This window comes from Oryx dammah, unplaced genomic scaffold (assembly GCF_014754425.2).
Source record: "Oryx dammah isolate SB20612 unplaced genomic scaffold, SCBI_Odam_1.1 HiC_scaffold_13, whole genome shotgun sequence".
Taxonomy (NCBI): domain Eukaryota; kingdom Metazoa; phylum Chordata; class Mammalia; order Artiodactyla; family Bovidae; genus Oryx; species Oryx dammah.
The window spans coordinates 11226885-11368560 of NW_024070197.1; the positions used below are offsets into that span (position 1 = coordinate 11226885).

The 141676-nt window shown below is 49.2% G+C and overlaps 5 protein-coding genes and 1 non-coding gene across 9 annotated transcripts in view; 4 read left to right on the forward strand and 2 right to left on the reverse strand.

Moving 5' to 3' along the window:
- The window catches only part of BBC3 (BCL2 binding component 3), a 7846-nt gene extending 7587 nt beyond the window's left edge, over window positions 1-259 (forward strand). The window contains exon 4 of the mRNA XM_040252446.1: window positions 1-259. This exon is cut by the window's left edge and continues 856 nt beyond it. The gene's annotated coding sequence lies outside the window, so the exon portion shown is untranslated.
- Window positions 260-4298: 4039 nt separating this feature from the next.
- On the reverse strand, window positions 4299-64754 carry SAE1 (SUMO1 activating enzyme subunit 1). Its single transcript, XM_040252451.1, has 9 exons — window positions 64537-64754; window positions 52011-52122; window positions 47954-48127; window positions 45587-45729; window positions 43914-44013; window positions 31578-31683; window positions 13797-13941; window positions 8793-8862; window positions 4299-5233 (listed from the first exon to the last, which is right to left on the reverse strand). Exons 1-9 carry the CDS (start codon window positions 64632-64634, stop codon window positions 5141-5143), a joined length of 1041 nt encoding a protein of 346 aa, XP_040108385.1. The 5' UTR covers window positions 64635-64754; the 3' UTR covers window positions 4299-5140.
- Window positions 49293-49364, forward strand: TRNAW-CCA. The gene has a single exon. It is a non-coding gene; the product is annotated as a tRNA-Trp (tRNA).
- A 16818-nt stretch (window positions 64755-81572) lies between the features above and the next one.
- Window positions 81573-118598, forward strand: ZC3H4 (zinc finger CCCH-type containing 4). Of its 4 annotated transcripts, XM_040252449.1 has the most exons (15): window positions 81882-82001; window positions 83156-83217; window positions 96267-96486; window positions 96767-96877; window positions 98902-99124; window positions 100536-100690; window positions 101330-101426; window positions 101541-101680; window positions 102159-102266; window positions 103214-103325; window positions 104150-104259; window positions 109722-110086; window positions 110213-110556; window positions 113425-113673; window positions 114783-116302. In XM_040252449.1, the coding sequence occupies exons 2-15, from the start codon at window positions 83180-83182 to the stop codon at window positions 116300-116302; spliced, it is 3792 nt and encodes a 1263-aa protein (XP_040108383.1). In that variant the 5' UTR covers window positions 81882-82001; window positions 83156-83179. The 4 variants fall into 4 exon arrangements, with proteins under 4 accessions (XP_040108381.1, XP_040108382.1, XP_040108384.1 ...); XM_040252447.1 differs by lacking the exons at window positions 81882-82001; window positions 83156-83217 and adding an exon at window positions 81573-81730 and having other exon boundaries at window positions 114783-118598; XM_040252448.1 differs by lacking the exons at window positions 81882-82001; window positions 83156-83217 and adding an exon at window positions 81804-81866.
- Window positions 118599-130576: 11978 nt separating this feature from the next.
- On the forward strand, window positions 130577-133070 carry TMEM160 (transmembrane protein 160). The gene is made up of 3 exons (XM_040252452.1): window positions 130577-130818; window positions 132147-132239; window positions 132724-133070. Exons 1-3 carry the CDS (start codon window positions 130611-130613, stop codon window positions 132987-132989), a joined length of 567 nt encoding a protein of 188 aa, XP_040108386.1. The 5' UTR covers window positions 130577-130610; the 3' UTR covers window positions 132990-133070.
- A 144-nt stretch (window positions 133071-133214) lies between these two features.
- NPAS1 (neuronal PAS domain protein 1) overlaps window positions 133215-141676 on the reverse strand; it is a 16608-nt gene continuing 8146 nt past the window's right edge. The window contains exons 3-11 of the mRNA XM_040253833.1: window positions 141133-141206; window positions 140766-140855; window positions 138688-138865; window positions 137180-137295; window positions 136851-137008; window positions 136076-136182; window positions 135505-135652; window positions 134379-134473; window positions 133215-133782 (exon numbers count right to left, since the gene is read on the reverse strand). Coding sequence (XP_040109767.1) covers window positions 133319-133782; window positions 134379-134473; window positions 135505-135652; window positions 136076-136182; window positions 136851-137008; window positions 137180-137295; window positions 138688-138865; window positions 140766-140855; window positions 141133-141206 — 1430 coding nt within the window. The 3' untranslated portion in view covers window positions 133215-133318. The remainder of the gene's footprint in view (window positions 133783-134378; window positions 134474-135504; window positions 135653-136075; window positions 136183-136850; window positions 137009-137179; window positions 137296-138687; window positions 138866-140765; window positions 140856-141132; window positions 141207-141676) is intronic.

Consider the following 141676-nt stretch of genomic DNA (forward strand, 5'->3'; position numbering starts at 1 on the left):
GGTGGGATATTTTGGCGGAAGCCGCCCCAGCCTTAGTCCCCAGGGCGAAGCGCTGGGAGGAGACGGGGAGTCAGGGAGGGGGGGAAAATCTCAGAAGAGGGAGGAGTCTGGGAGTGGGGAGGGATGGCCCAGCCTGTAAAATACTGTATATGCGCTGCTGTAGATACCGGAATGAATTTTCTGTACATGTTTGGTTAATTTTTTTTGTACATGATTTTTGTATGTTTCCTTTTCAATAAAATCAGATTGGAACAGTGGATACTCTTGTCAGCTGTCCTTCCCCGCGGTGGGGCCTGGGCCCAGCCTGTGACCCTTGTCTGGGAGGAGGTGGGCGGGCGTTGCCTGGAGCACCCTGGGGTGTCTGTCGCTCTGGTTAAAAGATGGCTCTGAGCCATTGTGGGGGCCCAACCTTCATGCACCCGTCCTGGGATCCCAGTAAAAGCTAAGCCCTGCGAAGACAGGGCTTTTGGGAGACTTTCTCACTTTATTCTTATTGGATAAAACATCAGGGGGCTCAAGATTCACAGAATGAGTGAATGACCTTTAACTTACTCAGAAGTCCCACCATGAGGAGTCCCGGGGAACGTGTCAGTCCTGAGATAGACCTGGTGGGCACTGGCAGGCGGGTTCTTCACTGCTAGTGCCACTTGGGAAGCCCAAACATCCTCTAACCTAGCGTTAAAACCCTGTGTTGAATTAATACAAGGAGGGGAGGGATTTCCCTGGTGGGCCAGTGGTTAGGATGCCTCACTTCCACTGCAGGGGGCCCGTGTTCCATTTCTGGTCAGAGGAACTAAGATCCCAAGAGCAAAGTGGTATGGCCGCCCCCCAAAAAGGAAAATATAAGAAGGGGCACTTCTACTGCTATCTTCCGGAAAACAGGGTAATGGGCCAAATGTTTCTCCTGTGGCATTTTCCACAGAGGACTGGCCCAGACAGGCTCAGACCCCAGCCTTGCCCCTTCCCCTGGGTATCCTAGTAAAGGGGCAGTTCAGAGAAAATGTTTTTTTTTTTTCTTGGTGGGGGTGGTGTGTGGTGCACGTGGACCTTTGTTTCCCAACCAGGGATCGAACGTGCACCCGCTGTAGTGGAAGAGCAGCGTCCTAACCACTGGACCACCAGTGCGTTCCCCAAAAGTGGCTCTTCTCAAAGGGCGGGCTGAGGGAAATGGAAACACGAACCATCATTTTGGACAAGAATTTGGCAAAAGCTTGTCAAGCTGAGGATGTACCTGCCTGTGGCAATAAGTGCCTTCCGGGGTGTCTCCTTCACAAGTGGATGTTCGGGGCTTTCCTGGTGGGTCAGTAAGGAATCCACCTGCCAGTGCAGGAGACGTGGCTTCGATCCCCTTATCTGGAGGATCTCACATGCCACCGAGCAACTAAGCCCGTGCGCCTCAACTACTAAGCCCGTGCTCTGGAGCTCACGTGCCACAGTGACTGAAGGCTGCACACCCTAGAGCCCAGGCTCCACAAGAGAAGCCCAAGCACAACTAGGAAGGTGCCCCCACTCTCCGCAAACAGAAAAGAGCCTGTGCAGCAACGAAGACCCAGTGCAGCCAGAAATAAAAAGGGGACGTGCACAGGTGTCCAAGTGTTGGCAAGACACAAAGCCACCATCTAAGTAGCAAGAGCCATCAGTTTGAAGGGTAAATCAAGTCTGCTGTCACACAATAGAACACAGAGCAGTGAACTGGAATGAACTTGAAATTTATCACGATGAATAAATCGCAAATAATGGTGAGCAGAAACAGCAAGTAGCGAAACGGTGGTGGGTGGGTACTGGGTATTCATCTTGTGCCTCTCTGTATTTCCTTCATGCTTACATACACACAGGGCCCAAGGCCCTAAGGTGGTTTTTTTTTTTTGCGGGGCAGGGGGAGGGCATGTTGGTTGTGTCACAAGTCTTGTGGGATCCTAGTTCCCCAACCAGGGAGGGATTGAACCCAGGCCCAGTGGGAGCTGGGAGTCCTGACCACTGGACAACCAGGGAAGTCCCCTCATTGAACTATTGACCTGTTTGGATTAGGTCATTTTCTTGTTTTCTCTTCATCAGGTTTTTGTGTTTCCTCTCTCCTGCCTCCTCTTGGATTATTTGAATACTTTCTAAGAATTCTTTAAAATGTATCTTTAGGTGTATCAGCATTTTTTAGTATTGCTCTTGGGATCACAAACATATCCTTACCTATTCGTTATCTATGGACTGTCACGTCACTTACAGCACAGGAGCTCTGCCAACACACAGCCCCGCTCATCCTCTTCTCCCCATCATTTCATGCCGTAGTTGTCATGCGGAGCATATCAACACCCTTTACAAATGCCCACAAGTATGAACTTTTTAAATAATATTTACTCGGCTGTGCCAGGTCTTAGCTGCGGCTTGCAGAATTTATTTTTCTGACTAGGGCTCAAACCCAGGCCCCACTGCAGGGAAGTCCTTAGACATGTACATTTTGCTTTGAACAGTCAGAAATAAAAGGACAAAAAAATTTTTCTCTATTTACCCCAGACGTGGGTGGGTGAGGCTGTTGCCTTATCTGTGATATGGGTACAACAGTATCTACCCCCATGGTTGCTGTGAGAATTCAAGCAATTTAGCTGAAGTCTAATTATTTTGAAAGGTATCAAGTGAGTCGTGTGAGGACTTCAGCTGTTATTACACTCTTTCCCAACTAAAACATAAACTCACGTTTCCCCACCTGTACAGGGACAAGTAGGGGACACCTCAACAGATGGGACATTTATACTTATCAGTAAAATGCAAGAAACTGAAAAAAAAAAAAAAAAAGGATCTGCAGTGCAAAGGGAAATCGTGGAAAGTAAGGCTGTGAAGGGGCCAAAAGTTTAAGATTTTTGGCTGCGCTGGGTCTTCGTTGCTGTGCACCAGCTTCCTCCAGTTGTGGCTCAGGGGCTCTAGAATTCGGGCTCAGCAGTTGTGGCACTCCAGCATAGCTGCTCTGTGGCATGTAGGGTCTTCCTGGACCAGGGATCCAGGTCACCTGCATTGGCAGGTGGATTAAGACAAGGGAAGCTTTTTTGAATAGCACCTGTTCACTAGAATGTTCAACCACTGAGAACCTAAGTTTGGTTATTAAGCACACCAGAGACAAGAGAAGTGGGGTATGGAGTGGAGAGGCCTGGCAGAACCATTTGCTAACTTCAGCATCTCCCCTGCCAAACATACGTTACCTTCACAGACAGGGTCTCTCTTCTCAAGTGGGCTGCATATGTCCCGAGGTGTTTGAACCCACAGGATAATCACCATGGACTTCCTGGAGACTTAAGGAAATCCATTCTTAAGATAACACAAATTTGTAATATGGAAAAATATGAAATCTGAAAGCAAGGAGAATTAAGCCTTTTTCTTGCCCAGGGCTGGAAGTTTCCAGCCTCACATTCCCAAGGGGTCATTTCGGGGTCATTCAGTCTCTGCCATTACAGGTACAGGGGCGGAAAAGTTTGAAAAGTTGCAGAGAAGATTCTAAGACAGTTTTGTTTTTAATCCATCCAGACCCGTCTGCTCCCCCTTGTGACCAAGGCCCCACATTGCAAAATAAAGGGTGTAATTAGCTCAGATTTTCCAAGACCCTGTGAAATTTTTGCAAGGATCCAGATTCAACACTACCAGGGCCCAGAAAAGGGCTGCTCCAGAAACAAAGCCTAGCCTCACCACAGGCAGGGGCAGAGAGAACCAGGAAGGGGGGAGAATTGAGTCCCTCCTCCCAAAGGAGATCCGTGCTTTTCTTTTCTCACTGACATCAACAGGGCTGAAATAGAGAAGCTGATTTATTCATTCTAACCAGCCAATTTAAATATGGGGAGAAAGCCAAGTGTGGGTGAGGAACGCATTCCAGGTGGAACGCACGCTCGGGTCGCTGAGTCAAGATACATTTGGCACTCCAGCAACCGCTCTGACCCGTCCAGCTGTGGGACTTGGGGCATTTTACTTCGGTCTCACTTAACTGCTATGAGATCATTGCTCACTTTTACTCCTTTCCCACTATTATTACATTACAACTGCTGTCACTGTGAACAGCCACTACTTAACGGAATTATTTGACAACAAGACTCAAGCTTCTATGTGCTTTAGAATATGAGCATGCTAACTTTTGCTGCATTGCTCAGAAAAACAGTGGCAGGAATGGTAACAGAGGGAAGGGCCTTGGTGTTGTGTTCAAGCGTCCAGGGATACAGCTTCAGGTTTAAACAGCCCATTGTTCCCTGTCAGAGGAAGAAGTTTCTCACGTGAAAGAAAAACAAAGCTTAAAGCAAATAACTTTATTTCTATCATTCCTTTTGGAAGAACCAAAGAAATATAGAAAATATAAAAAACACACAAACAGCTGCGATTCAGGGGGGTAACAAGAAGGACCAACACAGCCCTTCAACGTGGCAGCCTGCAACACGACAGCCTACACCTGTGAGGGGCTCTGCAGGAAGACAGGCCAGCTCTCCCGTCCCACCTCAAAGCCAAAGAGTCAGGCTTCCCAGGGGTGGGGGCCAGGAATCTGCCTTTTTAAACAAGCTTTCCCATTGATATTCCACTGGCAAGGCCTCACCCCTAATACCCAAGAGAATTTGGTAATACTTCCTCTCTTTCAAAATCCAGGCTGGAACTCAACTAATCCTAAACTAAAACTCAAGAACAGCACACCAGATGGCACCGGTTGTTTCTCAGAGCTTCAACCTTCAGTGGAGATACACTCTGCCCGCCATGTTTTTGGCTCTCTTAAGGGCACCTGTCTACACTTGGAACAGTGGTTCTGCTGTGTGGTTTCACGGCCCCGGGCATTATTCCCCACCTGAAGTCACGCTCCTCGCTGTGTGACATCAGGTGGGGACCGAGGACAAGAAGGTGGTGAGAGGCTCCTAGGCAACCAAGTGTGCTGGTTCCTGGCTGGAGACTTCCAGGAACTGGCCACGCAGGCGAGCTGGGAGGCCTGGGGCGGGGAGGAGACTGTCAGGACCCAGGCCCTTGCGCAGTAGTGCTGCACAGCCTCGCGGCTTGCAGGAAATGGTTGGTACTGGTTCAGTGACTTGGTTTTTCCCTCGCCTGGAGAAGCCTTCATGGGGGAGGGGAGGGGATCGATCGCACAAGGGTGCTGTGCGGTCAGCATCTCTGGGGCCGCGGAGTCTCGCGTTCAGTTGGGGCCCAGGCACTCCACAATCCCGTTCCCCTTCATGCCATCGAAGAAGAAGAAGTTGTTGTGAGGGGGGTCCCTCTGAGACAGGGCCTGCGGAGGGAAACAAGAAGGTGGTTCAGCTCAAGTGCTTAAAAGGGGATATGAGGGAGAAAAAAGAATAGACCTCTGAACTGAGATCTTCTCAAAGCAACATGGAGAGTGGTTCTCGAAAGAGGCTGACTTTGCTCCCCAGGGGCTATCTGGCCATGTCAGGGAACAGTTCTAACTGTGACTGTCCTGTCCCTGCACTCTGTCCCCTACCAGCTATGTGCCCTTGAGCAGACCATTTAGCCTCTCAGACCTTTACGTTCCCCGCGTAAAATGAAAACAACAACTGTTTTATCCTGGGGATTAAGAGACATGCTTTACCTCCAATATCTAAAACAATGCTTAACTCGGAGAAGCACCAATGGCAAATGGGCGTACTAACTACTTATGAATATTCCACTGAGAAAGGCAGTGAATGATCATTCTGACCCATCTGAGAGCACAGCCTCTGTCACCAGGGGGAAACACACCGACACTCCCAGGGGAAGGCAACTCCTGCTGGCCCTCCACGGGACACACCAGGGTAGGCAACCAGAGGGCCTGGGAGATGCTAGTCGGCCATGGAAATGGTCATCATTTCGTGAGTGATAGTCCCTGGGATTACATGCTGGACCACGAGTGACCTGTGTGGACTGGGGAAAGGTCCAGAGGCGACAGTGAGTTTTCTAAGACATTCTCAACCCAAGAAGGGTCACTGTTTAAAGAGGAGGACATCACCCACGCAAATTGCAACCTGCCAAGGTGCCCGGGAGCTCTGTGCAGTCACTCCTCAGGCAGGCCTGCCTTTACAAAGCTGGGCCCTGAATCTCTCCTCCTCGAACTGAGTGCCAATCCCAGTCCTCGTCTGTAAAATGGAGATGATTATACCTATTCCAAGTGCTTATTCCAGAACGAACTGTTCTTCTGGAGAGGAGGTGTTGACCTGGTGTCAGAGGGTGGCTTCTCTGAGCTTGCATATAAAAACCCAAACAAAGGGCCTCAGCCTATTAGGGTTCCTGGTGAGTATGAAATGCGATCCAGCTTGTAACATGCCGGCCACAGAGTAGATTCTCAATAAATGGGAGCTGCTACTGCTTGAACAGGAGGTCCTTTCCCAATATCTGAGGCCCCCAGGCACTCAGCCAGGTGGAAGGGCACACAGGTGGATCCCAGATGCAAGAACCCATGTTCCAGGAGATGACACAACGCATTTTCACACGGAGCCTTGTGAGGCTGCTGCTGTCAACTCCAAGCTCTAGCGCTATAGGCGGGGAGTCTGCCCACCAACGGTGAGAGAGAAAGAATGATTAAACCCAAGGAAGGAGGATGAGACAGAGGACGGGGCTAGAATGTGTGGTGTCTGGAAGGATACAAGGAAGGAGGGAAACAGATGATGCCAAGGGAACAGACTTGTACGTCTGCCCCCATCTCCCGATGTTTCCGTTTTACCGTGGTCAGAGGGCCCCACCAGGGAGAGGGCGGAGGTCTGCCGCCCTCAGATGGCAGGCCTTTACCGCCAGCTGGCTGAAGCTGAACCGGTGTTAAGTGAGGGGGAGGGGCAGGGACAAGACAGCAGGGCATGGGGTGAACGTGGGGCCAAAGGTAACGTGCTTCCCGAAGGGGGAGGGGAGATTCCAAACACGCCAGCAGGCAGGAATGCAGAGCGCTCTGGCTATGGGACAACCAGGAACAAGATGTGGGCCACAGCTGTCCCCGGCGGCAGGAGGGAGGGGCGCCCCTGCACACAGCGGGCCAAGACCACCCGCCCAGCCCACCACCTCCATCCCACGCAAGAAAGTCAGGGAACAGCGTCTCCGCAGGATGCGTGGAGGTGAGGCTGAGGGTACCCGGGACCTGCTGACGAGTGCTGAAGAGCACGGGCCCAGAAGCCGGACGCCATGAGCTTGAATCCCGGCTTTACCGCTGCTCTGCATCTCAGGGCAGGGATCGCAGCGGTTCCTACCTCACGCGCTGTTGTGAGGATCAAATGAGTCTATCAAGTTGAGAACAAGGTCTCCAAGCAGTGGGTGCAGAATGGGCTTTCAACAAATGCTACCTAGCGACTTCCCTGATGGTCTAGTGGTGGGGAGTCGACCTGTCAATGCACGGAACATGCGTTCGATCCCAGGTCTGGGAAGATTCCACGCAGAGAGGAACAATTAAGCCCGTGCACCCTAACTACGGAACCCACATGTCCTTGAGAAGCCACCGCAGTGAGCAGTCCGTGCCCCACAACTGGAGAGTAGCCCCCACTCTCTGCAACCAGAGAAAGCCCTCCGGCAGCAACAAGGACCCAGCATAGTCAAAAAAAGAAAAAAGTCCTAGAGAAAACTGTTTAAAAGAAACAAGTGTTATCTACGCTCTCATCATTGTATGACACATATTAGGCTCCCACTCTGCCCTTGCTGTCCCATCACTGTTCTCGTTCCTGCCAAGGCTCTCCACAGGCAGTCTCAGGGTCCTTCTCAACAGCCCTCCCGCAGCCACTAGCGACTCCCCAGACTGGGGGCCTGAGCTGAGCCTTCCTACCAGCCTGGGTAGGCAGAAGCAGGAGTGAGACTGCACACAGCAGCGCAGGCCTCTCGTCTTACTCTCCTCCTACTGCCTATGCCACAGAGAGTTAGATTTAGAGAAAGAATCTGATCCAGAGAATGATCAGGGAAGAAAAGAGAGAGAGAGAAAAAAAAACCCTTAAGAAGATGGTGGGACCATCAAACTGAGTCAACTGGTTTTGGAGCAAGTTTGCAGAAACCAAGACAAAGCAGGGGAAGCTGGTCATTGTGGCAAGTCCACTTCAGTGGTCAATATGTGCCCAAGGCAAATCATCACTTGAGGGAAACATCAAGGTCCCCCAAGAAAGGAACACACGCTGGGGGTATGCTACAGTTCTGACAACCCACATGTTCCAGAAGAGACTTCAAAGTGCCGTGCTAGGTACTAAACACATGACCCTGTGTGAAAGCTCCCCTTCCGAGAGGAAGAAGGACACCTGCCTAATGTGGGCACAGGGCACCCTGCACAGAGCCTTGTGGGCTCCGGGCTCCTCTGGTGCTGACTCCCGCCTGCTCTACACTCACCCACGGTGTGTGAAGTCACGAGAGGGAACTCTGACGCCATGGCATGAGTGGAGGGAAACTGTGGAGCAGACGGGAGCTGTACAGGCTGTGGAGGCCCTTCTTTGGGCCTCGACATCCATCCCTTAAGTGTGAATCAGGACAGTGCCCACTTCACAGAGCTGTGAGAAGCAGAATCTGTGGCAAATGTCACAACACCAGACAGCTGGTTGGTACAGTTAGGGGATGGGAGACAGCACCCCGTGGGCTCTGTGTCCAGTTCTGGGCTTATCAGCACGAAGTAGGCATTCCCAAGGTCATCTGCTGAAGGCCCACGTGAATGGGCTGGAGAGAAGGGGATGAAGTGGAAAAAGGGAGGGAGAAAGGGAACAGGGAGGTCAGGAGACAAGGATGAGTGGGGTCTGAGAAACCAGGCAGCTCTCTAAGACAGCTCTGGGCTCTCTCTGTCGGCACGTTCCAGGTCCTAACGCGGAAGGCCAATGGTCTTCCATGCCACAGGGACTTTTTACCTTCACGATTTCCTGGGCCAGGATCCCTCCAACCACTGCACACACGGGGGCCATCTCAGAGAAGCAGTACCTAAAAGAGAAGACATGTGAAACGGAGCTCTGAGCAACAGGAAGGCTGGTGTGGACATCTGGGAGAGGTCAGTGGTGGGTTTGCCTGAATGAAAACATCTCCCACCAGAAGAAGTCAATTCAGACAGCAATGCTAATACTGGTATCTAGGTGTGAAAAGTAAATCTGATCCAGGTTAGTAGGTGGCGAGAAAGACATCTGAACCTTGGCAGGCAAGAACTGTTTCACAACTTCTTCTTTTTTTTTGAAGTTAAAGGATAAGACTATATCTGTGCGTCCTAAAAATAAAGCCCTACAAATACCAGATGTTTCGGTGCCCCGGTCACATTCTCGCAATTCTCTTTTGTCCCACAATGGGCAGTGGGTTCGATATGCTAGTCCCAGACAAATGTTAGGAGCAGGCCTGTGTTAACATGCAGACAGCTTGGGAAAGCCGGGGTCTGAAATTAAAGCACAGGAGCAGAGAAAAGTCTTCACTACCCACATAGATACCAACCCTTCTGGGCCAGGAGGGGGAACCTAGAGGACAAATTTTAGCTAATATTGTCACCTGCCCCTCCCAATCATCCATCCCAGACAGTGAAACGCTGTCTGCCACCACCTCCCTCCAGGAAGCCTGCTTCGCCAGCTCCCACCCTTGAACACAAAGGGGTTTCTGAAATGAGCAGGTTGCGGTGCAGCCAAGTTAAATGGAAAGCTTCTCTCTGGAGCCCTACCACGAGGAGAACACTTCCAGTCTTCTCGCTTTGGTGCATACCCTTCCAGACATTTTTAAAAGGGCACATATCTAAATATATATAATTGAAAACCCAGGTCACAGCAACTACTATTCACTGTGCCCCATAACCTATGGATGGATATTTAAGCTGTTGGACTCTGTGATCATACACCTTGGTAGAGCTGTCTAAACAGTTCCTTATGGCAAATTCCTAAATACAGAATTGCTGAGTCCTGATGCCCTTCAGAAAGGATCGACCCATTCAACTCCCACCAACTGGGATTGGGGATTGACCATCTCCTCACCCCCGGCTGGGACCAGCACCCCCACTATTAATCTATGGAGGCAACTTTTCCTCTTGTGTACCAAGGTCCTCTGAGGAACTATAAAACCTAACAGAGAAAACTACAGCCAGGAGAAACGAGTCGCCATAATTCTACTTCTCAAAGATAGTCAATTTTTTCCTTAAAAAAAAAAAAAATCTCCTTTATTGTATGTGATCCCACTATACAAATTTAATGTTCCACTTTTTTTCTCTTAAAAGTATATAATCTTAAAAAAAAAAGTATCATCTCAACAAAATGCCAGTAAATCAAAACAGCAACATACACATGATCACTTCAACAGACACAGAAAAAGCATGGGACAAAACGCAGCACCCTTTCGTGATAAACACATTCAACATTTGGGAACAGAAGGAAATTTCTTCAAACTGATAAAGGACATCCACAAAAATCCACAGCTAATATCACACTTAACGGCAAAACACCGAAATATCAGGAACAAAACAAGGATGTCTGCTATCACCACTTCTATTCAACACTGTCCTGGAGGTTCCAGCCAGGGCATTTAAGGAAGGCAGGAAAGAGACACAAGGGGCATCCAGACCGGAAAGAAAGAAGTGATATGTCTTCACAGATGACACGATCTGGTATACAGACGGTACTAAGGAAACCACAGAGAAATTATCTGAACTACTGAATTATTTGAATCAAGGCTGCAGAATACAAGATTAACATACACACACAAAAAAACAATCTATTTCTATACATCAGCAATGAACACCCTTCAAGATGAAATGAAGAATTCCATTTACAATAGCATCCAAAGGAATAAAATATTTAGGAATAAATTTAACAACAGATGTGTAAGACTTACTCTCTGAAGACTATTGTTGAAAGAAATAACAGACTTAAATAAATGGAAAGATATTCCCATGTCCATGGATCAGAAAACTTAACTTTGTTAAAACAGCAATACTCTCCAAATTAATCTATACATTTGACATAGAAAAATTCCAGCTAACCTTTTTTGTAGAAACGGGAAAATCCCCCCTAAAATTCTGCATGAGACCCAGAATAGTCAAAATAATCTTGGAAAAGAAGAGCTAAAGTTGGAGAACCCACATGTCGCAATTTCAAACTTCCTACTACAAAGCTCCAGTAATCAAGACAGTGTAATATGGCACAGGACAAATTCAGTGATTCCCCCCGCCGACCCTTCTTGTTCATGGAATGAGTAATTTTAATTTTCTTTTAAAATTATTTTAAAAACAAAAAACTTTTGACCACACTGCCCAGCATGTGGGATCCTCTGTTTCCTGACCAGGCATTGAACCTGCACACCCAGAAGTGGTGAAGTGCAGAATCTTAACCACTGTACCACCAGGGAAGTCCCTATTTTAAAAAATTTTTATACAATTTTAAAGGTCATTTTCCATTTACAGTTAATAAAAATATTGGCTATATTCCCCGTGTTACACAGTGCATCCTTGAGCCTATGTTATATCCCATCCTCTGTGCCTCCCACTTCCCCTCATTTTCATCTTTGGATTCATTCCATACTATCTGTTTTTTTCCATAATATGTCTATTATCTCTGAAACTTAAGGACCAGTAAGTTCACCAAAGGACATATACTACATTCCAATTCCACTTAAACAAGATGCCCACAACGGTCAAATTCATCGAGAAAGAAAGAGGCTGCAAGGGGCTGGGGACACACAATGGGAAGTCAGTGTTCACGGGGGACAGAGGTTCACTTTGGGATGAGGACAAAGTTCTGGAGACGGGTACCAGTGATAGGCGACAACAGTGTGAATGGACTTAATGCCACTGATCTGTCCATTTAAGGATGGCTAAAATGGTGTAATTCATGATGTGTGCATTTTACCATAATGCAAAAATTTAACAACACAAGTTATATTACACATATACATTATGAACGTTTTGTCATAGATGTTTGTAACAGTGAAAAACTACAAATAAGTACCCAGCAAGCAGGTAATGGTTAAATAAAAACCATACAGTAGACAATGAAACATCAGGCAGTCCAGTGAGGTCACGGATCTTTACTTGTGACACAAACAGATCCATGAGACGCTGGAAAAGGCAGGCTGTCGCATGGAAAGTGTGATCATTTTGGTATTTAAAAAGAGAAGACACATGAGTAAATACACATACAGATGTGTGAGAGGCTAAACCCCCAAATTAAACCCCAAGCCAGCAGTGGTGACTTCTCACTGGGAGGGGCTATGGGAGATCCTTTTCTTCCCTTTTCTATTTTTTGGCAACGGGCATCTGTTACCTTCATAATCAGAAAAGCAACTGAGCCCTCTGAAGAGAATAAATAACCTAACATGAAGGAGGGGACAAGTAGATCACAGACAGATGAGGGAAACAGAGACTTGGGCACAGCTTTCCCTCCTCAAGTGAGCACACCCTGCTCGGAGCTGGCGGTGGGCAATTTGTGCAGGCAGCTCAGCTGCCAGACGGCAGCTCGATTCCCCGCCGCATCCCCAGCGCATCTCCCCCAGCCTGATTTGCACTGGCCATGGCCGGCCATCGAGAGGCCATCAAACACCTCTCACTTAAAGGGCAATAGACAGGGAGCGCCTGAGCATCGGAGGGCATAGACATGAGGGCACAGACACAGGAGAGCTGTTTCTGCAGAGGACTGGGAGGGTGGGGGGAATACAACACTCTGTGGAGAGGAAACCAGCCAGCAGCGAGACAGGCTGTTAACAGCAAGGCTGTGGCTCTCTCCTTCTGGGAAGTGGGGGCTTTGCCACTGGCTGGCAATGCCCAGGCAGGCCATTCATCATTCTCAACGCCTAAATCAGTCAGTCGGCTGCACGCTCATGGCCCGGCACTGGCACTGGGTGTGCTCCCTGGCCTGGCTGGGACTGTTGAAGCTGGACACCTGTGGGAACCTGTTCTCTGTGGGCCGTCCCCCGGGACAGGGACCCCCATCCCAGGCGGTGGTGTCATTAGCCCCTGAACTCCCTCCCGGTGCCAGCTTATAAGAGCACCTGGTATCCAGGTGCCTCTTTCTGGCTGAGGGCTCGGCAGGTGATTCAAAGCCCCACTGCTGGTCTTAAATTGGCTGAGGCTTGTCAGTGTCTAAGTGAGGTCCCCAGACATGAGTGCACAAGGAAAAGACTAGGGAAGGATGGGACCACCATTCACTTTCTTGCTGAATAGGAACCAAAGTACTAGGCTGTCCCCAGGGATCAGTGGTGTGGGGAAATCTTGGTCAGCTACTTACTAAAACCTTGGACATGTGACTGTATCTTTCTGAGCCTCAGTTAACTCACGGGGAAATAATACACCCTTCAAGGAGCACTGTAACAACCATATGGCTGCACTGGTAAAACACTGAAAGCCTGCACTACACCACGCTTCCATTATTAGCTGTGTAACCTCAGGCTAGTGACTGGACTTCTCTGAGCTCTAACTCAGCTTCCCCTCTCCTATAAAATGGGATCTTGTCAAGAGAGGGCACATACACAAAGCAGCTACCACAGTGCCTGGTACTGTAATAGCTGCTCAGTAGATTCTAGCCATCATTATTGCTGCTACAAGCGAGCACAACAAGGCAGCTTACGGAGTCCCTCAAAGATGCGGAGAGAGAGTGGAAGTAAGCAGATGATCCCAAAACTGTCTGGGAGGGATTCCTGACTTAGTCTCCCTTTGGACTTCACCAATCAAACCCCAAAACTGACTGTGTATAAGAACAAAGGACTGGTCCCTGAGGCTGAAAGCATCACAGTGCCCAGGGGTGAAGATGCTGGGAACAAGGATGCCATATCCATTTTTCATATACTAACAGAGGGGCAGAGGGCCGTGGGGGTGTGCGTGTGTGTGTGTGTCCAAATTAAGGCAAATACTAAACACATTTATCAATCTAAACTCAATTGTGATAAATAGTCAGACCAACCTGACAAAGTCTTCAGGAAGCAGATCAGGACTGACACCCAGGGCATCAAGCACGTCATTTCGTATCTGGAGCAACAACTCAGAATCTTCTCCAAAGGTATCAGAACTAGGATCTCTTCCTTTATCTGTGCGAAACTTCAGGAGCACTAGGAAAGGAAGAAGGCAAGTTAAAAAAGCAAGTCTTTGCACAACTGAAAAGAAAAAATTTGAAAATGATGTGATCAAAAAGGTCTTAATTTCCAAAACATATAAAGACCTCATAGAACTCAAATGGGCAGAAGACCTGAATGAACATCTCTCCAAAGAAGACATACATGCGGCTGACAGGCTCATGAAAAGATGCTCAATGTCACTAACCAACAGAGAAATGCAAATCAAAACTACAAAGAGGTACGTACCACCTCACACTGGTCAGAATGGCCCTCAATTAAAAAAAAAATTCACAAATAACAAATGCTGGAGAGGCTACAGAGAAAAGGGAACCCTCCTACACTGTTGGTGGGAATGTAAACTGGTGCAGCCACTATGGCAAACAGTACGGAGGTTTCTCAAAAAAAAAAAAAAAAGAAAAAAGTTGCCATATGATCCAGCAGTCCACTCCTGGGCATATATCTAGACAAAACTACAATTCAAAAAGACACATGCATCCCTATATTCAAAGCAGCACTATTCACAATAAGCAAGACATGGAAACAACCTAAATGTCCATCGACAGATGAATGGATAAAGACGATGTGGTGTGTACACATAATGGAGTATTGATTCAGCCACAAAACAGAATGAAATAAAGCCATTTGCAGCAACAGGGATGGACCTAGAGATGATCATACCAAGTGAAGTAAGTCAAAAAGAGAAAGACAAAAACCACATATCACTTATATGTGGAACCTAAAATATGACACAAACGAACTTATCTATGAAACAGTAACAGACCTCCAGGCCCAGAGAACAGACTTGTGGTCGCTAAAGGGGAAGGATGGATTGAGAGTTTGGGATTAGCCGATGTAAGTTATTATATATAGAACGGAATAACAACAAGGTCCTAAGGTATAGCTCAGGGAACTATATTCAATAACCTGTGATAAAGCACAGTGGAAAAGAATGTCTGTAAATGTGAATCAACTTTGCTGTAGAGCAGAAATTAACACAACACTAAATCAACAGTACTTCAATACTTTTTTTCATAATAAATACTTATAAATGTTGATAATAAAACAATTTTTTTTCATTCTACAGGAAGTACATTAATTAAAATGTGGGCCAAGTGAAAGGTTAACACTTTTCATTTATTCAACAAACATAGTCAGAAAGGTAATCAAATAATAACAAAAATAACTAAAATTCCTGTGACGAGAGCCATGACAGTACAACAGAGTCTGACATCCTCTGCAGGGTGCTGTTAAGCAAAGCTTCCCTGCGTCAGCATCATGAGTGAAGTCTGCGGGTTTGGGAAGAAAAGTCCGGGAAGCTTTCAAGCACAGGGAAAAGGCCCTGTTCTGACCCAGGAGAGAGGTCAGGTGGAGGAGGCATACATTCTAGGCACAAGTTCAAAGAATGAACTGCTTCCAGCCAGAGAGGCCAGCCAAGGGCTCTGACGCATCAGACAGGCGGATCGTTACAAACAAACCCTCCCGTACTTAATACAACTGCTACGTCAACCTCCAGAAAGGGATGTTTCATTTTGGATGTGAACTAGAGGAAGCATTCAGATGACAGCAGCAAATGAGAGCTACCGTGGAACGAGCCCTGAACAAGGCTTGAACTTGTAGGCCAAATGAAAAGACATAGGCATGAACAGAAGACCGATCAAAACACAAGCCCCTTCCACTGCCTCATCCAGATGTCACTGCAGGCGCACTGGGGGGGACTCTTGTCTCCACCGTGCTCTCCAAGGCAGGCAGAGCCTCCTCTCCAGGCAGTGTTCCTCCCACAGCACACAGGATGTTTTGGAGCAAAGGGAGAGACAGTAGATCCTGGGGGGCCCTGGGAGGGCCCTTCACACTCACAGTTCACCAAGTGCTTCCACTTAAGTCTCATCAGTGTTTGCTGACTGAAAAAGTGAACTCATCCCCCAAATCATACTCCCTCCCTCTCAGTACAAGGAACTCTCCTCTAAAAGTTAAAGGTGGAAAAAAAAAATAAATAAAAGTTAAAGGTGAATGGGCAGTTGTCATGGGGCTCTTTAAAAATGCAAATGTTTGGATCTAGCCCCAGACTAGGGACTAGGGAATCATCCACCTTCTCTGTTTTTTTCAGACTCACACACAGTTTTCGTGATGAGCAGCCCAGTGGAGAACAGCTCTCCAAGAAGTAGTAAGAATTCATTCATTCGCCAGCACCAGTGAGCACGGCTGACCTAGATGTGCCCGGTGGACCTAGGTACCAGAGTCCAATGGTGAGCAAGGTCTCTGCAGCCTGAAGGTGATGGGGGAGGACGGGGAATTAGAGGCCAGGACAGACAGCTCCATTGCAGCCTGAGAGAAATTCATTAACAGTTATACAGAGTTCTCAGAAGACCCCAGACAGCGGAGGTCTGGGTTAAAGAAGATGCAAACTGCTGCTGGGCTATGCTTTTCTCAGGGCCAGTATCAGAGAAAGACTGCTAGTCACGCGCCCTGCACAGGGCTCTGCACATCAGAGGGCTTGTCCTCTTTTTCTTTAGAAGGTTCCAGAACACCTGCTTCGGATACTCTTTGCTGTCTGGGAATGTTAGTCTTCTCTCTCTTCCAAGAATACAGCTTCTACAACCCTTGATTTGGCCTGACCATTTGGCAGCCAACTCAAAGCCAATGTCTATCTGGATGCTGGCTAACATGGACGTGCCATTACCTGAGCTCAACTTCTACCTCTGTGGATGTGTCGCTGGGATTCTGATCTGGACTAAACAAGTGCCTGCAGGCAAGCGTGTGGGTACAGGGTGGAGGAAAGGCTGTGGAAGTGGTGAGGAATTGCCGAGACTGGGCCTCTTTTTCAACAAGGTCCTGTGAAGACAAACGAACCTGGAAATCTCCAGTCCAGTCAAGAGGACACTCTAAGTGGATGGTATCGAATGTCAGCCCTCATCCTGTCCATCACTCTGGAGAAGACAGACCCAGAATGTGCGTCAGTGTTGACTGAGCAGATGCTTGTAACGCACAGTCCAAGGGCCAGGGACAAGCAGGTGGGAAGCGAATGAGGCTGCGGGACTGCAGCTGGGGCCCCGCCTCAGCTGCTTCCTGTATGGTCAGTCCTCTTCTGTGTCACTGGGGCAGAAGCATGAACTGTCACAAAGGACACCAGAGAGGCTCATTTTTTAAGCCCCCACCACAAAACTTTTCATCTTCTGGTTACGAAACACAGCTCTTGAAGCAAACTCAAACTATTTTAATAACTCCAAAACAAACAGTGCTTGCTCCACGCCAGGCACCTTTCTAAACCTTTTACGTCCACAATAACCAAGGGAGGGAGGGAGGTCCTGATACACTTCCCCCCTTCACAGGTGAAGAAACTGAAGTTCAGAGACTGAGCAGTTTTTTCCATGGGACTGCCAATGAGGAGTGGCACAGAACAGCCAATGCTGGCACTCAGAATCTCTGCTTCTTAACCCTAACTGGACCCAGCAGAAACCCAGGACCATGAGGAATGCAGCCCCAGGACCCCAAGTGGTCTGGCTCTTTGCCCCCCACCTTAAGAGGACTCCCATTCGACCACATTTTGGTGAGATGCATTTTCCAGACGGGCCCTGCCCTCTCTCAACTGGTCCATTAATTTTAAGTTCCTAGTCCTATGGGTGAGAGGAGGAGGCAGGGGCCATACGCGTCCTGGCCCATCCATCTTCGGAGGGTAAGACCAGTTTCATCTCGGAAAGAAATAAGACGGCGCTCAGAGGACGCCAGCAGCTGGCCCCGCTGTTTCTCTGGGCCCCTTGCCTGTTCCTGGTGCGGGCCGCCTGGACGTAGGCCGGCAGCCTGGCACCGTCTAGAGGCCTCACTGACCACATCTGAAGTTCGCACAGGGCTTCCGGGACGGGGGCCAGTTACTCCAGCCACTTATTTGCAGCAAAGCAAACAGAGGCTGTATTCTGTACTCTTTTTTTTTTTCCCCCTTTAATGTCAGCACCCCAGTGAGCAGGGCTGGAGGGGGCGGGAAGAAGCCCAATGTTCTAGACGGGCAGCAGCCTCAGAACTGACCCGAGCCCCCGACGGGCTCTTGCTTATTAAAGTCTCCTCTTTGTTCTGTCATCTGCCCTCCCAAATGGCCAGACATACACACATCACTGTTGACTCTGCATTTCTGGAGAGCACCTCCCTGCCAGTTTCCAGATTATGAAACTATTCCGTGAAGATCAAATACTGTTAGGGATGCCAAAAGATGACTCATCAAAACATATCAAAACACTGCACAAAATCAGAGTTCCAAACTTGATTAACTTCCTCTGAACCTTTTAATTAACCCAAGCTGCTGAAGTCTGGGGGTGGGGGATGACATTCACCGCTACTGAGGACAGACTGGGGTCTCTGCTAGAGTTTAGGACTTGCCCATGCAACGGAGAAGACAAACTCTGAAAGGGAGAAACCAAGCACCTTTTCCTGGATTAGAAGAAAAACTGTACATGTGGATAAACTGCTACTTTTGCAAAGAGAAATTAACCCAAATTCAAATTTAATCTGAATCAGACTACTAGATTAGTGTTATAACAGGAATCCGGGAAGCAATATTATTAATTATTCTATTTCTTTCTGAAAACTTTCATTGCATTTAAATGGCACAATTGTATTTAGCATAATCACTAAGGCTATTCAAAAACTCCTTTATTTTTGTAGGAAAAAAAATGAAGTCAATGTTGCAAACTAGCTCCAACCCAACTGCTGTTCCCCAAAAGAATTCATCTAAAGGAAAAAAGCCAAATCTCTATAAAACTGCCTGGCTGGTGCCTAGAACTGCTCTGTACCAAACACCCCTGCCTCACCTCTCTGGTGCTCCTCAACATTCTCCCCAAACTGGCTTACTCAAGAGACTCATTATCTCTGGGAATGGTCTGGAAATTGGATCCACTCCTGGGTGACATACATCTCCAAGAAAATGAAACAGCGAGTTATCCTCTTAGCCAGCAGCCCATCTTCTAAGGCAAGACACCAGGTTTTCTGTTTAGTCAACTGTTCATTCAATAAATACTGTGTGCCGGGGCCTGGGCACGGCAAAGAGCAAAATGCACACTCTGCCATCCCGAGCATTTTGTGAGGTGACACGCATAGCGACACATGGCGATAAAGGCAGGGGCGAGAGAAGGCGCTGAGTGGGTGCAACGGGGTGGAAGAGGTGGTCCCCCAAGCAGCTAGACACCCCCTTGCCACCAGGCACAACCACCATATTTTGGCAGGTCCTCCAGGCCCAAACGCTGACCCTGGCCACCTCCTGCCCTTGGGACTTGCCCGTGCTGCTCATCAGGGGCCACTGTGCCCTCTCTGTGCAGAGCCCTTCCCCGGGCCCGGGCAGCCTGGAACCAACAGACAGCTCTGACCCCTGTTCTAAATCACTGTAACGCTGGACTCTGACAACATCCCTGAGCCTCCTCCATAAAATGGGAATCGTCATAGCACTGAAATCATACGGTTTAAGGGTGAACAGAATGAACACAGGCCAGGCATCGTGGCTGGCGCCAGGGGAGCGTCAGGTCCATGGTGCTACTCTGGAACTGTCCGGCCTTCACAAACCCCACTCACATGGCCCCCAGAGAGGCTGACGCACTGGCCTATGCTCTGACTCCTCACGTGACCGAGACCACCACCAACTCAGCAGTGAGCTCAGGGGGTGACCACACCTTGGCTCTGAATCGTGCATACTCTGGTAACTCTGCACCTTGCTCTTGGCCTTCATGGTCTCAGTCACAATTTGAGACTCCATAGTCAAAGTGTCAGCTCACCTCTACGAGGACGGACCCGTCTCCTCACTAGCCTCTGGTGCTCTGTGGCGCAGAGACGCATCTGTCTTGTTCACCATTACCTACTGAGTGCCCAGCACGGGGCGGGTTCCCACAGCACACACTGAGGAAGCGTCGGTGCTTGGAGAAGGAAGGAAAGGAGTCACAGGGCGGGGAGAAGGCTCACAAAAAGGTGACACAGGCCCTCACAGATCTAACCAGCCTGCTCTTGTGCTGACTGAACTGAATGGAGACCTCAAGATACCCAGGATGGTTCTGTTTCTTACCAAGGAATGTTCAGCCAAAGAAAAAAAGAAAACAGAAAAGACACACAGCGTACCATATCTGCTTCAAGAGGGAAACAAGACAGAAGCCTGCTTTTCAAGGCCACATTTGAGGGCCAAAGGTGCAGAACAGCTGGCCCATGGGCGTGAAGCTCAAAGGAGGGAAGGGGCTGGGCTGGGGGAGGCAGAGGCATGGTCTCCGGGAACCCCCATGAGGCCTGCTGGCTCCCAGCCTCTCTCACCTTTCAAGGCATCTGGTGGCATCTGGTCATCTGTTCGGCTCAGCTCCACCCCACTACCTGCTTCATTTACCTCTCTTAGTTTTCTTCTTTAACCCAGAAACTTTAAAGTACGTGCATGCATATATTCCTTCCTTCATTTTCTCATCCACAAACATTTCCTGAGCACCTGCACACCACCTCTACCCCACATGCTGAGCTGTGCTGGGACCCAAAAGGCGAAGATCACAGTCCACAGAGGGCATGCACATTAAGCCCCTGTCACCACGGCTGCCCAGGCCTTTGACCTCTTTCTCCAGAGAACTTCGCCTCCAGATTGGCCTGCCCTGAAGACTTTTTCTGAAACACCCCTGCTGAGCACCAAGTCCTGGCCATCCTTTCATCTCGCCAATGAAAGCTAGTCTCTGACCACATCCCATCTCAGTTCAGCAGAGAGAGAAAGAAAACTGTCTCTGGTTATTTACAGCTCACTGTCTTCTGAAGAAAATCTGAGGCAGCTGGATGAAAGTTGTTGATGGGAGAAAGGGGAGTCCTGCTTCTCAGAAATGACCTGCTGGGTTTTGCCTACCAAATGAAAGACCCAGATTACTCAACCTGAGCACGCAGCGGAGGGACTGGCTCACCCAGCCATGCAAAGGTGTGGTATTGAGGGGCTTTACAAAAGGTCAGGCCCTGTGGCCAGTGATTATGTGCAAATGGTTGCCGCCAAATTATTTATGCCACAATCTGGAAACAATCTCACATCCAATAATAGGATGATTACATAAAACATGATTGGAGTAGGAAATGGCAACCCACTCTAGTATTCTTGCCTGGAGAATCCCACGGTCAGAGAAGCCTGGTGGGCTATGGCCCATAGGAGGATCACAAAGAGTTGGACAGGATTGAGTGACTAAGCACACAGAAAAAATGACAAGTTGACAGAATGGAGTATTATTCAACTATCAAAATTATTTTTAAGCAGTTTTTTTAGTCACATGTTTGCTTCCTTAATATTTAGGTTTTTTTTTAAATGGGGGCATGTAATAGCCCATATTCAGAATGAGCTCTTCTACATAAAACAGAATGAGGTGGGTGCAACTGTGATCATCCTCATATCCAAGGTGGGAAACTAAGGCTTGGGCTTATGATAGATTCCGAAGTCACTACACCTCTAACCTCTGTGTTGTACTGCCTCCCTGGAAGCAGAGAGAAGAGAGAATACAGACTGGTTTAAAAAAAGAAAAGAAAAAAGAAAATCACTTCAAATGAACTTAAGTTTCCCATCCCAGAATCCATCAGTTTAGAATAATGCAAACCACCCATTCAGACTCCATCTGAAATATTCTATTTCTCCTTAAAAAACAAACAAACAAACAAAACCAATTATTATTTTAAAACAAAAATTGAAAACAATTTTTTCCCTCAGCTGTGCTGTATAGCATGTGGGGTCCTAGTTTCCCAACCAGGGATCAAACCCGTGACCCCTGAAGTGGAAGCATGAGTCCCAATTACCAGGGAAGTCCCCCATTTCTCTTCTTAAAAACAAAACAACAACAAAAAACAAAACACAACGGTCTAATGATTCCTGAGCTTGACTCTCATCTTTACAATGGAGCAGTCTGAGAAGTCTGTAACTTACAAAAAGAAGGGGAAATAAACATTCTGAAATGCTGAGGCAGGTTATATAGAGGCCAAGTGTGGAGCGCCCTGGACCCCAAGCGCTTGGCCCCGTCTCCCAGCGTGGCCAGCCGCACCCTCGGCTCACAGAGCTGTTCTGACAGAACCCTCTCCCATTCACACTCCCCTGCCTGGTCACAAGCAGCAGGGAGACAGGGGCTTTTCTCCAGCCTAGCACTTGAGTGGCACATGACCTTGACTCTGGGCATCTGCTGCTCTCCACCAACCGCTCTTGCCCAGGGAAGATGGCACAGGACATTCCCGTGACTGTTGTCTGACAGTCAGGGAAGAGATGTGAGGCTTTCAACCAGAATCGCAGCTGGGCTGGGGCCCGAGAGCAGCTCAAACACAGGCTAACATGGGGGTGGGGGAGACACAGGCCTGCAGAGAAGACAAGGCAGGTTGCTGACAATGTTGCCCATTATTTCAATCTGGCCTCGGTGGGCCTTAGTTTCCCACCTGCAAAAGTGGAACAAGAAAACGTCACGGGTCCTTGTGATGTTCAGACTTTAAAAAATGGACATAATGCCATGAGTATTAATAGTAAGGTGAATAGCTGAAGTCTGACTGAGTACTTTGAGGGACGTGGTATTTATTGGGGGATGCTTAAACACTTACTAGGTTTGGTGACCCTGGACAAACGACTTAAGCTTCTTTCAGATTCTGTTTCCGTCTGTGAAAATGAGATGATCATAGTAAGATCTGCTCTCATGGCAGTGCCCTGTTGGTTAACCAACAAGGACTTACTGTATAGCACAGGCGGCTTTACTCAATAATCTGTAAGAATCCCTATCAGTAAAGAATCTGAAAAAGAATGAATACATGTATATGTATAGCTGAGTCACTTGGTTGTACACCTGGAATACAACACTGTAAACTGATTATACGCCAATAAAAATTAAAAAGTAAAAAAAATTATGAATGCACAAGATGTGCCTGGCCTGCATTTGTTAATCCCTGTGACCCCCGGTGGCAGACTCCGGGTAATGTGCCTCTTTTTCAGGTTGAGGAATGGAGCACAAGCCTAACCAGAGCTGGCTCTCCAGCAAGTCTCTACCCACCGACAGCAATGAAGCCCAGGACTGCACTCATGGCTCACCTCTGCCCTACCCCTCACCTCTCCGCTCTGCATGGCACTGCCTTCTTCCTTTCTGAATGACTGTGGTCTGCGTTTTGTACCACTGATAAGACAAGTGGCACCAGAAAAAAAAAACCAAACAAAAAAAAAAGAAACACAACAAAACCCACTGCTTCTTTCTTCTTCCCTCCCTACAAATTATTTTTAAACATCTGTGGTTATGACAGCAGCAAATCAACAAGCACTCAGCGGCTGCCCCATTATCGGAACCCATTTCCCTGTGGCCGTCTCTTCCTCAGCAGTTCTTGTCATCGCTGGACACCAGAACACCCGCGGGGGAACGCTGGGCCCAGCAAGTGGCGACGGCTGGTGTGCAAAGGTTACAGGTTCTAAAATAAGAAGTTCCTCCTGCAGAGAACTGATCACCCAATCAAGCTGAGGTCTAGAGACAAAGTCAGTTAAAAATCATAAAAACAGGTAGGGTGGGAGTGTGGTGGGGGCAGGGAGAGCTGAGCAAGGAGGAGTCAAGGAAACTAAGTTTTCTAACCATAAAAAAGTTAAAACTGTCCATTATTAAGAAACCTTGCCAAAGAATCTCTGCAGTGATGAGGAAGAATGAGGCACAAAATACTAGAAAGTTCTGGAAGAATACACATGAAATGGCAGTTTCCTCTGAGATATTCGACTATTTTACTCAGAAGGTTAACATTAAAAGAAGAAGACAGGACGATTTCTAAGGCTCTCCTATACATGATCTTTGGGAGCAGGTTATCAACATCTCCCCCATTCCTATATGAGAAAACAGAGACCATATGGTGAAGGGGGCTTGCTCGAGGCCAAGAACTATATGACAGTAGAACCAAAATGCCTTTCTTCCAAATCCCAATTTGGAGATATCAAGGTTCTAGGGGTGGCACAAAGCAGACAGGAACTCCAAATTTGCTGGGCTGGACTTATGAACCAAGAACAATTGGCCACCTTATCCCCCACGGCAGGCCCAAGGTCTGATCCACCAGCTCCAGGAACCCCACTTCATTGTGTATTTCCCCTAAACAAGAATATTCTCATAGAACCACAAACGTTATCAAAACTGAAAATTAACATCGACCGAGTATTACTACCTACTCAACAGATCTTTCTGAAATTTTACTGACTGTCTCACTGATGTCTTTGAAAGCAAAAGCAAAAAAAAAAATTTCTGCTCTCAGATCCAATCTGGGAAGTCCGTGTTCCATTTAGCTACCCTGTCTCTTCATCCTTCTCTAATCTGAAATGGAGTTCCTGGGTCTTTAACGACACTGTCGAAGAGTACAGGCCATTTATTTTACAGAATCTTCTCAGTCCAAGTGCGTCTGATGCTTCCTCGTAATTGGGCCAGGAACCAGAGGCCAGCCCAGCAGCGTGGAGCTCCTTATTATTCCATCTCCCACCTGCTCAGTGGGCCCAAGCGGGCGCATGAGACCTTCTGTCCTATTCCCGGAATGTTAACTGTGATCTCTTGGTGGAGGGACAATCTGCCAGCGTTCTCTAGTATCTCTCTAATAAATCAAAAAGTATCTTGGGAAGACATCTATGCTGCTTCACAGCCTACTTTCCTATTTGTTTTAGCATCCATCAGTGATCCTTAAAACAATACTACCAGTATGATGGCCAAACACAGATTTCTTTTAATCTTCCTCATTCTTGGTGTAATTTTCTTTTTCTGTTTAAAAAAAAAAAAAAACACTTTCCCCTCTCCCTCATTTATTTACTTATTCAATTATCAGTATAGGTTCATGAGTTATTTTATTCTATGGGTTGTAATCAACTATGATCATGATTTATCTGATCCTCAAATTCTCCCAGATTTGATCAGTAGGCGCCCCTTCAAACTGACTCCTGTGACCTTCACACAGACACGACTGTCATTCTCTGTACACGTCCTCACATTCGGGCAGAGCAGGATGTTCCAAACACATCTGTAAATTTCCTACCCCAGGCCCAGAACCAGCCCTTTCTCCAAGGAGTCCTGATTCTCTGCATGTTAATAACCATGAAGTCTGTTCATGGCTATTAGTTAGAGCTGGGAAACACATATGTATAAATGTAAACACATGGGGACTTTCTTGGTGGTCCAGTGGCTAAGATTCCGCGCTCCCAATGTAAGGGACCCGAGTTCTATCTCTGGTCAGGGAACTAGATCCCACCGGCCACAACTAAAAAGATCTTGCATGCCACAACTAAGATCTGGAGCAGCTAAATAAATAAATGTTTTTAAAAATAATAAAAAATGTAAATAGATGGACACACACGCATCTATTTCTGTACCTACATATAAAAAAAACATGAGTTCATCCAGATGACTCCAATTCCAACTGAAGTAGAGAGGATTTCCCAGGTGGCTCAATGGTAAAAAAAATTCTGACAATTCATGGGACATGGGTTCGATCCCTCGGTTGGGAAGACCCCCTGGAGACGGAAATTAAAACCCACTCTAGTATTCTTGCTCGAAAAATCTCATGACAGAGGAGCCTGATGGGCTACAGTCCATGGGGTCACAAAGAGTCAGACACGACTGAGCGACTAAAACAATAAGGGGAACTAACGAACTCCCCTTTCTGGCAATAAAAAAATCCGAGTCTCATTATCCACAAAATTTGCCTATTTGCTCCATCCAGGGCTTCCCTGGTGGCTCAGATAGTATCCTAGAATAAAGAGTAAATAAGTTTCAGAATTTCTAACCTACACCACTGTAAAAAACAAACCTAACTCAAGTTCAATATTTGTTTATTTTTTTAGTCTGAGGGTCTACAGACAAAACAGTGCATTCAAGAGCCACATAGGGTTATTTTCTTAGCCCTGCCTCAGTCATGTCCTCGTCTGAAATACAGCATTTAACACGTCTTAAAATAAAACTGCAAATGAGTGAACCAAGGCTCTGACACAGGACAGGGGCTCCCCGTCTCTTAGGGCAATGGCTTCCCTCTAGTTGACTGGTCCTTTAGAAACCTGGGAGGTGTGCGACAATGCAAATGCCAGCCACTCTGAGCTGTTCTGATTCAGTAAATCTGAGCTAGAACCAAGGAACCTGTATTTCAAATGTCCCCTCAGGGAGCCTGATATCCTCTTGGGAAACCGCTGGCTGTAAGAACAGAAACCTAAAAAAGGGAGGCCCTGATCTCATGTCTGGCTGGCTCCCACCAAGCTCCAGCCTCGCGGGGCCACGGTCTCCACCCTGCTGGCCGCCTGCAGGCGCTGCTTCTCTGGCCCACAATACTCTCACCTCCCTCTACCACCTGGCAAATACCTATTCTTCAAAATCCAGCTCAGATGTCTCCTCCTCTCTGAAGCCTTCCCAATTCCCCAAAGACAGCCAGACCCCAAGTTCCCTGAGCTCTCAGAACAGTTTGCTTTCGATTGTCGAATAATTCACACATATTGAAAAACAGACCAGCACAACACGACAGCTTTGTCAATAGCCCTCTGTTACAGCTTCCCTCACGAGCAGGATTATCTCTGCCTGTCTTTTCCATTGGCAAGGAGGCTTCTTCTTCCCGTGACGATCTCCAGGCACGAGATCTGGAGCATGGCAGGTGCTCCAAAAATGGTCTAAGATTATTTTCAGCATTAATTCTGTGGTTCAAACATGGCCTAAGTACTTTTCCATGACTCGTCAGAACATACTGAGAAAAGTCAGGATTGCCAAAGATTCTCTGCTCAGTAATTCACATCTCGAGATGAAGTCCATGTCTTCCTGGTCTGGGCTAAACCTGCGTGTTATTGTTCATGCTGGTAAGTGAATGCTGTTTCCATACGAGACTCAATTATTTTTAGCACTCCTGTTATGATAAACTCACAGTAACCTCAAAAAGAACAAATCAAAGTCAACTTTTTGCCACAGGAAACCAGCTCACACTTAATGTTTTGCAACATGCCATGGGAGAATAATAAAAAGATGAGACCTTCTGCTCACAGATGGTGAGGCTGACTCTCGAGATAGTGGAAAATGCAGCAGGAAGTGTGCAGTCTGGCCACTATCTTATGAAGTAAACTGGAAAAACACTCACACCCCAACAAAGCAAACTCATGCACACGGACGGCAGGGCAACTGTTTCACAGGGGCTGGATGGTGAATGGGGGGAGGACCGTCTACATGTGCGGGGCAGGCCAGAGCGGGGTGACACTGGGATTAAAAGCCTGATGGGTGCCCAGGGGAGTAGGCAGGCAAGAGGAGCCTGTGGGGACACCAGCAGGGAGGGGGGAAGAAATGACCAGACAGGCAAACTAGTCACTCACGTATGAACTATTTGTCGAGCACCTACTAAGTGTTCCATTTGGGTTCTCTGCAAGGTATCCTCATGTATGTATCACAGTCAAGTTCTCTGACCTTGCACTCTGACCTCACTAGGAATTCCTAAGGCATCATCAGGTGTATCAGTCACATTCCTAGAAAGGTTCTTGGGAACAAATTCCAAGGACTGAGAAAAGCTGAAAACAACTTACATTTGGTAAGACTAGTCACAAAAGAAGAGAAAAACATTTTGCAGCCAACAAGACAAATGAGGTCATTCTATGTATGCTCCAAGATCTCTTCTGAAGCACTTAAGTCCATCAAGTGAAAGAAAGCAAGTCGCTTAACACTTATAAGCTGAATTCTGGCAGAAGTCTAAGCTGCCGGCCAGACTCCCCTAGGGAAAGAGATCATGAGAGCCATTGCCCTCCACTTCCAGAAGCTCAGTCCAGTCCTTAATCAAGGAGTTAATCACATGTGAAAAGCCCCCAGAAAGCCAACCAGACCCTGATGCTCACTGCTGGAACACTCCTAAGAGTTCCAGTTGCAGCATATCTGGAAAGATACAGAGGGCACAGGATGACTCATGAGGGCGAAACAAAACAAAACATCAGGAATATGCATATGACAACATGCAAGAAGGTAGGACGCGTCATCTGCTGCAAAGAGAAAAGCGAAGGCTGTGCTGGATATCTGGAAAACTCAGCAAGAGCACTGTGCGTGTGTGTGTGTGTGCATGTGTGTGTGTGGAGCAGGGTGGGCGCAGACGTGCGCGGTGTGTGTGTGTGTGTGTGTGTGTATGTGTGTCGTAGGGTGGGCACACATGTACGGGGTGTGTGTGCATGTGTGTGTGTGTGGTGCGGGGTGGGCGTGGATGTGCAGGTGTGTGGGGGGGGGACGCGGGGTGGGCGCGGACATGCGTGGTGTGTGTGTGTGCGCACGTGGCGCGGGGTGGGGGTGGACGTGCAGGTTGTGTGGGGAGGGGGCGCAGGTTGGGCGCAGACGTGTGCGGTGTGTGTGGCGCAGGGTGGATGCGGACATGCATGGTTTTAGACCTGGGTTTTAGGCCTGATATTGCCACTGGTGTGCTCTATAGCCAGGAGGAGGAGGAGGAGGAGTCACTTCCCTTCTAGGTCTTCTAAGCTTAGAAGTGGGCTCATCTGTATGCCCAGAGAGGACTGCAGGCAGTGCTGTCGAGAGGATTCTGAGGCTCTGAGAGAAGTGGCCGGTCAACGAGGAGGCTTTCTTAGCCACGTCTGCCACAGGGGTTGAGAGAACAGTGGGAAGCACACAGCTGCCAGCCTTGACCAAGATAGTATGACATGTGGAGTCACCTCCTTTTCTAAAATTACCTATTACAAAACTATGGACACTTCCCTCATGGCTGAGATGGTAAAGAATCTGCCTGCAATGCAGGAGACCTGGGCTAGATCCTTGGGTTGGGATGATCCCCTGGAGAAGGAAATGGCAATCCATTCCGGTATTCTTGCCTGGAGAATCCCATGGACAGAGGAGCCTGACAGGCTACAGCCCATGGGTTCGCAGAGTCAGATATGACTCAGCGACTCACACACATACACGTTACAAAACTATACACATGGACTTCCCTGGTGGTCCAGTGGTTAAGAATCTGCCTGCCAATGCAGGGTACATGGGTTTGATTCCTGGTCTGGGAAGATTCTACATGCCGCAGAGCAACCAAGTCTGTGAGCCACAACTACTGAGCCCTCATTCTAGAGCCCATGCTCTGCAACAAAAAACACTACCACAATAAAAAGCCCGCACACCGCAACTAGAGTAGCCCCCACTCTATGCAACTAGAGAAAGCAAAAACGCAGCAACGGAGACCAAATGCAGCCAAAAAGAAAAAAAAAAAAAAACTACACATAAAAATGATTAAGGTGATAAACTTTATGGTGCATGTTTTTATCATAATAAAGAAACTATCATTATTAGTTATGAACATAGTCTTAATCTCCAACTGCAAAGCTTTAAAACTAAAAAGAGAATTAGTTACCATTTAGAAGAGGGAAGTAAACACATGAAACGGGCAAAAAAACTAAAGCCCGACAGGATTGCTGCTATGATAATACCTACTCAAGTATGGAATTAAGGGTAAACTGAGTCAACCCTAACACTGTACTATACACTAGAAAGTACCTCCAACCTCCAAGCACACAGCTAGATTAGACAGGTCTCTAGGACTTGCTCTGGGCATCCAAGCCTCACAAAAGCCCTCTGAGGCCAGCACTGTCAACACCCCCATGGTCAGAGGGGAATCTGAGGGAGCCTCTAGGAATTGAAGTCTGTGGCTCAACCTCACCCACTTGGGAAAAAAAAAATGACAGAGCCAGGACTGGAAGGCAGGTCTGTTTTGATTCCAAAGCAGCAGTTCTGAATAACCGTGTACCACTGCCTGCCATGTCCGTCATAATATAAAGCTCCTGCTTCTTCCTCAAGTCCTGTTGACTCCCCAGTCCCTTGTAACTTCTGATGGTAATGGTCAGCAGAGTCTTTTGGGATGAATTATACACCTTCCCCCATCTGGTCTCCAGGGCATGAGTCCTGCCTCCCCATCTCAGTGACAGGCTCCTGAGGGCGGGGATGGCCATGGGCCCGTGTCTTTACCAGTCTACCCCTTGTGTGTATAGAGGGGTGTACAGCAGCATCTTCGTGTGCGTGCGGCGAGGATCCAACAAGCTAACACTCACAGGGCACTGAGAACGGAGCACAGATGCTCTTATTACCTGGTGCCTCATAAGGTATTTAATCCATTAGATTTCAAAGACCTGGCTGCTCAGGTCCCACCTCTTTTACACCTGCATTTGGTGTCCTCTTGGGCTTCCCAGGTGACGCGAGTGGTGAACGGCTGCCAATGCAGGAGAGATGTAAGAGATGTAGCTTCGATCCCCGGGTTGGGAAGAACCCTGGAGGAGGGCATGGCAGCCCGCTCCACTATCCTGCCTGGAGACTCCCACGGACAGAGGAGCCTGGAGGCTGCAGTCCACAGGGTCACAAAGTCGGACATGACTGAGAGGCTTTCACTCAGTGTCCTCTCAAGGCAAACACGAGCCTCTCTGGGTCTCTGCCTCCTCACCCCCAGAAACCAAACTGGGGATAATTCCTACCTGTCCATCTCACGAGGGAGATGTGATGAGGAGATGGACAAGAAAGTACTCCGGAAACTGCAAAAGGGTTGTAGATCAACCGTAACACTGCTGACTCTGGGGGCTAGAGCACTCCGTCCTGGGGGCTGTCTTAAGATATGAAGCAACATCTCAACTCTCTCCCAACCCCAACCCCAACCCCAGTCATAACAACCAAAAATGTCTCCAGACACTTACTTGCCTTGAGGGCAAGACTGCCCCTGGCTGAGGATCCCCAGGTTATGGTAAACTCAAATACTAGCTGACTCTCCTTATAAGTGGCAGTTAGAAACATTGAGGCTATGCCCAAACCTCTGCAAATTAACAGCTGTTTACAGAGGGGTGTCTATATCCCAGCACTGAGGAGGGGGAGTTGAGGAGCACATCCCCGAAAGTACAAAACTGTCAAGGTGATTCTTTTTCTTCGGGCTTTTCTGGTATTTTTTGTAACAGATATGGATTATTTTTATGCTAACAAACCCATGTGATTTACACACTTGCTCACCTTGAGAACAAAAGGAACCTCAGTTTTTCTGTGCCTTAGCTCTCTTGTCTGTGAACTAAGGGATAACACATCAACTCCCACTGGCTCTTGCTAGTAAGCACTCAATGTTCATGATTATTGTTTTAAAAATAATATTAAAAAATTAAAGTACAGGGACTTTCCTGGAGTCCAGTGGTTAAGACTTTGTGCTTCCAATGCAGAGGGCAAGAGTGCGATCCCTGGTCAGGGAACCAAGATCCGACATTCCGTGGGTATTTTAAAAAATAATAATAATAAAGTGTCAAGCACAAGAACACTGAGATGGCAACCAACACCCACCTAACGCCCTCTGAACATTGGCAGTGATGGTGAGAGTTGGGAGAAAATCTCTCAGGAGAGGAATGCTGGTTTTGAGCAGGAAGAACTCTGAAGAGGGAAAAGTGGTGATGACAGGAGCTTGATTTATAACACTGTTATCTTGGGCTCAATTTCAGAAAGCAGTTCATTTCAACACATAATTTAAAAAAAGCAGAAATCGTAAAGAAACTAGAGCTCAATGATGGGCCTCTTCTCTGTTCACTCTGTTGTCCTAAGTGACCACTTAGAATCAACTAAGGGGAAACTTGGCTCAGGACAACCTCAAGGAACCTTCTGGGCTCTGCAGCCTCATGTGCAGAGATGAGAGCACGAAGCGCACGCCAAGAAACTGCTTTCAGGGCTCACCTTGAAGGAGGAAGTAATCCGGAGTTGTGCGCTTCAGAGCTGCCTTTGCTTTATCGCTGCTCCAGTCCACTTCCAGCGCCTCTTTGACGGAGCAGAAGACCACTTTCTGTTAAAAAAAAAAAAAGACAAGATTGCTTAGGGATAAAATAGTGAAAGTCGCTCAGTCGTGTCTAACTCTTTGTGACACCATGGACAATACAGTCCATGGAATTCTCCAGGCCAGAATACTGGAGTGGGTAGCCGTTCCCTTCTCCAGGGGATCTTCCCAACCCAGGGATCGAACCCAGGTCTCCAGCATGGTGGATTCTTTACCAACTGAGCCACAAGGGAAGCCCAAGGATAAAATACATTGACTTCAAATCACCAGGCAGTAACTCATCACCATTACTAGGTTTCCTTGTTCACTAAAAGAAGCTGCTGCTGCTAAGTCGCTTCAGTCATATCCGACTCTGTGCGACCCCACAGATGGCAGCCCACCAGGCTCCCCCGTCCCTGGGATTCTCCAGGCAAGAACACTGGAGTGGGTTGCCATTTCCTTCTACAATGCAGGGATGTGAAAAGTGAAACTGAAGTCACTTAATCGTGTCCGACTCTTGGCGACCCCATGGACTGCAGCATACCGGGCTCCTCCGTCCATGGGATTTTCCAGGCAAGAGTACTGGAGTGGGGTGCCATTGCCTTCTCCAAAAAGAAGCTGAGGCCCACTCAAATCCAATAAACACTTCCTGAGCACTTACCGTGAGCTCCCCTGGGCACTGGGGTCACAGAGATTAATGCTATGGACTCCCTGCACTGAAGGAAGACAGAGCAAAGCTCTGTCCATTCTGACTCTTTGGTGAATTCTGGAGGTATTTACACCATGGAAATTCCTTTACAAGTGACCAATAAAATGTGTCTAAGGATACTCAATGAAATATTCTCTGTGTTAGTAAACAGACACAAACAACAATACCCATGAATAACAGCATTCCTTCTCCCTATGGCAGGAGGAAACACAGTTGAAACCTAGTAACCTACATCAAATTTTCTTTTAAAAATGCCATGAGAGATATATGTTAAAATACAAACAACTAATTACGAATAAGAAAATAGTTTTCTTTCCCTTTCCTAAACAATGAAGTCCAAAAGCCATTTTCTGGGACTGAAGGACAGGGAAAGAACGTGTGTGTGGAGAGCTGGTGGCTGGACTGGAGGGGACAGAGCAGGGCAGGGCAAGGAGGGCATCCCCAGAGGGCAGCAGCAGGAGCCTGATCACATCCAAGGACTTGATGCAACAAGAAAATACACTGAGAATCTGGGCAGCAAAGCTTCACTGTCAGAGAAGAAGAGAATCAGAACTGTGGAAACAGAGAATTAGAATGAAGCCTGTGGTGAGAGTTACTGCTGTGAACTCATTTTCCATATATACAGACAGATAAAGAAAAATGTAAATGCAAGTGTATGTGTACACATACAAATATTTACCTGCTGTGTCCACTGAGAAAGTCTACAAGCAATGATACTCTAGCAGCAACGAGCACATCTAACACACAGAGTCTGGTTTCTAATCACCACTAAGAGACGCATTTCTCCTTGGAGAAATGACTGATTTCAAAGCTGCAATATGAGAGGAGCCTGAGACAGGAAAAGTGCCCCAAAGAATGATGGGACATGTCAAGAGGTAACAATTCAGCTTAAAGAAACTTCCACTGGTCAAATCTGGACCAATCTGAGGATAAAAGTAAAGAATAATAGATAATACTTTCAAGTAAACTATAATCCTTTAGATCTAAAATTAGCTAATGAGCAAAGTTTTTTAAGGAATGAAGTATTTATATATTTTCAAAATACTTCTCCACAAAATACCTATTAGTCACAGAGGGATAAAAAAAATTGTTTTCAAAGGACTAATATGGAAAGTAACCTTACTCAAATGATCAAAATTAACACACCCAGTAAAGCAGCACATGGAAACCATGCACCAGACCACAGGATGCAATGAGAAGCATCCATGTCGTGGTGTTTTTGCCAAAGATGTGCAGCAAGAGTCTAATTACAAGGAACATCAGAGGAACCTAAACTAAGAGACACTTTACAAAATAACTGGCTTGCAACCTTTAGATGCCATGAAAATCTAGATGCATCCAATTCTGACCCAGATCCTTTTGCTGTTAGGACATGACTGGAATAACCAGCAAACTCTAAACAGGGTCTCAGGATTTAGATGGCAGTGACGTATCCAGGTATTTTTCCTGACTGTGATGGCTGGTTTCTGATCACGGAGAATACCTTATTTGAGAAAATACAGACTAAAATATTTGGGAGTAAGGCAGTGGCACCTTATCCTCATATAGCTGTCAGCTACTTCTACCAAGTTTAAGCTAGTACATGTGTGTGTGCAAGTGTATAAACTTTCAGACTTACAGAGGTGTGTGTCTTCCTTTCTTCCCTCTACGACTCCCCCCCACCCCCACATCAGAAAGAGAAAGAAAACAGAAGGAAGACAGCAACGGGGCAATTTACAGGCTAAGGGAGCCAAGACCCATTAGCTGCCAGGCAGTTTCCACAGCTGCAGATCAAAATGGACCTGAAAGGTGAAAACACAAACTGCTGGTGAAAATGAAAAACAGCCATGGTGTGTAAAGTGGCTTTCCGCCTCCCCATGATCACTCCTCTGGGGTTTGGGCCCACTGTAAGAACTAGGATACAGGATGGCTGTACTGCCCTCAAACCTTTTGGTCAATGGGTCTGTCTGACCTTAGAAGCTAAGTCATGTAGTCAACCAGAGTGACATTTAGTGCTTGGTATAGACTTGCCAGCCCCTTCTTAACAAGTCTTACCACACAGATCAAGCCATCAGCAGTATGACCTGGAGATGCCATCACAATAAGGAAACGTCTTACCAGGTTTCAAAACCCACCAAGACTTTCATTCAAAATTTTTGTAGTTTGCCTGGCTAAGTAAGACCAATGCTAAGAATCCACTGATTTGTTAAGCCATTATATGAAGAATAAGGGGGGGAAAAAGTTGGTTCTAGAATCAGTCTGAGACAGGCCTGCCTCTAACGCTTTCAGGGCCTGAGGGTAAGAGTACAAATGAAAACCCATATATCATGTCTACATATTCAGTTATAAATCACACTAATAAGCTATTAAGTAAAGTATATTGTATTCTCCAGCCTTGACAAATAAACCTCCTTCATAACTACCTGGAAAACTAGGTTCAATTTTGGAATTCTCACACTCCGTGGGAGTCCTATGTCAGAGGAGGTACCCTGGGAAGGTCGCCCCTGTCTCATTCTGGCTCACCCACAACCTAAGGAGCTTTGAACCTGATTTTGCTCAAGATTTTGCCCATCCTTCCCCACCAAAACATCCAATCCTCAGGCCAAGGCATTCAGACGCTGTGGTAGGGTCCACAATCCAGAGGCAGACAGGGAAGCAGCCTAGAAAGTGAGCCTGAGGCTATCTGGCCAGGAGATTCCAGGGGTCCAGGTACCCAGAATGGGGTTCAGAACTGGGGTCAAGGCTATGGGACCCAGGCAGATGTACCTTCCTGATCTCATGGGATCCTTACCCTGTGAGGGGAACGGCTGGAGGAAGGCCGGAGTGGGACCTTCTAGAGCACCACGGCCAAGGGTAGTGGCCCTCTGCCCTTCCCAACTTTAGGGCAGATTTAGTCCCAGTTCTGCCACTAGTCTGTGACCATAGACCAATGACCTCACCTCTCTTGGGTCTGTGGCAGACAACTTTTGGAGAAGTTTCGTGGGATCTAAGGAGGAGGCCCCTGTGGCCTTGGCTTTAATGTGTACCAACCCACCAGCACAGGTGACAGAGTCTGAGGTGGTCACACGACCTAAGCCAGGCCCACCAGATTCCTTAATCAAGAATATGAAAGCTGGAAATAGAGACACATTCATGGCAGAACTCTAAAGAGAGAGGCCAGATTCCTGCTGCCTCCAGGACTTCCCAGCTGCCCTGGTTTTTTCCTCTTCTCAGATCACAGGAATAAAACTCCATGCTTCTTGGGCTACTGCAGCCTGCCTCCAATTAATGCCCCCTTTTTTGGTTCAAAGTATTCAAATTCTACTATTGTGGCTCATAACAAAAATAAAACTTAACCAAGCTGCCTAATCTGTAGTAGAACAGATGCAAAAGGCGGTGCCTGCCTTACCCACCTCACCAGTGTCGAGTTTATAAAGAGAAAAGGCTGCCTGACAGCGCTTTCAGGGAGTAAAGAGCCTTCAGATGAAGCAGCCACAAAGCCTGCCAGGTAGCAGCCGCTACCATTCCCCCAAACGAAGTAACCCCTCCTGTTTCACCATGCCCTCAGCTCACGAATCCCTATCTGGTAGGCCTCACTCACTCCCCTCCACTGTCCATTTTCTTCCCTGATCATTCTGGGCCTCGAGGATTTCAATCTGAGAGTCTAGTTAAGACTAATAACAAGCCTTCTTACACTGGGTAGCAGCTTCCTGATGCAGAGACCACAGTGAAAGGCACAGCATTGAATGGAGCAGATTTTCAACAAATACTCAGGAGTTGATAAGACCCACCTGCCTTTCATTTGCCAAAAAGCCCAACAATAAATATAAAAGATGAATTCTCCACACAGTCTATCAGCTATCAAATTATGGGGTTGCGCTGAGCCATTTAGACAGTGGGAGACTGCAATAACCTCTATGCAATAGGAAACTGGCTCAACAGATCACGGCAAGGCAAAGCGAGGAAGACCTACCAGACAGCCACTTAAAAATCATGTTCTCTAACTGTATGCCAACTATAGCTCAATAAATAAAATAGAGTAGAACAGAAAGATGCGCTCCAAAGGAGACACAAAGATTTGAGAAGTGCTTATGAAAACACACGGAGTGAAAAAAGGAAAGACAACACATATATATATATATGCCACATACATTAGGTCATTATGTATGTCTTGCATATATTTACATATATTAACTAGCACTCCAATTTATTATGCACATGCATAAAAAGAATAGTGACATTATTGGGTAGCAAGATTCACATTTTCTCAGTTTGTTCTATATTTTCCACATTGGAACTTGTGAAACCATTTTGTTTTCTGTGGGTTTTTTTTTTGGCTGTGCCGCATAGCATGTGGGATCTTAGTTCCCCAACCAGGGATCAAATCCATGTCTCCTGCAATGGAAGCATGGAATCTTAACCACTGGATCACCAGGGAAGTACCCTATTTTACTTTTTAAAATCAGGCCGAACATCTGTAAGAAGTGATAAAGATCTGGATGTAAAGCAGCATGTAAATCAGAATTGAAACAACTTTTAAACTACAGATTTCGAGGTCTAATTTCCACACCTACTTATCAGAGACTATAGTTTTCAAAAGCATTTTAACAACTGACAACCACAACCCGAGACAGTTTTCACACTCGGCAGAGTGGCAAAAGAGCCCCAAGTTACCAAATGTTACTGTTACATGCTGCTGGGTTGGAATGTAAATAGAGAAAATGCCTTAAGACTTACTTTTTTAGAGTCTGGTGAAGTTGAAGTTGTGCACATTCTAATTCTCCTATGCCCTAGAGAAATCACACACCTACCCAAAGAGATTATCTATGCACGTACATAACACTGACTGCAACACAATTTGTAACGGCAAAAACTTACATAGCTAAATGCCTATTGACAGGAGAATAAATAGTAATGTTTTCACACAACAAATACTCTGTGGTCAAAACAAATAAACAAAAAACCCACCAAAGAAACTGTCTTGCAATGACTGTTGTCCAAGAGAACTTGCAATGATGACAAGAACACTCTGTATATGGGTGCTTTGCAATATGGATGCCACAGGCCGTGTGTGGTTACTGAGCATGTGAAATGTGGCTAGTGAAACTGCAGAACTGAATTTTTAAATTAAACTTTATTAATTTTAATTTGAATGGCCACACGCGGCTGGTGGCTACCATAATGGACAGAAAAGCTCCAGACCTACACACAAACACAGATGGCCTCACAAAGCTGCTCTTAAAAAGCATGTGGAATGGAGGAGGAAATGGCAACCCACTCCAGAATTCTTGCCTGGAGAATCCCGTGGACAGGGGAGCCTGGCAGGCTACAGTCCATGGGGTCTCAAACAGCTGGACATGACTTAGCAACTACATAGATATAGAAAACAAACTAATGGTTACCAAAGGAGAGACAGAAGTGTGATGGGACAAATTATGTGTATGGGATTAAGAGATGAAAAACTCCTATTTATAAAACAGCAGCAAGTTTATATTGTATCAGATAAAGAATTATAGCCATTATTATATAATAACATTTGGTACAGTATAATCTATAAAATACTGAATTATTGTGCTGTGCACCTGAAACTAGTATAATATTATAAATCTACTGCATTAAAAATAAAAAATTTAAAAAATAAAAGGTGAATTTTCCATGGAGAATTGTTAAGATTGTATTTTCTGGATAGTACAAGCCACCAGACATTTAACAAAGGGAGTATCTGAACAACAACAGCAAAAAAGCATGTGAAACCAATTTTTAAGAAATTAAAGAGCACGCCAAACAATTCTGTATTGCTTGGAAACATAGTCGAGCAGGAAGAAGAAATGCATGGGAATGAGAAACATGACTGAGGACAGCAGTTACTCATGTGGGCGAGGGGCATCCAAGTGGCCGCAACCACCCAATAGTGTTTTCTGCTTTAATTGGGTGGTGGTTTCATGGTGGTTTCGCTCTACATTCTTAATTTCTACCCTACAACATCACCTAGTAAGCATTATTCCATTGTTGAGATTACAAACACATGATGAAACACCATGCCAAGCCGGCCTATATCCACTCTGTCTGGATACCTTAGTAAATCCTCACAAATGTGCCAGCAGACCTGAGGAGACAGAGAAAGAACACGGAGATCCGTACAAGTGTCCTGGAGACCATCCGGTTATTCAGGTGGATAGTGTTTGCCTGATTGTTATGCTTTATGACTTGCACTGATGTCACATGATTTTTGTGTCTCAAATATCACACACACACACACACACACACACACACACACTGTGCTGTGATGCTGGCAGGGACTTCTATTCCTCATCCATAGAACCGAGAAACTTCTCTCCGATGAGACAAGGCACCAGCAGCACCCGCTCCAAAACTCTTCTACCTGGGAAACCTGCCATCAGCTTCCCACCAAATCCTCTGCAATGTACACCCTGCCCCGTCCCTGCCTGCCCCCAACCACAAACATACCAAGTCACTCTGACAGGGAGTTTTGAACCTCTCTGGCCTGCAGGTTCTGGTCCAGGCAACAACTCAATAACAGACTTCTACACATTCTTCGCCAAGAACCTCGTCTTCTTTAAAAGTCTGTTCTCTCAGTTCAGTTCAAATAACCTCAACTATGAGAACTAACAGACTACAACACTAATCAAGTTATTCTATCACAAAGAAAGTTAAATCCTTTCTAACTGATGAACAAATCCTTTTTACAATGACAATAATCTCCCAAGTTGGGTCATCTTATGCTTCCTGTACACTGAACACCCATGTCCTGAACACACATGTGTGGGCACTGCACAAGGAACACAGCTGGGAACCAAACTCCCCAGCCCAGGTCAAATGGAGTTTGCGTGAACGAGGGAGGCACTGCCAAGTCATCTGAGGGGCAACGGGTGCTGCCATCAACGTGCCAGAGGAGAGGCGGAGCCACTAGCCAGCCACCAGGAATGTTGCTGTAAAGATGGGGCTGAGAGGAGGATGCGAGTTGTCAACAAATGGCTCAGAAAGGAGAAATCAAAGCAATGAATCACTCTTCAACTGTGGAATTTCACAACTAATTCATGAAAAAGGGACTTCCAGGGCCAAAAATAGTCACCCACTACTTCAGAAGGGGTAAAATTAAGTTTATTTCTTAGCATGTCAGAAGCAAATCTTTATGTTTAATCTTTAAAAAGCTATCACAGAGAGTATCAACCCCCAGGAATCTATCCACTCCTGTCCGGGAGCCCCCTAAACAATAAAGAAACATGAGCAGCAACATGGGAGCACACTGGTGGCCATTCACCCTGAGTTTTCAGAAGTGACCCTGACTTTCACATACTTCAGCCCGGCACCCTCACCCGACTCCAAGTTACCCGAGAGCTCCAAGGGGCTGCGCCTTGTGGTGATGAAGCGCCCCTGCACCTTCGGCCGCCGCCCGTGTTCTCCTCTCCCTGTGTCAGTCGTGTCTGACTCACTGTGACCCCGTGGACTGGAGCCGCCAGGCTCCTCTGTCTATGGGAGTCTCCAGGCAAGAATACTGGAGTGAGTTGCCATTCCCTTCTCCAGGGGGTCTTCTTGACCCAGGAATCGAACTCAGGTCTCCTGCAGTGTAGGCGGATTCTTTACCATCTGAGCCACCAGGGAAGCCTACCCAGTCCTTCCTCTAACACAGCTGTGTGATCTCAGGCAGGTCCCTTAACTTCTCTGGGCTTCAGGGTCTGCTGTAAATGGAGATAAGACAACTAACGTACTTCCCTGCACCCGATGCAGTGCCTTGTACACAGTAGGCATTTTGCAACTCACAGATACAGAAAGAACTGGCTGTTTGGAGCCAGGGAAGTCAGAGTCGTTCTGTCTCAACATCTGAGCTTTTTCTTGACCCTGTTTCCTGTGACTGGGTGCTGATCCTGGCTTGGGTGCTTGCAAGACTGTTCTTCACATTTCAACTCTAACAACTCTTCCTCAGGGAAACCTTTCCAGACACTTCCTCGTCATAAAACCGCTGCCATCTCCTTTACGTGCTGTATATGGTACCCACTTCATGCCTGTGCCCAAGACCTGTTTCTGGGGAAATCTCTCTGATGACTCCTCCTGGGCACCAAAGGAAGCACACAGTGTCCTGAGCACCAGTCTCTGGGCTGGGCATCTGCCCGCCACTGTAGTTCTCACCTTCACACAGGTGCTAGAAAGGCCTGGCCAAGCATCTTCCTAGACGGTGTGAAAACCACAGCTGTTTTTCCTCTTTGTTTTTTAACGTTTCTAATTTCGGAGCACAATGTGTACCTTCAAGCACAAGTGGGTGTACAACATAGGGTTGAACCTAAGGAAAGGGGGGAGGGGAAGGGAACCCTCACCAGAAGCCTTTCACAGGAAACAGGAAGTGGCTGCTTCCCCACCCCCATCCTGCAAGGCTGAGCATAGCCCAACTAGATGAAAGGGCAGAATCTAAACCCAGGGATTTTTGAATTGGAGGAAAACTTCAGAACTGTGGAGCAGTCACTGCCAAAATGGAGACGGCACATTCTCTCAAGGTGGCCGAGCCCCGGCCTGGCCCCAGCCTTCTGCAGCTCCCGGGGCAGCCACACAAAGACAAGGTTTGGAATCCTGGAGATTGTCATGAGGAATGCCCTGCATGCCTCACGACCTTCACGGCTCGGGGTTGGAATCCAAGCCTGAATTGTCCCCGTGAAACAGCTGACTAACAATGTCAGCTGGGGAATATTTTGATACCTTCAAATTGGGCCCTGTGGAGGAAGAGGCTACACAAAGAGCTGTGTGCCTTAAGAGCCCGCAGAATGGTACGCAGAGGCCACCCAGGGCCTGCCAGGGCTGCCCACATTCTCCTCATAGCTCGCTAAAGTGGCTCCCAAAAGAGGTTTCCAGATTCGCCCCAGTGGGCACCAGCAGACTGACTCCCAGTAAACTTCCCGCTGTGCAGGGCTCACAAAGCTAGGGCTCTCTCCATTTGAATGTGAAAGGCCCGCCTCAATCAGAGAAGGCCCTTAAGCCATAAAACCCTTCACACCAAGGCCAAGTGTCACACTTGTAAGAGGGTGTGATTTATAAATTGACAGCACCCACAAAGCTGCTTTTGTCCTCCTCCCTTAGTTAACAATTTATCTCCCCCAACCAAACTCACGGAGCCATTCAGATAAAGCTTGACTGGGCCTCAAGAAGAAAGAAAGAAAGGAAGAAAGAAAAAGACGCAAGTTTTGGCCAAAACACTAATGTTCGCTCTGGATAATTATGGTCCTGTGAATAGACACTAAAATTAGGGCTTAATAATTCCTCTGTATCGCACTCACAGCATCGAACTATTCCAACACAAACATAAAGAGCAAGAGAAAGAAAATCTCCAACGCAGCCTTGCTGGAAACTCGAGAGTTCCACTTCTGTGGTTTTCTGCAGTCTCTTTTGTGGTTTCTGCACTCTTAGAATCTCCCCTTTAGAGCAATTTTAACTCAACGCCCTGACCAGCTGGTTTTTTTCCTCAACGTTTAAATCTACAAAGTAAAGAGTAAACATGGGCTTGGCCATGTCTTTCCTCTTGGTTTAACAAAACCAATTCTGGCCACTTGGATTTGTTTTCCTCATCGCGTGAATTCCCTTCTCAAATTCCAACACTAGCTATGAAACCATCATCTATCTACTGATTCCCGTTCCACTCTTTCTTATATAAAATGAATTATAGTACCAATCCTAACATAAACTACGTTAAAAAAATATATATATATATATACACCTGAGAACACTTGTCAATATCAAGACCTTTCTTCTTAAAAGGTTATTTGGTGGGGAAAAAAACAAAAACTTTTTATTTTAAAAAAGCAATAAGCAATTCAAGTTTAAACTGTCTCCCTGCCCATTAAGGAGCCTACTAAATTGTCTACCAATTGGAAAACAAAAAAATCTGTACAAGAGTCATGGCTTGTGCTCAACAACAGTCTTCTTTATGCTACTCCATACACCAAAGGTTCAAACTGCTGGCCCACAGAGCAGGTAAGTAAGGAGGGCACATGTTCTCTTTAGTTTCTACACAGTGCAAGGGAACAGCGTGCAAAAAGGCTGCTGGCATTAACAACTCTGGGACAGAGCATATGAAAAAAATCTACATTTCTCACTCTCTTGAAAAATCACATCTGGGCATCACTAGGTTTACATTTTCTCCAGAAAAACATCTACTTCTTCTTCATTGACTACACTAAACCCTTTGATTGTGTAGATCACAACAAACTATGGAAAGTTCTTAAAGAGATGGCAATACCAGGCCACCTTACCTGACCCTGAGAGAAGCAACAACTAGAACCAGACACGGAACAACAGACTGGCTCCAAATTGGGAAAGGAGTACATCAAGGCTGTATATTGTCACCCTGCTTATTTAACTGATACGCAGAGTACACCATGTGAAATGCCAGGCTGGATGACTCACAAGCTGGAATCAAGATTGCCAGGAGAAATAGGAACAGCCTCAATTATGTATATGATACCACTCTAATGGCAGAAAGCGAAGAGGAACTAAAGAGCCTCTTGAGACTGAAAGAGAAGAGTGACAAAGCTGGCTTAAAACTCAACATTCAATGAACTAGATCATGGCATCTGGTCCCATCACTTCATGGCAAATAGATGGGGAAAAAGCAGAAACAGTGACAGATTTTATTTTCTTGGGCTCCAAAATCACTGCAGACAATGACGGCAGCCATGAAATTAAAAGATGCTTGCTCCTTGAAAGAAAAGTTATGACCAACCCAGACAGCATTATTAAAAATCAGAGACATCACTTTGTCTACAAAGGTCCATATAGCCAAAGCTATGGTTTCTCCAACAGTCATGTAGAGTTTGACTACAGAGAAGGTTGAGCACTAAAGAACTGATACTTTCAAACTGTGGTGTTAGAGAAGACTCGAGAGTCGCTTGGACTGCAAGATCAAACCAGTCAATCCTAAAGGAAATCAACCTTGAGCATTCATTGGAATGACTGATGCTGAAGCTCCAATAATTTGGCCACCTGATGTGAAGAGCTGACTCACTGGAAAAGACCCTGATGCTGAGAAAGATTGAGCGCAGGAGAAGAGGGCCACAGAGGATGAGATGGTTGAATGCCATCACCAACTCAATGGACAACTATGGACAAGCCTGGGAAAACTCTGAGAGATAGTGAAGGACAGGGAAGCCTGGCGTGCTGCAGTCCACGTGGTCACAAAGACTCAGACATGACTTAGCTACTGAACACGCAACCTCATGGTAACAGCTAGCTGGCACTAAGCATATCTGCCCCCCTTTAAGGGGGACAAGCATTGGCCCACTCTGTCCAGACTCCTCCCTTCAGGACTACATGTTTCCTTTCCTGGTTATGGCCTGGAGCCTACAGGACCCTAGGGCTTTTTGACTTAACACTCCCCACCTCACCATCCATTCTTGCCTGGGAAATCCCGTAGACAGAGGAGCCTGGCAGGCTACATAGTCCATGGGGTTACGAAAGAGTCAGATATGACTTAGCAACTAAAACAAGTATGACTTTGCAACTAAAACAACAACAACAACATAATTACACAGTTGCTTTACAATGTTGTGTTTTTACTGTACAGCAAAGTGAATCAGCTATATCAACATACCTTCTTGACCATGGTCGTCTCCGATGAATCAAGTTTGGCTCTCTTGGTATCAGGTCCATCTTCTACTCCTTGACTAACTTTGGCAATTTTGGTTTTCTCCCTAGAGGATGAGAAGTGGGGGAATCGAGTTTTACTCTGTGAATTATGCCATGAGAACAAAAAGAGCATCACCAGCTCACTGCATGGAATGGATGGTGGTTAAGAGCAACATCTCACACTGATCTGGGCTCAAATCCCAGCCCAGGTGCTAAGACCACCTGATGTGGCATCTACCTACTATGTGGGAATAATAACCCCTGCAGGATTATTAAGAGAAATAACCAATTGTTAGCAGACTGCCAAGCACGTAGTATGTTCTCAAGAAACGCTGTAAACATTCCCTCAATTCATTTCCTCCCATCTACCATGGGGGAGTTCACCTTCAAATAAGCTGGCCTTCTTTTCTCTACAGTGACTTCTTTATCCATTTAAAACATGCCCAAAGACTAGATTTTCTTAAAGCCATCACACATTAGAGTTACAAGAGATTCTGAACATGTCTATCCTTCCCCCATCTTGACTTCACAGGCAAGAAACCTGCAGACTGAAGAGAGTTCAGGGGCTCCCCTGAAAAGTTCAATGCAAGAAAACAGTTCCTGTCTTGACTCCTGGTGGGGGCTTCACTACCACACAGGGTCTCTCTTTCTCTCTCATCGGCATGGTGGTGGTCAAAAGTCACAGCCCCCAAACCAACTCTTGTCATCTTACAAGAATGGTATCATCATCATCTTTCATCTAGAAGCTATAAGTTCAAAATATGGTAGGTCTCATCATGTGAGACTTATCAGGATCTGCAACCTCAAGGTGCAAGAAGAGGAAGTCTGTTTGTTCTACCAGAGCTGCCTCTGGACCCTGGAGATGTTCCAAGGTAGACTCTGGCTGAGAGTGCCTCCAGAGTTGCCCATCTAACTAATTAGTACTCAAACCTAAACACACACAAGCCCAAGCTGGGGAACAAATATATACAATCTAATCAAGTCATTCCTAAACAGAAAGCAAAGCCCAGACTGATCAGACACCCATGTGGTGTGCTTTGACCACCTTAGAAATGCCTTTCCTATGATCTAGAGCAACTGTTTCCAACCTTTTTGGCACAGTGGGGGGTCGGGGAGACAATCTTTCCATGGTCAGGGCGGGGGATGGTTCAAGTGGTAATACAAGTGATGGGGAGCAGGAGGTGAAGCTCCGCCCACCTCCTGCTGCACGGCCTGGTTCCTAACAGGTCAAAGACTGGTACCAGTCGGGGGTCTGGGAGTTGGGGACCCCCTGCTCTAGAGGAGACCATCAACTTGGAAGGCAGGAGCCACATCTCCTACAATTCTGAACACACAATCTATGTAGTCAATAAGCTGTTAACTGATTTCCCAAAGTTCCAAGTACTAGAGTAAAATACTTTCCTTAACCAGGTCATTTCCTGTTGCTGTTGTGTTGTTCAATCGCTAAGTCATGCCCAACTCTTTTCAATCCCATGGACTGCAGCACACCAGGCTTCCCTGTCCTTCACTATCTCCCAGAGTTTACTCAAATTCATGTCCACTGAGTCGGTGATGCTATCTAACCATTTCAGTAATTTCTTACCCGTGAATAAAAGTACATTTTAAAATGCTATGTTCTCCTCCTTTCCCTGAACTTACTCTACAAATTCATGCTCTCCAAGATTGGCAAACGTGTATCCATGGTATCCAAAAACATCTCCTGTAAAGAACTTGATGCTATTTTTGTGACAGATCTGGTCAACTTTCACTATGACGTCCCTGGAGCAGCAAGTCAGACATACCTGCAGAAGAAAAGAAAGTGGCTGCATGTGAGTTAGGCAGACCATGACTCACCGCCCAGATGTCTAAATAAACGTTAATGAACAGTCTCTCTGGGCATGTCTAAAGCCAGTTTCAAACTGGAACAACAGGTTCTTTGGATCCTCAGGTTAGAAGACAAAAGAACAGTTGCAGGTCTCAGTGTGCAGAAAATGTAAATCATCGAGACTGTCATTTCACCTTCTGCGACCAAATTGAAACACATCGAGCTATTAAGTAACAGGCACTCAATGAATCTGTTTCCCCTAAACCATGAACATACATAAACCACATTTCACAGTTTTCATGAAAAGACAGTAATATAACTCAGAGTAAGTTATTTCTAAATCATTAAACCTATTAAAGTCTGATTAAGCTACAGCAAGAAACAAAACCAGTTTTTTAAAATTTACCCAAAGATCATGTTTAAATACAAGGGCATTATCCCCCCCTTCTTCTGACTGATGTGTGATGATAAAGAAGGTAAACAAGTCCCATTAAGACTATTTTTCCACAGTTTTCGATGTGAAGCTTAATCTGAACTTAAGGACGAAAGAAAAGGTTATAGCCCAAGTGACCTCCCATTCAGAGTTAAGACAATGAGCCGGTGATTCACTCAGGGGAATCATCAATGTTGCTCTGAGGCCTCCAGGTCGTGTTCCAGTAAGTTGAGGTATTGGAAATGGCTAAGTTTTACTGCACAGGACACAGTTTTGTGATCAGGAGCAGGAAGACAACGTCTAAATCGCACATGTTTTCTTCTGAACAGAGAAAGTTGGAGAAGAAATTACCAAAGGATGTTTTCATTTGATAACCTCTTTGCTGCTGTCTGGGAGCCTGAACACTGACATATCGTCATAGAGAAATGTGTCTCCACTGCCATTCAAAGGCTACAGCCACCCGGGAGAAATCAAATCTAAAAGACAAGACAGGTGCAGCTGAACATGCAAACTGTCTGAACAGAGCTCTGCAGTCAAGAGTGAGTGTGAAAGCCTATGAGGACCAGTCAAACATGGCTCAAACAAGTCACGCTTGCCCTGTGAACATGCCTTATATTAATACAAGCAACAACCCCTTGTTTCAGTTCTAACAAAGCTTTAGTGGCTAAAAGTTCAAGGACACCTAGAGTAAACCAAATGTGGTTGCTATGGTTAAAGAAATGAAGGATGACTTATGTCCAAATGGAAAATGTTCCAATACCTGGACTTACAAAACAGAGTGAAAAAAATCTTAAAGGGACAAAACGCACAGATGAACCATCCTTTGAAGCCCACGTTTGAATACATGCGCATATGAGATACAATGGCATGTAAACCAAACTCAAATCCTAACCTCTCATGTAATAGGTCTTTCATTGAAAAACCAAGCAGATCATCTCTGACTCTTACATGGTTATCCAACATTTACTAAGCTTTTCCAGAGTGGAGGGAACCATGTCTGAAAGGTCGTAGACACTGAAGCAGAATTTCACTTATCCTTTCACCTCTGCAGAGATTTGGCAGTGAAATCAAGTGAGGTCGGATATGCTGCATTTGGCTTATGACTGCAGTGATTCTGTCTAGTTGTCCATGGCAACATGGTCAAAGCGGCTGTGTGGAGGAGAGAGATATAGACAGACCAAGATCAGGTGTGCTCTTTTAAAAGACAAAACACAGACTGGAGTTTGATATTTCTAACAAAAAAATGACTCTGCTACAGAAATTAATCACCAACTTGTTAAGTTTTCGGAAGAAAACATTTGCAGTCAAATGTATTAAAGCTGTGTGCAAAGACTCTGGAAGGAAGACAAAACACCAATGATGAAAGCTGGTCTTGGGGGAAATATGCCGAAAGAAGAAACCAAAAGGCAGCAACTCACAAGCAGCTAAAGCAGATTCAACAGCCTGGGTCTACCTAACCCACACACTCAGTAAACTAAGGCCAAACACTAATGAGGCATATACGCACTAAGGTAATATAAGACTTCACCCAACTAGGGCAACAGCTTGGGTTACCCAAAAACCTGGTTCGGGTTTCTCCTTAAGACAGTACAGAAAAACCCAAACCAACTTTTTGGCCCACCCAATACTAAAAGCGAAGAACAAAACAGCCTACAAACTATATTGGGAAAAAGCTCAGATTTGAGAGTCTAACACCCCAGGGGACCTAATATACATACAACTAGTGCTTAATTCCTACAGCAGATTTTACATTCTCTATGAAACTTACAGCATCAAATTGGGTGAAAAATGACTCGGGTTTCTTTTCTATATTCTCAGTGTCCACCTTCACATCCACCATGGGGTTGAGATTCTGTGCTCGCTCCAAAGAGGCTTCAGCCCTGTTTCGGCCAACAGACCCAGTACGGATCAGGAACTGGGCTCCGGGGTCTTCTGGAGATACCTGGGAATGAATTTTTTTTTTTTGAATATTTGAATTTGGCAGAAAATAACAAATGAACGTTTCCATTTTACTTTTTTAATTCTTTAATGAATTTGTTACAGTGTAGCTTGTTTTATGTTTTGGTTTTTTGGCTAAGAGCATGTGAGATCTTAGCTTCTGGACCAAAGATTGAACTCCCTGCATTGGAAAGCAAAGTCATAACTACTGGACCGCCAGGGACGCTCCCCTGAACTTTTCCATTTTAAAGAGTAACTAAAATATCTAGCATCTAATTGTATTACAACTGTTTCTATAGGAATTTGTTCAATGCAGACTCCCTATACTCTTTCCTCCTGAGGCTTTAAAATAGACATTTAACTTTTTTTCTTTTTTTAAACTGGGCATTGATGGTTAAAGAGCACCCCCTTGTGTTTACAATGAAAATTCACTCTAAACAAAAAAGTCCATGCTTTCTTAATTTTTAACTGCCAACAAAATGACATAATCATGAGTGCTAAGAACTGACCAAAAATACCTACCATGTGCCCAACTTGAAGCATTCATAGAAAGACATAAGTAGCTTAAAAGATGCAGTCCCTGCCTACAAGTAGTTTCAAATCAAACCGATGCAAAAATCAGACACAAATAAGAATGCTGGAAACAAACTCGTAAATTCAATTAAAACCCAGATAGGAGGCGAGATGAGCAGAGGCTGGAGCAGAGGGACAATTTCACTCGGAAGGCTAGACATCACCAGAAGAGAGCCTCAAAGACAGATAATATAATCCCCTGATAGCCACAAGTAGGATTAGATTCCACTGTTCAAAATGCATTTCTTCACACATCAAACGTCTAATTTAATCATTCATCTCCATGGATGACCTCACCACCTCCACCAAGACTGGGCTCAGCAGAGGAAACCCTGCTCTCCTGCCAACTATGCACCACGCACACTGTCCCTACGGTCTTTCCTCCAAGCACACAGGGCTGGTCCTCCCCCAACTTCAGGCCAGCCGTCTAACAGTCCCCGTGACCCATCCTGGGATCTCAACACAGAGAGACTGTACATCATGGCGGTTTCTGGAGTAATTAAGGTTGGATTCAAATCTGTGATTCAAATCCTGGCTCAAGGACTTAAGTGTGTGCTTTTGAGCAAATATGAAGAAATCCCATGTAAAGTGGGGCTTCTCTGGTGGCTCAGAGGTTAAAGCGTCTGCCTCCAATGCAGGAGACCCAGGTTCGATCCCTGGGTTGGGAAGATCCCCTGGAGAAGGAAATGGTAACCCACTCCAGTATTCTTGCCTGGAGAATCCCATGGACGGAGAAGGCTGAAAATGACGACTTTACTAGAAGCAATGCACTTACTCAACACTCTGCCTGGCTTTCCTAGGTCATCTGGGCCTTACTCCTTGGCCTCTCAGCTCCTAGAGCTCCTTCCCCCTCACTTCACACCCCAGTCTCTATATGGGCCCTCTTCAGGGCAGCTGTCTTCGGAATTCCATTCAGAATCACTCATATTTTCACTCTATGTAGCTCCATAAACCAACTCCATACCTTTCAGTCTACTGTTGTTTCTCAAATTGCTTTTACTGATACAGACTTCCCGAACCATTTGAGTCTTATATTAAACTGTCCATTGGATATTTCCTGCTGTAGATCCCAGGGGCCAATCATATGTGACTCCTACATTTGTTGTCTTTGTTGATGAGCCCACCAGTCACCCATTCAGTCACCAGAGCCAGAAACCTGGTCTTCGTATCTTCTTCATTTCCTTGATAGCAGCCACCAGGTGACGGGACTAAGCAGGTGGGCTCTGCCAGGAGTCGGGGCCTGGGTTCTGGTGCTCCCACTAACTACTGTGACCTTGGGTGGGCCATGCTTCACCTCCTTTCCTTCTGTTTTATGTGTAAAATAGGGATGATAATCCCTCCATCTCAGAGTTGTTTCTGAGGACTAAATGACATACTACACCCACTGCTCTAAGCACAGCGTCCAGCACCTCCAGTCCATGGCAGCAGCTGTGGGTACCCCTTGCTTCCTCATACAGAATCCACCCGACCCTACCACTTAAGCACCTCTCACCTCTGGGTGCTTCTCGCCATCTCTATCATCACTGCCATCCCTCAGACTCTTTCCAACTCTCCCTGAACTACTAAGGCAGCCTTCTAAGTAGTCTTCTGTCCCATGCCTTGTGCCATCCACAGTCTACACGATATCAGTGATCGACACAAGGCCCAAAGCTCAGGGCCCCCTCGCCCATCTGAAACTCTCCAATGACTCCGCACCACCGAGAGAAGTAAGGAAAGGCTTACAGTGGAGTTTACCAGCAGGCCCTTCGTGACTTGGCGCTCACCTGCAATCTTCACCCTCACCCCCATCCCTTAGGCTTCACACTCTACAAATACCAAACTGCTTGTTATTTTTTATTTCTACCATGCTGTGCTAATGTCCCCTGCCTAAAACACAGCCCCTCCAACCTTGAAAAATCTCTACTTGATTTTTAAGACTGAGTTTAGCACTCCGGGAAGCCCTTCATGTCTCCCTGACACAACCTGAGTCAGGGAGCCTTCTCTGGTTTCTGGAAAAAACTGAGAATGGGAAACAAATCCTGTGCATCCCTCCCTTCCCCCCACCTCCCTGCACCACATGGCATGTGGGACCTTAGTAACCCAACCAGGGATGGAACCTGCACCCAGAGTCTTAACCACCAGACCACCAGGGAAGTCGCTCTTGTGGATTTTTCTATTGCCCCTACCTAGACTACTCCAAGGTAGCCACAGGTGTTCCTGGATGCGTGCTGATGTAACTGAAATGAAGAACTCTAAGGCGCAGGAATGAATATCTTCATTTTATAGATGTATAAACTAAGTCTCTGGGAAGTGAATGCCCTTGCCCAGCTTCAGAAGGTGGGACTTGAGCCCAAGTCTGCATGATTCCAAAGCTTTTGCATCAGGCAGCACTGTCTCCCTGGGATGTCTGCAGTCAGGGACAAAAGCTCAAGCAAACTGTAAAAGGCAGAACTACTGAGGAGTGCTCGTGCGCTACCCAATTTATGAGTGGGCATCAGGCTGGGTGAGCTGACTGGGATCAGGTCACATGAAGGCAGTGCTTCTCAGCCCTCCCTGACTTTAGACTCACCTGGGAAACTTTTAAATAACTACCTGAATACTCTATAGCACAGATGGGACTGAGAACCACATGTTAGGCTTTTGAAAACCAGTCAGAGGAGCTAGGCCTTGCAGCGGAAGCCAAGCTGAAAGCACCACCAGCGCTTGCACTGCAGAAGTAAGGGGTGGCTCTGACACTGAGCGGCATTCGTCCCCAGGCTGAGGCGCTGGCAGCGATCTCTCCTGGTTCCCCATGCTGAGATTACACAACCAAATGAAGACGCTATCGTCCCACTGTTGTTTTGTTTTTTCACACCAAGGACCTCCAAGTTTTGGAACCATCCCTCCCTGGGTCTCCTCTCTTACCCTCTCTTGCTGTTGAGTTGCTCAGTGTGTCCAACTCTCTGCGACCCCAGGGGACTGCAGCACACCAGGCTTCCCTGTTCTTCACTATTACCCTCTCTACCCAAGACAAATTCTTCTTCTGGGTGAGGTGTTCCTGCCACTAGGGGGCACTGTGGTGCCAATCACCCTTCAAGGGAGATGGTAACTCCACTTTACAGATAAGCAAGCTCAGTGAGGGGACGGGAGTCTCCACCGGAGGACCATGTAAGATATGGTGGAGGTGAATTCAACTCCGGCATTGGCACTGTCAGTCTCCATGGCTACAGTGTCATTAACGCCAGCCCTCCTCTTTCACAGCCCTGAAGGGGCAAGCAGGAACACACGCACTCTCCATGTGTTCATACTGGGGTGGGGACTGTGAAGGGCAGTGATGTGGGGACAGCGCATCTCACCTGCTCATGATCCAGCATGGTCAGTCCTTTCACTCCAGCCAGGATGAGATTCTTGGCGATTTCAGCCCCGAGTCCCTTCATGCCGACAAGAAGCACCTGGGAGGCCCGCAGCCTACAAGGCAGACATTGTTAACAGGATGAGAGAGAACAGTGAAGTACCTCCAATCACTGAAGAACAAAACAAGACAAAAGGAAGTAACCTTAGTTTTCATTGAATGCACTTAAGCACCAAGACCTCAGATCTTGGAAAACAGACAGGCTCCATTCTATCCTACAAAGACCAACTCATTCAACAACTGTTTATGGAGCACCTACAATGCCAGGCATCCCTCTACGGTGTGTAAATACAGCAGTGAAGAAACAGACACAATCCCTGCCCTCTCAGAGCTTGTATTTTCTAGAGACAGACAAAGAGAAGACACATAACATGTCCAAAAGTGATGAAAATCAAGCGTGATGTGGATCAGTGATGGCCGATGCTATTTTTGTCAGCCTGATCGTGAAGGCCATTCCACAGAGGTGCTGAGCAAAAATTAAAATGAAATGAAGGACAAGCACACAGGTAGTATTTGGGAGAAGAATGTGCCAGGTAGAGAAAACAGCCAAGTGCGAAAGCCCTGAAGCAGAGGGCTGAGTGGCATGTTCCAGGAACAGGAAGGCAAGAGAGAGCGGCTGAAGAGCAGAGAGCAAAGGGAAGAATGCAGATGAGGCTGCAGAGAGAAGCAGGGGCCAATCATGAAGGCTCTTACAAAGGCACCGTCAGGACGCTGGGCTTCAGACAAGATGGGAGGTCATGGAGTGGGCGCAAAGGGGTTAGAAGAGTGTCACGGCTGAGAGAGGACGATGGCTTGGACTAGTGTGACAGCAGAAGAGAAGGGGCACTATTTAAGCCATCATACACAAGGTGGCATGAAAGAGGGTGCATCTGGGAAGTGTTTATATCATTCTAAGTCTGTAGGGTGACAGAAGAGGAAGCTTAAAAAGAAAGTAATCAGAGGCTAGGCTATACCCCAGGAAGTCTGGACTTAACTATGAGATCAGCAGACAGCAGCAGAGGTCCACAATCCCTTATGTGAAATTCCTGAACCAAAAGTGTTTCAGAATCAGAATTTTTCCAATTGGAAACAGGAAATAAAGAATTTGCATCATGAAAAACCCCATCAGGGTCTTACAGGTCTTAGCGCCTTGTAATCAAACCCATTAATATTTCTGCAGCAAATCTATGATTACTCACATTGACAAGGATGAGAAAGGACGAGGAACAGTCACACATAAATTCAGAGTCTGCTGGCCAATGAGTCTGCTCCTAATTTAGGAAATGAGTCCATTCTCATATAGTACCACTATAGGGAGAACATGCAGAAACTCTTTTCCAAAAATCGTTCTAATAATGATGGACACTTGCACGTCATCAGGCTAGAAATCTTGAATGGGAATGAGGGCTGATAAAATCAAGTCCTGCACTGATTCTTGATGCTAGCAGATTTGGGATTTCCTTCAGTGGTATGATCAAAGGGTAAAATCAGGAGGAGGGAAAGACCACTGACAGTATTTCCCTCAGAGGCATATGTCTGGTTCCCAGCTTGTTCACTATTGTTTTTCTACACTGCCCTGCCACTGCCAACCACACCCTAGCAGAGAGGAGCCTTTCATGTGACAATTCCACTTAACCAGAGTAAATGGGCAAAGGACTTATGACATACAAGCAAGATAAATAACAGAGATGCTAGCAATGAGGGGGGTCTCTTGTTACAGGTTGACAGCATCACACCGGCAGGTGGAAGGAGAAGAGGCATTCCAATCCCTCCAGAAACAGCACAGATAATAAACAAGCAATGTTTCCAAAGAGGATATCGTGCACAGATCAAACTTTTGACATCAGACGGCTGAGCAGCCATGCACTGAGCTGCACCTTCCAGGTCTCTGCTGTCACTGTTCTTCATCTCCCTTCACCTGGCCCCGACACTGCTGCACCTGGAATTCCAGGTTTCATGGTCCCTCTTAGTCTGAGTGATGGTCTTTTCTGGTTTGGCTGCTCCATTACCCCAAGGATACAGCTAGACCCGCTTGCTTCTGAGAAATCGATGCCTCCAAACCCACTAACTTCTCAGGCTCTGTTCTCCTTGCCGTTCCTTTGGCAACAGGCAGGGCCCAGCACTAACGCCCTTCAGGGGTGAAGGCTTGGGTTTGAATTCTGGCTCTGCCACTTCCTAACTGGTGACCCAAGCAAACTGAGCCATCTCTCTGAACCTCATTCCATTCATCTGTAAAATGGAGATATCCATTCTTACTTTAGTCATTTAATCTCCTCGAAGACCTGGTCAAATGTGTGCAAAACCACCTAATGTAGGCCCACCTAACTACGAGACGCTGAATAAAAGTTACCTGAACATCTCTTCAATCTCCACTGCCTTAATTACAAAAGGGCTCAGTGATCGATTTGATTCTGATTTAAAAAAAAAAAAAAATCTGACAGAGAAACAAAATTTAAGCTGACGTTTAAATCCATTCAGTCGTGGCTCTCTCCCATTTCCGCCACCATATCTTCCACTACTACCAGCTTCCTCCCAACACGCTTTCAGTTCCCCACCTGCAGACATTAAATCGAAGCGCTATACACAGCTGACACGCGCACCGTCTTCCTCCCTCGGCCTCGCCTAGCCTTCCCTCCAGACTTCAAACCCCGACTCAGACACCATTTCCTCAAGAAGTCCTTATCACAACCGACTCAGAGTGTCCTCTCTGAAATCTTCAAGCACCTGCTCCATATAAACACCTCTGACAGAAATCCCATAGAGCCCACGGCCTCTCCAGGATCCCTCCATCCTACAGAGCTCCACAGACTCTGACTGCTCAGGAGGTTTTTTTTTCCAACTGCCAACAACACCGAATATCATGGTATGTTTTTAATCCTTAACCATTCTAGGGCCCTGAGAGGACTGCTTATTTCTGGCTCAATTAGATGAAAAGCACTTAAAATAGTACCTGGCACACAGTCAGCACTTAAAGAACGTCGGCTCTCATTACTCACTCTAAGGCAGCAATTGCCTTCTGGGAATCAAGCCTACAGAAATATTCAGGTGGGCCAAAACCAGGCACACTGATGTTCGCGGCAGCATGGGCCACCACCCTACCCTGGCCTCCGCTTCTCACCTGTAAAACCGCAACACCCTGATACCGGGCCTCCCTGCCCCCATCCCTGCCCCCCACAAGCCACTGTCCCCATCTCAGGAAGAGAGAGCTCCGCCACCAGATCGTGCCACTCTCCCGCTCAGTCCCTTCAATGGTGCCCAGGCAAGCTTGGTACTGTCAGCCCTGCCACCTCATCCAACTCTCGCCCTTGGTAATTGCCTACAGCTCGGCTGGCCGTCCCTGATCCTAGAAAGCACCACCATGTCGGCTCCCGCTGCTGGATTCTGGCATTAGCTGTTCTCTCTGCTTCTTCCCCTACCTCATCACATGACCTGTTCTTCAGGTCTCAGCTCAACTGTTTCCATCTTAAGAGAGGTCCACACTGGCCACCTCATCCAAAGTAGGTCCACATCTGGAGTTATGCTATTTGTTCATGTGTTCACTGCTCATTCCTCCATTAGAGTGTAAGCAAGCTTCAGAAACCACACAATCTCTAGTGTCTGTGATTGTGCTTGGAAATATATTACAGTGTTAATCCAGTGGCTGTTACAGATACAGCAAAAGAAATCCCAGCAGAATTATACAAACCTGGTAGATAGCAAAATAGCACAAAAAAATAAATAAATAAATAAACAACAACAAAGAATAGTTAACACTCAGTGAACACTCACACTACCTGCCAACCACTGTTTTAAACTCTTCACGTGTATTATATCATTTAACCCTCATGAGGATCTCATGAGCTGGTACCTTGCTTCCCTATTCTGGAGCTGAGAAAACAGAGACTAAGAAGTGAACTAGCTTACACAGTGGTTACACAGCTTAAAGTAACTGACAGAACTAGCTAGTAGAGAAGGGCAACAAGGTACAGTGATTGAGACGGTGGGCTCAGAGGCCACCTTGAAAGCAGGACTCCATCTTGGGCTGGATTGTGGACTTTGAGTTATATGCCCAGTATCTGTGGAAACGACATACCAACTGGAAAACCAGACTCCGGGGATGGAAGATCCCCAGGGCTTGTATCTAGACTCTCCTTCTCCTAAAAGAATACCCTAATTATCTGCGTAACCAAATAGAATCACAAATTCTGTTATGCTTATTGGGGTATGACCACAGACCTATTGATAATTGTCCACTGTTAGCTGCCTAGACTTAAGGCATATGAATCCCGGGTTAACTTTGATTGTATCTTTCTTTTCCTTTGTTCAGACTAGTTTCAGGGAATTTGGGGAGGTGGCTTTGGGCACGTACACTTAGGGTTTATAAGGTTTTCACTAAAACTGGTCAAGGTCCTTGGCTAAGAGGAGACTCTGCCTTGAACCCATCGGTGTAATAAACTCCATTCCACTATCTGCACTGTTTTACTGAATGAGTTTGTTTCCCTGAACGCAAGGCTACAACATTATTAGTCTCATTTTACAGATAAGGCTGAGAGTGTCAGATAAAATTATGCAGCCCCGCCCTCGCCACATCCATGCCCCTAATTCCTGGGATCCATGAATAAATTATATCATGACAAAAGGAATTTTGCTGATGTGATCAAATTAAGCATTTGGGGGGGAGGGGCAGGGGTAATTATCCTGGATTTTCCAGGTGGGTCCAAATAATCACAAGGGTCCTTTAGAGAGGGAGACAGAAGGGTCAGAAGTGGCAAGGTGAAGACAAAAGCAAAGGTTTTGCTCAGAGAAGAGAGGCTTGAAGATGCTCTGGAGATGAAGGAAGGGGCCACAAGTCAAGGAATGCATGTGGCTTCTAGACATTAGAAAAATCAAGCAAACAAATTCTTCCCAGAGCCTCCAGAGAGCACAGCCCTGCCTTGACTTTCATTTAGCCCAGGGAAACCGATTCCAAACTTCTGACCTCCAGAATTTGGGCTGTTATAGGCCACTAAATTTGTGGTAATCATTACAGCTGCCAAAAGGAAACTGACCCACTGAGGCACGGAGTTCTTAGGGACCTTGCTGAAGATAAAACAGCTACCCAACAGGCATTATTTTGTCTGCCACTCTCAGCTTCCTTTATCTACAAAATGAGACTAATAATACTACTGATCTTGCAAAGTTAATATATATAAGTTGCTCAGACATTCAAAAACTGTGTTTTTTGGGTGGTTTTTTTGGCCATGCCACAGTGAGGCATGTGGGATCTTAGCAAAGCAGATATCAACTTGCGCAATACTGCTCCAGAGTCTGCTCATAAAGTTACATGCCTCTCAGGACTTCCCTGGCGGTCCAGTAAGGCTCCACACTTCCAAAACAGGAGGCGCAGGTTCAATTCCTGGTCTGAGGGCTAAGATTCCATATGACTCGGGGCCAAAAAACCAAAACATAAAAGAGCAACAGTATTGTAAGAAATTCAGTAAAGACTTTAAAAACGGTCCACATAAGACAATCTTTGGAAAAAATAAAGTTATATGCCTCTCTACAGCAAATCAATGTAAAGTCACATTATGACATATTGTGTACAGTCCATCAGTAACAATGACAGTAATTACTACCCACAGAGGGCTCACAGGGTGCCAGGCACCAAGCAAGGTATGTACATACAGTGCCTCACTGAAACCTTGATTATGGCTCACCATTTTTCTCTCTCAGAAAGCACAAACACTCTAAATGTTCCATATAGTTTCTCTCCCTAAAAGACAAGGTGGCTCCACGGGCCCCAGCATGGGCCATTATGTTTCCATAGGAAAGTGTTCATGCTTGCCTTGAGAAAGGAAAAATACAGGTTCAGCAAAGATGTCCAAGCTCTCACAGCTAATGGGTGCCCAGCACTGGGGATCCAAATTCAGTTTTAACCAGGATCTGTGCTTTTCTTTCCCTCTCTCATCGTCTCCCCCATGCTGCCTGGCATGTTGTTGTTCAGTCGTGTCTGACTCTTTGTGACCTCATGGGCTGCAGCACACCAGGCCTCCCTGTCCTCCACCATCTCCCGGAGCTTGCTCACACTCGTGTCCACTGAGTTGGTGATGCCACCCAACCAACTGGTCCTCTGTCATCCTCCTCTCCTTCTGCCTTTAATCTTTCCCAGCATCAGGGTCTTTTCCAATGAGGATAAAGTAGGTTCTAAATAAGTATTTGTGGATTCACTCCCCTCTAACTTCTACCATAGAAATACCTTTTAAATTTCTGGAAAGGAAGGAACCAATCTTTATACCACAATCTGAATTCACAAAACATACTGCAAAGTAAGTCAAGCCAATGAACTTCACTCATGATTAAAAATTCTGAAGACTACCAAATTCACGTTCAAACCACGTTTATTGAGAGTCTAATGCAAAAATCTTGTATAGGACTATTTCTAGTAGGGCAAACACAAAGTCCCCAAGGACAGGCATATCTGAGGAACAGAGGGGTTCAAGGACAGACAGCTTGAATGGAGCAAGCCAGGGAGATGCAGGCAAGGACAGACAGGCAGGGCAAGAAGGGCACCAGATTTAAAAGATCTGAGCACTCAGAAAATCACTGGGAAGGCTTTGAGAAGGAATGTTAAGATGTCTGTTTTTCACTTAAATCAGTTTGGCTACTAAGTGGAGGATGGATTATAAGGAGTCAAGAGTGGAATGGGGAGACCAAGGAACTGTAGAGGTGATCTGAGATGATGAGTGTAATGAAAAAAGGCAGATGAGAGAACCTTGAAGCAGAGCCCTGAGGGCTTCCCAGGAGACTGGACGAAGACAGAAAGGACAGAGATGAATAAAGAGCTCCTAGGTTTCTGGTCAGTGCAACCAGATAAATGATGGGACCACTTGGCAGATTTGACCATTTCCTGCTTCAAAAAATTCTTCTCTTTTTCAATCAACAGTACAGTTGTTGTTGTTTAATTGCTAAGTCATATACAACTCTTTGTGACCCCATGCCAGGCTCCTCTGTCCATGGGACTTCCCAGGCATGGCTGCCATGCCCTCCTCCAGGGAGTCTTCCTGACCCGGCACTAGAACCAAGCCTCCTGCATCTCCCGCACTGGCAGGTGGATTCTTACTGCTGAGACACCAGGGAAGACCCACAGTACAGTACTTGGTGTTCCCCACCTCAATCTGCTTGGGCAAACCTGCTCCTCCCACAGTCTAGCTTGTCCTTCTGGAGTTTCCTGGCATCCCACTGACACCTGCTGTATCTTATTTATCACAACCCATTTCCTATTTAGTTCCTTGTCTTTTGTTGCTGTAACTTATATTTGTCAAAGAATGGTAGTTAGAATTCACTGAATGCTTTCTGTGCATGGACCCTATTCGTGCTTCATCTCATTTCTCAATTTAATTTTTTTTTTTTTTGCTGCACTGTACAGCATGTAGGATCTTAGTTCCCCAACCAGGGACTGAACCCAGATCCTTCACAGTGAAAGCCAGGAGTCCTAAGCACTGGCCCGCCAGGGAAGTCCCATCTTTCTCAAAAATCTTATAATGTAGATTCTGTTATTTTCATTTGATAAGTGAGAAAACTGAAGCACAGAGAAGTTAAGAAATGTATCCAAGGTTAGATAACTAAGAAGTTCTGGATTCAAACTCAACTACTAATCACTAGAAAATGGATCCTTATATGAAACCACCAGGACTGGCTTCCAGTACAGGCTCAGTGACTTTCATGACAACTAGGTGCCCATGGAACCAACTCAAGTGCTGTCTCAACAGCAGCTGTGTAGGATGATGAGTGTTTCAAAATAGCAAAGTTTTTGGGAGTCCCAATCCTGTAAGGTTAAAACTTCAACACTGAGTCCTTAAAGATTTAGTCACACTCACCCCTCCTCTGTGCACATGTGGGACCTAAGGCCAAGGAACTGTGTGACGCACCCGAGGCCAGAGAGCCAGCGAGCACAGCTGGGAATTGAACCCAGGTTTCTGGACTTCCCAGGTCTTTGCCGCCTACAACCGTTCCATCCACTCAACAAAGCACTGGGAATTTCACAGCGACAGGTCAAAGTCCACATCTCAATTATCGGACATTTCAAAGCGACTACCCTCACAAAGCTTATCTTCTACTTCTCTCTTCCACGGCACCTTCCTTCTTCACTCTGAGACGGGGATAAATGGGCCTCTGGTTCGAAACGCAGTGCAAAAACTACTGAAGCACATGGTCTGAGAACGACCAGGGCTGCTAGCTTCAATGCTCTCCTTTATGTTACTCTAATTGAAAGAATGAGCTCCTCCAGGGTAGCAAATGAGCTATCATGGAAACCGGCAGTGAACCTGAAGTTACCAGCTTAGATAGAAGTCCCACTTCTATTTACTTGGTGTGTGACCTTGGGAGAGCTGGCTCCCTTCCCTGAACCTCAACCACAACATGGGCTGGGCACACACCAAGAGCTGCAAACTCACATGCTTAGGGCCGGGCAGTTCCATCAGTGATTGAAGCAGAGCTGATGGAGACCATGGCCACATAAGCTCTCTGTAAGACAAACAGCCTCCACTTCGATCCAACCGATGTAGGGATGTCTGACCTTATTGTCCGACCTTAACTACTTTTCAAAAGACAGAAATCAGAAACTGTGACATCCCCAAATGTGGGGAGCGTGGGGAGTAGTTGGGAGACAGAGACATTTTCCCAACTTCTCATTAAAAAATTCCAACATACAGAAAAATAGAGAGTTAATATTTTACCCTGCTGGCTTTACCCATGTGCTGACAAGGCAGCCCTTCACACCTTTAGCTTGCAGCTCCAAAAATATGATGTTCTCCTTCATAACCACACTACTATCACATCTAGAAAATAATTCCCCAAATTGTCTAACAGGACTGAATACTCAAATTTCCCCTATTGTCTAAAAGATATTTTTTTAGAGAAGTTTTCTTTTTGAACGAGGATCCAATTAGGATCACACCTTGCATTTGGCTCCACCACTTTACTCTCTTAATTGAGAACAGTCCCACTGCTTGCTTTTTCCATGACACTGACTTCTGGAAGAGAACCAGGGCAGCTGTCTTGTAAAATGTCCACATCCTGGACATCTCATCATTACCTCAACAGTGTCCTTTAACCTGTTCCCCTGTTCTCTAAAAACATGATTAGGGTAAAATACATTTGGTAGGAAAACATCAAAGATGATGCATTAAGGTTCTTATATCATCACATCAGAAAATACATTATTAAATATTTCTAAGTGAGGTCGATTTTATTCTTTCCATGCTCAAATTGTCCCAAATTTGGCCACTTCTTTTAGAATTTTTAATGCTGGCAACTAATTTCAAAAAAATTAAAACACTGTATGAGAGATACACCCGTTTTTAACCTCCAGACTCAGTTCCCCTGAAGGCCATTTTTATTATGATTTCTCTCCCTTACAATTCTCTGACAACCCCGGTCCAACATGACAGAGTCAGAGGCAAACCTGTAGCCAGAATGCAGTTGTCGACTCCCAGGCTGCTTTCTATTGCACGAAGTTACTCCAGTCTCCGAAGCTCTCCTATCCCCACCTGGAGTTCCCTTAGAGACGAATCAGTTTGCTTTGTGGTGCTTCCTTCGTTTCTGAACAGAGGAAGAAACCACTGCCTTCCTTCTCCAAAGAGCTGCTATGAGACTTGAGAGCATTTTATCAACTCTGTGAGACTGTCTACAAATCTATAGCTCTCAAATGATAGGTAACCCCTTCCTTCCCCCAGGACCCTCAGCCAACCCTTTTCAGGTTCTCCACTAAGCTTAGTACATTTCCATCTCCTCAGAATAACTCCAACCTCCCAAGAATTCCTTACCCTGACTCTGATTTGCCCCTTAGGTCTTCTCTCCCTCAAGAGCCCCCATCCATCCTTTATTGCTCCTCAGATAAATCACGGGTTCCGAAGCCTCTGACAGCTCCCTCACTAATTCTAGTTAAATCCTCACCGACACTATACCACTTCAAATAAGACAGACCTGCTGTTCCCAAACCCTTGGATCAATCCTTCCAGAACACCCAGGATTCGCGTCCCAATTCTTTAGGACCTCCTAACACTTCAATCCTTCAATCAGGTGACCCTAAGTTCAATCCACCCCACCTATGTCTTCAAGCCCATTCTCATTATTTATCAATCATCTACTTCAGGTGCGTCCAACCCTCAGACCAATGCTTACTAATACCTCATGATGTACCTTCCTCCACAATCACAGAAGATTCCAGAATGAGCCTGAAGTAACCCCCACCTCACCCCCAACACACACACTCTCACCAAAAAATTCTACAAGCTCTCACCCCTCAAACTAAATTCTCGTGACCTGCCTGCCTCCCCAATCCTTCAATCAAGTAATTCTCCACTTTGTATGCCCTCACATCACATAATCACTCCCCATCACCCAGACCTCATTACTGAACTCAATCACTCTTACACTGCTACTTATATGTCTACTAGTAAACAGTTAAAACCTAAGTCCAAAAGCAAACTCCCGATTCTTCCCACCACACCTCCAGTTTCCCCACCTCTCTCAGTAAAGGCACTTCCATCTTTCCACTTGCTTAGGCCCAAAACCTTGGAGGCATCCTTGAGTTCTGTGTTTCACACCCCACACATTGAATCCTTCAGCAAAGCCTGTCCCCTCTACCTTCAAATTGTAAGAATCTATATTTGACCCCTTCACTAGAGTTCCCTGGTGGCTCAGAGGTTAAAGCGTCTGCCTGCAATGTGGGAGACCTGGGTTCAATCCCTGGGTCAGGAAGATCCCCTGGAGAAGGAAATGGCAACCCACTCCAGTCAGTATTCTTGCCTGGAGAATCCCATGGACGGAAGAGCCTGGTGGGCTACCGTCCACGGGGTCGCAAAGAGTCGGACACGACTGAGCGACTTCACTTCACTAGAGTTCCAAGCGGTCACTACTTCCATCTCAAGGGGATTACCACAGCTACCTCCTAACCAGAATCCTTCTTCCCACTTCTGCACACTTGAACAGAGAAGAGTGATCCTTTTCAAACACAAAGCAGATCGTGTTACTTCTCTGGCTCAAAACTCTCCAACAGGTTCCTCAGCACTTAGTATTAAAAAGCTTCCCCAGATTTGGTTCCAGCCACTTTTGTTGCTCTATTTTGCCAAGCATGCCCTGGCCTCCAGGATTTTGCTGTTCTCTGAGGTTAAAAGGTCCTTCGAGATGACCACACAGCTCTTTGCCTCCTTCCTTGCATACAGAACCGAGGCTCAGTGTTACCTCTCAGATAACTCCCCTGGCCACCCTATCAAAGCAGCCCTCCCACTAACACAACACTGTAAAGCAACTATACTCCAGTAAAACAAAAGGGGGGGGGGGACGGTTTCCCTGGTGGCTCAGTGGTGAAGAACCCCTCTACCAACAAAGGATTTGATCCCTGATCCAGGGAAGATTCTACATGCCACCGAGCAACTAAGCCTGTGCGCCACAACTAAGCCCTAGCTCTAGAGCCCAGGAGACACAACTACTGAAGCCTGAGAACCCTAGAGGCCCCGCTCTGCACCAAGAAAAGTCCCCACAATGAGAAGCCCACAGAGCAAGGAAGACCCAGCACAGCCAAAAATAAATAAATTTTTAAAACAGCTCTTCCACCTCACCATCCTTTGTTGATCCTCTTTTCCTGCTTTATTTTTTCTCCCTGGCTCTTGCATTGCCCAATATTTTGCTATTTCTTTAGGTTTACTGCCTTCCCCACAAGAATGTAGTCTCCATCGTTCACTGACACCCACTCAGTGCCTACAACGGTGTCTGTGGTAGGTGCTCAATAAATATCTGATCAAATCCATCGCCTCTTTCAAAGACTTCATCCCCTCGGAAAATTACTTGCCCAAGACGAAGGTATGCCCAATCCTGTCCTCTCTGGAGACATCCCCAGATCTACACAGAAGAAGCCTCTTCGGGTACCTCCAGCGCCCCGAGACCCTCCGAGCCTCTCGGGATGCCCACTTGAAATAAAGTACTCCAAAATTCCTCAAAACAAAACAAAACAAAACAAAAAAAGCCCTCATTCTCTCAGACTGGCCCACCACTTAGAGGCCACAAGAACGAATGCAAGTTCGCATCTGTTTGGCTCGCCAGTCTCCCCCAGCGGCCAGCCGAGACGAGGTTCCTGGTACCTATGAATGAATCAACTATGCCCTCCCCCCGCAACTTCACCGTTTCCAGGCATTCCTCCCTTCTCCTATTCCCTAAGCCCGCAACCCCGATCCAAATCCCACCATCACTCCCTTCGGGCGTCGAGTCCCTGAACCTCCCCTTCGAGAGGCCGCCAACCCCTCGGAATGACCCTCCCACCAACTGGGACGTCCCTGCTTCCCAAAGCTTCTGAGGAAGCAGACCAAATCTACCCCCTCCAGTCCTCTCAGGAGGGCGCCCACGCCTGAAACGATTCCCGCCTCCTCTTTTCAAATTAAACCGTCCGGCTCCCCGAAGACCGCCAACGCCTCAGGCCAGACGCCCCCTGCAGATCCTCAACCCACCCCCCCACCACAAGCCGCACCAGCCCTGACCGTTTCTGGGCCTCCAATCCCCAAAGACGGATCTGCCGGTCATACTGCGCCGCCTCCTCCTCGCTGATACCGCCGCCCGCCTCCTCCTTCTCCACCATGGCGCCGGCTCTAGCTGCCTGAGCTCTGGTCCCGCTCCCGGCAACCGCCAGCCGGCCCCACACGCCGCCAACCGCCACCGGCCGCGCGCCTGGGAGGCGTCTGCGCCTGCGCCACGGATGGCGCCTGCGCAGTACCTCCTCCAGCGCCCCACCCCCCCCCGCCCCGGAGTCGAAACCACGTGCACCTCCTTAGCCTCCAAGGCGGGCGGGACACAGCCAGTCACGTGACGGAGTCTGTGGCCAATCCTGGCCAAAAGTCGCCGCGGCTTCTAGCCCCACGGGACTACCCAGGTGGTGGTTTGTAAAGGAAAGGAAAGGAAAGTGAAGTTGCTCAATCTTGTCCGACTCTTTGCGACCCCATGGACCGTAGCAATCCCGTCCCTGGGATTTTACAGGCAACGTTACAGCAGTGGGATGCCATTTCCTTCTCCAGCGGATCTTCCCTACCCAGGGATCGAACCCTGGTGTCCCACATTGCAGGCAGATGCCTTACCGTCTGAGCCACCAGAGAAGCCAGGTTGTCGTTTGCTGCTGCTACTGCTGCTAAGTCGCTTCAGTCTTGTCCGACTCTGCGCGACCCCATAGACGGCAGCCCACCAGGCTCCCCCATCCCTGGAATTCTCCAGACAAGAACACTGGAGTGGGTTGCCATTTCCTTCTCCAATGCATAAAAGTGAAAAGTGAAATTGAAGTCGCTTAGTCGTGTCCGACTCTTAGCGATCCCATGGACTGCAGCCCCCCAGGCTCCTCCGTCCATGGGATTTTCCAGCCAAGAGTACTGGAGTGGGGTGCCATTGCCTTCTCCGAGGTGGTCGTTTATGTGGCTGTAAATCCAGCAAATATAATTAAATCTGCTGAATCCTGGCAACGCGGGCGTTGTGAAATAGAGTGGCAAGTAAAATAGACAAAGCCCTGCCCTCATGGAGCTTACATTACACTGAAGACAGCCCAAATGGGGGAAGGGGGAGGAGAAGTCAGGCCCTCAGTAAATGTTTTGGAAAAAAGTAAAACAGGATATGGGACTAGAGGGTGACGGGAGTGGCCAGAGGAGGTCTCTCAGAAAAGGTGACATTGAGCAGAGAGCAGAAGGAGCTGCAATAACAAGCTATGTAGATGGAGTATTTCTTGGGGTGGTGAGGCCAGCAGGTGCAAAAGCCCTGAAGCTGGCACATATTTGAGGAGCTATGGAGAGGCGGGGAGAAGGCAATGGCACCCCACTCCAGTACTCTTGCCTGGAGAATCCCATGGACGGAGGAGCCTGGCAGGCTGCAGTCCATGGGGTCGCTGAGGGTCGCACACGACTGAGCGACTTCACTTTCACTTTTCACTTTCATGCATTGGAGAAAGAAATGGCAACCCACTCCAGTGTTCTTGCCTGGAGAATCCCAGGGACAGGGGAGCCTGGTGGGCTTCCGTCTATGGGGTCACACAGAGTCGGACATGACTGAAGTGACTTAGCAGCAGCAGCAGCAGCAGCAGCATGGAGAGGGGAGGGCAGATAGAGCAGAGTGAGAGGGTGGCAAATGGCACGAGATTAAATCATAAAATGAAGCAGGTGGGAAATCACTAGGACCTTTTTTTATTGTTTAGTCACTAAACAATAAATGTGGGGCTTCCCTCCGAGTTCAGTCAGTAAAGAATCTGCCTGCAGTGCAGGAGACCAGGGTTCAATTCCTGGGTTGGGAAGATCCCCTGGAAAAGGAAATGGCAGCCCACTCCAGTATTCTTGCCTAGAGAATTCCATGGACAGAGAAGCCTTGTAGGTTAGTCCATGGGGTTGCAAGAGTGGGACACGACTGAGCAACTAAATCACCACCACCACTAAGTTGTGTCTGACTCTTTGCAACCCCAAGGAATGTAACCTACTAGTCTCCTCTGTCCGTGGAATTTTCCAGTCAAGAATGCTGAAGTGGGTTGCCATTTCCTTCTCCAGGGGATCTTCCCAACGCAAGGATTGAACCTATGTCTCATGCATTGGCAGGCGGATTCTTTAGCATTTAGCCACCTGGAAAGCCCCATGTAGGACCTTATAGGCTAGTAATAGCTAATGTGTACTTAGGCAAAGTGCCTTTTTATTGCTCATTCTACAAATATTTATTAATAAATTGTCAACCACCAATCCTTGTGCTAGGGATAGAACAGTGAAAAAGAAAAAACAGTATCTGCCCTCTCAGGGAGCTTAAATGGGCTTTACACGGATTATTTCTCTAACCCTTGGAAGAGTAGATACATTCTTTAATATTCCCATTTCTTAGCTGAAGAGTGTGAGATCCAGCAAAGTTAAGTATTAGTGGCCCGAACAAAGTATTAATATCTTAGGAGTAGTGAAGCTAGGATTCAAACCCAGACCCACATGCTTCCTCAGGAAGTTACACTTCTGGTGGTACATTAAGCTCTTACTATGTTCTCTGACCTCGGAGAAGGCAATGACAACCCACTCCAGTACTCTTGCCTGGAAAATCCCATGGATGGGGAGCCTGGTAGGCTGCAGTCCATGGGGTCATGAAGAGTTGGAGATGACTGAACGACTTCACTTTCACTTTTCACTTTTATGCACTGGAGAAGGAAATGGCAGCCCACTCCAGTGTTCTTGCCTGGAGAATCCCAGGGATGGCAGAGCCTGGTGGGCTGCCGTCTCTCAGGTCGCACAGAGTCGGACACGACTGAAGCGACTTAGCAGCAGCAGCAGCATGTTCTCTGACCTAGTGCTAAAGAAACTGCCTGCCCATCCAGGAGACATAGGAGACATGGGATCAATCCCCGGGTCGGGAAAATCCCCTGGAGGAGGGCATGGCAACCCACTCCAGTATTATTGCCTGGAGAATCCCATGGACAGAGGAGCCTGGGGCTACTGTCCACTGGGTCTCAAAGAGTCAGACAACTGAAGCAGCCTAGCACATAGTCACATGCACACACATGTTCTATGACCTTGCCCAGTGAGGTACCTTCTCTATGAACCTCAGAGATAGATATTTCTTCCCCTTTTGCAATATGACTCTGGGATTCAGAAAAGGGTAGCAATACCTACTGTGTTGGTTATGGTTATGGAACAAATTATATAAGGACTTACAACAATAGATATTTGTTATCTCTTAGAGTTTCTGTGAATCAGGAATTCAGGAGCAGTTTGGAGGGGTAGTTCTGGCTCAAGGTTTTTCATAGGGACGAAGTCAGATTGCAGCTGGGGCTACAACTTTTCTGATGGCTTCGGGTGGGGGAAGATCTCCTTCCAAAATGACTCACTCATGTGGCTGGGAAGTTGATGTTGGCTGATGGCTGGGGACCTCAATTCTTCTCCCTCTGGGACTATCCACCAGCCTGCTAGAGTGTCTTCATGACATACTGACTGGCATACCCCAGAGCAAGTGATCCTCAGAGCCACTTTAAAAGTCACGCGTTCTCACCAGTATGCTATTGGCCACGTACTGGCCAGCTCGGTTTATTGCAGGAGGGGATTATACAAGGGTGTGAATACTAGAGGGCAAAGATCATTTGGGGACCATCCTGGAGGCAAGTTACTCCACTGACTACACATCTTTCGAAAATACAGTGAACAAAGGAAACACCTGCCCTGTGTGGTGCTGACACTCTAGTAGGGAGGACAGACAGTACTTCATCAAAGGCATTCACTATTGCAACTACTCAACAACTATTTACCAAATTCCAACTATGTATTCAACTTTGGGCCAGGCCCTGGGGATACAATCATGATAAACTTGGACACACTCCAGGGAACTCCAGTGGTTAGGTCTCTGCGCTTGCTGTCTGGGGAACTACGATCCCACAAGCCTTGGGGTATGGCCAAAAAAATTAAAAATTTAGGGCTTCCCTGGTGGCTCAGTCGTAAAGAATCCACCTGCCAATGCAGGGGACATGGGTTCAAGCCTTGATCTGGGAAGATCCCATATGCGTTGGAGCAACTAAGCCCGTTCACCACAACTACTGAGCCTGTGCTCTAGAGCCTGAGAGCTCCAACTGCTGAAGCCTCGCACCCTAGAGCCGGTGCTCTGCAAGAGAAGCCACTGTGATGAGAAGCCCACTCACTGTAGCTACAGACTGACCCCGGCTCACAGCAACTAGAGAAAAACCCTCATAGGAACAAACACCCAGCACAGCCAAAAACGAATAAATGTATTTTTTAATTAAAAAAATAAAAGAAATAGAACTTTGAGAAAGAGACAAGAAAAGGGAGATATGACAGTATCTGACTTAATGTAGGAGTCAGGAAAAGATATTTTGAGAGTGTAAACTTTCAGCTGAGATTTGCAGTCAATAAAGATTGAAACTACCAAACCAGCGAAAGAACCCCAAGCTGAGAGCATGGCTTCCCCTGCCAAGACCCAGAGTCTGAGTTAATTCTCTTTGTCTGACTCCTTGAGAGTCTCTCCTTGGCCCTCACCACCGCCTCTCCCTCCCAGACTTTCTGTGGGAGGGGTAAAACATGTCCTCAAATCTTTTGATATTCTTCATTTGTATTGGGAGGGAGGGAAGGAATCTAGATCTCCTGTCCTTGAATCTGTGCTCTACGGCTGCTTGATTAATAATATATGATAGAAGTGAATGCTAGGCCAATGTTTGGGTCCAGCCCTTAAGAAATGGGCAACCTCCCTTTGAAAAAGCGAAACTTTGAATTATCATAGGACCCAGCATTTCCATTTGCAGAGACTCAAACAGATATTTGTATGCCAATCTTTATGACAACAATTATTCACAAAAGCCAAATGTGAAACAACCCAATCCATCCATCAAGTGATGAGTGGATTTTAAAAAAATGTGGTAAAACAATACAATGAAAAAATATTCACCCATAAAAAGGATGAAGCACTGATACAGGCCATAACTTGGATGAACCTTGAGAATATTATGTTAATTGAAAGAACTCAGGTACAAAAGGTGATGAAAGAAGAATTAGGCAGTGGTGATGGCTGTCTGACATTTAACATACTTAATTCCATTGAATTGTACATTTGAAAATGATTTGAAATAAAAAAATGAGTAAAATTTTTAAAAATTAATAATGTAATATACCCAAAGAGACTGAATTGTACACTTAAAAAAAATATTTATGTATTTGGCTGCGTCAAGTCTTAGCTGTGGCATTGGGGATATAGTTCCCTGACCAACGATTGAACTCTGGCCTCTTGCATTGAGAGTGCAGAATGTTAGCCACTGGACCACCAGGGAAGTCCCTGAATTGTACACTTTCAATGAGGGAATTGCATAGTGTGTGAATATCTCAGTGAAGCTGTTTTTAAAAAAGGAAGTGGTCAACTTCCACTATCTGTTTCTTGGGACGCTTGTTCTTAACCCCAGCTTCCACGCTAGTAGAAGCCAAAACAGCCTATGGAGAAGTCTTACATGGAAAGGGACCAAAGCTTCTGACCCTCGGCCAGGCCGACAGCTCCAGCCAACATCCAGGACCATCCTTCTGGCCATGTGAGGGCGCCATCTTGAAAGGAGATTTGATCCTCTGGCAGAAAATCACCCCAGAGGGAGCAGAGAGAAGCTATTCTTGCCAAGCTCTGCCCAAAGTACTGAGCTGTAAGTAAAATAAATGTTTACTGTGAATTCCCTGGCTGTCCAGTGGTTAAGACTCGGCAGCTTGCAGTGCCGGGTCGTGAGTTCAATTCCTGGTCCAGGAACTAAGAACCAGAAAGCCCTTTGGCACAAGTGTGCTGACACTTGCCACAGAGCATTAGAAAACCTGAATACTCTCCCCACCCAATTTTCTCCCTTCTTACACTCTCCCTTATTGCCTGACCCCAGCTTCCTTTCTCTTTCTAACTCTAGTGCTCTTTCTCTGCTGAAAGTGGTATAAAAATAAATAGAAACTTTGAGAAGTGCTGTCAAGGGAAAGAAGGAGCTACAATAGTGTCTAATTTAGTGTAGGAGTCAGGAAAGAGTATTCTGAGAATGCAAACTCACTCTCCATCTTTCTGAATTTAGTCTCTCTGATGGGTTCATTCATTTACATTTCCCTGGGGACATCTTCAATGCCTGCTTCCCTGGTGGCTCAGGTGGTAAAGAATCTACCTGCACTGTTGGAGACCCAGGTTTGATTGCTGGGTGGGGAAGATGCCCTGGAGAAGGGCATGGCAACCCACTCCAGTATTCTTGCCTAGAGAATCCCATGGACAGAGGAGCCTGGAGGGCTACGGCCCATGGGGTTGCAAAGAGTCGGACACGACTGAGAGACTAACACTAAGCCACTAACTCCTCATTGCCCAGCCCCATGCTAGGCAACAGATAACCTGTAGGGGGAGTGTTTTGCACTGTGGGCTTAGGGAACATTTCTTAGAGGAAGTGATAACCAAGTAAACAGGAGAGGAAGAGAAGTCAGGTGACTGAGCCATGGTGACCCCAGGAGACAAAGCATCAATCAAGAGGCAAAATAATGATTTGTTTTGTTTTTAACTGACGTATAATTGACATACAACATTGGATTAAAGTGTGTATTTTTTTTTTAAAGCCTCGCAATCTATTTGTTAATTGTAATATGTGATCATTGTGTGTGCTTAGTCGCCAGTACAGGGATTGAACCCAGGAGAACTCCACATTGCAGGCGGAGACTCTTTAAGACTGAGTATATTCTATTGTGAGTATATACCACATTTTGCTTATCCATTCATCCATCAATAGACATTTGGTTTGTTTCTACCGTTTCAACTATAGTGAATAATGCAGCTGTGAACACTGGCACACAAATATCTCTTTGAGACACAGTTTTCATTTCTCTTGGGTAGATACCCATGGGGCAATTTGCTTTTTAGCAACACCTCATCAGAACAGCTGCCCAAACTGTGACAGAGTAACTTAAAGGGGGAGGAGAGCAGTTATTCAATACATCAGGCTCCTGGGTTTAAGGATTACATAATTACCTCCACCCAGGTGACTGCTCACCATTCACCAACGCAGTGGTTCTCAATCCCACCTGTACATTAGGATTGTCTGGAGAGCTTTTTAGTGAAGACAGTGCCCAAACCCCACCTTCAGAGACGGCTTAATTGGTTCGGGGTGGAGCTGAGACTTTGGGATTTTTACCAAATGCTCCCCAGATGATTCTAAAAGGCAGTCAGGGTGGAGAACTGTGGAACAAAGGTCTGTGTCTTGTTTCATTCTAGTCTGAATTCTTTTCCTCCTCTTCCTGTTAGAACCATGTAACTCTTAGGGGTATTTAAAAGACATGGGGGGGAGGTATGTGTATGGCTGAGTCCCTTCACTGTTCACCCAAAGCTATCACAACATTGTTAATCGGCCATACCCCAATACAAAATAAAGTTTTTTAAAACTTAAATTAAAAAAAAATAGATAAAAGACATGGGGAAGGGGTGGAATTCCCTGGCTGTCCAGTGGTTAGGACTCTGCACTTCCACTGCAGAGGGGCACACATTCAATCTCTGGCTAAGGAAGATCGCACATGCCTGGTGGTTCAGCCATAAATAAATAAAAGACAACAGATAGAGAGACAGATTAGGAGTTTGGGGTTAACACATACATGCTACTGAATATAAACGAGATAACCAACAAGGACTCCCTGTATAGTACAGGGAACTATACTCAACACCTTGTAATAATCTGTAGAAGAAAAGATTTTGAAGAATATGTATGACTGAATCACTTTGCTGTTCACCTGAAACTAACACAACATCATTAGCCAACTATGCTTCAGTTTTTAAAAAATGACATTGGATTAAGCTCTGGGTATCTCTCATGGCAGAGACGACAACGGCACCCCACTCCAGTACTCTTGCCTGGAAAATCCCATGGACGGAGGAGCCTGGCAGGCTACAGTCCATGGGGTTGCTAAGGGTCGGACACGACTGAGCGACTTCACGTTCACTTTTCACTTTCACGCATTGGAGAAGGAAATGGCAACCCACTCCAGTGTTCTTGCCTGGAGAACCCCAGGGACGGGGGAGCCTGGTGGACTGCCGTCTATGGGGTCTCACAGAGTCGGACACGACTGAAGTGACTTGGCATCTCTCATGGGTCTGTACAGATTTTAATCACGCTTTCTAAGCCATTCTGTAGACACAGTTTCTGCTGTTTAGAGTAGAAACTATGAAAGTCAAAGGATAAGTGGAGTCTTGAAAACAAATACGTTTTAATAAAAGTATACTATAATAAGGGGCTTGCCAGGTGGCACAGTGGTAAAGAATCCTATCCTGTTTCTAAATAAGCTCACATTCATAGGTAGTAGGGATTGAGATTTGAACATATCTTCTTGGAGACATGATTTGACCTATAATACTTTGTACAGATGTAAATTCATCAGTCTGTATAATGTAATGTATGTACTGTATTATATTATATGCATGTATGCTCACCTGCTCAATCGTGTCTGACTCTGTGACTCTGTGGACTGTAGCCCACCATGCTTCTCTGTCCATGGGGTTCTCCAGGCAAGAATACTGGAATGGGTTGCCATTTCCTTCTTCAGGGGATCTTCCCCACCCAGAGGTCAAACCTGAGACTCGTGTCTCCAGCATTGGCAGACAGATTCTTTACAACAGTGTATGTGTTAATCCCAAACTCCTAATTTAGCCCTCCTCTCCATTCCCTTTTGGTAACCATAAATTTGTTTTCTATGTGTGTGTCTCTTTTTGTTTTGTAAATTAGTTCATTTGTATCACTTTTCACATACACATAAACTGTTTATTTCAGACTCTTTTCCCTTATTGGTTATTACAAAATGATGAGCACAGGTCTTCTGCTATATGGTAAATCCTTGTTGGTTATCTGGCTATGAGATTATAATTGTTTAATTTGGATGATATATATATGACTTTCACTTTTTTCTTCCCTCTATTTTTGTGTATCTTTGAATTTTTCCAAAATAAAACTGTGGGTTTTTTCTTTTTTAAAACCTTGTTTTTTAAGTTCTAAATTTAAAGCTATTGCACTCTGCTGTGTTACTGTTTTCCAATCAAAGGGGAAAATATCAATGACAGGATCAAATAACTTCTGTGGGGAAAATGCCAAAGATAGAATCAAACAACCTCTGCTCAGGAAAGATGTTTAGAAGTCATGGAATGACTGGGCAGCAAAGGGCTATATCAAGTATTTTTTGGATAAGCCTTTGGAAATAAACACTTTTGCTGAGTTGCCTTGTGTTATTAAAGTGAACAAAGAATCTGTCTGCAATGCGGGAGACCTGGGTTCTATCCCTGGGTAGGGAAGATCCCCTGGAGGAGGGCACGGCAACCCATTCCAATATTCTTGCCTGGAGAATCCCCATGGACAGAGGAGCCTAGAGGCTACAGTCCATGGGGTCGCAAAGAGTAAGACATGACTGACTAAACACACACACACACACACGGATCATAGGAAAATAGAGGAATCAAACTCTTTTTTTAAATTTATTGATTTTTGGTAGCACTATGTCTTCATTGCTCCGTGCAGACTTTCTCCGTTTGAGGTGAGCAAGATCTCTTATCCTCTGTACCACCAGGAAATTCTAAGTGAAACTTTTTTGAGTTGCAAACACAGACTCGGAACTTTGAATGATTTGTTAATATATTTATCTTGAAATTGACCTTAAAGATCCAGGGCATGTACTTATTTGCATTTGGTTAGGGAGTGTCCTGAGTGAAATTTTACTCATGTGAAATTCACATAACATAAAATATTTTGGACTGCCAAGGAATACCCCAAATTAACCATTTTAAAGAGACTAATTTGGTGGAGGAGGGATAAATTGAAGGTTTGGGACTGAACATATATACACCACTATATTTAAAATAGAAAATCAACAAATATCTATTATGTAGCACAAGGAATTCTGCTTAATACTCTGTAATAACCTAATTGGAAAAAGAATTTGAAAAAAAATTTTAAATGTATAACTGAATCACTTTGTTGTATATCTGAAACCAACACAACGTTGTAAATCAGCTATAGTTTAATCTAAAATACAAATTAAAAAATAAATAAAGTGACCAATTCAGTGACATCGAGTAGAGCCACCACTGGCAACCACCACTTCTACTGAGTTCCAAAACACTCTTATTCCAAAAGTGTTGGTGTGCGTTTATCTCCAAGAGTCTACCATGACTTTGCTATGTACAAAATTCCTAAAGAACTGGAAAAGTTCAGCATGACAGCTTAATATAACTTAGCATAAACAGTTTTCCCCATTATTCACAAACTAATGTTGCAGAACATTCTATCATCCCCACCTCTACCTTCTAGATCTGGTAACAGCCCCCTCATTATTGTGATGCCTCAAAAGTCCACGAAAATTTCCAAAACGTCCCCAAGGGAGCAATATTGTCCCCTTGAGAACCAATTGACAAGCAAAAATAATTTCCCTCCATAATTTCCAAAATGTCCTCTAGGGGGCGACATCATCTCCTTCAGTTCAGTTCAGTCACAGTCGTGTAGGACTCTTGCGAACCCATGGACTGCAGCCAGGCTTCCCTGTCCATCACCAACTCCCGGAGTTTACTCAAAGTCATGTCCATCGCGTCCCATCTCATTCTCTGTTGTCCCCTTCTCCTTCCGTCTTCAACCTTTCCAAGCATCAGGGTCTTTCCCAATGAGTCAGTTCTTCTCATCAGGTGGCCAAAGTATTGGAGTTTCAGCTTCATCATCAGTCCTTCTAATGAATATTCAGGACTGATTTCCTTTAGGATTGACTGGTTTGATCTCCTTGTAGTCCAAGGGACTCTCAAGAGTCTTCTCCAACACCACAATTCAAAAGCATCAATTCTTTGGCACTCAGCTTTCTTTTTAGTCCAACCCTCACATCCATACCAGAGAAGGCGATGGCACCCCACTCCAGGACTCTTGCCTGGAAAATCCCATGGACAGAGGAGCCTGGTAGGCTGCAGTCCATGGGGTCGCAAAGAGTCAGACACGACTGAGCAACTTCCCTTTCACTTTTCACTTTCATGCATTGGAGAAGGAAATAGCAACCCACTCCAGTGTTCTTGCCTGGAGAATCCTAGGGACGGGGGAGCCTGGTGGGCTGCCGTCTATGGGGTCACACAGAGTCGGACACGACTGAAGCGACTTAGCAGCAGCAGCACATCCATACATGACTACTGGAAAAACCATAGTTTTGACTAGATGGACCTTTGTTGGTAAAGTAATATTTCTGCTTTTTAATATGCTATCTCGGTTGGTCATAGCTGTTCTTCCAAGGAGCAAGTGTCTTTTAATTTCATTAAAAGATGGCTGCAGTCATAATCTGCAGTGATTTTGGAGCCTAAGAAAATGAAGTCTGTTACTGTTTCCACTGTTTCCCCATCTATTTGCCATGAAGTGATGGCACCAGATGCCATGATCTTAGTTTTCTGAATGTTGAGTTTTAAGCCAACTTTTTCAGTCTTGTTGTTCACTTTCATCAAGAGGCTTCACTTTCTTCTTCACTTTCTGCCATAAGGGCATACAGGCCCCTCTCTGCCCAGAGGCAGAGAGGCAGGCTTGGACAGCTAGAGCTGGAAGGCAAGGGGCTGCTACAATCTCAGCCCCAGAGAGGGCATCATCTCCTTAAGAACTAGTTAGACACAGGCTCACTTCATAAACTGAACTTCTTTACCTCCAACCTTCCCAATAAATCCAAGATTGGATTAGCAAAAAAGAATGTGGGAATAATGATTGGGTTGGTAGTCAGTAGGATCCAATACACCATAATGTCTCTCTTTGACCAATGGTCTCCTTTCTTCCCCAGGGTTTCCAGAAGTTGAAGCTGGCACTGCATCCAGACTCTGTGATGTCTCCTCTCTAAAGGACTGCTCACCCGTGGCACAAAGAACCCACCCTAAAGCCATCCCAGGAACTAGAAAAATCACATCCTTTTCTGGAATTATGATTTTCCAAGAATACCTGGTGGCTCATTCAGTAATGAATCCACTTGCAATGCAGTTCAAGCCCTGGGTCAGGAAGATGCCCTGGAGAAGGAAATGGCAACCCACTCCAGTATTCTTGCCTGGGAAACTCCATGGACAGAGGAGCCTGGTGGGCTACAGTCCACAGGGTTACAAAGAATTGGACACAACTGAGCAACTAAACCACCAACACCAAATGAACAGTGAAACAGGTGCAATGGATTCACTGATTATAGATCTATGCACATTATAGAAGGTTCTGTCTCAGAAAAATATGGGCACCTGCCAAGTCAAAGATGTTTTGGAGATCCAGAAGAAAAGGTATGTTGGAATGGATTTTTTTTTGTTGTTGTCCCAAAACAAAGGGAAAGTTGCTAAAACTTGTATTTCCTCCCACCCCTAATACCAGAAAGCCAAAACGTTTGGGGGCCCTCTAGGAGTTTTAGCGGCAATTTGTATCATGATTGGGAGACATCACCAAAGGACATTCTAGGGCTTCTGGGCCCTATGCAAGAGGAGGTTCTCTAGATGCTCCAAGATATAGTGTGTTGTTCAGTTGCTCAGTCGTGTCTGACTCTTTGCGACCCCATGGACTGCAGCACACCATGCTTCCCTTCCTTCACTGTCCCCTGGAGTTTGCTCAAACTCATGTCCATTGAGTTGGTGATGCCATAAGGGAGTGGGAAATTTCCCTCTTCACCCTTCTTGAATTCTTGTGGCTAGATTCGTAATAAAATTGAAATAAGACAGATTAACAGGAGAAAAAGAACTGAAACCTAAGAAGTGGCCAAAACAGGCAGTAGACAAAACTTGTCTCTTTTAGTGGGTTTCCCTGGTGGCTTAGTGGTAAAGAATCTGCCTGCCAATGCAGGAGACACAGGTTGGAGCCCTGATCTGGGAGGATCCCACATGCCATAGAGCAACTAAGCCCATGCACGCCAACTATTGAGCCTGTGCTCTAGAGCCTGGGAGCTGCAACTGCTGAGCGGGTGCGCCCTAGAGCCTGTGCTCCACAACAAGAGAAGTTATAGCAAGGAGAAGCCTGCACACTACAACCAAAAGAAGCCTCCACTCACTGAAACTTGGGAGAAGCCCAAGCAGTAACAAAGACCCAGCACAGTCAAAAATAAATAAATTTTTTTTGTAAAAAACATATTTCTAAAAAAAAAAAAATATTTCTTGTAGGAAAAAAGACACAATAATTTGGTGAGAAATTGACAAGATAAACTTAGATTTGAGTGCTTTCTTAGTAAGGAATTTAAACAAAATTTGGTTTGGGGTAGTAAGTTAGAAAAAAAAGTGTTTATACATATATTTTTATAACTGTTATTATTATTTTAATTTTGGCCACACCATTTTAAGATTTTTTTTTTAATGTGGACCATTTTTAAAGTCTTTATTGAATTTGTTACAATATTGCTTCTATTTTTGGTTTTGGTTTTTTAGCTCTGACGCCTGTGCGATCTTTGCTCCCTGACCAGGGATCAATCCCGCATTACCTACTTACTATCCCCAATCTCCTTTGTGCCTTTATATGTACTTGTGGGATATATACTTTGGGGGTTGTCAATAAAAAAAATGAATTGATCAATCTAGGAAAGAAATGGAAAATTTTATTTGAGTCAAATGGAGGATTATAACCTCAGAAAGTTCTGAGACTCTTCCACCTGTTAGAGGCCAAAGCACAGTTATTTAGGTTTTTGAGACAGAAGACTGTACATTTAATGATGTAGAAAGTTTGCACAATTCAAATCTGGGGTACAGAGTGGTGGGTCATGTGGTCCCTTACAAAATCAAGAAGATGTTATCTTTTAAGGAGTTGTCTTGTTGATGCTGAGAGAATATTTCTCTTTACAGTTGAATATTTCTCTTTACAGTTGAGCATAACCATCTCATCCTTTGCCATGCTCTTCCAAACCCCATAGGCTAGGGATTTTTAGGAAGGTGTCGCTACCTAGGAGTGTGTGTGTTTGTGTGTGTATGTACTCAGTCGCTAAGTTGTGTCTGACTCTTTGCAACCCCATGGACTGTAGCCCACCATGCTCCTCTGTCCATGGGATTTTCCTAGGCAAGAATACTGGAGTGGGTTGCTGTTTACTACTCTAGGGGATCTTCGCTACCTGGGGATGGAAACGGAGTCTCCTGCATTGGTAGGTGAATTCTTTACCACTGAGCCACTTGGGAAGCCCCACTATGTAGGTATAATTGGTTAAATCATTGGCCATTGGTGATTAAGTTAATCTCCAGCCCCTCTTCCTTCTAGGGATTGGGAAATGAAAGTGAAAGTGAAGTCGCTCAGTCCTGTCTGACTCTTTGCTACCCGGTGGACTGTAGCCTATCAGGCTCCTTCGTCCATGGGATTTTCCAGGCAAGAGTGCTGGAGTGGATTGCCATTTCCTTCTCCAGGGGATCTTCCCGACCCAGGGATCGAACAGGGTCTCCTGCATTGCAGGCAGATGCTTTACCATCTGAGCCACCAGGGAAGCCCCCAGGGACTGGGGAAGGGGAGTAAAAAGTGCAATCTCCTGATAACTAGCTTGGTGGCTTTCCAAAAGTCACTTCATCAACATAAACTAAGGTGCAGTTAAAAGGGGCTTGTATGAACCTTTATCTATAGCTCTTATCACTTTGGACATTCCTAGGGTTTTAGGAGCTCAGTGCAAGGTACTAGGACAAAAACCACACATGCATTTTTTGATATAAATCACAATATAGATGGTTAGACAATTCACAGTCCTACCGGCAGCCAAGGCTCCCCCGTCCCTGGGATTCTCAGGCAAGAACACTGGAGTGGGTTGCCATTTCCTTCTCCAATGCATGAAAGATCTCACATGATGCAGAGAAATCCTGCAAGCCACAACTAAAACCTCAAACAGACAAATATTTTTTAAAAAATACTTTGAAAAATATAAAGCACTGTGTTAATTAACTGCAAGCTATTTTCCACAGTGCAGTACCACTAAGGATACTATATCCATAATGGTCTAGAAAACTATTTGTGACTCTATGGAATGCAAACATAATCTAATGCCTTATATAATGCAACACACTGTTTATAGAATGCAATGCACTATTTTTAAGAATAAAAATCTAAAGTTTCAAACTACTAGAGACTGCAAATTATCCTCCTGAAGATCTTGTGGCCCAGACCTGGTTTGCGATATTTTAAATTTTTATAGCAAAATTAATATAGCAGGCGATCTGACAGCCTCTGCCTCCATATTCTCTCTTAATGGCACAAGGCTTTTCTCTGTTCTTGGAATCTAACTGGTCCTTGCTTTGTCAGATTCTGAAAGAATCTATTTCCTCTGCCTGGAATTATCTCTTCTTGTCTCAGCTCAAACAACCTTGTCTGCCAATACAATAAGAGTCTTCATTTACTCTTTAACTTCCAGTTTCTTTCCCCTGTGGCATTATCGGTTTCTAAGCTCTATTAGGAAGAAACTGTTCCATTCGGCCATCACAGGATTTCGACCTGTACAAGGTGCTCATAAAAGCATCCAACGAAGCTCCTCTCTTATAAATAGCACTGAACAGAATTTCTTCAGGGGAGCAATGGAATGACAGCTGTGATTAAAAATTTGGTATGCTCCCTACGGCTAATCCTATAACCATAAGCCAATTAGCTAGATACTGAGGTTCAGTCTATATCCATCAAATGGGCATAATGGTAGCTCCCTTTGTAAGAGTTGTGAGGGTCAAAAGATTTTACGTTTAAAAAAAAAAAAAAAAGATTTTACGTTTTTATACTGTTCGAATCCGGTCAGCGTTCCCAAGTCTAGCTTTTGAGATCTTCTACCTACTAAGCTCAAGGTTCTTAAATTCTCCCAAAGAATTACTAAGACCCGCCCTCCCGCACCGCCCAAGAATAACATTAGCGACAGAGGTCTCTAATGACGTCATCTCCGGGCCTGTTCAGCTTCATCCTCCGGAAACCTAGAACTCCAGGCACCCGATCTCCAGCTTTCGGTTATTATTTTCTCTCCGTATCCCGAATTCCTTCTCTCCCATTCTCCCACCTAAGGCTTTCGACTCTTCCCGCCTCCCTTAAACCTAGCAATTTTAGGTTCTTCTCGCTTGCTCTCGGGCGAATTCCTCCAAGTCTTTACTCTCGTCATTAATCGCTTCACCAGCCCCACACTTCAGCTCTTTCGGTCTATAAACCTTATTACCGCCGCCGGGCATCACTCGGCTCTTTCCGCCTCCTGCCACTCACCCTCGACACTGCCTTCGGGTCTTTCCGGATCACCTCAGTTTCTTGTTATTTCCCAGTCCCGATTCGCTTCGGCTATTTCCGGCACCGAGGGGCTTCCCATTCTTTCCCTAGCCCCACCCCCATCGACAACTTCGGCTCTTCCCGCCTCTCGCGAAGTTCAGCTCAGCTCCTTCCGGCTTTTTCCGCCTTGCCTCGGCCTTACTCTCTCCCTTCGGCTCTTTCCGCCGCTCATCGGAAGAGCTGTCTCTGCCTCTCCGCTACACGTGACACGGCCTCCGCCTCCCAGTTCCCCCTCCCACCTCGCCTTTCCTCCCGCCTCAGCCTCCTGGCTCGTCCAGGCCGGGCCGCCATTTTGTGTCAATTTCTGACAGCGGCGGGGGCCGGGCAGCTGGGGCACCTAGGCGGGCTGACAGACAGACAGTCGGCCCGTCTCCGCGGCCCGTTTCCTCTCTTTGAAACCCCCCCTTTTTTTTTTAACCGCCCTCGCTCGCTCTCCTCTTCTCCCCTTTCCCCTCGCTTGCTCCATCGCGCGCGGCCCGCGCTAATTACACCGAACCACCCACCAGTGTCCGTGTCCCCCGGGTCTCCCACCCCCGGGCCCGCGGGGGTGCGTGTGTGTGTGTGTGTCGGGGGCGCCTCTCGCCCCGATGAGGGCCCTGCGCCCGTGAGCGAGTGACCCCGCGGCGGGCTGCGGAGTAAGCAGGCGGCGAGCGGCCCCCGGAGGCCTAGGCCGCGCGGCCTACGCGGAGGTCGGCGCAGAGGTGATTCCGAAATTGAAACAATATATACCCATTCCGATCAGGAGCCCTCAAGAGCTGAAGTGTGCCCCTCCCGCTACGCCCAAGCAGTCCTTTTTCGTGCATTAACATCCCCTCCCCCCCCAAAGGAACTATGGAGGCCGCGCCCGGGACCCCCCCGCCGCCGCCATCAGAGTCGCCGCCGCCGCCATCGCCACCACCGCCATCAACGCCTTCGCCTCCTCTGTGTCCCCCCGACGCCTGCCTGGCTACCCCGCACCTCCTCCACCGCCTCCCGCTCCCTGACGACAGGTCAGGCCCCCGGCCCTGCTGGGGCGGCGTCCCCGGGGGGAGGTAGAGGAGGAGGAGGAGGAAGGGGGGCGGCGGCCATGTTGGGCCGGGCCGCGGAGGAGGAGGAGGAGGAGGAGAAGAAGGAAGGGCGGGGTCGGTGGGTGTCTCTCGCTCGCTCGCTCTTTCTCGCTTGCTTTCTCTCCTGGCCTCATGCGTTTCCCCCCCCTCGCGGCGCTCGCCCGCTCTCCCTCGCTCTCGCTCTGTCTTTTTTGGGCGCCATGCTGAGGGGAAGGTGAGGAGGCGCCCCCCGGACCCCCTGCGCCCGCCCTGGGGAGGGGGCGCCGGGGGGGGGCTTCGGAAGCCCACGGGGGTCCTGGCTGCCCCTGCGCCCGGAGCTGGCAGCCACGGGCCCGCCTGCCTGTCGCCTGGCTTCGGGGAAGGGAATGGGGGAGGGGCTCCCGGACCCTTTGGGGGGATCTGGAGCCAGAGCCCCGCTCTTAGGGAGTTGGCGGGGTCTCCCAGCCCCCGGCAGTATCCTTTCTCCTGGGGGAGGTGTGCCCTGCCCTACTTGGAGAGGTACCCTAGCTTTCGTGGGAGACAGAAAGTGGGGGTTCGTTCATTTCTTTCTCCATCCTAATGGGGGGGTCCTTTCGGTTGGGGCTCTTTTACACTTTTTGGCGGGAGTTGTTGCCTAGCTATTCCCTAGGGGGGGCAAAAATTGCGGGGGGGGTGTGATCCCTTGCCCCTTTGGAAGCCCCTGCCTCATTTGGGGGCGAAGACCCTTCCCCAAGCTATTTTTAAAGGGAGGGGTCCTTCTGCTTTTCGTAGGTAGGTGATGGCGTTTATTGGCGCGCGGGGTTGGGGGGTAAGCTGTTGAGGTTTGGTTTCCCTGCCTGGGAGAGGAGAGGAAGTTGGTCCCCTCTTTCTCGTGGGGTTCCCTCCCTTTTCGGGCTATCATGGGGCGCCATCCCTTCCGGGAGGAAAAAAAACGAGGTTTCCTTGTGCTTTGCCAAGTGGTGAAAGGGAGCGCCCCCCTCCCCTGTATTAAGTGCGAAATGGGCTCGCCCCATGCCCTTCTCTGGAGGGTGATAAAGGGGCCAGCCCGGCGCGTTTCAGCGCGAGGTTGGGGCCCCATTTCCCCTGCGCCAGCAGAAGGTTGGGGTGCGGGGTTCGCCCACTCTTCCCTGGTAGAGCAGGGGAAGAGGTGGCTAGAGAGTGGATTTGGAAATGATAGCAGGGTTTCAGCCGGCTGGAGAGAGTCTTGGAGGGAGTGGGGGTGGGGAGAGGAAGAGGGCGCTGGACAGATGGCTGCCTGGTCGCAGCCCGGGGCTGGGGAGTCGCAGAGGACCCTCCTTTAGACTGGGGTCTTAGCTAGGGCTTCCCCCGCCAGGCACCACGGCCCCTTCTCCCCACTCCCACCTCCCCTTTTCCCTTTCTCCTTCACAGACCATACTTTGCCTTTTAAAAGAAATGCCACCCACATTCAGAGACACAAGTGCAGCAGTTTGGTGAGCTTTTTACAAATTTTGTTTTGTTTTGTTCTGTTTTGTTCTAATTAAATGTATCGTCCTGGGAATCGCAGCCCATCGCAGCCTGACTCCAGTTCAAGGAAATAAACAGATTAGCAAAGGTCTGTTCGCTAAGCCCACGTCGGGCTTCCGGGCCCCCTCTTGGGGCAGGTGCTTTACTCAAAGGTGCTTACACGCTTTATTCGACCTCTAAGGAGTTCTCTTATGTCAGAAGTGTATGTCTTACAATGGGTTGGGCTGGTAAGTAGCCTCTTTTATTGAGTAATTCAATTATCTCCCTCTTTTTGTCCCTTTCCTGCCTGCCTTCCTCCTCGCCTTTAGACCAAAGTGATGCTTGAGTGAGTGAATTTATATGTTCAAATCGGGATTCTAACCCTGTTGAGCCCTTTTAGACTTGCACATCCTTTCGATGTTTAGTTTTTTTTTTTAATTTGATGTACACAGTTTTCCAAAAAAAAAAAAAAAAAGGTGCATTACTGTAACATGTCAAAAACCTACCTAAGAGGCCCATATGTTTCCAAGCTCTTGATCGCCCTCTTGCCATTTCAGTCCATTGCTTTGTCTCCAGCCTTCATCTTTGAAGAAAGTGGATACTTCACATCCGTTTGTAGGAGACAAAGTTACTGAATTTGGTTTATGATATTTGTGTTCAAGTTAATGTTCTCCCTCCCCTTTTCCCAGCCAACCCAAAAGATTGTGGTTCAAGTAGACCCTATTTTCTCATATCTTTATGGTGACGGACGTTTAAATTAAGCAAGTCATTTGTAAAGTACTGTTTAAGCACCAAAATCTGTAAAGTGTATCAAGCCTCAGTCTCCTCTCCCCGTCTCCACTGTTCCTTTGTTCGAAAGCACATGCCTGACCGTGAAAAGTTGATGCAAACGTGTTACACGCCCAGCCATGGTGGAGAGAACACTTCCTCCAGCCCCCAGTCCCCTCTCTCCTACATGTACAAAGGAAAAAGCAACAGAAATGACTTGCATAACCAAACACTCCTTCTGATATGTTTTACAAGCATAAGTTCTGTTAAAAGACAAAACACGGTGAAGTTCCAGGTTCCCTCTTGCCCACTTTTGGTCCCTGACATACTGCTCTGTTAGAGAAAACTTTTTAACACACAGCCCTCTTCCCCTCCCAAAGATCCTGTTTCCTTTTTTCCGTTCTTAGGAGAAAATAAGTTCACTGACGTTTAGATGAGGAAACACGTAAAGTGCGATTCAGTGGGCCACTTGTTTTGTTCTTTCTCTCGATATGTTCACAACTTAAGTGCCGTGAGGATCTTAGGTATGTAAAAGCCTTTGTAGGAGGAAGAAATGTCCACACAGTCCAGTATTCCTGCAAAAAAATGTCTGAAGCACAAACTGAACACACTTTCTAGTGCATAGGGTCAGCTGAAAATTAGCATTTATTTAAAAGTTTCCCATTTGTGAAATTCCTCCTCCAGGAGTCAAGAGCAGAAACTGGATGCTAATAGATGACCCTACCAAGTGTCAAGGGCTACTCAAGTGTAGAAGGATGCTTTTTTAAAAATTTTACTTTTAAAATGAAATGTGAAGGAAATTGGATTTCTTTTTTAAGTGAAAATTTTTAGTGGTCATTAATGTTAAAATATCTCCTCAAACACTGTGAAACGCTCAGGCACATCAACACAAGGGTTTGTTGTTTTTTCCTTCTCAAAGAAGTCCTATCAAATCGAAGAAGCCCCAGTCATGTCAAACTGTATCTCAGTAGTCTTCGTTTTTGAAATGTCACAGTACTACCTTTTCCCCCCAAACTGATGTACCAGTGTTAAAATTCAAATTAATGGATGTTGCAAAAAAGGAAAAAAAAAAAGGGTGTCACTCAGAATCTCTGATTTAACAGTAGCACTTACACACTTGTAATCTTTAAAAATTTTATATTCTCTTGGGGAGAGGTTTAATCTGAAAGCAAATTAAAAATCTCCCAGTAGAAACAAAAATCATCTGTGACCATGGAAACATGGTTATTCTGGTCATAAACTCCTTTATTTTTTTTTAACTCCTCTCAAATTTGCTCTTCAAAAGAAAAAATAAATGTGATTCTCCAAAAGGGCTTTCTAATTCACCTTCTGCAACTGTCTCCCAGATAAGGTTTCAATTTGCTCCGAAGGTTTACATTTTTGAGTCTCAGACAAGCCAGAATTTTTTAAAGTAGAGCTAGCTGTTTTAGAAAACCACCACTCTGACTTATCCTCAGCCAGGAAGGCTGATCCCAAGGGGATCTTGTTCTGCACCTGTAGAAATGAAGGCTTTCTCAGCTGTTGACTGGCAAGTTAGAGATGGATGTTGATTGAGTTTGGATGTTCCCGTCCTGTTGAACGTGGAGAGTTTCCTGTCGGGCTTGTTGAATAAGGCCTCCACCTCCACTCCTTTCTCTTTGATCTTTTCCCTTCCCTGATGGGAGAAAAGTGGGTGTCCCAGGGTTGCCTTACTTGTTCACTTATGTTACGTTTTTGTGGTTGGCAGGTCCCTAGAACATCCCATCGTGTAGGCCAGATCCAGTTACAGTAAATAGCCTCTGTGGTGAAAATTGCTAATGAAACTATTACCAAGCCTCTGTGGGTAGCTTCAGGTCAAACCATATTCCAGAGAACCTAATTTTGGTCCCTGTGGACCATATCTTCCAGGACCAGAGCAGCTGATTGTAACCCAGCTTAAGCGGTTAGAAGAAAATAATTCAGCACAGTGAAGTGGCTGTGCTGAGCACAGTGCTCACCTGTACCTTGGTAACGTAACTACTGACACAATAGGAAGGGAAAAGGAAAAAGATGATTTCTGAGATTTCTGGCAGTTGTTATTTAATAAGCTGATTGAAAGACATGTAGGAGCAGTCTGCTCACTGGTAGAGGGAATCCTGTTACATGGCTTGAGGTCCGTTTCAGAGTCAAAACCCAGTGAAAAGAATGGAAAAGGCTTGGCTGTTTGGGTGGCATGTAAGGTTAATTTGGGTAAGTTAAGGTGAAACATGGATTTGACCTTCCAAATTTACGGACCAAGTCTTTGCTGCAGACCTTTTACTTTTGTTCACGAAGATGCAGTGTTGAAGACATTGTGCCAAGCTTTTTACCTTGCTTTAGTAACAGTATGAGGTTACAAGGGCAGTTTCTTAAATACATTTCTGACACTGAATCAATTGATGAGCAGGAGGAAGACACAACGCTTTTGGACTGGCGTAGCTGTAGTTAGGTCCCATGTTGGAACTGTTCTCAGTAGTATGTCGGCTCTCTGCTCAGAGCATAGTTTGCGTCTGCTGTCCAAATTGCTCCAGGTTGAGGATCTTTCTCTTGTTTTTGTTACTTCTCATCTGTGTGAACTGGTGACTCAGCTCGCTATTTGTAAGGCAAGTGGTGACATCTTCTGAACATTGGAGGTGGTGACAGGATGTGAAGGAACAGCGTGGGTTTGGAGATGGATAAGCTTGTGTTCAGTGTGCATTGGGCACTGAGGATAATGCCTTCCCCTCAGGGGCATTGTGGTCAGATGGGCATATGTAGGACACCCACACAATGCCTAGCATTCAGAGAATCTTGGCTTCTTTATCTTCCTGCTGTCCCTGCTAGAGAAGAACTCTAAATAGAATATACAGTCTGGTGTGTAAACAGAAGTAAGAGTAACATCTGTGTCTTTGAAGGAAGTCAGTTTCTCACCTCTTAGATTTCTTTATGGTCAGCTCATTAAAATTGCAAGGAGCCCATTAGGGTTGCACCCGAGTGGGAGCAATCTTAAAAAGCATTTCTTACTTGCTCAGTGTCATTATTATAAGATGCTAAAACAGACATGGGCTTCTCTGGTGGCTTAGACAGTAAAGAATCTGCCTGCTATGCAGGAGACCTAGGTTCGATCCCTGGGTCAGGAAGATCCCCTGGAGAAGGGAATGGCTGCCCACTCCAGTATTCTTGAATTGAGTTCATACTGGCTACTTCCCCTATTCATCTTTTGCAGTTCAGGTCTGAGTTAAGGCTACAACTTTGGCCAGCCTCCTGAGAGCAAGGGATCGAGAGGGCTCTGGCAGCTCACCCACTGCTAACTAGTCACATCCCCCTAAGCAAGTCCTTCGCCCTCACCAGAGTCTCTGAGAAAAATAAGCAAGGCCCGCCCCAGCTCCAAGGTTCTCCCACCCCGTGGTGATTTGGCCAAGCCAGTTCAGGTTCTATTCATTTAGCAGCCAGGCTTGTCCCGTGCTTTTCTTGGAGCAGAGAACAGTGTTCACTCGCAGTGTTCAAGGAGCCCGTCTCTCCTCGGGACTTTATTTAGAGTTGGGCAAAGGTTGCCACTGCCTTTTTAGCAGAGCTCATGTTACCTTCTTGTGTCTGCCCTGCCTTCTGTGGCTTCTGGCCACGGTGAACCGGTTGCTGCGACTGCAGCTCCTGGTACTGGCTGCAGAGTAGATGCCTTGGAAATGAATGGTAAGGTTGGGCTAAATGGCTAGATCCCAGGCAGAGCCATTAGAGAAACCTTGGCTCGGCAGCTAGCTAAATTTCAAGCTGGATCCTTTGTCCCTGTTGAGGGGTCCCAGAAACCCCAGACTCCGGAGCCAGGAAGCTCCGTGGAGCCTGGATGCTGCCTGCTCCCTCCACACCAGGCTGGCCCTGTTCTGGTCGAGACGGTGGGAAGTGGTGGGTGGCGGTGGCCGTGGGAGTCAGGCAGTCTGATTATACCTCGCGAATTGCTCAACTCTTAAGGCAGTCTCCTGGCTTTCCCGAAGGTATGTGGATACCTCTGGGGCATTGTTATGTCAAGGTCAAAAGTTACCTGCCCCTGTCGGCTGAGTGCCTCTCCTGCATTAGCTCACTTCAGCCTTAAACGCTGAGAAACTGACACACAGGTGAAGTCGGCTTTTTGAAGGTCAGAGAGCTGTTGGGTGTGGAGGCAGTTAGAACCTGGGCAGCCTATACCCAGACCTGAGCTCTGTGCCCAGAGGCCCACCTGGATCTAGTACAGTATTTTTCAAACTGCAGCAGGCAGGCTTTAGTGGAATATGAAGTTCATTTATTGATTTGCCTCCTGTATTTGGGGGAAAAAAAAAATGAAAGGGGATAGAAAAAGCAGAGTACTGCGAAGATTAAATGTGGTTTTGTGGAAGTTTGTATGTTGAGTTTTATTGAAGCATTCCTTTATCTCAGTGGTGGCTGCTTTTGCACTAAACAGTGGAGTAATTGGGACATAGACTGTATGACCTGCAAAGCCTAAAGCATTTACTCCTTTGCTCTGTAAGAAAAAGTTTGCTGGCCTCTGCACTGGTTGTGGGCCTAGTGCTTGGAGGGCTTGCACATCAGCCACCGTTGCTTATTTTTGTTGTGGGGGTGGGGAGTGGGAGGGAACTCTAAAGTTGTTGAGTGGGGAGTCCTCTGTACTTCTGCCCCTCTATGACTTGCTGAGGGTTCCATCATTGCTGTGTTCCATACCCCGGCTTTTGAACCTTTTGAAGCAAAGGGATTTTCATTCATTAGGAGTAACCGGAGCCCTCTTGAAGTCCAGCGTGAACACGGATGGCAGCTAACCCATCCCTGCCGTGGCCCGACCCAAGGGAGCCTGGGCCCAGGCGCAAGTGTCATTTGGCTGAATGTCCACTGCAGGTGGCTTGGATTATTGCCCTCTGCATTTTCCTAACAGACACTAGGGCTTAGGTTTCCTTGGGATTCCAGGCTCTGCCGTCGCTCAGGGCACCAGAGCAGTCCCCGGAAGCACAGCCTTTTTGCAGCCGTGGAGGGGCCCTGGCTGCAGCCCCGAGGCGACTGACCGGTAGCTGCTTTCATCTGCTGGGTTGATGTAGCAGTCACTTTGGGGCTCCTGTCTTTTACCCTCTGGCCTCTCAGGAAGCCCTCAGCAAACACCTTGGTGAATGAGTTTGCAATCGGAGGTCACCCCTCAGTGACCTGCTGATTACAGAGTTTTAAGTGATCCAGGTTGCTCCCTGGGAAATAGTCCAATGACTGACTGTGCTGATGAAATTGACAATGGGCATGGATGGCTGAGATGGATGCCTGTTTGTGTGGACTGAATCCCAGGCACCCACCCCATCTATACCTGGCCCTGTTCTGAGCCCTTGGAAACCCAAGGATGACTATCAGTCTCTTCTCTGCCCTCCCAGAGCCCACAGTTGAGCGGAAGTTAACAAATAATTGTAAACAGATAATTGTGTATATGAACAAGAAATCTGGGCATCCAAGGTCAGATCTCTTGTAAGAGGAAAATATTAATATGTTGTCTTGGCTAAATGGAATAAAATTGATTCCTCTGAAAAAAAATTATCAACAAGAAATCTTAATTCACAGGTATTGTGATTCAGCTTTCCTTTCTGGAAAAACAGGAATCGGCTCTCTTTGGGTGAGAGTCAGCATCTTTCCAGCTTTAAGTAATCCAAAGCGTGGTTGTCCTGAGAAAGTGGCTAGAAAGAGAAGCATATTTCAGAGGTTCATCTGACAGGAAAAACTTGAATCAGAGAGATGCTTTTATCAAGAAGACTGTTTTCAGAGCAAGTGGGAGTAGAATAGCTATTCAAGCCAAGAAAAGGATACTTTTGACTCAGATCCTTCCAGGAGGCTGGGTTTTTACTTGGTCAGCTTGTTTTCAGCTCTGCAGCAATGTTCTGCTTCAGAGGTTTGTGGGTGCCACACACTTGGGGATGAAGCGTGGGTGCCACACACTTGGGGATGAAGCGGTCCTTCTAAAGGACTTTGGAATTTTCTTTCCTTGGATTAATACTGCTTTCTGTCCCTGTTGGGATAAGTCCTGTTTTTTGCTAAGATTCCTTGGACCTTTCTGAGTACCTCTTATTCCCTAAACTATCCAGATTCTTTGGGTCATATTTTTGAATGTCCCAGTTCCGTTTGTTTGGGATGGCCTGGGGAGATGGGCTTATAGTGTCTTTACCTGTTAATAGATTTACTCCTGAGCCTGTATTTTGGGCCAGGTTGACGCTAAATCCTTGATTTACATGGTTTCGGGGGATTCTTCCCAGGAGGATGTATTAATATGTCCATCTCAGAGATTCCTTTACTGCCTTTGCTTTACAGTTGAAACAGGGCAGAGTGCTGAAGGAGCTTGTCTGGTGTCTTAGGGCCTCCCTTTGGCATTTTTTGCAGAACTGTTTGATTTGATCTATTTTCTGCACCTATGTGTTATTTTTTTCCAACTCAAGTTTAAACTTCAGGGTGGCAGTTGTTTGGTTAGTTGGTCTGTATAGTAAATTACTCTCTTTTGGATAATTTCTAATTGTTTCAAGGGTTGAGTTTAAGAGCTGGCCATGGAGTCAGAAAGTCCTGAACTGGGATTCCTGTTCTGCTGCTTCCTGCTGTGACCCTGTGGGTGTATTTCTTCCCATCTCTGAGCCTCAGTTTACTTGTCTATAAAATGGAGATACTGAGTCACTACTGCATATGTTTGTTCATGGGTTTGTTCATGAGTTTCGGTGACAGATTGCAGAGCTCAGCAGTGTGGTACCTGGCTTGGAAATCACTGCTGCAGGATGTTAGTCATGAATAGTTCCTATGGCTCTTGGACTTTATGAGGCCCTGGGGTGCCCAGGGAGGTTTTGCAGTTGGGGAAACCACCGCCGAGAGGTGAGGGCTGGTGGAGGCCCTCCCTTGAACTCTTTGCTGGGGGCGGGGAAAGAACATCTTGAGGACCGTGATGAGCTCTGTTCACTTGACTGAGAGGTTGTCCTCACCCAGGGCATCTTTTTTAATCTGTTCATGTTTTCTTAGGGACATTTTCTAACCTACTAGTATTTAAGAGACAAGGAAATAATATCATGGACTGCTGTGTACCCGTCACCAGTTTTAACAATTCTAAACATCATTTTGCCAGTTTTGGTTCATCTCACTACCTCCTCTGTCCCCCTTGAGTATTTTGAAGCACATCCCAGGTCTCATCTCATTTCACCCATTCATTCTTCAGTATGAATCTTTAACTTAATTTTTTTTTAACATAACTACAAAACTTTAACCATGCCTAACAAAATTAACAGTAATTATGTAGTATCTCAGATACCCAGTCTGGACTCAGAGTTCTCCAGTTTCCCCCATGTTGACTTGTTGGTGTGTTTCTGGCAGGGTCCTGGCACTGGGCAGGCTGTCTCACTTCTGTTGAAGTGAGGGGTTCAGGGTATGGCTCGGGTTTCTCATCTCCCAGGGCTGGTTGGTGCTTACTGCTTGGGTCTGTGATGTGGCCCTGTTGCCATGGAAATGCTGTGACATCACAGCCAGTTATGACCACTCCTGAGAATGTTGAGGGACAGGCAAACACAGTGCTTATTTGCTCCTGGTTTGTGGTTGATGAACCTAGGTAGTAAGGACACTGAAAAACACGTGCAAGACCCAGAGGCTTATTTCAAGAGTTTCCAGCCTCTGAAAATCCCTCAGTGAAGTTCCCCTCCCTGTGGCTGCTTCACCATGGCCTAAATCGAGGGAAGGTCTCCAGGGGCCTTCCTCAGGCAGGCGCCCTGAGCCAGTTTTGTAAAGGAAAAAAGTTCCATGCCTTTGCTCTTAGTAACCGACTGTCCCCCCGGGTCAGACTTGGGGATCCCGGACGTCTGCATTTAGGCCTGTTGTTAAACATTTGAAGAGGCGGAGCCTCCTTGTAATTTTTGTAATTTTGTCCCTAGTTAATGGGTCATTCAGAGCCTACCCAGGCAATTTGTTGAGAGTTTGGGCAGTTAATGATCATGACCCTGACCTTCACATTAACCTAGCCGCCTCTTGTCAAGGGCTCTCATGGTCTTCAGGTAACAGCCACTGCTCCCATGGGTTTTCATCTTTTTTGTTCTGTGTCCATCTCTCCCCTCTCTCTCTCTCATAAATGAGGTCAAAGCATAAACCCAGGCCCCTCTCAGCTTCCATCCAGCTCTCTCATCTAGAGGTTGTCCATGTTGCCAGACCTCATCTCTGTCAGGGACCTTGGTTCCCTTTTCCCTGGACTCAGCTCTCCCTGGGCCTCTTCCTCCTGGTCCTCCACTTGGTTACTTTGTTGGACCCCCTAGATGAGAGCTGAGGAAGGGGAGGTGTCGACCTGTCAGTGTCATCGTCAGAGGATGGCGCATGCATAGACAGACCAAAGACAGCAGGAGCTTGCTGTCCAGCGGTTAGCAGCAGTCCCTGAGGGGAGTAGGCTGTAGCTTCTCCACAGAGAAAGTGCTTTCCCATAAGGATTGGCAACTGTTTAGGATAGTCCCCATGGACGTGCTCTTGCTAGGTGGTTGTTAATACCAATAGTTACTACGTGTCTAGTACTTACTCTTTGCCTGCCCCCTAGGGACATCAGGGGTTTTATCCATGTTATCTCATTTAACCCTCACAACCCCTTGAGGGGGGTGCTACACTTACTCCATTCTGCAGATGCGAAAACCAAGGCTCAGATTCCATACCAGAGCACATGCTAGGGAAGACTCAGAGCTGGCCGAGTTACTTGATCTGCAGAAGGAAGCAGGATGCTCCCTCTGTAGACTGGGGGAGATGAGGCCAGCCTCCTTTGAAGCATGAGGTTTCTTTACTTGTTTTTGCCAAGCCCATGATGTGTGGTGAACCTGTGGAGTTGGCCTGGTAGGCATTCCTTAGAATGGGCACCCAGATCTCTTCTTTGCCCAAAAAGAGGAATTGGCCATCACCAGCTCTGCACGGGGAAACTTAAGAGCCCTGGGTGCTCAGTCCAAGAGGCACCAGGCAGAATTGACCCTATGCGGGGATTTGGCCTTTTTCCCCCCGGGTGCCCATCCCAATTTGGTCTCCCAGCATGGTTGATTTCTAGTCCCCGATGGCTCTGGCGGGCTGGCCGTGGTGCAGCCGTCCCAGCATGTTGCCAGCCCAGGCCCTGGAAATCAAGCGTCCGCTGCCCAGGCCAGTGCTTCAGGCTTTCTCCTGTGTGCTTGTCTCAAGAGGGTTTGGCACGTCTAGATTGAAATGATTAGCGCAGTGGGGCTTCCCCCACTCTGCTTGGGGGATTATGTCACAGTCTATTAAGCATGCTCCCTCGGTATTTAATGCCACTCTGACGCGGATTTTGCTGGCAGTCTGTTAAGTGGCACCGCTTAAACCCCGTTGCTGTTTTGTGGAGGCAGCCCTTGTGCATGTCAGTGTCAGTGGCCCACAGAATTTCTGCCTCCATCCCAGTTGGTTTGATTCCCCCCCTCCCTTTTTTTCCTTCTGGTATAGAAGAAAATAGGCCCTGTATTCATGCAGGACAGTTAGCTGGGAATCTCAGTGTTATCCAGGGGCACCCCCTCAGGTGACCACAGATGAGCCCAGTCCTCAGAAAAGCTGGAGAGCACAACGTGGCCAGAGAGTAGGGAGAAAGAGCAGTGGGCAGTCACATGTCTGCATTCATTCCCACACCTCCTCTAGTATCCTGTTCCCCCTTCAGAAATCACCAGGAAAATTTTTTTTAATGTTATTTATTTTGCATCAGCTCCCAGGGAATAGAGTTTCAAGTAGTCACTCCCCAGTTTGTAAAAAGCTGTAGATCTACCTGGGGCTGTTAATATTAGAGATGATACAGAGAAGCTGTCTTTGGCTAAAAGAAGTCTTTGTAGAGTGATTTAAATGCTGAAATTCCCTGCCTTGGATAAAGCCTGTGGAATGAAAAGGCATTCTCGTGGAATCTCTCTTGAGGATGGTTGAAGCTCTTGGAGTTGCTGGGATGGTCTTTGCCCCCCCGGGCGAGTGTGAGGTGTGTGTGTGACTGCAGGACGCAGGTGGAGATCTCAGCTGACCCTGGGCAGGACTCCTTGTCCACGAGCGTGGGGGTGGAGGAGTATCTGCAGGGGCGGGCCAGCCCCTCCGGCTCAGCTCCTGGCCCTGTATCCCAGACGGCTTAGCTCCCCTGCCCTGTGGACTCGGCTTCTTGTCATTTGTACCTTTTCCTGCAAGGGCAGCGCAGAACTGGGTGTGCTCAGAGACCCAGCACAGAGAAGATGCTCAGTGTGCACGGCGTCAGAGGAGGCGGCCAGTGAGCTGCTCCCCCTTCCCTTTCAATCCTCACCAATCAAGGAAGGAACGGGGAGCTAAGAACCAGTTTCTGAGTTTTTATGTCACTCCGTCTGTCCGGCCTCAACACGCCCTTTCATCTGCCATCCCTTTAAGTTCCTTTGGTTTGAAAACAAGAGGGTTGACGGTATCCCACCGTCCCTTCCACTCTGACAGGCCTTTCTTGGCTCCAGGAGGGCCTTTTGCTCTTTGCGACCTTTGACTTCTCATCCAGGCTTCTGGGCCCCCAGACAGCTCCCTGTCTTCCCAGGTTCCCTCCCTCCCTGCCCTGCGGTTCTGGGTGCTTTTAACTTTTCCCTTTCTGGATTAAAGTGTGGAGAGTGGTGCTTCTGTTTCCTTTTAGCTTTTCCTCACAGAGCACCAACCCCGTCTTCTCCAGTTGGTCTGTGGGCCTTCCCTAGTCCCGAAGCGTCTGTCTGTCTAGTCTTGTCTGTCCCTGTTATTTTCTCCTGAGGTTTGGTGACCTGGCCCGCCCAGCCAAGTTCTCAGCAGGGACGGGTTTGCTCTCTCCATGTCCTGCAGGACTCCAGGTCTCCACGGGAAGTTTGCCATGCCCCTGAATAACAGCTTCTCCCTCAGCTCAGAGCTCGCCAGAACCAGTTTCCCCAGTCAGGTGGCGCCTTTACTGTGGGTGAGGCCTTTACTGTGGGTGAGGCCGTTCCAGCAGAGTTGCCTCTTCCCAGGAGAGCTTTGCTCCCATGGAGCAACTCTCATGTGGGCCACACCCAAGCCAGGAGGTGCCTCACTTGTCAGGAATGCGGCCTTCTCCAGCCTTGACTCTTCCTGCACGGCTGGCCCAGGACCGCCGGGCGGGTTCCGGGGTCACCTCGCTGTATTGTTTCCCTTGAAACAGTAGGAGTTTTTTGGTTCTGCATCCTGTGTTTGAGAACTACCTACGACCTCTGCCAACGGAGTAACCGTTGGCCTGGACCCTTGGGTTTTAAGCCGCCCCAACTCCTTTGAATTGAGAGTGAGAATTAATGGGAGGATCCCCTTGATGGGTGGTGAGGCGGGCAGCATGGAGGTGCCCAAAGGGAGCCTTGCATGTGAAAAGGCCCTGGAGGATCCTCAGAGAGGTCAGCCGTTGTTTCTCCACAAAGCCCCTTAGAACCTTCGAGGCTCCAGGGGCTGAGCCCCCCCACTGAGCTTGTTCCCACACTGAGCTGGTCCCTTCTGAACAGCAGGGGCCTTTTCTGTCGAGATTAGTTCCTTTTGGGGTTAGCCTTTTAGGTCCCTGGCCTGTCATGTTACTCTTTTTTATCTTTTCATTCTCTCTGTGGGTCTTAGTTAATGGAGTTTTTTGTGCTCACACACATACTTGGCAGTCGTCATGCATGATGAACTTTGAGAGATTTGGACTTTTTTTTACACTTGTTTATTTTTTTAAACCAACTTCTGCATTTGTGAGAACTGTGTCTGTGGGTTTGGCTCCAAAAACTGAATTCTTTTTCCAGCTGCTCCTTTTCTTAACCTGATTTATCCCTTCACCCCCCCACCCCACCGCAACCCATAGATATTCAGATGTTTAGAATGTCTTGTCAGCAGCATCTGTCCCACGCGGAGGGTTGTAAAGTGCTGGAGATCGGGGTGACATGTAGGGGATTCGACAGTCAGGAAGTCGTAGGACAGGGAGCCGGGGGGTGCTGTGGGTAAGGCGACCCAGGTGGAAACAAGGGGCCAGCGGCAGGCGGGGGGAGCCCTTCTGTGGGCACTGCTAACCCCTGTCATGCGGGGACCCCAGGGAGGGGTCTGGGGCCCTTCCCCCCTCCACCCACCCAGCTCCTCACCTCTGGCCCAGAGCCATGGAGCCGACAGAGCAGGGCAGGCCTGAGATCCGGGGACCCGAGCCTGTTCTCCACGGGGCCCCCGTCCTCCACCTCAGCAGACAGTAGAGAACAGCATCGGGGCGGGGGCTACGGCATGGGGCGGGGGTCAGGCCTCGAACCCTCAATTCTGGGCCCTTCTGGCCCACAGTCCCACGGACCCCCCTCAGAACCTGTGCTCACTCAGCTATGGGGTTGGTTTGCAGGGAAGATGGTGAGTTGGAAGAAGGTGAGCTGGAAGATGACGGGGCTGAGGAGACGCAGGACACCTCCGGGGGCCCTGAGAGGAGCCGGAAGGAGAAGGGGGAGAAGCACCACAGTGACTCGGACGAGGAGAAGTCTCACCGGAGGCTGAAGCGGAAACGCAAGAAAGAGCGGGAGAAGGAGAAGAGGAGGGCCAAGAAGAGGAGGAAATCCAAGCATAAAGTAGGTCCCGGAAGGCGCGCTGGGCCTGCTGGCGCCCTGCCCGGCCTAGTGCCCCAGGGCCTGAGCTCAGCTCGTCAGGCCAGAGGGCACTCTTAATCAGGCTGGTTTTCCTTTCCCCAAACTGTTTAAAGACCTTTTCTGAAGAGTGGTAGCTCATGCTCCATTGCCACTAGATGCCCCTAGGTGAGGCCTTCCACACGCAGCCTGGCTGGCACCCTGCAGTGGCCGGCACGTGGCTTGCCCGCCGCAGGAGCCCTGACCTTCTGCTCTGTCCCTGCAGCGCCACGCTTCCTCCAGCGATGACTTCTCGGACTTCTCCGATGACTCGGACTTCAGCCCCAGCGAGAAAGGGCACCGCAAATACCGAGAGTATAGCCCCCCCTACGCGCCGGTGAGTGCCCGCTGCCCCGGGGCCTGAGCTGGGGTCATGAAATCACCCACGTTTCCTGAGCACTGGCACTGTGCTGGGCACTCTTGCATGGGTTTTAATTCCGCAGGATTAGGTGTTGGTTTTATCCCCCGCTTTGTAGGTGAGGACGCTGAGACTTCAAGCACTTCAGCCAGGCTGAGCCTCCTGGGGCAGGAGCCGAGTTGAGCCCAGTTGGTGCTTCTCTGGGCCACCTCCGCGGTGGCCTTGGCAGGACTTATTATGTCTGTCCCTGAGAAAGATGTTGATTTGTCCCCGTCAGAGCTGACTTTAACACTGTTCTGAAATGACATTTTGTAGAAAATGGGCAAGAGAGTGAAATGGTTATGGGAATAAATCACCTCAGATGTTGTGGGGTCTGAAGTTATATAGCACTGAGCTTAAGCATAAATTTAAATTATTTGCCCAGTTTGTGTATTGTTTTCCCCTGGCAAAACCAGTAAGAGATGAATCAGCATGGATATTTAAGGTTTTTATTGAAAAAAAAAAATTTAAGTTCTTAAAAGTATCCGGTGTTCAGCATCACCCATCATAGCAGATATTGTAGATATTCGAACTGATGTTAATCTAAACTTGAGGGTGGCAGGGAATGCAGGGAACACCACAAGCTTGATTGGGAACTAGAGGTTAAGGCATTTGAAGATCCACTATTAGAGCCGTTTTAGTTTTTAAAAGTTTGCTGAATATAGTTGATTTACAGTGTGTTAATTTCTGCTGACCAGCAAACTGACTCAGTTATACACGTATATGTGTTCTTTTCGTATTCTTTTCCATTATGGTTTGTCACAGGATGTTGAATGTAGTTTCCTGTGTTACACAGTAGGACCTTGTTGTTCTTAGCGCAGTTTTAGGTTTAGAGAAAATTGAGGAGATAGGCCCCTCCCCTCCCCACCCCACCCCATCCCACCCCACCCTATTCCCCTGTTTTTAATGTCTTAGATTAGTGTGGTCCATTTGTTGTAATTGTTTAGCCACCATTGCTATATCCTATTATGTATTCACCATATACTATCATATAAAGTAGTTTGAATTCCCTTAAAGTCCCTCTCTGCAGGCCCCTCACACTCACCAGTCTTTTTACTGTTGCTGTAGTTTTGCCAGTTCCAGAAAGTCATGTAATTGGACTCGTATGTAGCTTTTCCAGATTGACTTCTTTCCCTCCACAGGATGTCTTTATGGTCCTTCCATGTCTTTTCATTGTTGGATACTCCACTGGAGTTGGATACTCCATTTGAATGTACCATAGTTTGCTTACCTGTATTACCTACTTAAGGACATCTTGGTGGCCTCCATTTGTGCTATATTTTTAAACTTCATCCAGTATCTGTTGGAACTAGCACAGTTGGAAAGCATCATTTTAAATGGTTTTCTAGCCTGGGCCCCAAAAGTCAAAGTGAAAGTTGCTCAGCTGTGTTTGACTCTTTGTGACCGCATGGACTGTAGCCTGCCAGGCTCCTCTGTCCATGGAATTCTCCAGGCAAGAATACTGGAGTGGTTGCCATTACCTTCTCCAGGGGATCTTCCCAACCCAGGGATCGAATCCAGGTCTCCTACATTGTTGGCAGATTCTTTACCAACTCAGGGAAGCCACTAGTTTGGGTCCCAAGTAGTCATTAATTGAATTCCAAGGCCCCAGGAGATTTTTGACTAGAGAGCATCCCTCTTGCCTGGCAACCCCCCTCCCCAAATGAGATTATTCTAGATCCCTGGGAAATACACCCTTCTTTTCCCACTCTGTTCTTCAGGGGTCACAGGGCCTCTGTTTCTCAGAGGTCTTTACAACTGTGGCTCTTTCTGAAGAACAGAGACACCTGGGCCCACAGCCCCGCTCTAATTCAGGTGGGAGCCAGGACCCAGCGTGGCTCGGGGCTAGCCTCTCACCCCAGGGCCAGCAGAGACACTCAGACAGATGTGCCAGTTTGGGGGACAGCGGGGCTCTTGGCGGTCCGAACTGGAGGCCCCTGGGCTCACTGTCCTCTCCCCGTCAGTCCCACCAGCAGTACCCTCCGTCCCACACCACGCCCCTGCCCAAGAAGTCCTACTCCAAGATGGACAGCAAAGGCTACGGCATGTACGACGACTATGAGAACGAGCAGTACGGGGAGTACGAGGGGGACGAGGAGGAGGACATGGGCAAGGACGACTACGACGACTTCACCAAAGAGCTAAACCAGTACCGGCGCGCCAAGGAGGGCAGCAGCCGGGGCCGAGGTGAGGCCCACCACTCCCCCTGGCCTGCTGGGCTGGGGCCCGTGCCGCGCAGCCTCAGGTCCAGGACCAGAGGGGGACTGTCGTTCAGGGCTGAGATGAGCACAGCGGGGGCTGGGCGGGGAGCTGCCCACGAGCACCAGAGACCGGGGCTCCGCCACCAGAGTAGAGGGTCTGTGCTGAGGCTGTGGCTGGGAGGGAGCCAGGCCGGCATTTTCTAGTGGTCACATTAAAAACAAAAGAAAACATGAAATAATTTTAACAACACATTTTATGATGCTTATACATTCTAAATCTTATTTCAACATGTAATCAAGGCAAGGAGAGGGCTCTTGTGGCTCAGGTTGCTTTTGGAGGTGGGCGTCCCCTCTCAGGGATCGAACCCAGGCCCAGCAGTGAAAGTGCTGAGTGCTAACCAACTACTGGACCCCTGGGGAATCCTCTGAAGCATTGTTCTTTAAACTCATTTCCTGGTCAGTTCTGAAGAGATAGACAACTTTTCACACAGCTTGGGAGGGTCACTGACGGCTGCTGCCTGCCTCCGTCACCTGACAAGGTGTGACTGTAGCCCACGGGACTGCCACACCTCTGAACCTTGAACCTGTGGCAATTAGGAGGATGGGGGAGGGCCGCGAACCAGAGACCTAGCCTGACCTCTCAGAACCATCTGCCAGTCATATTTCCCAGCCCCAGAGGGCTTCCAGAGTTTTCCAGCTCAGCAGTTCTTAGCGCTGCTTGTTTCAGTGGCTGGTCATTCAGCAGTTTTTCTTGCACTTCTTTGTAGATAGGCCCGGCTCTTTGGGGAGACGCTGAACTGTCCTGTCCAACAGAAATACAGTGCAAGCCACTGTCTAATTACAAATTTTCTAGTGGTCACATTAAAAACAAAAGAAAACATGAAATAATTTTAACAACACATTTTACGATGCTTATACATTCTAAATCTTATTTCAACCCGTAATCAAAATAGATGTGATTTTTAAATAAATATATATTACCTCTCTCTTGCTCTCTTTTAACTAAGTCTTTGAAATCCACTGTGCACTTTATACACACAGCATTTTCTTTTTTTCTTTCATTTAAAACCGCAAACATTTATTGAAAATCACTTCATGCAGGAGAGGGCAGTAGGTGTTCTGGCATCATAGCCTCTTAGTTTGGTCAGCCCCGTGTTGGGTGCTGGGTGGCCCCATGTGCCTGGTGCCCTCGTGTGGGAAAGTGCAGCAGTCAGGGTCTTGTGGGGAGCGTGCAGCAGCTGTGTGTCCATGGTGCTGAGCCAGCCCTGTCCAGAGGCCCAGGGACTGTGTCAGCCCAGAGCATCTGGGAAGGCTTCTTGGAAGAGGAGGAGGAGGTGATTGACCTCGGGCGGCTGGGGGCTGACTTCTCCCTTGCTCACTGTCTCATCACCATGCAGGCAGCCGGGGCCGAGGCAGGGGCTACCGGGGCCGAGGCAGCCGTGGAGGGTCTCGAGGCCGAGGCATGGGCAGGGGCAGCCGAGGCAGGGGCAGAGGCTCCGTGGGAGGAGACCATCCAGAGGACGAAGAGGACTTCTACGAGGAGGAGATGGACGTAAGGCTTTCTCCAGCTCGGGGGCAGGGGGAGCATGGCTGGTGGGTGCAGGCTCTGTTGGAGGTGGTCCCTGAGACTGCTGGGAAGAAGGCATCAGATGGCAGGTTTCCAAACGTTCCTTTGTTGTTTGAATAGAGAGAACCTTCCTGAGATTCAGAATTGAAAAGGTTCCCAGGGCTGAGCTGTTGAACATCTTCAGCCGCTCCTTTCTCTTGGCGCCTCCGTTCCTCGTCCCTGAAGAAAGGGTTCCCCAGGGTGCTTTCGAAGCCTTTGTAGTCGTCTGTTTACTCACCCCTACACACACACAGGAGAGCTGCCACACTCGTGTTCTGTCCCTGCCTGAGGCCTGGCCATGCTGCTTGTTCCAGCTGCACCGCTGTCCCCTGGGAGCTGGGAGTGACAGGGGCTGGGAGCCCTGAGCGTACAGACCTCAGGGAAAGGACCAGGACCCAGACACTGCCCAGGCTGGGGCGGGTGAAGAGGGGCACAGGCAGGAGTCCTGGGCCGCTCACTGGCCACCCCTGTCTGGTGGTGTCCCGAGCGTACAAAAAGGCGGAAAGAGGCGGCGTGTATAGTTCAGGACGTGGTTCACTGTTCCCCAAATGACACGCGCCTGCTTTCCTCCTCCTGGGGCTCCAGTATGGAGAGAGTGAGGAGCCGATGGGAGATGAGGACTACGACGACTACTCCAAGGAGCTGAGCCAGTACCGCCGGTCCAAGGACGGCCGAGGGCGAGGTGGGCCAGCGCTCCGAGGGCGAGGCGGCAGGGAGGGCGGGGGCTCCCCTGGCAGCCACGGGACTCGGGTCCTGGGCAGAGGCTGCGGATAGATGCCATCTCTTTCCTCTGCAGGATTAAGTCGAGGCCGAGGCCGGGGTTCCCGAGGTCGAGGGAAAGGGATGGGCCGGGGCCGCGGTCGAGGAGGCAGCCGAGGTGGGATGAACAAGGGCGGGATGAACGACGACGAAGACTTCTATGACGACGACATGGGCGTAAGTCGGTCTTCCATCCCCTTGTGATGCTCTTACTCAAGGCTCCTTCGTGAAAATTTTTTTCTTTAAACGAGTTGTTTTCTGAGCTGATCCCATCCCCTTGCTCCCATCAGCTGTTCCAGCGGGGAGCCTCTCAGCACTAATCAGCTCTCCTGGGTGATGTTCTTCGGGGGAGACCCTCTGTTTTTAAAGCCACATCTTTGTAGCACCTGCGGTCACCTGCTCTCTGAGTTCTCCAGGAAGGCGCCGCCTCAGAGCGGATGCATTCCTGCTGGTGTGTGGCACGCACGTTCTCAGCTCCGAGCAGCGGGGCTCTAAGCCACCCACCTGGGCCCCGGATGGAACTGGCTGGTCGGTGCCCCGTCAGCCCTGCCAGTCAGCCCCTCTCACCCTCACGGTCCACTCCACCTGGCCTGCACAGGCCCCTCCCCGCCCTTCCTTTTAATTCTCCTTTCCGTTCCCACTCTGTTCCCAACAGGATGGTGGCGGGAGCTACCGGAGGAGTGACCACGACAAGCCCCACCAGCAGTCCGACAAGAAAGGCAAAGTCATCTGCAAATACTTCGTGGAGGGGCGGTGCACGTGGGTAAGGGCAGTCCCGGGGCCAGGGTGCCTGGAGCCGAGACACACAGGCCTCGCGGTCTCCTTTCTTTCTGGAGGCCACACTCTCTGGGGCAGTGTTTGGGTGGGCTTGGAGTGGTTGAGAAATGCATCGGGGGCCTGGAAATGATTGAAGAGCCAGAACGAGATTGGTGACACACTTGTGTTACTTTGGTTGGGGGGATTTTTTGGCCAAAATTTTCACCCAATCCACGGAGCTTCAGATGTTCTGTTGGACCTGTCGCTAATGCAAAGATGTGACATAGCCTGGTTGAGTTAGTGAACTTTAATGCTGGAGAGGGAGTCATCAAGGCAGAAAAGGTGGGAGTGGGAAGGGATCAGGCCTGCCTCGACCTTCACAGCAGAGTGTTATGTGAAGAGACATGCCAGTGAGCTCAGGGTCCTGAAGGAAACAAGTACAGTCCAGTGTTAGTTCAGCCAGCCAGCTTTTTATTCAAATTCAGTCAGTGGGCAGATATTGGCCAACATGTTCCCAGGGAATACTGTACCTATGTATCTGTGTCAGGAAAAAATGTTACTATGTTTCAAGCAAAGGTTTGCAGGTGGCACATGCATAAATAAAGTTTTCCTTGTTCAGAGTTGCAATTCATGCTATTTTTAGAAACTTGAAATACATAGAAACAAAAATAAATAGCTATTAGGAAGAGAAAGAGGGTGCAGGTATTCAAGTTTCTTTCTTCTGTTCACCTGGATATTGTTTTGTTTGGATTGTACAGTTTGCAAATAGCTGAAAGCTCAATTCCACTGGCTGAAACCCATAGACATTTGTCTCTCAGAACAGAGTATGGGAATTCCCGGGCCGTCCAATCCTAACAGGACTCTTCATTTTTGTCATCGGTCCCTCTGTGCTTCCCCAGTGACAGAGTAGTACTTCCTTGGCGAACAGCTTACCTTTGACTGGTTCTCTTCCAGGGAGACCACTGTAATTTTAGCCACGACATCGAGCTACCAAAGAAGCGAGAACTGTGCAAGTTTTACATCACTGGGTTTTGTGCCCGAGCCGAGAACTGCCCCTACATGCATGATATCCTTTGGTGCCCACCTTTGAGCGCATGGAGGGTGTAGACCTTTTCTCCTTACTGGTGTTAACAGCTGGCCTTCACCGCACTTCATTTGTGCACCGAGGAGGTGCTGAGAGCCCTCTGCCCGTCTCCATCTCTTTCAGCCCTCACCTTTGCCCTGCGACAGGTCTGCTCTTGCCATTCTGCAGATGAGTAAACTGAGGCGCGCATGTTATGCGTTCCCCATACATAAACAGTTGACCCTGAGTGACGTGGGTTTGAACTCTGCACGTCCACTCATATGTGGGTTGTTTTTGGTAGTAAATACCACAGTACTGCAGGATCTGCAGTTGGTTGTATCTTAAGACACAAAAATCTGAGTATAATTTATATATAATCTAGCCTCCATATTCTTGGTACAGATGGAAAACCGAGGGTGTGGAGGACAGATTATAAATTATACTCCTATATTTGACTGGGCAGAGGGTTGGTGCCCCAACCCCCATGTCATTCAAGGGTCAAGTATATTCTCGAGACCGTGCCATTGCCCGCTGTCTTTCTGAGACTTTTTCAAATGGCTGAGTATCCGTGGGCAGATCAGTGAACTTTCACCCTCTTCCTGTTGAGTGAGGATCTGAGGACAGGGCCTCAAGGCCTGCGTGGTGGAGCGGGCTGCACTCCAGACAGGCATCTCTTCTTGGCTCAGTTGCCAACCTGCTGTGCACAGCTGAGCCAGTCACTGCACCTCTCTGGGCTTCAGTTTCCTCCTCTCTGAAACAGAGGGGCTTGGTTTCTGTCCTGGGGTGGGTTTCATGAGGTGAGGCATTCGCCTTAACTTGCGGTGTACGTGATTTCCCGTGTAAGCTGTACCACACGACTGGGAACTGTATCAACGGCGACGACTGCATGTTCTCTCACGACCCCCTGACCGAGGAGACCCGAGAGCTCTTAGACAAGGTAATGCCCGGGCTGACGGGGGCTGAGACGGCCAGGGGCTTGGCCTCCGTGTGGGACCAGGATGCCAGCTGCGTTGACCTAGAGCTGGGTCGAGTTCAGGAGGGAGTGGGGACCGTATGCTCTGCAGGGAGGATGGGGACGGTCACGTGTGTGTCTTCTCTCTGCCTGGGGCGGTGTTCACTGGGGAGCGGCTCCCTGGAAGGAATTTGGCCTGGTGTGTCCCCAACACACCTCGTGATTTCCTAGCTGGCCTTCTGAGAGCCCAGGGAGCATGGAGAGGAAGTGAGGCTTCGGATGGCTTCTGTTTTGATGGAAAAGTCAAATTTTTTTTCCAAGTCTTTTATGTAGTAGAAAAGGTACAGGGCATTGGGAGTTCTGAGGGTGGGGGACCCCCTCCACTGAGGTATCAGCGCTTCCTTACCAGCCAGAGGACGTCTGAAACTCATTCTCATGTCCTTTGTTCTTCCTGGGGAGTCAGACTGAGGACTTTGGGGGCCCCGGTTCCTGTTCTTGGTTTCCTGACATCTGTCATAGGGTGATGGGCTTCCCTGGTAGCTCAGCTGGTAAAGAATCCACCTGCAATGTGGGAGACCTGGGTTCAATCCCTGGGTTGGGAAGATCCCCTGGAGAAGGAAACAGCTACCCACTCCAGTATTCTGGCCTGGGGAATCCCATGGACCACAGGTTGCAAAGAGTAGAATTAACTTTCACTTCACTTCGTCATCGGGTGAATGGGTGTGAGTAGGGTGATTGGGTGTGAGAGAATGTGTTCTCCCAGGTGAAGGCGTTCCCACCTTCTGTCTGGTTCCCAGAAGGTTTGGGGCTATTTTTTGATAACGGGAAGAATCGGTGCCTTAGCCAGCTTCCAAGAATCCACCCAGTGGTGACTTCACTGTTTAGATGGGGCCCGGGGCTGCCTGAGGGGTTGAGGGGAAGGCCTGAACAAGCAGAGCCAGAGGACGTCCACTCCTCCCTGGGAGAGCATCAGGGAGAAAGTCCTCATCTTTGGCACACCTTTTGGCCTGTGAGCCTAGGAATAGGGTTTTGTAACTGGTAGCTGTCTAGAACCTGTGAGTCATTCTCAGGGTAAGGAGTGGAAAAAGTAATGCTGGCTTCATTTCTCATTTGAAGAACTGAGTCATCTCTGACTGAGGGCTGCCCCCTCCTGGAGGTTCAGAGTTTGCACTCTAGACCAATGCTGTCCAAGAAGAACAACACAGCAGAGCTACATACAAATTTTTCTAGTAGCCATGTTAGAAAAAAGTAAAAAGTAACAGATGATATTAATGTTACTGATGTATTTTATTTAATCCAGTATATCCATGTCCAGAGTATCATTTCAGCAAGTAATAAATATATGAAAAAAAAACGCGATATTTTGTATTTTTTTTTAATATATACTAAATCTAAGGAATCTGGTGCTTATTTTCCACTTACAGCCCCATTTCAAGCACCTGGTAGCCACATGTGGCCAGTGGCCACCATACTGGACAGCACAGCTCGAGACACAAATGAAAACCCAGAGCAAATCAGGGTGGCACATTTCCATATCTGGCCATGAACATCCTGAGAGCATCAGTATCATGCCCCATCTCAAGTCAGGTCTCAGTAGGTTGAAAGTGAGTGTTGACACCACAACTGGAGAGTAGTCCCCACTCACCACAACTAGAGAAAGCCCCATGCAGCAGTGACCACCTAGTGCCGCCAAAACGGATAAGTATTTTTTTAAAAAATGAGTATTGAACCTGGAAAAACCATTCCAGAATCGAATTTGGGTGGTCAGAAAGTAGAACTTCAACGTTTACAACGGGCCCAGAGTAATAACCCTGATAAAGGCAGGAGGTCAGCCGTCTCCTCTCCTGGACAGAGTTGCAGCCCGACCCCCAGGGGTGGGACCTGAGGCTCCTGGGCCACCCTTGGGGCCAGGCTGTGGTGCCCCTGAGGATGGGGCCTTCACCGCTCTGTCCTCTGTATTCTCTCTCCCCCCTCTTCTGCAGCCTTGTTTTCTTTCTCAGTGACATTTCTGTCTGTCCAGATACATCAGCATCCAGCTGTCCACTCCAGGTTTGAGACATGCCTGCCTTTGGGGCTGTTGGTGATGACTCTGTGAGAGTGAGCGGCAAGAATTCTTCCATCTGAGATCCCTTGATTAGCATTATTTTGCCCCATTTATTAGTTGCTCTCCTTTGTTCTTGAGCCGCTTGAAAGTAAGTGGGACACACTACAATTCTTTACCATTAAATCTTTCAGTTATTGATTTATACATACACTTTCACAGTCCGGTTTGTCAAGGTATAGTTTACTCTTGCCTGGAAAATCCTATGGACAGAGAAGCCTGGTAGGCTGCAGTCCATGGGGTCGCTAAGAGTCGGGCACGACTGAGCGACTTCACTTTCACTTTTCACTTTTGCATTGGAGAAGGAAATGGCAACCCACTCCAGTGTTCTTGCCTGGAGAATCCCAGGGACGGTGGAGCCTGGTGGGCTGCCGTCTATGGGGTCGCACAGAGTTGGACACGACTGAAGTGAGTTCAGCAGCAGCAGCAGTTTGTATCCAGTTAAAAAAAAAAAAACCCTTTGAGTTTTGACAGATACAGAGAGTCATGTAACCACCTTACAATCTAGCTAAAGAAAAGTCACTTTCACCCTCAAGACTCACCCTTTTGTAGTCAGCACCTCTCCTATTTCCAGCCCCTGGTAACTGCTGATCCGTTTTCTGTCCCCGTAGTTTTGGCTTTCCAAGGAAGTCATATGAATAGACTTATATGGGATGTAGCTGCTAACTGTGTATGGTTTTGAATCTGGCTTCTCATCCATGTTGTTGCAAGTATTGGTGCTTCATCACTATTGTTCATCACTATTAGTTCCTGAGTACCACCCCACTCTATGGATGATGTGAGACACTGTTTTATCTCGTCACCAGTTGAACATTTGATTTGTTTCTAGTTTGGGGCAGAAGCTTAGAATTTTTAACAGACACGAGCTTATTTCTTTGGCCTGATGAAGCTTGCCCCACACATGTGTGTGTCTGCTGGTGGCAGTCCTTTTCCACTGACAGCACGCCTCTGAACTTTGGGAACCCAAGGATCATTCAGAATCCGTTCTGGGGGTGGGGGTGGGTTGTGGTGCCCAGGCAGGGCCTGGTGGTCTGGTGTGAGGGCCTGTTTGTTGCACAGAGGCCCGGGAGTCTGTAGGACTAGATGTACCAAGGGACAGCCTGGATGGTTTGGGTTCAGGGTTTCACGGGGAGGGACAGCATCTCTTATGTGTCAGTGTCCGGGCCTCTGATGTGGTTCAGCGCCTGCCCTCAGGCAGCACTCGGGACCCAGGGCGGGTGGTGGGGATAGGGGTGAGCGCAAGGGGCTGCCTATGTCCCCAGCTGGAGTCCAGCAGGGTGTTGTGGGGTCTGCACGAGGGGTGGGGGGGGAAGTCCTGTAGTGGGAGCCACAGGGAGGTAAGACTCCCTCCCCAGCACAGGGTGGGCACGGAAGCCCCAACTGCAGAGCGCAGTGGGGAAGCTAAAGGAACGCGGCCCCGGGAGGTGAGCATGGGAAAGGGGGCCCACCATGCTGGGGATCAGTAGTACCTTCAGGAAGCTGTCCTGGGGGCCCTCACTGCGGTTCATTTAGTTGTTGAGTCCACAGTGTGGCCTGAGTGCTGAGTACCGCGGTCCAGGCCGGGGCCAGCACTGAAAAGATCTCCATGGCCTCGGTCCCCAGCAGTGTTCCTGCTGAGTGCTGGTGTTCTGTTCTGAGTGGTGAGGAGACATGTGGCCCCAGTCTTGGGGGTGAAGGGAGTATGGCACATTCAGTGGCTGGCAGTGGTACCCATCCCCAGGTGGGGAGGAAGCTCTCATCAAGTTTGTACCTGTTTAATGAAGTGTAACCTTGATAGGTTTTGCCCACACCTGAGGGCACTCAGTTGCCCCTGTGAGGATCTAGCAGTGCAGGGCGCGACGGCTCTGCAACCACAGGCGATCCTGCCTGAGTGGGGAGGAGGCTGGGGCAGGGTCCTTCAGAGATGCTGGGGCCCAGGCTGGAGGCCCCATTTGCACATTGGCCTTCCAAGAGACGCAGGCAGATCTGCGGTGTCAACTTCTGTACAAGATCTCAATCCATGGGATGTTCCACTTGAATCCAGACTTTGAAACTGTCCCTCTGCCCTGTAATAGGCCTTAGGTGGAGCCTGGGGGTCTTGCCCTTGTGGAATTGGTAGTCATTGGGCCAGGAATAAAGAGATACAACTAAATGTAAAATCTTAACAAAGCTTGGGTAATGCTTTGGAGGGAGCTGATGGTATTCCCATAGTGAATACAGGAGACCAGGCCTGTCACCCTGAACTGACCTTTTAATAAGAGACCTCAGCAATTTGGGGGCATGGAGCCATACACGGAGGGGAAAATGAATGCCCAGACAGAGGCCTGGTCCAGTGAGGGCCCCGTTGTGGGGGGGAATGCTTAGCTGTCGGGGGGACTGAAACACAGGGTTGGGTGCTTAGGCTGGAGGAGTCCGCGCCCTGCGAAGCCCTCCGCAGACACCAGCCCTGCTATCAGGCCCTGCGGGTCCTCATAAGTGCTAGCGGTTTGACTGCGAGTGCAGTGAGGCACTTAAAATCCAAACAGAACCATGAGCTATTAGCTGTAAAATAGATAACACAGCTGCACCGTGGGTGAACCTGGAAAACTTCACGATGCTCAGTGGAAGAAGCCAGCCACAAAAGGCCACATATTATAGGGCTTCGTCTATAGGAAATGTCCAGAACAGGCAAATCCGTAGACAGACTGGAGGTGGGTGGGTGGTTGCCAGGGGCTGGGGGAGGGAAAGTGGGGCGTGGTCGCTTGATGGGAGCCATGACCATGCGGGCGTGGCCTCTTGGTGGGCGTGGCGTCTTCTGAGAAGGGAGTCGAGAGTGGCCGCTTGACAGGCGTGGCGTCTTCTGGGGTAGTGGCCGCTTGGTTGGCATGGCATCTTCTAAGGGGAGAGTGGTGAGTGGCCGCTTGACAACACGGTGTCTTGATGGGCGTGGTATCTGAGGGGGGACTGGCCGCTTGACGGGCGTGGTCTCTTCTCAGGCGGGGGAGGGGGAGTGGCCGTTGGATGGGCGTGATGTTTTTTCTGAGGTGACAGAGTTAGATAATTGTGGTGATTGTACAACACTGAGAATGTACTCGATGTCTGAATTGTCTACCTGGAAATGGTGAAGTAGTGCGTGGTATGTTGCATATATTTTGCGGCAGAATAAGAATGGCTGCCCTGTCAGCCGGTCACCGGGAGTGGATCGTAGGTGGTACGGGGACGATGATTTCTGTCCCCGAAAGCTTTCGCGCTCGGTGGCCTTACGCTGTTAGGGTCTCGGGGGCTGAAGCATTTTGCCTGGAGACTTCAGGTCTCCGCCCTGGAGGGCTGCATTACCACCTGCCGCTCCCTGTCGTGACTCACACGGCTTTGTCCTTCTCACCCGCAGATGCTGGCGGACGATGCGGAGGCGGGCGCCGAGGATGAGAAGGAGGTGGAGGAGCTGAAGAAGCAGGGCATCAACCCCCTGCCCAAGCCACCCCCAGGCGTGGGCCTCCTGCCCACCCCACCCCGTCCGCCGGGCCCACCAGCCCCCACATCTCCTAATGGCCGGCCCATGCAGGGCGGTCCCCCGCCCCCACCCCCGCCCCCGCCTCCGCCCCCCGGACCCCCTCAGATGCCCCTGCCAACGCACGAGCCGCTGTCCCCACAGCAGCTGCAGCAGCAGCAGGACATGTACAATAAGAAGATCCCCTCCTTGTTTGAGATTGTGGTGCGGCCCACAGGGCAGCTGGCTGAGAAGCTGGGCGTGAGGTGAGTTCCTGGCTGGCCAGCATGTGGCATCTTTGGAGCCTTCAGAGCCTGTTAGGAGCCCTCCTCAGGCTGCAGCTCCCCCCTTCCTCTGCAGCCCCTCTCACAGGCACCATTGTCTCCTTCCAGGTTCCCTGGACCCGGAGGACCCCCTGGGCCAATGGGGCCTGGGCCCAACATGGGACCCCCAGGGCCGATGGGGGGCCCGATGCACCCTGACATGCACCCTGACATGCACCCAGATATGCACCCCGACATGCACCCCGACATGCACCCAGATATGCCGATGGGCCCCGGGATGAACCCTGGCCCACCCATGGGCCCTGGCGGCCCTCCCATGATGCCCTACGGTCCCGGAGACTCCCCGCATTCTGGAATGATGCCCCCCATCCCACCAGCCCAGAACTTCTATGAAAACTTCTACCAGCAGCAGGAGGGCATGGAGATGGAGCCGGGGCTCATTGGGGACGCAGGTATGCGGGGCTCAGGGTCAGGGCTGGCTGGGGCCTGCACAGTGGAATGTAGTCACGAAGATTGGGGTTTCCTTCTTTGGTCTTAGTCTTTGAAAACATAAATCCAATTCCATCTCTGTTCTATAAGTGGCTGAACCTTATCAGTGATGTAGGATTCACCACCCTGTTGAGTCTGGGTGGGGGTGTTAGCATCACTGTAACTCACTTAGTTTCTTGTAAGTTTGCTGGGTATGTGTGGACTGGGAGTGTGGGAAGTTAGGGAGTGGGTGCCGAACGGTGTGAACTTTATGGCTGAGGTGCCCTCCGCCAGTGGCCTGCTTCTGGGTGGTTCTTGGCTTGGAGCTTCCTTGCGACTGTGCTCGTTCTATCCCCACACTGACCATCTTCCTCCTTTCCTTCCTTTCTTGGCTAAAATGAGAACACGTGTTGTTAACAACCTAAAGGTCCAGCTGTCAGGGTGCTTGGATGACAGTGCTGCTTCATAGGAGACGGTGTGTAGCCTTCAGGAGGATGGGAGGCGTCCAGGGGGCCAGGCATGCTTCCGGGCCTGGGGTCAGAGCAGGCCTGGACTGCGTTTCAGTTTAGAGAAGCAGACAAGGAAGCATGTCAATAAGCGTGCCGCTCAGGTTGGCATCGGTCATTGCTAGAAGTGAAGTGGGGCAGTGTCTAGGGTAGCGGGTGGAGGCGGGCTGGGAGTGGCTGTTCTCTGGTGCGACACCGCCTGTCCGAGGCCCAAGTGAAAAGCAAATGGGAGAGGGATGTGAAGTGGGAGGAAGGCTTGGCTTAGGGGGAGCTGCAGCAGGTAGAGGTTCCAGCCAGTCACCTTGTTGGTGGACTCCCCAGGTGTTCGTGTGGCTTGGGACAGGAGGACAGGGGAAGAAAGCCCCAACACACAAGACTCTGTGGGCTATGGTGAGGTGTGCTCGGCGGAAGAAGGATGGGGATAGCAGAGGAACACGGGGGCCATGGATGCTTGTAGAAGGATGAGGGTAGCAGAGGAACGCTGGGCCCATGGGTGCTCATAGCAGCTGGAGGGGAATCTGGGAAGCTTGCAGGCTGCCCTGGAGTCACCCTGGGCAGAGGTGAGGCGAGGGGCACCCAGGGTGACTGGGAGCCAGCAGGGTTGGGTGTGGAGGCACCATGGAGCCAAGGGGCCAAGGCGGCAGGGTCAGGTGCGGATGCCTGTGGGGGGCAGAGTCGTTGGGCAGGTGCCCACGCTGTCCCTGGGGCGGGAGATGCTGCAGAGAGCCGGGCTGGGAGGAGGGCGGGCAGCACTTGGGCTTTGGCTGCTCAAAGCATGAGGTGCCCATTTACCACCACGTGGAGTCGACGACGGGCGTTAGGGAGCTGACCAGGCTGGAGGTCGGGGTAGAGTTTTCGCTGGTGTCTAGATAGTGTGCGGAGACATAAAAACAGGTGTGGGGGCCAGGGCGCCAGGACAGTGACACGCTCTCACATGAGAAAAGCAGGTGACCCTGACCGGAGGGTTCTCCTCCCCCTTTAAACAATGGATGTGAGATGCATGAAGGTCCAGGTGGGGAAGCAAAAAGTCTGTCCAGCTGGTAATGGTATCTCTGGAGTAACTGGCTCAAATGCCCATATTGTGAAATCTACCCTTTTAGTGCTGTTCAGCTGCCTTTAATAATATTCAGTGTTGTAAAACCATCAGATGCAGGGGGCCTGGGTGGGACTGTTGTTTAAGGAGTGAGGCTGTGGCCCAGAGCAGCCTGGCCCACCGAGTTCCCATGTTCTGAAGTTCAGAGGCTGGAAGAAAGTGGCTTTTCACATTTTGCTTTATATGATTATGTAGGAAGTATTTATCTTTCTAAAACAATTTAAGCGTTTGACTCCTGGAACTTTAATTTAAATTACGGACTCCCTTTCTTGGTAGAGCTGGCTGCATTTCAGCTGCTCAGTAGGGGCACTGCACGCAAGGTGCAGATCGGGGCTATTTCATCATTGCAGAATGGCCTGTGGGCAGTGCTCACTGGACTCTGTCTCCAACACACACACACACACAGTCTCTAGGTGCTTCGTCACAGACCTCCACATGCTGTTCCCCTCATCCTTGGCTGGATCTATCCTTAGCATTTGTGAAGGGAGGCAGCTAGTGCCGGACGGTGCCCATCCTTCAGGAGAGATGGCAAGCCCTTCCGCCTGGTGCTTCCTAGATGCTGTGTTGGAGAAACACCCCCACCCACCCTGTCCCGTTAAACGTAGCAGCTGCCCAGAAACATTTGTGGAAGGAGAAGGATTTGCCCGGCAGCCTCTGGGTGGACTTGTAGCCATAGCAACGTTTTGGTGTATTTTCTTCTTTTCTTTATGGGTCTTTGTTTACTGGGATTGCACTCATATTATGCGCTTACTGTGAGATTGAGTGTTTTTCTTTATTTATTTATTTAAAGAGACTATAAGACTAATGTCCATCAAAAGTATTTAAAACAGATGGGAAATGTGTGGAGTAAAGAAGTGAACGATGCCTCGACCGCCTCCCCCAGTCTCATTCCCCCCGCTCTCATTCCCAGAGGGCCTGTTCTCTGTCTGTCTTTCCAAAGCCTTTTCTTTGGTTTTATAAACATTCGTACGCCGTTCCGTCCTGTTGTCACCTCATGAGCATTTGCCCATGTCACTAAACCTCACCGTGAATCCCATTCTCAGTGGCTGCGTCCTAGTTGGGACCTCCCCCTCCCCCTTTGGCTGCTCCGTCCCCTACTGCTAGGGCCCCTCCCAGGAAGGGTAGGAGGGCGTAGGCTGTGCATTCTCACCCATCGCCATCAGGGGTGGTTTTCTGGCTGAGGGCACGGGTGGGTCGGAGTTGGTGCCGTACGGCCCTTCCCGACATGAACGCTCGGTTCTTCCCTGCCACAGAGGACTACGGGCACTACGAAGAGCTGCCGGGGGAGCCTGGGGAGCACCTCTTCCCCGAGCACCCTCTGGAGCCAGACAGCTTCTCTGAGGGAGGGCCCGCAGGCCGGCCGAAGCCGGGCGCCGGTGTCCCCGACTTCCTGCCCTCGGCCCAGAGGGCCCTGTACCTGAGGATCCAGCAGAAGCAGCAGGAGGAGGAGAGAGCGAGGAGGCTGGCTGAGAGCAGCAAGCAGGACCGGGAGAATGAGGAAGGCACGTGTCCTCCCCCGGGGCAGGGCTCTCCCCGAGGGGCGTGGGCCGTGGCCACCCTGCGGGGAACGGTGGGGCGTGCCTAGGTCCGGGGTCTTTGTCGGACAGGAGCCTGTGGCCTGGAGGACCGGAGAAGGGCGAGACCCTGGTCCCGTGGAGGAGGGCAGTGGGCTGGTCCCTGCAGGAGACCGCACCCTCGTGGAGGAGGCTGGAGGGAGATGCCCAGCCCCTGCTCCCCGTGTAGGGGAGTGTCCTCGGGAAGCCCAGAGACGAAAGCCAGTCACTGACACAGACCACTAACAGTCCCCGCCTCAGCTGCCGAGTCTTGTGGGGCCGAGTGGTGCCCTGGTGGCATCCGCCCCGGGGGGAATGGGGCAGACAGAGAAGGCATCTGGAGCCTGCAGCCAGGAGCCGGGGAGCAAGTGGGGCAGTGAGAACAGGGACAGTCCCCTCCCCAAGGTCTCCGACTGCACCTGCCGAGGAGGTTGGACATGGGCCAGCTGCATCTGCTCACCTGGCCCCGCCTCTTACCAGCTGGTGACTTCCTGCCCTGGGGCGTGGGAGCACTGTGAGGGGTCTGGTAGGCACAGGTCTGGGAGTCCAAGCTCAGTGAGAGCCCAGGCAGTGACTGCTGCTCACGGGCACTCAGAGTAGGATCTGCTGTGGGGGGGTCTGAGTCCGCCCAGGTGAGAAGGCAGCGCTGGAGCCCAGGGCTCGGGAGTCTGAGCCCAGGCCTGGCTTTGTCCCCGATCTCAGGGTGCTGTGTCGGTGCCTCTGTTTTCTCATCTGTCAAATGGGCATGGTGACAGTGCTGTATCCTGGGTAGTTGTGACAAATAAGGCGAAGTCCTTAGCTTGGTGCCGGTACACAGGGAAGGGTCCATCCGCGACAGCCAGAGACGTGCCAGGCTCTGTGCTTGGCCTGCCTGAGCTCCCTGGCTCTTCGTGCCATTCTGTGGTGGGGGGGAGGGTGAGCAGCAGGTGTTTTAAGCGAGAGAAATAGAGGTTCTGAGAGAGAAGAGGTGGAGAGCAGGCTACCGTGGGATCCAAGAGGGCTGGTGGTGGGTGTGGTGACCACTCACCGGCTCCCTGCGCCTGTCTGCTCGCTCGCAGGTGACACTGGGAACTGGTACTCAAGCGATGAGGATGAAGGTGGGAGCAGTGTCACCTCCATCCTGAAGACGCTGAGGCAGCAGACATCCAGCCGGCCCCAGGCTTCTGTTGGAGAGCTGAGCGGCAGTGGGCTGGGGGACCCCCGCCTCCAGAAGGGACACCCCACGGGAGGCCGACTGGCTGACCCCCGCCTCAGCCGGGACCCCAGGCTCTCCCGCCATGCCGAGGCTTCCAGCGGGTCAGGCCCAGGTGACACCGGACCCTCTGACCCACGACTGGCTCGCTCCCTGCCCACCTCCAAGCCCGACGGCGGCTTGCATTCCAGCCCTGCCGGTCCTGGGGGCTCCAAGGGGTCTGGGCCACCCCCGGCAGAAGAAGAGGAAGGGGAACGAGCCCTGCGGGAGAAGGCCGTCAACATTCCCCTGGAGCCGCTCCCTGGGCACCCACTGCGGGACCCGCGGTCACAGCTGCAGCAGTTCAGCCACATCAAGAAGGACGTGACCCTGAGCCGGCCCAGCTTCGCCCGCACTGTGCTCTGGAGCCCCGAGGACCTGATCCCGCTGCCCCTGCCCAAGCAGGAGGCGGCGCCCCCCGTGCCCGCTGCCCTGCAGTCCCTGCCAGCGCTGGATCCCAGGCTGCACCGCGCTGCCGCTTCGGGGCCCCCCAACCCCCGGCAGCGTGCGGGCAACTCTGCAGATGCCGGCGCGGCCGGCTCCAGCCTGCCTGACTTTGAGCTCCTCTCGCGCATCCTCAAGACTGTCAACGTGACTGGCCCCTTGGCCACCCCTGGCTCCGGCGACAAGCCCAGTGACCCCCGAGTGCGGAAGACACCCACCGACCCCCGGCTGCAGAAACCCACAGACTCCACCACTGCCTCCTCCCGGGTGGCCAAACCCGGCCCTGGCGAGGTGCCCTCTCCAGCTGCCAGCCCCAGTGGGGAGTCCTCCCCACCGGCCACCGCCCCCTATGACCCCCGCGTGCTGGCAGCTGGCGGCCTAGGCCAGGGCGGCGGGGGCAGCCAGAGCAGCGTGCTGAGCGGCATCAGCCTCTACGACCCCAGGACTCCCAACACAGGGGGCAAAGCCGCAGAGCCAGCCGCTGACACAGGCGCCCAGCCCAAGGGCCCCGAGGGCAATGGCAGGAGCTCTGCTGCCACCAAGGCTAAGGAGCCCCCATTTGTCCGCAAGTCCGCCCTGGAACAGCCTGAGTCCGGGAAGCCTGGGGCCGATGGGGCCACGGCCACGGACAGATACAACAGTTACAACCGGCCCCGGCCCAAGGCTGCCGCGGCCCCCGCTGCCGCCGTGGGCACCCCGTCAGCAGAGGGCAGCCTGCCCCAGCCCGGCGTGCACAACCTGCCTGTGCCCACCCTCTTCGGGACCGTGAAACCGGCACCCAAGACGGGCTCCGGAAGCCCATTTGCTGGCAACAGCCCAGCCCAAGAGGGTGAGCAGGACGCTGGGTCCCTGAAAGATGTGTTTAAAGGCTTCGACCCCACTGCCTCCCCTTTCTGCCAGTAGTGTTAAGCCGGAGTCCAGCGCTCCCGACACCCCACCCTTCCCAGGGCAATATTTAAGGGCAGCGACCAGAGTTGGGGCTTAGGGGGAGGGGGGAGGGGGTTTGGGTGTTCTTTCTTTTCTTTCTTCCTATTGTTTTCTTTTTTCCTCTCTCTCTCTCTCTCTCTCTTTTTTAAGTAGTATCTTCTTTAAAACATATGAATTGTATATAACCATCTTTAACTTCTGGTCAGTGCTGCGGGGCTGCTAGGTGCCCGCCGACAAAACCTCCATGTGCATGTGAGCAGTCGCGAGTCCCCTGGGCCTCAGCCCAGCTGGCACTCCGCCTGGCCTGGCCAGGCCCGATTTTCAGGGACTCCCTTAAAGGCTGGGGCCCCAGTCTGGCGGCTGGGGGTCTGGTGGGATTTCTGGGCAAAGCGGGGCCCCTCCTCCTCCTCCCACCCCACCCCACCCCCCAGGACGAAGGGAGCCACAGGCGTCAAGAAGGCACGAGGTGTTGCATGAGCAAGAAGAGCTGGAGCCGAGACGGTGGGCAGGCCCCGCGGGGAAGCAGGTCTAGGCATTTCTGCGTCTCCTCTGCAGCATGCAGGCCATGATGACCCACTTCAGGGGCCAGTGGAAGCGAGGAAGTATCAAGAAAGAAGAGCCTTTGGAAGCTGCCTGGGCCAGGAGAAACAAAGTCCTTTCCCACTGCTGTCTCGTCTGGATTCACCCGCAGGGCCCCTCTGCCCCCACCCCACCCCCCTCCGTCCAGAGTTCCCCCGTGAACCCACGCCCACCAGCCTGCGGCAGAAGACTCCGGGGTGAGAGATGGACCTGGAGTCGGCAGGGCTGGTGCGGGGCGATGGCCCCGCAGACTGCGTGCTTTCCGTCAGTATTAGCCTGTCCTGTTGTGGCCATGCCTTTCTCTCCGTGTGCCGGGCTCTGTCCTGGGCCCTGGAAGGCAGAGCACGTGCCGGTGTGCCGGCCCCGGCCCCTCTGGGGACAGCTCAAGGATCCGTGCGTGGCTGTGCCACCACGCTCCCGACGGAGGGAGCCAGGGTGGTGGTCAGCAAAGCATCGCCCTCTCTCCACACCCCCTCACAGCGTACCTTCAGGGCCCGTGGTTTCGGTGTGTTTGATTTTCTTCCAAGCCAAAGGGGGCATGGGGTCAGGTGCACGTGCAGGGTTGGCTTTATGGCCACGTCCAGGCAGGGGGCCTGAGGACACGGTGGGAAGCTGGCCAGGGCCCGGAGGGTGACCCGCTGTGAGCGGGCCAAGGACCCCACAGCCCGCACCCTGCTCTCCTCATCCATCCGGCTGAGCCGGGAAGGGAGCCAAAAGGGCTGCCCTGGGCTCCGCAGCTCCCCCAGGACCCTGGCTGGGCTCCCGTCCTGTCCACAGAGCCCAGAAGAGGCCCACACCGTGACCTCGGGAACTGGACACGGTCTGTGCCCACACCTGCCTGATCTCTCCTGCTTCACTCCTCATCCTGCCATCTCGGCCCCCTCGCTTAAGGGCCCTGACTCTTCCTGCTAATAATGAGGAAGCCTGGTGTCCCAGCCAGCCAGAGGGTTACCCCTCCCACCTCCCTGGGGTGGGAGGTTAAAGAAGGTCCCACACCCCCTCCCCCAGAAAAGGAATAGTCGTAGAGTTTGGTGCCAGAAGCAAGGGCGGGGGAGGCACCCCCACAGGGTCAGTGCGCCATGATCAGGGTGGTTTGGTTTGTCTTTGTGTCTTTTTCTGTTTTTTTTTTTTTTTAAACAATCATTAATGAGATTTTTTCTTCAGCCACCAGTGTTGGCCTCGAAGCAGAGGGCTGCAGCCCCTGGTTTGTAATATAAGAAAGAATACGCAGTGTGGCTGTGGTTGGGTGTTGGGTTGTTTTTTTTTTTTCCCTCCTTTGAGAATTTTATTTTGTAGAAGCAAAATGAAATACTTTTTTAAAACTGAAATCTGTGGATGAATTAGAAGCTGGAACCCTCCTCTTGGAATATTCAGCCTAAGAACCTCATGGGACTATGAATTCACCCAAAATTTTCATTTGCCATCAGGCCGAGCTTTTAAAGAAAAAAATAAATTGTTCTCTAACCAGGATTGTAACAAAAGTGTAAATACTATTTCAGAGTTGAAAGTTGACGGTGCAAATATGTATATAACGTACTGTATTTTTACAATGATCGTCGCATGACTATTCCTCCCCCTTTTTGTACTCCATATCTGTCTTCCAGAAACACCACCTGTCCTTTCTCCTGTGGTCTCTTAATCCAATAATTGTATTACTGCCATTAAAGGATGCAGTTATTTTAAAAAAAAACAACTAATCTATGGATCTTGTCTCTGTGTGCTGACCCCAGCACCCCTTGCCCCAGAAATGACAAGGGGGTGGGGGGGCGCAGCCTTGAAACGAGAGTCTGTCCTCAGCGGCCTGTCGGTCCCCGGGTGGCGGTCGCAGTGACGCTGTGGGGATGGCACCTCCAGACAGCCTCCACTTCCCCCAGCTCCAGCTCTGGACACCGGTGACCCACACGGATCACAGAAGAGGCCAGGGATGACCTCAGGACCATGGGGCTGGCATAAACGGGCCCTAACTGCTGTAGATGGAACGTTTGTGTCGCCTCAAAATTCCCGGGTGGAAATCTGTTCACCCAAGACAACGGGGTTTGGAGGTGGGGCCTTTGTGAAGGGAATTAGTGCCATTTTAAAGGAAATCCCACAGAGTATCCTCACCCCTTCCATTGTGTGAAGGTGGGCCGTGAAGATAGCCATCAGGGAAAAGGGTCTTTGCCCAACACTGAGTATGCTGCCACTTGACCTTGGACTTCCAGCCTCCACAACTGTGGATTTTAGTGGACTCAGAGACTCCGCTCTTGCTAACCTGGGGTCTGCCCTGAGAAAGCCATGCTCTGCGAGGGAGAGACGGGAGCAGGACTTGGCCTGGAGGGTAGCCACGTCTTCTCGGGACTTAATTTGGTTTCTGTGTTTTGATGGGCCTCTCTTAGTTTTCCATGACTGCCATATAAATTATACAAGCCAAGTGGTTTAAATCAGAAACTTGGTGAAAAAAAAAAAAAAACCAGGAACTTGATACCTTACAGTTCTGGGAGTCAGAAGTATGACAGGAGTCTCAGCTAAAATCAAACTGTCTTGGGGCTTCCTGGTGGCTCAGTGATAAAGACTCCGCTTGTCAACCCAGGAGATACCGGTTCAATTCCCGATCCAGGAAAATCCCCCATGCCAAGGAGCAGCTAAACCCATGCACCACAAACTACTAAGACTGTGCTCTAGAGCCTAGGAGTTGAAACCGCTGAAGGCCAAGTGCCCCAGAGCCCCAGAACCTGTGCTCTACCCCCTGCAACGAGAAGCCCGCGCACTGAAACGAGAGAGGAGTCCCTGCTCGCTGCAACTAGAGAGAAGCCTCTACAGCAATGAAGAGCCAGCACAGCCCGAAGTAAATAAATCTGGGGTCCGGTATTTGGAGTGTTCCTAATTCATCCACGTTGAGTATGGCAGATTTCACCTGTAACTCAGGACTCCCCCTCAGCTACCTTCGACAGGCAGGAACCCATCATCCCAGGTAAGAGGGTTGGTAGGGCGGGTCCAGGCTTGGTAAAGTCCAGGTGAACTCTGAATTCACCCAGGTTCAGCCCCTCTTCCCACACTGCTGGTCTGGGACGCAGCACCCCTTGTGATGGCAAGACGGCTAGAGGGTCTTCCAGCCTTTACCTCCTCATGCAGCCAAGCACAGAAGCAGAAAAGAACGTTCCCATGTATCTATCAGCCAGGTTCAAAATTGAGGAGTATGACAAAGCTGTATACTGATTGTCACCTCGCTTATTTAAGTTACATACAGAGCACATCATGCGAAATGAAGGGCAGGATGAATCACAAGCTGGACTCAAGATTTCCAGATGTATCAACAACCTCAGAAGGCAGATTTTAACCACTCTCATGGCAGACAGCAAAGGAACTAAAGAGCCTCCTGATGTGTGAAAGAGGAGAAGTGAAAAAGCTGACTGAAAACTCAACAAAAAGCAAAGATCGTGGCATCCAGTCCCATCACTTCATGGCTAATAGATGGGGAAAAAGTGGAAACTGTGACAGATGTTATTTTCTTGGGCTCCAAAATCACTACAGATGGTGACTGCAGCCATGAAATTAAAAGACACTTACTCCTTGGAAGGAAAGCTATGACCAACCTAGATAGTGTATTAAAAAGCAGAGACATCACTTTGCTGACAAAGGTCCATCTAGTCAAACCTATGGTTTTTCCAGTAGTTGTGTATGGCTGTGAGAGTTGGACCATAAAGAAGGCTGTGCGCTGAAGAATTGATGCTTTCAAATTGTGATGCTAAAGGAGACTCTTGAGTGTCCCTTGAACTGCAAGGTAATCAAACCAGTCAATCCTAAAGGAAATCAACCCGGAGTATTCAATGGAAGGACTGATGCTGAAGCTGAAGTTCCAGTATTTTGGCCACCTAATTCGAAGAGTTGACTTATTGGAAAAGACCCTGATGCTGGGAAGGGTTGAGGGCAGGAGGCGAGGAGGGCAACAGAGGATGAGATAGTTGGGTGGCATCATCGAATCACTGGACATGACTTTGAGCAAACTCCAGGTGAAGGAGCGGGAAGTGTGATGTGCTGCAGTCCATGGGGTTGCAAAGAGTTGGACATGACTTACCGAGTGAGCAACAAGGGACAAGGAACTGCTTCCCAGAAGTCCCTCAGGCTTCTTCTCAGTCACTTTGGCAGGGTCAGATTGTGTGCTCCTCCCTACCTTGGTCCACAGCAAGAGGGCAACAGAGGTCTCACGTCTGGTTCTTACGCGTCAAAGATCCAGCATCCCTGGCCAAGCACGTGGCTACTCGGAAGGTGAACATGCTCGTGGGGCTCGTGCAGGGGGCAGATGGTGCAGGAGTTGGAAGCCGCAGTGGTGATACAGGCATCATTCAAGTGTTAGGGCATGGGCCTTCTCCGGACCAGATCCTGTGGTCAGCATCAGGCTCTACACAGGGATGACCCGTTGGCTGGAGTGAAGTCTGCAAAGAGAAGGCAGATGGCACCTGGGACTTGGGAGGTTGGCAGGCCCTGGAGAGCCTTGAAGGCTGTGTTCCAGATACGGGCAGAGAAGAGCTTGTATTCAAGTTGCTGTTTAGTTGCTCAGTTGTGTCCAACACTTTGTGACCCCATGGACTGCAGCCCACCAGGCTCCTCTGCCCATGGGATTTCCCAGGCAAGAATGCTGGAGTGGGTAGCTGTTCCCTTCTCCAGGAGATCTTTCCAACCCAGAGATCAAGCCCAGGTCCCCTGCATTGCAGGCAGATTCTTTACTTCTGAGCCGCCGGGTAATGACTCCCAGGTCTCAGTGGCTCATCCACAGGTCAGCAGGGGGCTCTGCTAGTCACAGCCACCCAGGAACCCGCATTGGCTGAAGCACCACCCCTGGAACTACTTGGCAATGGTGGGGGAGGTGGAGAAGAGCCCACCAGCTCTTAAGTGCTTCTTCCCCACAGTCAAGGACTTCAGTTCTGCTGTTTCCTTAGCTAAGCAAGTCCGGAAGCCAGCCTCACTTCAAGGGCATCAGTCAGTTCAGTTCAGTTGTGTCCGACTCTTTGCGACCCCATGGACTGCAGCACACCAGGCTTCCCTGTACATCACCAACTCCCAGAGCTTGCTCAAACTCATATCCATCCTGTGAGTGATGCCATCTAACCATCTCATCCTCTGCTGTCCCCTTCTCCTCCTGTTTTCAATCTTTCCCAGCATCAGGGTCTTTCAAATGAGTCAGTTCTTCGCATCAAATGGCCAAAGTATTGGAGTTTCAGCTTCAGCATCAGTCCCTCCAATGAATATTCAGGACTGATTTTCTTTAGGATTGACTGGTTGATCTGCTTGCAGTCCAAGGGACATTCAAGAGTCTTCTCCAACACCACAGTTCAAAAGCATCAATTCTTTGGTGCTCAGCTTTCTTTATGGTCCAACTCTCACATCCATACATGACTACTGGAAAAACCATAGCTTTGACTAGACGGACCTTTGTCAGCAAAGTAATATCTCTGCTTTTTAATATGCTGTCTATGTTGGTCATAGCTTTTCTTCCAAGGAGCAAGCGTCTTTTAATTTCATGGCTGCAGTCACCATCTACAGTGATTTTTGGAGCCCCCCAAAATAAAGTCTGACACTGTTTCCACTGTTTCCCCATCTATTGTGATGGGACCATAATCTTAGTTTTCTGAATGTTGAGTTTTAAGCCAGCTTTTTCAAGGGCATCAGGAGATGCATTTCCACTGTGTGTCCAGGAGGCGGCGAGTTGGAAATACTTGGAGACCCAGCACTCCTGTTTTCCACGTCAGCCCCATCCCTCCAGCCCCAGTGCTCCCAGGCATCCCTCATTGTTTGCAGTTGCCGTGCCGCGGCCTACATCGCCAACTGATGAGGTATGGTGGCCTGGATCCCTCGCTTCAGGGAGCATCATTGTCTTAAGATCTGAGGTGCTGCGTCTGGAAATACGCCACCGGGTTTGCGTGGAGGCCACGCCTCTACTGCCTGCTCCAGCCAATGAGTGAGCTGACAGGGGAGGAGGGGAGGACCCAGGGATTAGGGTTGGTTGGGCGGAGAGAGGGAGAAAACTGGCCTCTCATCCAAAGACTCTAACCCTGTTGGATCAGGGCCCCACTTTATGACTTTATTGAACCTTAATTACTTCCTTAAAAGTTAGAGCTTCAGCATATCAATTTTGGGAAGACACCCACTGTATCCCTTCTAGCATATCTCCAGTAGCTCAGTGAAAGGCAAAAACTTTCACATTCTTTATTTCTTCTGGTGGTTACTCTGTTTCTCTCCAGATAGGTCAACTTTAGGTACTTCTTGTCCACTTCCTGCTCCCTTCCCTCCCCCTTACTTCCAGGCTGCTCTTCGAATTTTAAATACCATGACATCTCATTCTCCGAGTCTTATTCTCTCAACCAGCACACAGTGACAAAGATACTCTCTCTCTCCATGTCGTCCAACATGGCAGCCTCTGGGCACACGTGGCCACTGCGCACTGAAACCATGGCCAGTGAAACTGGGGTGCTAAATTTTCTTTTTTGGTTAATATAAGTTAAGTTCGGGGCTTCCCCGGTGGCTCACTGGTAAAGAATCCACCTGCATGCAGTGCAAGAGACTGGAGTTCCGTCCCTCGGGAAGATGCCCTGGAGAAGGGCATGGCAACCCACTCCAGTATTCTTGCCTGGAGAATTCCGTGGACAGAGGAGCCTGGCAGGCTGCAGTCTGTGGGTCACAAAAAGTCGGACACGACTGAGTGACTAACACACACACACACATTTCATGCTAAACCCTCACTTTATATGGAAAGAAAACCAGACAGGAAGCTAACTCACCTGGGGTCACCATCAGTCTTAGAACAGACAGCCAAAATCATTTTAAGGCCTCACACCCTATCATGTGTACTAAAACAATAACCGCTAACACACAGACATACATGCACGGCACATGAGACAGTGCTGGCTCTGTGCTGGGTGGCTTTGCATGCATTGAAAATTTTTCACAGCTCAGTGAAGTCGGTCTTATTATGTTCCGATTTCACAGATAAGGAAACTGAGGCCCAGGAAGACTAAGCAACTTGTCCTAGATCAATAGCTGCTGCTGCTGCTGCTGCTAAGTCGCTTCAGTCGTGTCCGACTCTGTGCGACCCCATAGACGGCAGCCCACCAGGCTCCGCCGTCCCTGGGATTCTCCAGGCAAGAACACTGGAGTAGGTTGCCATTTCCAATGCATGAAAATGAAAAGGGAAAGTGAAGTCACTCAGTCGTGTCTAACCCTCAGCGATCTCATGGACTGCAGCCCACCAGGCTCCTCCGTCCATGGGATTTTACAGGCAAGAGTACTGGAGTGGGAGATCGATAGCTACTGAGTGGCAAAGTCAGGCTCCAAATACAGACAGTCTGGCTCCAGAGTCATCTTGGGGAGAGAGCAGCTCCAAGGAAGAGACACCAGGGTCATCAGAGAAATCCAGAGCAATGCTCTTCCTTTCCTCTTGATCAGTATCTGATCAGGAAAACTGAAACCACTCCAGGCATTTAAGCTAGAGGAAATATAATTAGGGAATTGGACACCAAGAGGCTGGAAAGGCTGGAGGGTAAAGGAGGCATAATCGGGTTACCACTGATTAGTAGCTGCAGGAAGCTGCTAGAATTCCTAGGGTCGGAGTGACAAGAAAATGATGGGGTAGGGAGTTCCCTGGCAGTCAAGTGGTTGGGACTCCATGCTCTCACTGCAGAGGGCCTGGGTTCAATCCCTGATCAAGGAACTAAGATTCTGTACTGTGGTGTCACCTAGAGATGGCGACTGCTCTGTTGCCGAAGTAGAAAACAGGCTGGACTCCTGAAGACTCAGCTTGGCAGCCCTCCCTCAGGGCACTGCCAAAGGCAAGGGGGAAAAAAACGTGTGTGTGTGTGCGCGCGCGCCAAGTCACTTCAGTCATGTCCGTCTCTGTGTGACCCCACGGACTATAGCCCACCAGGCTCCTCTGTCCATGGAATTCTCCAGGCAAGAATACTGGAGTGGATTGTCCCATTACCTCCTCCAGTTTTTTTTTTTTTTTTACTGCCTTTCAACTGCCAGAAACTAATAGGAAATCAGCTGGCAAAGGAGACAGAGAAATAGTTTGCAGCTTCTGGCCCCAGATGTAGAGAGGAAACATAGGAGAAAGCGTGGGTCTAAGACACACCAGCGGTCTTCTTCATGTCCTGGGGCTGTCCTTGGGGGGCGCTGTGAAGCCTTCTGCTGTGTGGACTGTCACTCTTGCAGGGGACCCAGCCCTCACTTTGCTGTGTCCTCAGAATCACAACCCAACTATCGAGGAGGCTCAGCAGTGAAGAGGAGAGGAGGGGAAGACTCCTTCCCCCTAAGCCCTGCTTAGCCCTCCCTTTCTTCCCGGCATGTCCCAGGAATTATCAGAGCAGGCTCTGCGTCTTCCCTGGAAGGAACTCTACTTCACTCTTCCTGACACAGCTCACTTTATCCAGTCTTCTGTCTGTGCTTCTCATACACCTCATGGAGACCTGATGTGTCTTCATGAAGGGCCTTGTTAAGACAAATGGCCAGTGCTCCATGCCAGCGGGCATCTAAGTGCCAAAAGCACAGACCATATCTCGTGGGAGATGAGCCCCAGGCCTGGAGAGGGAGTGAGTGGATGCATGGGTGTCTCGGAAAGACACAGCTCTCTGGTCTCCCGCCAGGTGTACAGGACATAGGATTGCCTTGTACGGTTGTATAGGTCTCTCACTGAACAAGGACATCACAATTAGAGGGGGCTCATTTACATGGAAATCATAGGTTTGTAACCTAATGACAGTTTTCTAGCAAGTGGCAGAAAAGGTCTCTTGTTCTAACCAAATTAATGTAGCAGGACAATTTCTCAGGTGAGTGGAGATCCCGGCTCAGTGGTAAAGAATCCTCCTTCCAATGCAAGAGACACAGGTAACTTGAGTTCAATCCCTGAGTTGGGAATATCCCTGGAGAAGGAAATGGCAACCCATTCCAGTATTCTCGCCTGGAGAATCCCATGGACAGAGGAGCCTGGTGGGCTACAGTCCAAGGGGTTGCAAGGACTCGGACATGATTGATCAACTGAGTGTGCACGTGGACACAGTAAAGGAGAGTTTTGATCCTTGGTGGGTTGGAGGCCAAGGAAGTGGGAGGGCAAGGAAGGGACTGTGTGAGGGAACCCCCAAGAATCCCAGAGGAAGACACAAAGGTGGAGGGAGGGGCAGTTTGGTGGCGTAGACATGAGGTCAGAAAAGGGAGTTGCTTTCAGCAGAAAGATGGATGTACAGCTCAGTGGGGTCTGAGGGGCAGGGAGAACAGAGGTCCCATCCAGAGCTTTCAAACCCCTCCATCTTGTCTCCTCACCATCTCTTACTCCAACAGCTGCTTCACCAGAAGTGGACGGAAGGTCAGTGTCCACCCAGGGGTATCCAGGTTCAGAGAGGCATAGGACACTGAAGCTGTAGGGAACGGAAGAGCTCTGGGGACGCTGGGAAGGGCCCTGGCTGCTCTTGTGGCTTGGCCTGCCCGGACAGTTCTGCTTTCAGGATGATGTTTGTTGGGAAACAGGTGAATGTCCTCAACAGGCACAAACTTCCGGTTAGAAGATGAATGTGTTCTGGGGGCCTAATGCATGGTGAGTCCGGGTCACAGCACTGTATGGCACACTTGAAGATGGCTAAGACGGTAGATTTTCTAAAAATATCTACTTATTTGGCTGCACCAGGTCTTAGTTGGGGCACGCAGCATCTTTGATTTTTGTTGTGGCATATGGGATCTTTAGTTTTGGCATGTGGGATCTAGCTCCCTGACCAGGGATTGAACCTGGGCCCTTCTGCATTCGGCGTGAGGAATCTTAGCCACTGCACCCCCAGGGAAGTCCCAGGACAGTAGATCTAAAATGGTCTCACCACACATTGAAAAAAAACAATGGTACCCATGTGAAGTGAAGGAGGTGTTAGCTAACCTTATAATGAGGTACTCACTTCTCAATATATATTGCATATCGAATAATCACTTTGTGCATCTTAAACACAAACTTATATGCTAATTATATCTCAGTAAAGCTGGGGAAAAGAAACCCAAATGACACTTCTGTCCTTCCACTCAGCCACCCCAGCTTACAAAAGCAATCTTCATGGTAAAATCTTTTGAAAAATCCCCCCAAAATGGGAAGAAGAAAATAAGTATCATCCAGAATCTCATAGGGGCTTTCCTGGCAGTCCAGTGGTTAAGACACTGTACTTTCTACTGCAGGGGCCACGGGGTTTGATACCTGGTTGGGGAGCTAAGATCCTCCATGGCCAAAAGACAGAGAAAAAAAATTACCCAGAATTTCATAAACCAAGTTATTCAGATTGTCACAGGGAGACCTGATCCTTCATGTAGAAAACCCTCGCAACCCACCACCTCCTCTTCTCTGGGTTCATCTCTTCACTTTCTGGAATACATCCTTGAAGTTATTTTTACAAGGAAGAGAATACCTAGGTGTGGGAGGATATAATGTGGAGAGGTGCCGTTTAGTCAAGAAAAATACTATATACCAGCAGTAACCAGTCAGGAAATTAACAGAAAAATCAGATAAGCTTCCCAAGAGCAATTAAAAAACCAGGAAGTAGCCAGATGAAGAATGCCAGAGAACTTTATGGAGATGTCAAAACCAGCCCTGGACTGAGATAACTTTATTCAAAAAGCCCACTTGCAGTAAGGAGAATGCTCTGAGCTCAGAAATATGCAAGCTTCTCAGAATCAAACAGAAAAAGTCTTTGCTTGTCTAGGGTAAGAGGGGTTCCCCATAAAGGGGAAGTTGATTAGTTGAGGAAAAGTAACCACCGTGGTTGGCCAAACACTCAGGAAGTGTGTCTTCTCTGGGTCAGCGGTTCTCAGGAGAAGCTGACAAGGGGCCCCGTCCCACTTTTCCGTCCTCAGGAGTCGAGGGAAACTATTTGAGGGCCAGTGGGGGGAAGAGAAGCCAGACTTAAGCTTGCTCAGAGCAAAGCAGAGGGTGAGGGATGAGCCGTGAACACCTGGTTGGACAAAATATTGAAATCTTGTTCAAGGACAACCTGAATAAATGGCTGATCTATGGGCTTCACAATATGCCATTGCAATCCGCCTCCACGTTCTGAAATAGCCTGCCAGCAAAGTTGATTCTTTATCTCTTGTTTATCTCTTTGGTTCATTGAATTCACTATTGTGTCCAGATATGGTGGAACAGCCTCTGAGGTCTAATCAGTTCTTGATACAAATATATTCTTTTAAAACAAATTTTAGGACTTTCCTGGTAGCTTGGGGGTAAAGAATCCACCTGCCAATGCAGGAGACATGGGTTTGATCCCACATGCTGCGGAGCAACTAAGACCAGAAGCCACAACTATTGAGCCTGTGCTCTAGAGCCTGGGAGCTACAACTACCGAGCCCACATGCCCTAAGTTTGTGCTCTGCAACAAGAGAAGCCACCACAATGAGAAGCTTGAGCACCACAACTCAAGAAAAAGCCCGGGGAGCAGCAAAGACCCACCACAGCCAAAAATAAATAAATACTTTTTTTTTTTTTTAATTTAAAGAGAATTCCCGGTGGTCCATTGGTTAGGACTCTGCCAAGGAGGGCCCGGGTTAAATCCTTGGTCCAATAACTAAATTCCTAAAGCCAAGTGGTGCAGCAATATATATATATTATATATATATATATAATATATATATATTTATATATATATTTAAATGGAGCTATAATTGACACAGAATACTGTATGAGATTGTGTTGTAACTATGATAATTTGATACACAATGATCTGTACATACAATTACACATTGCAGTATGATTACTACCACTATCTTGGAGCACCTCCATCGCATTATGTAATTATCATTTCTTTTCTTGTGGTGAATAAAAATATTAATATATTCACTGTAAAAGGCCACCAGTGCCTGGTCCCACCCTCCAGTCCACAAGTCCTGGTGGCGCGGCTCCAGAGTGGGGCTGAAGCATTAATGTTTGTCTTAACAAAGTTCCTGGATGGTTCGTATTAGAACCACCGATCTAATCACAAGTGCAGAGGCCACTGGCCAGCTCTGTCTCTTTAAAAAGGATTTGTTTTCTCTGCTCTGACCCTTTCTGGTATTTAATTTCTCCCCCTCTCTCAATCTGCCTAAACCATCTCACCAGCCAAGAATGTGAGTAATGTGTTTCAAATATTTTCAGTTCCCATTTAAGCCCATTTAATGCTTGTTCACTGCCAGCAGGAAGACTATCTTTTAGACTATCAGCCTATTTGAACTCCCAATCTGCCTCTCCCTCCATAAAATCCAAGCTCTTCCCAGTGGGAGATGAAGGAGCAGAGGGCAAGACGGGCCTGGCCCAGCAGGTGTTGTAGTCATGGTTTTGGTAGGGGGGGGCAATGGAAAGCTGTGGAAGGTCTTCCCCCTCATGGGAGGGTTTAAGCTGGGAGAGACATCACTAGATGCTCATTTAAAACATCTGGGGAATTCCCAGGTGGTCTAGTGGTTAAGACTTCCTGCTTCTAATGCAGCCCGCTGGAGTTCATTCCCTGATTGGGGAACTGAGATCCCACATGTGTGATGAGGGAAAAAAAAAAAAGAGGAATCCTACAGAAGTGACTTAACTGGGTGGTTTGGGCTCGGGGTCTCCCATGACCTTGGGCTGGGGCCGGGATCACCCAAAGATTTGATGGGGGATGGAGGGTTCACTTCCAATTAAGTACACTCGTGTGGCTGGCATGCTGTTGCTGGATGTTTGCAGGGAGCCTCAGTTCCTCTCCACGTGAGCCTCTCCACAAGGCTGCTTGAGTATCCTCGAAATGTAGTAGCTGGTTTCCCACAGAAAAGGTGATTCAAGAGAACAAGGTGAAAGTCATAAAGGACCTAAAATATCCAGTCTCGGAAGTCACACTCTCACTTCCACAGCATTCAACTGGTCACACAGACCATTCCTGATTTGATGTGAGGAGTGACTATATACAAAATGTGAAGATCATTGGGGTCATCTATTCTTTTAAATTTACTTGGCTGCAAGAGGTCCTAATTGTGGCATATGGGATCTCATTCCCTGACCAGGGATCGAACCTGCGTCCCCTGCATTGCAGCGCGGATTCTTAACCGCTAGATCCCCACGGAGGTTCTGTGTGTTTCTTTTCATTAGATGCACTTTGTAACCTGCATCTTGTAACGTGTTCAAAATAAATAATATTTTTAAATTTAAAAAGTTATGCAGTGGGAAAATATTCAGTGCCACTGGTCAGTGTTCATTATTGACTGTTACATGAAAAAAATTAAGTTGTCAAACGGCAATCTTTTACACACGTCTAGAAAAAAGACGGAATAGGAATACAACAAAATATTACCAGTAACCGTTCATTGGTGGGATCAGTGATGAATTTTACTTTCTCCTTTGGAGTCTTCGAGATTTTGCAAACGTTCTACATTAAGTACCACGAGTTTTGATTTTTTGGGGGGCGTTAAAATTGTTATTAGTAAAAACTACAAGTCCCGAAAGACATTGCGCCTCCAACTTCTGAAGACAGGCCTTCCCCCGATGCAATGAACGCTGGGATTCGCAGTCCATCCCCGAAGCAAGGTGGGACGCACAATACCGGCACAGATGACAGAGGAGGGATCACCACCATTTCGACCAGTGGACAGTGCGCACTAGTCCTGAGTGGCGCACGAACAACCAATAGATAAGCGGCTAAGCCTGAGTGACGTGTACTTCAGCCTACGGGCGGCCCATAGGGCGGGGCGGGCCTCGGCGGCCGTAGTGCGAACCATGGGAGGCGGCTGGTGGTGGGCTCGAGCCGCCCGCCTTGCCCGACTCCGCTTCCGGGGGGCGCTGCTGCCTCCTCCGCGGCCCCGGAGCGGGGGCGCCAGGGGGTCCTTTGCCCCTGGCCACGGCCCCCGCGCTGGGGCTTCGCCGCCGCCCGTGTCCGAGCTGGACCGCGCAGACGCCTGGCTCCTCCGGAAGGCTCATGAGACAGGTCTGGGGCTGGAGCTGGGGTCAGCCTGGATGGGAGACGGCGTTCTGCCTAGCCAACCTGCACGCGCGCACGAGTGGAGGATGGGGGTGGGATTTCTGCTGGAAACGGGGCCCGAGCTTAGAAGGGAGAAGGGCTTCCGTGTAAGCGCAGGGAAGTGGCTGGCCGTAGGAGCGCAGTCTGTGCGCACAGAAGGGCTTGCGGATGGGACGGTAGGTCTGGTTTGTGGGGTGCAGTAGGAATTGGAGAGGTTGGTCGGGCCAGGACAGGGAGCCTTATCCAACTGCGCTGTCTAGACGGGAGAGGCTTCCACAGAGGGCTATGGGCGGGGGAATTGAATGGAAGAGGGGGCCTGGTTGGAGGGGCCAGTTCAGGTTAGGGGACCACTCTACATAAGGCGGGAGCGTAGAGCCCCACAGAAAAGGAGGGAAGTTCCGGATTGGAAGAGGGAACAACCAATAGAAGAAAACCTCTCGACTGATTGGAGGGCGTGGTGCCCCCCCCCCGGCCCTGGTTGTAGGGGGCGGGGCTTCACGTGGGCATTGGCGGTCCTGATTGGAGAGGAGGTCTTCTAGGTACAGGTGGGATAGGGGTGGGGGGATTGTAACCCGATCAGTCCTGGCTAGTGACACACCAGGGACTTGAATGGATGTGAATGACATCGAGGAGGAGCATACCCACTAGCAGTGAGGTTTCAGAAAGCTGAAGGGGAGGCTGGAGAGAGGCCTGGGAAAATAGGGGGGTAACAATTTGTTGGATCTGAGAAAGAAGTGGGGCGGGGCGAGCCCATGGGGATACACGTGTGGCAACGACGCTGGCCCAGATGACCTCTTGGGATCTTTCTGTTCTCAGATTTGTTGTTCAGTCGCTAAATCATGTCTGACTCTTTGCGACCCCATGGGACCGCCAGCTGGCCAGGCTTCCCTGTCCTTCAGCGTCTCCCCAAGCTTGCTCAAACTCATGTCCATTGAGTCAGTGATACCATCCAACCATCTCATCCCCTGTCACCCCCTTCTCCTCCTACCCTCAATGTTTCCCAGCATCAGATCCTCAGATACAGGTTCTGCAATTTTGATCCTAAATCCTCCTCAGCTCAGGTCTTGCATCTTTGGTGTTGCAGCGTTTGGGGTGGAGAGGGACTTGGAGATGGAGTCGTGAGAGGGTTTCGGGCAGATAGACTTTGGTAGGTGGGCCGCCCGGACAACGTGGGGATTTAGGGCCGTACAGGGTGGTTGGATGAAGAGGCACCCCTCAGTTGGACTATCTGGGCTAGGGGGTTGGGGACAGGCTTTGGGCTGATGCTGACTTTTCTCCCCTGCCGCCACCCCCAGCCTTCCTCTCGTGGTTCCGCAATGGCCTCCTGGCATCGGGCATCGGGGTCATCTCCTTCATGCAGAGTGACATGGGCCGGGAGGCTGCCTATGGTGAGTGTAGACCCCCCGCACCCCGCAAGTTAGACTCTGTCCTGCCCCACCCAGTCACCCCCCGTAGTAAATGAACCCCTCCTGCTTCCCCCACCAGAAGCGCCTCCTTCATTTGTGAGTGTCCTCCTTCTCCCCACCTCATCACTACATCATGGGCACCGGACCCACCAGATGGGGTGGCCCAGGGCAGGGCTGTGGGTCCGTGCCCTTTCCAATCTGACTTCTCAGCAAAGATGCGGGTCCCTGTCTCAGCCCCTCATGCTGCCCCCACTCCCATCTAATCTTTGCTCTCAGACAGGCCTCCCCGCTCCAAGCCCTAGCCACCCCCTGATTCCCTCTCATGTCCCCAACCTTGGCTCTGTACCGTCCCTCACCCTGCCCTTGAGTGTGCCCCATCCCCTTTCTAACGCCACCTCGGGCCCCCAACCCACCTGGGTCCCCAGGATCGGGCTCCCTGACCCCTGTCCCCTTCTCTGTCCCACAGGCTTCTTCCTGCTAGGCGGCCTATGCGTGGTGTGGGGCAGCGCCTCCTACGTGGTGGGCCTGGCGGCGCTGCGGGGGCCTATGCAGCTCTCGGTGGGGGGCGCGGCCGCGGGCGTGGGGGCCGTGCTGGCTGCCGGCCTGCTCTGGGCTTGTGCTGTCGGCCTCTACATGGGCCAGCTGGAGCTGGACGTAGAACTGGTACCCGAGGATGACGGAACCGCAGCGGCCGACGGGCCTGATGAGGCGGGCCGGCCTCCACCTGAGTGAGCCACGGGGAACCGGCTGGGCGCTGGCCAGCCCGGCCCGGAGGACCGGGACATTAAAACCTGACCCTTCCCGCGCTCCAGATTCCGAGTGGTGGTTTCTTTGGCAGGGATGCTGAGCCAAGGGGGAGGGGAGGGAAGGGGAGGGGAAGGAAGGGGAAGGGCGGGTGGGGACACGTGGAGATAATTAAGGAGGAAGGAGAGAAGAGGCACTCCATGGCCACAGAGCGGGAGCAGGCGTTTAATTCACGGGGGCCGAGAGCCCTGCCCCCTGTCCCCTTGGGGTCCCCACCCGTCCTCCCGGTCCAGCCACGTGGAGGGCTGTCCCAGTCCTCAGTTCCCCTTCCGCTGCACCCTGGTGCCCAGGGACCCCGGGTAGGGCAGGCCCAGGGCGGGGTAGAAGGCCTCCGGGAGGGCGGGGCCTGGGCCCAGCCTCTGCAGGTGTGGGTAGGCCAGGCCCAGCTCGGCAGGGCCGTAGCGGATGGTGCCTGGCGCGCACAGGCCCCGCAGGACTGGGGGCAGGAAGCCAGTGTGCAGGAGGGAAGGCGGGGGGTCCCCAGGAGGCGCTAGGCCCCACGGCCCCACCAAGTCCTGCTTCAGGGCCCCCGCCCGGATAACGGACGTGAACTCGGGCCTCGTTGGGGCCAAGTGGCCCGACGGCTCCTCATCCTCACTGTCCTCTGGGTCTTCTGTCTCCCCGGGGGCGGGCTCCACTTTGATGGGTTTGCCCCGGGGGTGGGGGGCCTCGTCCTCCTCCGGGGGGGTGGCCCGCTTTCCTTCCACTGGAGGCTCTGGCTCTGCAAGAGGAAGATTCGGAAGGGTGCCGTCCTACTCATCCCCAGCCCTCAGCCTTCCCATCTGTAGAATGGGGCCATGCTCCATGGTCCAGACCCGTGGGTCTCCGCTGGGGTGGTTTTGTCTAGAGGCATTTTTGGTCGTCACAGCTGGGGAGGAGGATGCGCCTGGATCCGAGGGGTTGGATGTCAGGGATGCTGCTAAGTACCCTACAGCGGGGCAGGCTGGCCCCCACCACAAATTGTGACCAGGCCCCAGAGGCCCCAGTCTGGACCCAGGCCATCCAACAGGACCTCCCATGAGGATGAACGTGCTCCATATCTGCACTGGCCACCTATGGCTACTGAACTCTTCAAATGTGGGGTATGACTAAGGAAATGGAACTAAAACTATTTGTGATAATTTTGTGCCACACTGCGTGGCCTGTGGGGTTCACCAAGCGGGTAAACCTAGGCCTGAGAGTCCTAACTCCTGGAACTCCAGGGAACTCCTGGAATTTGAACAGTACTTTTACTGTAAATAGCTTCCACACTGGACAGCACAGGTCCCAGAGGCCGCTCAGGGCCTCCCAGGGGCTGGGCTGGGAGGTGGGGCTCACCTGTGGGCTCTGGCTCCGGGCTGGAAACATCCTCATGGGCCACACTGGCCGGAAGCTGGAAGGCGTCCAGGGGTGTCTCCTCCCCCTCGGCTTGGCTGGGACAAGACATGAAATTGGGAGCTAGGGGCCCAGGCCACCCAGCCTCTGGGGAAGAGAGCCTTCCTCCTGCCCACAAGTCTTTTGAGTAGAGACTTCCCCTCCCCCTCTGGGAGTAGGCACCTACCCCCACTGCAGTGACTGGGGACTCCCCCCCACCCGAGGCACTTAGGCCTCATCATTGGACCCCAGATTCCAAGTTGGTGTCTAGACCAGCTTGGCCCTGTCTCCTGAGGCCAAATCTCTGCAGCCCGTTGAAGCTTGGATGTCACCCTAAGTATCCCCTTGGGCACCGCATGCTCATCTGACCTCAGCATCCTCCTTCCAAACCTGCTGCTCCTCCCAGAGACCCAGGCCCAGGCCCTGCGAAGCCAGAGATGGCCTGGTGGCCGCCACCCCCCTCCACCCGTGCTGCCTGGCATCTCCCTGTCCCTAGGCTCCCAGCCCGTCTTGTCCTACAGACAGACCTCCATCTTCATGGCAGCCAGAGGGCCCTTTCACAAAACCGATTTGACTGTGACTGCCTCCAGCTCTAAACCCTTTCCTAGCTCCCCAGGGCCCCACCACCATCCTCAGCTTTGTTTCTGGGGACTCTACTCCAGCCCAGAGCGCTTGCTCCCTTTGGTTCCTCAGCTGGGTCAGCCAGGACTCTGAGCCTTGTCTGTGCTCGGCCTGGAGTGTCCTCCCCACCTCTAGTTTCTTTCCATCAGTTGTTCTGGCCCTCTCCTGGATATTGCCTGCCATGGCCCCCCAGTGCCCCAGAATCCACCTAGGCCTGAGGCCACTTGGCATCTGTGTTTCTCCCTAGAAGAAACCATCACTTCCTCTCTGCCTCCTGCAACCAAGGTCTCTTCTCCTCCAGGCCTTCACTCTCGCTGGACTCCATTCGCCTTCATGTTTTTACCGCCTCACCCCCCTAGACTTGTCTAGCAACCCTCCCTGAGAGCTCCCACCCAAAGGTGGGAAGAGCTGGCAGAATCTTCTGGAAGGAGTTCTGAGCTCATGGGGAGAGGGGGTGGGCAACCCTCACCTGAGCACATAGCTGACCCAGAGCACATGGCGCTCTCCAGGGCTCTTCCCACTCACAGCCACAGTGGCCACGGACTGCAGCCACACGAAGCCCCCGGCACGCTGCAGCCAACGGTAGTAACCGGTCATCACCTGACCCTTGTCCAGCACTGGGCCCAGCCCAGGGACCAGGAGAGACCGGAAGGGATGGGGTGGGGTGGGATGGACAGAGAGAGAGACAGGTGGACAGGGAGACAGGGGCAGAGAGGGGGCGGGTGACAGGGAAACAGGAAGGGTGAGATGGTAGGGAAAAGAAAAAGGCAGAGCACAGAGATGGGACAGAGAGAACCCAAGTCAGAAAGACTGAGGGAATCTGGCATCGAGGCCCCTGGAGTTTGAAGGCTGGGTCAGAGACCCCCCAGTCCCTGTAAATCCCACCCCCCGCCCAATTCCTGAGACTTTGCTCAGGGACGACTCCCTTGCTGCTCGTCCTGTGATGAGCTGGCAGCAGGAGAGACCATGGTCAGCCTCAAAGAAGGACTTCCAGGGAGCAGGGCGGCGGGGTGCTCAGGTCTAGGGTGAGGGGTTCTCACGGTCCAGGTGGCTTTGGCGGATCCTGGTTGCATCCTGTCCATGAACAAACTGGTAGCAGCTGCGGCCCACTAGCTCCGAGGGCCCCAGGTCCATGTGGTCGCTGACCCTGAGGGCAGGGACCAACAGGAAGGTGGGGAGAAGGGGTCCGTGACCATGCGACGGGGAGGAGGGGCAGGCTTGGTTCCGGAGTCACTCAGCGCCCCAACCCTGGCTCTGCAGTGCTCCGGGCTTAGTTTTTCCCCCTTAAAATGGGCGGGAAAATATTTAAAATAATAGTGTCCCCGTCTAGGGCGGCTGTGGGCATTCGAGCAGGTGGCATTCCTGGGTTTGGTTGGCCCCGGGCACTCCAGAGGCCCCTGAATTGTGGAAACGATTTCACTATTTGTTGATAATTTCCCTCCCACTGCCTGGTGCGGGAAACAAAGTGGATGAGAGACCAGTGGATGAGAGACCAGTGAGGCAGAAAGAAATAGGATCAAGAACAGCTGAGCTCTGCAGGAGGGTTCCGCGAAGGGAGGACTTGGCCTGGGAACGGAACGCGGCCCCGCCTCCACCCCACAAGCCCCGCCCCAAGGCCAGGCTTCGTCCCCGTAGGCCCCGCCCCATCCCCGCAGGCCCCGCCTTCACTCCTCTTCTAGGCGGTCCTCCGCCGCTTTCCCGCTTCTCCCGTCTCTCCAGGGCCGCAGCCTCCTGACCCCTGGCCTCTCTGACCCCCCGCCCACCTCCCTCTCCCATGCGCCCCCATCGGCCCACCTCTGACCCCAACTCCGGTACCTGCTCTCACAAGCAAGGATGGTGAGACCCAGGCTGAGTCGGAAGACGATCATGTGTCCGTGCAGCGGCAGCTCAGCCAGGGGAGCTGGCGGCAACGTGTGGCCAAGGGCCACGAGGCCCAGGGCGCGGGCCCGAAGGCGGCCGGTCACGTGAATGACCTGTGTCGGAGGCGGGGGCAAGGCGGGGCCCTTGGGGCGCGGGGACCACAACCTGGCCACAGAGCCTGGCTCTGACCGTTGTCCCCAGGCCCCGGGAAATAGCTGGCAGGAACACTGGGTGGGGTAGGGGACGCGGGAGACAGACGCTGGGCGCGGAGTGCTCACACCCACCTTGTACCCCGAGGCCTTGACATGCAGCCCCCTCTTGGTGAGGGTGGATTTCATGCGGATGAAGAAGGAGCGCTCCTGGACGCGGGAGGATGGGGATACCTCGGTGGGGCTGGCCTCTGGGGCGGAGCATGAAGGAAGGTTATGGGGTCCGGAGGCGGACACACACAGGCCACCCCCGCCCTCTGCAGACAGAGGGTCATGACCACAATCACTGTGACACAGCTGATGGTTCTGCAAGCCCGCTGACACCGTATCCGTATACTAAGCTCCCCTCCTCACCGGCAGCCGGCCCCCTCTTTCTAAAGCTCGGATCTGACACTATACCTCTCCTCTGAGCCTGCCATGGCTCCCTAGTACCCTTGGGAGAAAGCCCAGCTCCTCACCATGGCCTAAGACTGGCAAGCACTGCCTTCTAATGACATCATCTCTAGCCACAACCTCCAGGTCTCAGTTCAGACATCTTCGCCTCCAGAAGTCCTCCCTGACCCCCAGGCTGGGTCAGCTGCCCCTCTGGGGTCTCTCCTACCCCAGCCCTGCCCACTCTGGGTCATCACTGCCTGGGGACCGTTCAGTCTCCTCCACTGGACTGTGAGCCTCGGGAGGGTGGGCCTGGGGCTCTAGCCACTGCCGTGTCTCCAGCCCTACCCCACAAAGGGCTGAGCACAGAGTGGGGGCTCCGGCTATTGGAACAAATAAGCCTCACAAATACAGATTATTCTATAAACCCCGTGAAGCAGTCTTATAAATAGGCTCACACCCAGATAACCCTGTCTGGGCCTCAAACTCAGGTGTAAATATAATCACGCTTGCCCACAGTCCCACACGTGTCACAAACATCTCCCAGGCTTGCAAGCACTGCTGATAGTTCACATGACTTTCCTGTAAAGCAAACCCCATATAAGAAAAGCCTATTTACGAGAAAGACAACCTCAATATCTCAGAGCTAAAAGGAACTTGCAGAGTAGTCTCCAACACCCTCCCTCCCCAACACGGAGTGGAATTTTCCACTGGAGAGAAGGGGTAGAAGCACAGACCCTGCAGACAAACCTGGGCCAGAGTCCAGCTCAACCACTTACATCTGTGTGACCTGGGACACTTACCCTCTCTGTGCCCCAGGTTCCTCCTTTGTAACATGGAGATCATCAGTTTCTGCTTCGCGAGTTTGTGGTTGGGATTTAATAAAATTATGTCCTTAAGGGCAGGGCACGTGTAAATGCCCAATAAGCACGCGTTGTAAATAATAATAACAACCCACAGGCACCCGCCTCCACTCTGCAGCCAGAGGGGGTCTTTCTAAAACTCCAATCTTGGGGATTCAGGCATACTTAGGGAGCTTAGGTAATTTTAGGGAGCCACGTCTCACTGCTTCAATTTAGACTCTGACTCATTCTACAAAAACTTGCTTTGCACAACTCTTAACAAGAGTGTTTTTGTTTAAAGAAGACATATTTGGAGACATTGTACCCAGTGTCTCTCAGGCCTCTTTTTTGGGGGGCCCTGGGAATTACCGATCTCAGGCGTATCCGCAAGCGAAGAGGAAGATGAGGAGGAGGAGGAAGAAGAGGAGGGGACGGAAGGCGGGGTCGGGGGTCCGGGGGTCGGGGCCCGCAGCCCCAGTTGCTCCAGCACCTCGGAGTGGTCCCCAGGATGGATGTAGTCGAAGACGCTGCTGCCCGTCAGCTCCACCTGCCGGCGAAGGCGGGGAGTGCAGGGGACCGGTGAAGGGAGCGCCGTCGCTAGCCCGCCTTACAAGCAGGTGTGTCTCATGCCAGTCTTGTGTTTTCATTAGAAAAATAAAAATTACTTAAACTTTTTAAAAGGAGAACATAAACTTAGGCTCTTCCGTGCCCTCTCACTTCAAACCCAGAGATTATTAAGGATTTTCTGCCCCTACCTCCGCTACGAAGAAGCTGGGGGGAGGGGACTTCCCCGGTTGCCCAGTAGCTGAGACTGCGCGCCCAGGTTCGTTCCCTGGTCAGGGAACTAGATCCCACGTGCCTCAGCTAAGACCCAGTGCAACCAAATAAAATAAAATAAAAGAAGCTAGGGGAGGGGTTGGGAACGGGGGTGTCGTAGCCTCTGTTTACCCAGTTCCTGCTTACTCACTCTCATCCCCATACAGCAAACAACTGCGCCCTGAAATGACTCACAGAATGTCCCAGCAGAAATGGAAATCAGGACACAAGCAGTGGAATGGCTTTCAAACTCTTTAAAGTGTTAGAACCTTTAAATTAGATTTTGACATTCAGTTCAACCCTCAGATTTCTCGCAGCGGTCCCCTCATCTCCACACGGTCCCAGAGCCGGCAGCCACCTTCTCCCTGTGTGTTCCTCCCCAGAGTCCTCCCTGGTTTTCTTTCCTTCAGTCCTCACACATATACCCCTCTATAAGGTACTGCTCGGACCATGGCCCTCCTGTGCTCAGAAACCTCCCATGCTCCCACTGCCCCTGGGTTTGGGGGTCACATGCTTCCCTCTATTCTCATTAAGCTCCCCCCGGCCACAAGCTTCCAGCCTTCCCTCCACTTGTATCTTTCCCTTCCTCTTGTCCATATTCCCCGTTCAAGGTCTTCCTCTTCCAGGAACCTCCCTCCAACAACTCACTGAAGAGCTGCTCACAAATGCCAAAAACCAATGCACTGAATTTTCTAAATTTGCCATTTGTCAAAATCTCTGTAAAAATGCTAAAAGTCGGCAGCAATTTGCATTGATTGATTGGCAAGACCTAAGATGCCACAAGGAGCCAGGACTCCAGGGATGGGGGCTTTGGGCTTCTCTTTGCCCTCTTTTCCCTCTCAGACACCAGCTTCAGGAGCTGGAGCAGAAACTGGGTTGAAATCAAGGCAAAATGCAAACCAGTCAACTAAGATGCCCCCCAAATCCCCTAAGCTGGCAAAACCCGAGTCCTCCCAATACGAATGGCTGGAATCCTTTACAAGTGTTAAGAATAGGGCTTCCCTCCTGGCTCAGTGGTAAAGAATCCACCTGCCAATGCAAGAGACTCAGGTTCGATCCCCAGTCCAAGAAGACCCTACATGCTGCAAAGCAGGTAAGCCTGTGCGCCACAACCTGTACTATTCACCACAGGTTCACCACAACTATTGAGCCGAGGCTCTACAGCCTGAGGATCACAGCTACTGAGCTCCACACACCCTAGACCCTCTGCTCCACAACAAGGGAAGCAACCGCCATGAAGCCCGTGCAGCACGACTAGAGAGTAAGCCCCGCTCCCCACAACTAGGGGAAAGCCCAGACATGAAGACTCAGCATGGCCAAAAATAAATAAGTAAATAAAGTTATGTGTTAAAGTGTCAAGAAGAAACACGATTTGGTAAATATCAGTACATATGGTGACCACTCACAGGCAAACTTAGCTTTCTGCTGATTTGCTTTCTTCAAATCGACCTATTACTTTAAAAACCGTCCTCTGCATTTGGTGTCCTGTTGGGTCCCAAGGAACACACTTTGGGACCCTAGGAGCCCATCCTTTTTTTTTTCATGCTGGTTTGGTGAGGCCAGGAGAGAGGAGGGCGGGCAAGGGAGATGGCAGCTGAGCTGGGCCAGGCAGCCTGCTGCGGGCTCCTTACCTGTGAGAGACCCAGATAAATGGAGACTGTCTCTGAGATGTAGAGGAACTTCCCTTCCTGGTTCAAGGCAAACACGAAGCCATCCAGGGACTAGAGTGGGGAGAGAGAGTGGGGGCGTGGGGAGAGGAGGACACGGTATCTATAAGAGGTTCTAAAATCTGGATCTCTGCTTGCGATGGGTTAATCGGGGGTAGAGAGTTTCAGTGGCCCTAGGGAGGAGGAGGAAGAAAGGGGAGCCCCAGCAGCCTGCCTCCCAGTTCTGCCCCACCCCCACCCCCCCGGGGCTGAGGCTGGAGAGGAGAGTGCCTTTCTCCCAAGTCAGCCACCAGGTGGCAGCAAGGAGCAGCAGGCGGGGAAGGGGCCTCACCTGCAGGATGTGTCCACCCAGGTGCTGCTCAAAGACTTCGGAGACCAGCGCCACGGGACCCCTGCGGCCTGGGGCTGGGGGGAGAGTGTGGGGTAAGGCTAGAGCCTGCTGGTTTGACCCCTGACCTCTGGGAAGACCCCCAGGGAAGCAGGCTACATATCTCCCTCTCTCGTCCCCAGTCTTGAGGCACTGGGGGGCCTTGTCAGGGAGAGACCCAGGGTGTGAGGAGGGGCAGACTGAGACACACAGAGACAGAGAGACACCAGGAGATACAGAACGGGATTCATTCACCCATTCGCCCATCCAGTCCTCCAGCAAATGCCCTGAGCATCTGCCCTTCACTGGGCAGTGCTAGAGACAGAGTGGGAGGTGACCAGGACACCCACCCCTGCCCTCACAGGGTACCCAAGTCAGGGCAGATGTCAATGAGCAAGAAACTAACAAATACAGAACTATCATTTGTGACCAGTGCTAGGGAGAATTGAATAGGTGGCATGAAATAAAGAAAAAATGGGGTAGGGCCTGTTGAAGGAGGGGCCTTTGA

What these genes read in the sequence shown, in the direction of transcription:
- SAE1 (XM_040252451.1), bottom strand. Translation starts at nt 64,634, where the DNA reads ATGGTGGAGAAGGAGGAGGCGGGCGGCGGTATCAGCGAGGAGGAGGCG. An exon ending in GGATTGGAGGCCCAGAAACG is followed by an intron (nt 52,123 to 64,536) that starts GTCAGGGCTGGT and finishes TCTGCCTTGTAG; the next exon opens with GCTGCGGGCCTCCCAGGTGC. An exon ending in AGACGACCATGGTCAAGAAG is followed by an intron (nt 31,684 to 43,913) that starts GTATGTTGATAT and finishes TTTTTTTAACAG; the next exon opens with AAAGTGGTCTTCTGCTCCGT.
- ZC3H4 (XM_040252447.1), top strand. Translation starts at nt 81,573, where the DNA reads ATGGAGGCCGCGCCCGGGACCCCCCCGCCGCCGCCATCAGAGTCGCCG. An exon ending in GAACTGCCCCTACATGCATG is followed by an intron (nt 103,326 to 104,149) that starts ATATCCTTTGGT and finishes CTTGCGGTGTAC; the next exon opens with GTGATTTCCCGTGTAAGCTG. An exon ending in GGACCGGGAGAATGAGGAAG is followed by an intron (nt 113,674 to 114,782) that starts GCACGTGTCCTC and finishes GCTCGCTCGCAG; the next exon opens with GTGACACTGGGAACTGGTAC.
- TMEM160 (XM_040252452.1), top strand. Translation starts at nt 130,611, where the DNA reads ATGGGAGGCGGCTGGTGGTGGGCTCGAGCCGCCCGCCTTGCCCGACTC. An exon ending in CCGGAAGGCTCATGAGACAG is followed by an intron (nt 130,819 to 132,146) that starts GTCTGGGGCTGG and finishes CGCCACCCCCAG; the next exon opens with CCTTCCTCTCGTGGTTCCGC. An exon ending in GGGCCGGGAGGCTGCCTATG is followed by an intron (nt 132,240 to 132,723) that starts GTGAGTGTAGAC and finishes TCTGTCCCACAG; the next exon opens with GCTTCTTCCTGCTAGGCGGC.